The sequence below is a fragment of the Desmodus rotundus genome, chromosome 5 (assembly GCF_022682495.2).
Source record: "Desmodus rotundus isolate HL8 chromosome 5, HLdesRot8A.1, whole genome shotgun sequence".
NCBI lineage: Eukaryota > Metazoa > Chordata > Mammalia > Chiroptera > Phyllostomidae > Desmodus > Desmodus rotundus.
Window position 1 is genome coordinate 159,652,076 of NC_071391.1, and position 144,179 is coordinate 159,796,254.

At 45.7% G+C, this 144,179-nt stretch overlaps 1 protein-coding gene across 1 annotated transcript; it reads left to right on the forward strand.

Annotated features, from left to right (window-relative positions):
• The first annotated feature begins 15,611 nt into the window (after positions 1-15,611).
• CYRIA (CYFIP related Rac1 interactor A) lies at positions 15,612-105,568 on the forward strand. Its single transcript, XM_053925132.1, has 12 exons — positions 15,612-15,719; positions 59,079-59,238; positions 83,692-83,771; positions 93,169-93,290; positions 94,536-94,641; positions 96,207-96,343; positions 96,804-96,881; positions 97,051-97,167; positions 97,258-97,337; positions 98,732-98,858; positions 103,097-103,167; positions 105,202-105,568. The coding sequence occupies exons 3-12, from the start codon at positions 83,702-83,704 to the stop codon at positions 105,263-105,265; spliced, it is 972 nt and encodes a 323-aa protein (XP_053781107.1). The 5' UTR covers positions 15,612-15,719; positions 59,079-59,238; positions 83,692-83,701; the 3' UTR covers positions 105,266-105,568.
• The last annotated feature ends 38,611 nt before the right edge of the window (positions 105,569-144,179 follow it).

Sequence of the window (144,179 nt, forward strand, 5' to 3'; positions counted from 1 at the left end):
TAAACTAGCCAGTTGCTGGACTGGACTAAGCTTTAAGACAAAGCAGAAACTCTGGATGTTGGCGATTGTTTTGGCGTTGCTGAGGACACAGTTGGACTTTCTCCATGGCGGGGCAGACAGGGAGGGGACACTGGAAACCCAGGGGGCAGCTTCTATTTCCACCTGAATAAACCATCTTGCCACACCACCGCCTCCCATGCACGGGTCCTTGGATGCTGTCCTCACGATCCCGTGGAGGAGCCTGATTTCCACCTACAACACTCTGATTTGAATTTCAGTTTGACTCAGTTCTAGGATTCCAGTTTCAAAATAATTTTATCACATAGCTTTGAAAAAAAAAAAAAACATGTTTCATTGTTTTAACAACCAACATTGCCAAAGGGAAGTTAGGTGATATAACTTAATCATCAAGCCTCTGAAGGTGTCCTGATTACTTTTTTCCTACCTCTAAAGTCTTTGAAGAATTTTTATTTATTTTAATTCTGAGCTTTTACCAGCATGGGTCTGGATGTCCATCATTATTCGTTTATTTATGTGTTTTTTGTTTAACTTTATCCCTAGCAACAGTTTTTGACTGTTTAGATTTAAAGATTCTGCCCCTTCCTTAGCAAACATTCTTGTTGTCAATTGCCTGGGGAGGGGCAGTTTCTTGGGGTAGTTTCTTGGGTAGGACCCAAAACATCTCTGAGGACCAGCGTGATGCCTGGGGCCTCTGCTTTCCCAACACTGAGGCCACATCAATGTCCCCTCACTACCCAGGTTCTGTCCTGAACGGAGGAGAATGGAGGCAGTGTCCCCAAATTATAGGGCAGGTTTTATCCAATGAGAGATTGAATAATGCTGCAGAGATCCTTTAAATTTTGAGATCAGACTAAGCTTCATACCAGATTGAAATTTAGGTCTGGATGGTTTTTCTTTTGTCTATAAGGTGTGTGTGTTTGTAGGTGTGTGTTTTGGCATGTGTGTGAGTGTGTTTTGTCTTACTCTGGCTAACCAGCATGCAAAGTTGAGAGCAAGGCCATTCAATCACATGCAAATTTTCTAAAAATTACCATTTTCTCTGCAAATCCAAATCCAAGTTGTTGTGCGAGCTAACCTTGTGACTTCCTCCTACAGTAGCCTTTCAAGATGAGTAGCAAAAAGAGGAAACTGGATAGAATCCCAGGAAATTACTTAACCTGACATTTAACTGACTGCATGATCGGTCCCAACCTCCCTTCAAGTATCATTTCACATTTTTTCCTTTCATCTACCCAATCCCTTTCAAGAATAATTTCTTCCAAAATTAAAGTCTCTCAGAACATGTAGTGCAGCTTCAGAATTAGAAAATGGCTCTTTCATTAGAAGCCAGGATGCCTGCTCCTGCCACCTGTCCTACTGCGCCTCCCAAGCCCATTTTTCCTCCTCTCTTTGTTCTGAGTTCTTAGACTCTGAGTATCAAGGCTGAGCCTCAGTGCGCACAAAGAATGGGGATTGAAAGTGGAGATGAGCAGAAACTGGAGCATCGACCTCTCAGAGACATGGGATCAGATAAGAACCAGGGGCAGAGACAAAAAGAAGGGACTCCATACAAGTGGCACAAAAATGGCCTTTGTGTGGAACTGTCATTGCTGGAGTTGAGGAAGTAGCCCTGGCTAGGCTGCTTTCAGGAATTCCCAAGCGTCTTATCAGTGGCCTCTGGCTTTGTTTGCTTGTCAGCTTTCTCTCCCAGCAGGTGTCCGGCTCGGAGCTAGCATTGCACTGACTGGGGAATTAGCCACAGTGCCCTATGGAAGGGAGAAGTCTGGTTATAAAGCAGATTTTGCTAGAAATATACTTGAGAAACTTCCATCGAGTGTTGGCTGCTGTGTGCCTGGCACTGAGCTAGGACAGTGAGCTGCAAGGGGGTTTCATCGAAAGGTACCCGTGCCAATGAAAGGTACCCGTGCCAATGGGACTGTGTGGGGGTGGGGGGTGGGACAGGGGTGCATGTGTATGTACAGATTGGGATAACCCGGCAATGGAATGAGGGTCACTGTCGGTACAGAAAATTCCTATGCCCTCAATGAGTTTCCATGAACCTTCTGAATGATTATGAAAATAAACCTACCTGTGTTAATGCTCTCTCAGACCACCCTCTCTACACCCAGCCCTGTGTCTTTCCTCTGTTCATTGCTCCACCGGGCCTGTGTGTTTGGTCATGAGGATTAGGAGGCAGTCCTTCAGATTTTTGAGAATGTGAACATGGTTGCTATAACATTTCTTTCTTGAAAACCATCAAAATGTAAGTTGTCTTCCTTAGCAACTAATGGCAGAACATTCTCACATTTCACCTTTTCATTCCACCCTTCAGTTTCATTCCTCCCAGATGACTATTCAGCTCTGAGCCTCCAGGGAAAGCCTGGGGTTGCTATCAGCGTCAAGGTACACATTTTAAGGCCTCTAGGTCGAAGGGGCAAAGCACATCGGCTGCGTCAACTAGCCTGCTTAGTGTTCAGTCTGGGCCTGAGTGACCTGAGTTCTGGCTCTGAGTATATGGGTTGATCCTCCTTGGAGGGCTGAGCTCCATGTGCCAGTCCTGGGTGGGCTGTGCCTGTGCCCTCATAGTGACCCCCTGAACAGCTTTTCCAGCTGCTGCAAAGATGCATGAAATTGAATCATAAAGCAGAGATTCCATCCCACTGCCCAGTAAACTTGGCAGACGTTCGTTTGTCTTCCCCGGTTTGTGATCGCCCACATAGAGTCTCTCCTCCCATTCCCGGAATGGCCCCGTCATCCTCTCCTTTCTCTCTGTGTGTGAGTTCCCAGCCAGTTGGCTGGGCCTTTCCGTCACAGCCTCACCAGAATCCGCCTTCCTCTGCCCCCATCCTGGCTGGGCCACTCCCGCCTTCACCTGAAGACCTTTGGGCCCCTCGGACCCTGCTGCGGCTGCCCGAGGTGTATTTCCAGACCTGCGCTCAACACGACCCAGCCTCTCTCCCTGCTGGCTCTCCTCAGTGTGCCCACTGTCTTGGATGCCCACTGACACCCAGAGAGACTCTGGATAACGAAAGGAGCTGACCCAGCATAGAAATGGACCCGCCAGCACCCTGGCCAAGCAGCTCTGCCTCAATGTGGCCAGTGATGGCGGAACCCCAGCTGCCCCAAGCCTCTCCAACTTGGGCTGCTCTAAAGGGAAACTCTTCTTTAAAATCAAAAAGAAGTAAAGGGGTTGGGTAAAGTTCCTGGAACATACATCAGCTGTGGTCGATGTGTGACCTGGGCCAGATGGTGACAGTGAACCATCCAGTCACTCAGCCACTCAATGCAATTTCAGGGCTCGAACAGCTGCACTGCCTTGCAGTCTCCGAGCATTACGTGCCACCCTGTCTCTCTCAGGTACAGCTCTGCCTCCCTGCAGTGTCACCCCAAGCCATACTACTGTCCTCTGCGGCCACAGGGGAACCAGTTTTCTTCCCTCCCTGGCAGACCCTGCCCGACTGTTTCTTATGTAAATTATTTTCACGGGTTTCTGGAGCCTTCTCATCCTCAGGCTCAGTCTCCTGTGGTGGATCTATAGGTTGACAACAACCCAGCCAGGCTTTTCCTCCTGCCTTCACCCCACCTGGATTCCCTTATGGCTCTGTTTTTCTGAAATACACTGAGCTTCTTGGAGGCAGGAACTCATGTATTATTGCCCACATGTAAAGAAACCATGCGTGACTTTTTCATTAATAACTGTTGCCTGACTTCCTAATTTTGTCCAACTTCACACGGGAAAGTGAAGCCCAGGGAGGCTGGGTGATTTCCAAGTTCTCTTAGCTGAGTGCTAGGAAAGCCAGACTAACGCCCAGGTCTCTTGACTCCCACGCCCGCATTTTTTTGTTGCCAACATATCCCCTTGGCCTGTATAGAATTTCAATAGACCAGTTCACGTGACTGACTTACCTGTTCAGGTGTCTATACGTCCTCTGAGTAACATGCTTATTCTCCTTTAATAACATCAACAAGCTCACACATCATCAGTAATTGAGCCTTTATGTATTTTCAGCCTTTTAAAAGAACTATGCACAGATGGTCACTTAATACGTTTTTTGATGACAATAGTGATTTTTATTGGGATAAGTGTGCAATTCTAGGGACCAAGGCTCCAGTTCTCACTGACATGCCCACACTCACTACCAGCAGCTTCAAAGCAGTTCTGCAGGTGGAAGACGCCTCTACATTTCAGCTGAAGCTTTCTGCAGTTGTTTCTCTGCAACCTCCCTCACATTTTAATTCCCCAAATAGAAAAATGAACTGAATAGACATTAACAAAGTAATCTCTCTGCTTCTTTGAAAAATTGCAAACTAGCTGAATTTTTCTCTTATGGTTGATAACAGCCATGAAGAAACCAATCATAATTCCTTCTCTTCTGACTCTGGAAAACATCACTTGAAAAAGCTTTCCTTATTGGGAAATAAAAGGAGGAGACAATTATATTAGAGATTAATAAACTCATCTAGTGTTATTTTCATTCCTTAGTAACCTCAGGGTATGGACATTTTTTTAAAACAAATGTTTTAAAAATGTGGATGGACTAAGAGATATGTTTCCTTAAAAGCCTAAAGTGATCAAATTATAATGATAACTTATTTTTTTCAAGTTCATAAATTTTGAGACAAAAAAAGTCTTTTATATCTTCGGGTATTTTTAACTGTAATCACATATTCTAGCTAAAGTCTTAAGCCTAGGGACAGACCCACATTGAGAAAGAGGGGATACATGTTCTGAAGGCGCAGACATCAGGAACAGCACCTGTGGCCACAGTTCAACGCGGAGGCAGCAGGTCTTCCTGGAGAGATGGACAGAGGGTTTCACATGGGCGCTAAGCACCCATTACAGGCAGAGGCGCCTCCTGGCAATCACACTGGGCACCATCCAGAACAGGCATTAGCCAAACAGGTCCTGGAGAGTCAGACACAGGCTTCAGTGACCTCAGAAGCCAAAACAAGGGTGTGGTGGACAGGTTAGTTGTGTGACAAGGTGAGGCTGACTCTTGGCTTAATAGGTGGCATGATGTGAGAGTCGAGTACAAGCCCCCTTGAATCCAGGGTTTTTGTGCACTTACCCAGTGTCTGGCTGCCCATGGGAGACAGCCAGCCTTTTGCATGTCCCTTTCAGAGCATATATGTCTCCCAACCACTGAAAAGTAAGGCAAGTTGAGCTGAAGGGAAAGACACTCCCCTTCCTCAAAATAGAAATAGAAATGGACCAAAAAAAAAAGAAAATGCAAATTAGCTAGCAATTGTAAATCCACAGCCTAACTGGAGACCAAGAAAGGAAAATTCCAAAGTGAAAAAAATGAGAGGGCATCTCAGAATTGGTAAGTGAAGCTAAAACTGAAAATTGTTACAGGGGAGTTGGAACCTGTAGTGAGCTCTAACAGCTGGGACTGCGGTGGATGCCCACACAGACAGGGAAACTCAGCCAGCAGCCCCGTGTGGGCGGGCAGCTGGAAACAAGTGGCCTGAAGTGATTCTGCAGCCACTAGCACTGTCATTTGTAAGACAATCATTGCCCACTGAACCCCAAAAGCTGTACTAAAGCTCCCTCCCTACCTAGGCTGGTGGGTGGAAGTGACACACCTGCAAGTAATCAGAACACAAGAAAGGCCACCTCAGTAGTTCAGGACCCCAAGAAATAAATCCACCTAAACATTAGTCCAGTATACTTAAATTCACAAAGTCTCAGCGGATGCAAACAAGAAACTGTCACTCAAAGCCAGTCATGTGGGTTTCCCATTTAAAATATTCTCCCTGATAAGAAGTTCATGGTCAAAATGAGGGGAACCATATGAGAAAACCGAATGAACAGAAGAGGCAAGAGGAATAACAAACAACCCTGGAGACAATAGAATAATTCTTAAAAAATTGTAAAACAATTATTTTTAATTGTTTGCAGAGATAGAGGAATAAATATTAATAGAAATCACAATGTAAGTAAAGGTCGATATGAGAAAAGAAAAATAAATTCTAGAAATGTAAGGCATTAAGTAACTCATGACACCCCCAAGCATAGAGATGATGCATTCTTTTCAAGTACACAAGGAACATTTCTGACAATTAACTATGTATTAAGACACACATGAAAATGTGCTCCTGGACCAAAAAGCAAGTGTAAGTAAAATAAACAAAATAAATATATTTTTTTAAGAAAATCAAGCTGGAGACTTCCACTCTCCAGTTCAATACGTACAGAACTTGGAAGTCTTCACTCCCATCCTTACCATAAGAAAAAAAGCTGAACAAACTACAAAGCAACAACTTTTCAGAGATGCAGCATTGAACCGAGGTCACAGGGCCTAAGAATTGGAGAGACAAGAGGCTGTGGAGAGTCACAGGTTACCAGAAATAGGAGCCACATGTGGAGCCTGGTAGAAACACTTACAGGGTAATTGACTAACTGCTGGAGACTAAATGAGGACAAGCTTGAGAGATAGGAACCTGGGGGGGGGGGGCTGGCCTTAGGCAGCACCCACCCCTTATGGGAGCTTTACCTTTAGGAGCCCCACCAGGTTATCAAGATAAAGATTAAAGAAATAGCCCTACTCAACCTTTAACATTTTCTGCTGAAAGTCCTTCTTGCAGACTAGGTTGCATGCCTGTTGCTGAGTTCTGTAACATGCTTCTGGTACTATCAGGCGATTTCTTACATATTTTATGTCTATCTCCCACCTGCGCAGTAAGTCTACAAGAGCATCCTTCCTGCTATCCCGAGCAACTATCAGAGTGTCTGGCCTATAGTAAGTGCTGAGTAAAGCATCAAATACATAAAAATACAAAATTTGTCCTAACTTCAATGATGTTTGGTAGGAGAAAAATAAGGGCCAAAGAAAACCTGACCACCTGGATGAAATCAGCTTCCAATCGCTGCACATGACACTTTGGCAATAAACAAAAGTGAAATATTCTGCTACGTTTCTGCTGCTGCATGAAGTAACGATTTTTCATTTAGTTCCTCACAGTCTTTCCACATCTGTCATTTCATGTGACTCTCTCAAAATTCCTCTCTGGTGGGTATTTATTACCCAAGGTGAACAAATGAAAACGTTGAAGCAAGAGAAGTTGATGGACCTTCCCCAAATGATACAACAAAGAAAGCAAGCTGTTTCTACCAGCCAGGATTCAGGGCAAGCTCCTCCCCCCAGACCACTCTGCCTGTTTAGAATGACACTTTCTGAGTCTCAAATCCAGACTTGTCCTCATCCGCTACTTACACTCATCCCTCTTGGGGACAAGACCCAGTGTAGGCCAAGTGCACCGTTTCAGGATCTATGAGAAATTGTGGAGGAAACTGGATCGTTATGTTCAGAGGATCAGCATCCTAGATACACAACAGGCTGAAAATGCTCAAATCAGGAGGTGGGTGCAGATTTGCTCAGCGTCAGGAAGAGAAAAGAACATAGCTTGACACCCTGCGTTCAGGTGCTAACCTGCCACATGACCTTGGGAAATCACCCGGCCTCTCTGGGCCTCCGTGTCTCCATCTGTCAAATGAGCACATTGGACTAGATTATCTTTGAGATTTTATTTATTATTTTCTAGGGAGAGGGGAATGTAGGGGGAAAGAGAGGAAGAGAAACGTCAATGTGAGAGAGAAACATCAATCAGTTGCCTCTGGCATGTGTCCCAAATGGGGACCTGGACCACAACCCAGGCACGTGCCCTGACCAGGAATCAAACCAGCAACCTTTTGCTTTGTAGGACAAGGCCCAACCCACTGACCCACACCAGCCAGGGCTGCTCTGAGATTCTTTAAATATCTTGAAATGTCTAAATATGTGTAATAAAAGATAATGTGTCAATTATTTCTTAAAAACCATATTAAGTACATTCACGGAAGCCTGTATACAGATGAAATGTGGAAATCAGAAAATTCGCTGTATTTATGTGTGACAACATAAAAATCATTGTATTTTCTAAAATCTTCCATTTCCTCTGAACAGATGGGAAGCAGTGTGATGGAGTTTATTGGCTGAAGCAGCTGCCATCTGAGCAGTCACGCCATATGAGTGACACTAATGAGACAGGTGAAATATTCAAGAGCCCAAGACTCTCCCCAAGACGTCACTGCAGCTCGAGCAGGGTCGTCTGGGGCATGCCTGAGAGTTAGTCTGCAGCTCTAAAAATAGAGCGTGCGATAATATTTTTATAATGATGGTGACCATTATTTATAGCTTGCCCCACCCTCCCAGGCAAAGGCCCAAGAGGAAGAACAAAAAGATGCTTAGTATAATTAGAACAAAGAAAATGTAGAGGTGTTGGCATATGAGAAAAGGAAGCATTTCGGCAACAGAAGACGAGAACTGTTTGTTGGATTTGATTAATAATCACTAATGTGGATTTTATTTTAAGATCACACAATTAGAAAAGCACATTGTGACAGTTTTGTTTTATTCACCACAAGGGAAAAAAGGACCCTGGAATTGCTCTTCTGTTAAAAAGTTCCTGTGTTCCTCTTCCAGGCTTGATTATTTTTTATTTTTCCAGAAATACCCTGAAAGGGCAGTTTTTCTACTCTCTGGATCTGAGGGGTTCAGTTTAACTCAGATCGACTCAGTGGGTGTTTCCTATGTGGACAGTAGATTGTCAAGCACTGGGAGCACAGGCATCTTAGATATATGTATACACACATATATATATACTTATACATATGTACATATGCATAATTTTACATACATAGTACAAAACCCCCCTAAATTCCAGGAGCTCAGGCAGTGACGGGCAGAATTAAAACACTGTGAGATAAAGTGCTTGAGGTACTGGGCTTGAGAATACTGAGGATCAGAATTCAGAAATGACTTTGCTACAAGGTGGTATTTCTCCAACCTGTGAGGATAAGTTGGAGTTTATCCATTTGATAATGAGTGGGGAGTGGCATTCTGGGAAGAGGAACTAGCAGGTACAAAAGGAGTGATATAATATATATTTTAATTATTTTATTGTTGTTCAATTACAGTTGTCTGCATTTTCAGGAGTGATATAATATTTTGAGTTACAGAATAAAAAGAAGTAAAAGAAAAACAACCAAGGAAATATTACAAATGGCCACGTGAGTTTCACAAAGAAGGTAAGATTTTGTGGTGAGGTGATGGGGAGCCCCTTGAAGGGTTTGGATAAAGGGGCCACCATGATAAGAGATGTCTCTTAAGGACACTGGGGCTCCAGGGTGGATGGTGGATTGGGCGGGCTAAATATGAAAGCAGGGGTTCCAGTCAGAAATAACTCAAAATGACTCAGGTGAGAACTCAAAGGTGTTGCTCTGTCTGCATAGTGGCTCAAGGGAGAACAACAAAAAGAAGATAAATGTGAATTCTAAATATATCAAAGTTACTGCATCACTACTCTTCCTTATTTCTGCAGTGATTAAAGAGTCAACATAATAGGTGCAACACTTAAAAGGGCCATTTATGTGATGGTCACATATAACAGTTTTGTTCATTTAAACATATTCATGTGTTACTAGCAGGACTTGTAAAAAAGCTCTATAGAGTCAACCATTCTGTTTGGTGGGAATTTTAACATTGTCTTAGTACCTAGTTGGGTTTTCAGCTCCCTAAATTGGATAAAATCACTGATAGCAAGAAAGAGAATCCTGGCCTATGCCTAAATCACCCTGCCTGCTTGATCGCTGATGCATTTCCTGAAGAGCAAAGGAAGGATTTGCAAAGAAAAGGAAGAAGATCAGGTGGTCCAAGGAATTCAGTGTTTGGCTCTAAATTCAAGGAGCCAAGGCACCTGTGTTTTATTTCTGTGGTTGTGGCTGAGACTCAGTTGATGACTTGAATAAGTTACATCAAGCCTTCATTTGCTTGGCTATAAAATGGGTATAGTCAGAAGTCACCCCTACTTACCTGTTTGTGATGCTGCCCAGATGACCAGGCTATGCCTATAAAATGCTCTCCGCCTTGACTCAGCCTCGCATGTGTGTCATTACTTTGTTGATCACGATTCTGGAGATGGCATAAGCTTTGTGGGTGGTGAGGCTGAGTCCCCGAGAGGGGCCGACTCATCTTGTCAAGATGCCCAAAAACGGATGCAATCAAAACTTTCTGGATTTACCTGGCCAGACAAAACTGAGGTTAACTAACCAATGAAAAAGTATCAGAGGGTTTGGACTAAGAAGTGCGTAGAAGTCATACAAAGATATCTTGCCAATTAGAGAAGGAAAGAGGAGGGAGAATGAAAGTAGAGATAATTATACATAATTAAAAGCACCTTTTAAATTTGGTAGCTAGTTACATCAGGCACCATGCTCAGTATTTAGTTATTCATATGTGCCCATTCATGACCTCATTCACATTTCTCTCTGGCACACAGTAGGCACTCAGTAAACATCAGTTGCATAAACAGCCTTTATGGGAAGTCCTAGTTTTATATGTATAAAATGAATGAGACAACAAAGTGCAAGGTTGAGAAAGCTGCCTGAAGTCATACTGCTGTCGGTGAGGAACAGGGCTCAGGTTTAAATCTTGACCTCACTGCAAAGCTCCTGCATGGTCCCTGTGACTTCCTTGCCTCCAATTGTCCACTTCCCTTCCCTCTGGCCACTCTGCACTCCATCACCAGTGCCCCCTTTCAGTTCCTGGGCTATGTCATTTTTTCTCATGATTGGCCATTCGACTGTTTTCTTTTAGATCCTTCAAATTTATTGCCCCCTCTTCTCTTTGGGGACAATGGGTGGATGGTGCTGTTCACAACTCTACTCCTCTTGGAAGCCCCCGTCTGCAGTACCCAGATGTGCCACACGTGAGGGATGGACTCCGCCCAGAATGTGTCTTGCATTGAAAGGCAGGGCTGTTCTCAAATAACTGAGAGGAACCAAATCAGGTCCTGACATTGACATGAGAGAAGAACCAGCCACATTTTGGTACTTTATTATTATAAATGTGTAAGTCGTTCGGAAATTCTCTAAAGAAATGCAAGTCTGGATTGCATTGCATGGTGCACTCATTCAATTGGTGTTTATTGAGCATTAGTATTTTTTATGTATCAGGGCTCTTAGAGGTGCTGGGGAGAGGCAAAGGCCAGTAAAGCACAGGTTCTGGCCACAGAGAGTTCATAGCCCAGTCTGGAGGCACATGGAGTCAGCATTTATTATTTGCAGATTCTATATTTGCAAATCCACCTACTCACTAAAATGTATTAGTAACATCAAAGTTAATACCCTGGCAACTCTCTGTGTCACTTGCCAATGTGTACCATACAGCAAAAGACTTGAGTCATCGATATGCATATTCCTAGCTGAGGTTAGTTTAAGGAGAATTCTGCCTTGTTTCAGCTCTCATACTGTGAAGAGTCATGCTTTTTGTTATCTATTTAGTGCTGTGTTTTCCACGTTTGTGGGCTTTATGTTGTTGATTTCATTGTTTAAAGTGGCCCGCAAGCATAATGCTGAACTGCTGTGTGGTGTTTCTAAGTATAAGAAGGCTGTGTGATGTGTCCTGTGGAGAATATGCCTGTGTTAGACAAACTTATACAAGTTCCAAAGTTACATGAGTTAAAGTGCTGCTGGCTGTGAGTTCAATGTTAATGAAGCAACAATGTATATTAAGTAAGGTATGTGTTTTAATTTTTTTAACAGAAACACATAAAACAAGGTTGTGTACTGATCAGTCGATGAAAATGCTGTGAGCAGAGGCTCACAGGAACCTAACCCTTTATTTGCCTTAGGAGCAATGTTTCACTATTTGCTAGCTCAGTGTTCCTGATAACTGCATAAAACACAGCTATTGGGAATAAAAACAATCAACCACGTATAATCTGATGTGATCAGTATGGCCTAGTGAGTGCAACGGCAAAGGTGTGAAGGCAAAGGTGTGGAAGCTTACAGGGAAGAACAGTTGGCACAGCCTTGGAGAGTTGAAGAGGGAATTAAAGAAGGGTTGCTTTTGAGCTGGGAGTTTTAAAAAGGAGTAGCAATTTAATGAATAGGTCGAGGTGAAAGTCCATTTAAGGCCTAGGAGAACCATGCTCCAAGAAAGCACGGTCTGAAAGACCTTGACAATCTCAGTAACTGAAGAAAAGATTGAAGTCAGATCTCGTAAGTCATAGGCTCCAATTCAGCCACAGGCAAGGATTTTCAGCCATTACCAAGTTTCTCTACAGAGTTTGGGCTGTGATTTTTGCAACAAGTGTGCAGCATGTCAGCTGTGAAAATTGGCTCAATATTCATAATCAAATCTATTATGCTCCCTCTGAAGCCTGGCCATGTTTCCTTAGAAACCCCTAGTTACATAAAGGAACTCTGGCCTGTAATTGGCAAGAAAATCCACCACCTTTGGAAGCCATTATAGTAATGCCAGAGGGAAAGCTCTGTAGGGTTCCTGGGGGAACTAGTGAACCAGGAGTTCAAAACAAGAACTCCTTCCTGCAGAGCAGCAAGCAGAGAGCCCTGAAGGGCTTCATGACACAGAATCCTGCAGCTTCCACCTAAGTCCTCATCTATGAAACGACCCAACAGTAGCAAATCTGAAATGAGCACTTTTGCATGCCCAGTATTATTCCAGGCGTGCGTGCGCACACAGGTTCCTTCTTTCACAGCTACAGCACGGTTTACATCAGCCTGCACATCAACCTTCTAAGACAAGTTTTATGACTCCCAGTTTATGGAAGAGAAACCTGAAACTCCAAAGGCTTAAGTCACTTCTCTTACATAGCTAGTGAGTGGCATGCTCAACTTTGATTCCAAATCCAGTCGGGGTTTTCTCTGTGTCTCAGAGAAGGTCCTGGGCCTCAAGCAACCTGCATATACCATGAATAAGTAGCTCATATTGTCAGTCTTACAGGAATTCAGAGGAAAGGAGTGTGAGGCTTCATTAGCAGTGAGATGGGCTGTCTTTAATAGCTGGGGATGGGGAGGAAGCTGTTTGAGGAGCCTATGTAGGAGCAAAGGTACAGAAGCAGAAATGACCTTTTGAAGAACAAGGGGACTTATGCTGAGATAGGGCAAACATCCCACCTGCCCCAGGATGGACCTCTGTGGATGGAGAGGAGCCCTGGAAGGGATCAGCTCTCATTGCTTTGCCTCCAGAGTGGATGCCCATCTTTCATGATCCTATCATTTGAATATTCAAAAATATTATCAGGGACTGATTTGTGCCAAATATTATTCTCAGCGGGGGATGCTTTTCAAACATGAGGGAGCTGAACCTGGCCCATGGAGGGCAGCCCTTGGGCGACAATGGTAGTATTCTTCTGATTATACTCACTGCAGCCTCCTTTCTTCATCTATCTCTGGCCCCCAAGTTCCCTTGGCCTGTCATCATTCTCTTTATTGGAGTCTCCAGTCAAGGCTGCCCAGTCCCTGGAAGCTTCCAGGGTCAAGTACAGCCTTCTCAGGCTGGTGTTTCAGTTCTCCAATCTCAACCTCACTTTGTCCAGTCCATCTGGTACTGCAGCCACACCGGACCCTATGTCCCTCTACCTGGAGTGTCCTTGACCTTGTATCTTACCTATGGAAGTCTAGGTTATCCCTCAGGGTTTCGCCTAGAAGAGTCTGCTCCTGATTTCCCCCCATCACAATGAATTCCCTCTTGTGCTGGGACCACACAGCCAAAATCTCCTTTACTCTGTTTCCTGTTCTGCCTTGTCGTAAACTGGGTTGGCAACCTGTCTGTATACTCCTCAAGGCTGGGGACACATGTCCATCATTTAGTACAGCACCTGGCACTTTGCCAAAGCTCAAGAAATCTCTTTTCAAAAAATCAAAATACATAAATGATGAGGAAGCCCTTGAAATTAGAATAGTTCAGTTTTAATTTAACTAGATATTAAGGTTCATTTTAGCAAATGTACGCTGTGAACAAAAACCATCTGAAATTGTATCCCAACCTACCTGCCCCCTCAATGAGAGTTTAATTTCACTGTAATCTTTATTATACTAACCTCTAACCTTGTTATTAGTATTACTGATGAAGTTGAAAGACTATTTCATCTGATTATTGTGTCTTAGGAAACACTTAATTATTAAATCCCACACCGGTAATTAGAAACCCTATTATTCCACAATGGGCTAGGCAACACCATGCAGGTATCCCTCAATTACTGAAACAGAAGCTGTCTTTACTTGTGTGGAAATGAAATTCTATATATCACATAGTCTCGTCTCACCAACTTAAGTTGTATTATTAGAGACAGGTAGGTGTAAAGTCAGGAGTCCTTTGGTCTGAAATGACAGTGCTTTATGGGGTGAATGGCGTCTGTGGCTGATTTGTTCTTGCTTTTTCTAGAGCCTGACCAGGTTCAACGTGGACGGAACAAGTTAGACATTCTGGTGTGTATGCGTGTGGAGGTGGGACGAGGAGAATTTTCTAATAAAGCCACCCCAGAATAAAGTGGGCCGTCTTTGCAGGAGGTGGCAGCAGTGGCCAGGCCAAGCTTGAGGGGCCTGGGCAGCACAAATGAAGAATGGGGAAGTGTTTATTCTGATTGTGAGAACCCCTACCAGTGGGGAGACTATTTCATTCTAGCTAGACTGTGCCCTCCTGGCTCCTGTCTGAATTCTTGCCAAAACCCTGAGCAGAAGACATGGTAGGCAGCTCATGGAAGCTTTTCAGACCCATGGGTTGCCAGTCTCAAGGAGGCTGGGGTGGCATTAAGTTCTACATGGGGACACTGGAGCTCAGAAAGAAGAGGGACTTGACCAAGGTCTCCTGAAGCTGCCTGCACTCCCAGATCTGCCTGCCTTATGCCACCAAACCCTCACACTGCTGCAATGCCACAGCTCCAGGCACCTGGCTTGGCCCATTGTCTGGGGTCAGTCAGTGTTTCACGATGCTCTAGCTGATGGACTGGAAAAGGAAGCAGGAGAAGCCCAGCCTTCAGGCGCGCCCCCCCCCCCCCCCCCCCCCCCCCCCGCCCCAGGAGCGCTGACTCACAGCCTGTTTGGCACTGTTGCAGCCCTCTCTGGTTTCCTGAATCTCTCTCTTTAATGCAAAAAGCCTCCGTGGCAGATGTTTTAAAACAATGACCGTGACAATGACACTGTAGTCCCCTGCCTTTCCCTTGCATCACAGAATATTTGAAAGTGTTTTTGTAGACTTGAGTCTTCAGGGTGATTATATTCGGCCGAAGCATTTGTGAAGACTTTTCTGGTGGTCTCATCAGACATCAGCGACCTCCCCCCCCCCCCCCCCCCCCCCCCGGCCCCCGCCCAGGGCTGAGAACCTGTTCGGGGTGAGAGCCGAGAGGCTGGGTTCAGAATCCAAAATAATTTGATAATGGGTTGCCAAGGTCTGACTGCGCACATGGGCGCTAATTTGAGGGTGGGTGTGAATCTAGGAATTGATAGCAGGGTCTTTCCTGTGTTTTTCTTTCCTTCTTTCTCTCTTTTTTTTTTTTTTTTTTGGAGGGGAATAATGGGTGTGGGAGAATCTGATGTGTAGAAATAAATAGCTAGAGTAGATCCCGACTTCCTCTGGGAGAGCGAAACCCAGTGGCCAAGGCTGAGAGAAGGGCAGGGGTTACTGCGTGCGGACGTGGTCAGCACTCGCTGCTGGGCACCCAGGAGACCCGGCCGTGTGACCAAGGGGGTGGAGATCCCCAGGGGCCAGGGCGGGGCGGCCGCGGCGGGCTGGGCTGGGGGCGGGCCGGGGCGGGGCGGGGCGGGGCGGGGCTCCAGCACCGTCTCGCAGGCTGCAGCGGCCGGGAGAGGCTTTCACAGCGCGGCGGCTGGGGCAGCGGCGGACTGGCGGCCGAGCAGGGCGGCGGTGGCTCCGGTGAGCGCGGGGCGGGCGCGGCGGGACGCGGCCGGGGTCTCCAGGAAAGTGGGCTCGTGAGGCGCCTGATGAACCCTGCCACCCTTCCCCAGCTCCCGACTCCCCTGCAGCCTTGGGAAAGGGAGGGAGAGAGAGTCCAGCACCCAATCCTTTAGCCCTGCTCCTTCGATCTCCATCCGGACGGCGGTCTCTGTGCCCCAGTGCCCCTTCTCCCCAAGACAGCCTCCTGATTATGCTCCAGATCACTCCCTTCGCCCTCACTCATTCCCCTCCCACTCCTCAACCCCCAGGTATCATCAGCTCCAAGGCCATTCTTTTAGGAGACCCCAGCCCTCTGCTTCCCCTTTCCCATCAGGAGAGACCTGAATTCCCACCAATCCCTACCGCCTCAGAGACAGGGACCAGCCCCCATCAGCGCCTGCACACCTGGGCCCTTCTGCTGCCACCTGCCTGGGAGATTCTTAGCCAGGCAGCAGGCTGCTGTGCCTAGGATCCAGGCCGCCTTGCTGCCTCCTCCCTTCTCCCCTCCCAGTCTGCAGAAAGGGACTGACTTTGTGGATCCTGAGCTCAGAATAATTCTACCCACTTCCCAAAAGGCTGGTCCCAGGCCAGCCATGGTGTTGGTGGAGACACCTGTCTTGCCTGCCAGCCAGCTGAAGGACCTAGAAGCCTCTGTCAAAATGCGCCAACTGGTCCCTGGGTCCTCCTCCAAGCTGCCCTGACTTACTTGCCAGTAGCCCCAGACACCAGGACCAAGAACTTCGGCATTTAAGACCTCCAAAGCTATTTGCCGACCCCACTCCAGACCCCCAGCATTTCCTCAGCCTCTGTGCTGAAAGTACAGGGTTCAGCAGAGATGAGACCACAGTTCTGGGCCTGGTCTCCCCTCCCACAGCCTTGTTTTCCCCACCTGCTCCCTGGGGAACTCAGAGCAGGGTTACAGGGCTGATATTTGGGGCCTGAGTCTCCCCCACAGATCCGGGGCCCTCCTTCCTTTCCCTGTTTGAAACTTCCCCCCTTTCACTGGTCACTGTCACTCTGGTTGGGCCTGGACCGTCTGCACAGCACTGAGTCCCCAGGGCACAGAGAGTGGGGCTGGCACCGTGCTGGGCTGGGACCAGTGCTGGACCGAAATGAGGAGGGTGGCTGCCAGCCAGGTCAGGCTGGGCAACTGGGCTGGGATGGGGTGGGCAGGGCTTCCCCTGAGCTCCTAGTAGGGTCTGGGGGCTTGCTTTGCTGTGGAGAGAGGAGGTAGAGAGCAGGGGCTGTTTTTCCTGCATGCTTCCGACTGTCTTGTGTTGCTATGGTGACAGTTTTGCCTCCCTTCCTCCTTCTGACTCTTCTGGGAGCTGGTTTTTATTGGTCTGTTGTCCTGTCTTTTATGGCTTTAATTTCTCCTTTCTACTTGCTCTGAAATAAACAGTCATAAACATGGGCACTGGGCCCAGGCTGGGGGCTGGCAGAACCTCACCTCACCCTGGCCCTGCGCTCCTGTGAGTGAGGGAAAAATAGGGCAAAGAGGTGGGGACAGAACTGCCCACACTCCCTCCTGCCCCCAGGTCTGCGGAGAGGGCATCAGCATGGCACCACAGTCCCAGGCACACAGTGGGTCGCATCCTGCCTTGGGGCTAATAATAGATTTCAAGTGCGGTAGAGGAGCTCACTGGTGTTATTTCCTTTCATCTTTATGACAGCCTTGTAGGGTAGGGGCTCCCCCCACTTTGCAGAATGAGCTGTTTCCCTAAGGTCACACTGATTTCAGCACACAGTGCTCAGTTTCTGCTAAATGAATGGATCGGTGATGGAGCTGGCATCTCTCTGGCTTTCCACCTTGTGGGCCTGTTTCCTGGTCCTGCTCCCAGAGGGTCAGCAAAGCCCCCGAAAACTGTGGTTGCGGGAGGCTCCTGGAGAAGTGACTCCCAGTTTCTTCGCCCCTCACTGTGCTGTTGGACTCCCACAGAGACCAGCTGCCAGGGAGCTGCCTGTCAGATCCCTTGACCCCAAGTTGGGACCCAAGTTGAGAGGAGAGTGAAGCCACTTGTGACTTCCTGTTTTTCCTCAGCATTGAGAAGCATTCAGTTTGCTTTTACTAGATGCAACCGGATGAGTCAGGGACACTGAGAGCTGATCAGTCCCTCCCAAGCCAGCCCTCCGTTCACAGTGCACCAGGCCACAGGGTCACCCACTGTCCACTGTCAGTGACACTCTCCCAAAAAGCTACCTCTTCTCTTCTCTTCTCTTTTATGTTTCCCTTCATCTCACACTCTGTCCTTTCCCACTCCCCCCTTTTCTCCCTTCACATTGCCTATGCTCCGTCCGGGCTTGTTAATAATAAGCTGAAAAGGCATTAGGGTAACATGGAAAGACCAGAGAAACAGAAGCCTCAAGGTCAAATATCGGCCGTGAGGAAGTTCTTTCACTTGTATGGGCCTCAGTTTCGGCCTTTAAAATGGGGTTGACAGCATCTGTCCTAAAGGCCACATTGGCGTGTTCTTGGAGGACGGAATGGAGCAGCTTAGAGAGAGTGCTTTGAAAGGCTGAATGCCTGAAGAACCCATAATGTTCTCCCTCTGTCGGGAGGCCTCACTGTTACAGGGACCCTGAACCACTGCTGAGAGATTGAGAGCTGATGTAGGAATTATTAGCTGTAAAATCTCCGGCTGGAGGCATCCTTGAGTCATTTTGTCCAGCCTTGATACTGAATTTGTTTCTTTATGCATGTGCCTTAGATTAATTGAGCATCTACTTGGTACCAAATCTAGTTTTGGGAATTGAGGATTAAAGAAATGAATACGGTTCCTGTTCAAAGCATGCAGTCTGGTGGTGAAGATGGACATGGGAAGAGAGCCTTGCAATTGGTCCATTCAGAGAGGTGGCGTGATGAGGGAAGAGGCAGGGTGATGGGGGCCCCAGAGATGGTGACTTGACCAAGTCTCCCTTTAGGTTGAATCAGGCAGCCTGTGCTTTGTGGTGGAAATACAGCAGTCCTGCCCCTGCCCACTTGGCAAGCCCTCCTCTGGCCCTCAAAGCGATGGGCTGATCGCCGCAGAACTCCTCATTCAGCTCTGTGAGCAGGGACAGGAGAGGCAGGCAGGGAGCCAGCCCTGCCTTCCTCACTGAGTTTTGACTCACCCATTCGCAGTAGCCTTTGGTTCCTATTTCATCTCGGTCAAAATCCTTTCTTAGGGGCCACACGGCGACTGGAGAGAGAGTGGATTTGAGTTCAGACTCTCCTACTGTTAGGTCCTAGCTGTGAGACTGAAAGAATAACCTCTCTGAGCCTCAATGCTTGTATCTGTAAAATGGTAATAATAGTCCTCGCTTTCTAAGAAGTAAATGGTCTTATGTATTTATAGGGTCTGGCATGGTGCCCACCTCGTAGTAGATGTGCTGTTATTTAGTTCTATCGATTAGAAAAACTAATTTCAGTTACTGGGCCTCTGGGTCCTCTTAGAAACGTGGCGGGAAGCTCTTTGGACTAGTTCTGGCATTCGGAGATCCATTTATTATCTGGGAAGGTTAAAAATCCCCCATGCTCAGGTTCCGTGCACTGCTGGTTACTCTTTGCATTATTTATCTCTTACCAGATAAGCTGTGTTCTACAACACCAGGACACTGTGCAAATCACCAACGCCTTTGTTTTCTCAGAGAGGAACAAATTGGAAATGGCAACAAATGCCCTGAGTTTCAGAAACATGTTACTCTCTGTGAGAATGAAATAATTCGATGTAATTTCATGTGTTTATTTTTGCTTTTGTTGCCTTTGCTTTGGTGTCAAATCTAAAAACACACCACCAAGATGCATGTCAGAGGGCTTACTGCCTCCTTTGTTCTAGAAATTTTGTGGTTTGGGGTGTTCATGTTCAAGTTGTTAATGCATTTTGAGTTAATTCTTGTGTGTGATGTAAGATTGTGGTCCAGTATCATTCTTTTTGCATGTGTCCAGTTTTCCAACACCATTTATTGAAGAGACTGTCCTTGCCCCTTTGTATATTTGTGGTTCCTCCATCAAAAAAATGCTTTAAAATAAGCTCCATATTTTTTATTCTGGGCATGTTTAGCTTCCTTTTTTTTTTAAGTGACCATATATGTGTATTTACATTTTTTTTCAAATTGTCAGTACCCCTTCTTGGCATGAGTGTCATCACCCCTTAGGAAACCGGGAAAGGTGAGGTCGCTTGCACAGAATCCAGCCGTCAGCAAGTGGCAGGGCCAGAATTTAAACCGGGTCCTGCTCGCTCTTTGTGCCCTTGCCCACAGTCTTGTCATTTCCCTGGCTGGCGTGTCGGTGACCTAAAATAATTGTATTCGAAGAGTGCGAGCTGATTTTAACGGGGCTGGAACTGGTCAGTGTGGTAACTCAGACTCGTAGAGGATATTTAGAGACTTTATTAGGGTTCTGCTCTCAGCCCAGCATTCAGGGGGCTTTCTGCAGTTGGCTGAGGCTTCTTTTCTAGAAGTGATGAGTGGAAGAGGAGGCTGACGTGTCTGAGTGAGGAGGAAGTGTTTGATGATGCTGGAAGTAGCGTTCTCTGCACAAGTGTGGCTTGCTGGCTTGTGGCTGAAATAAAGTGAACTGATTGCATGACGAACGTGTGGAGGGAAGGCACGGCAGGGACGTTCCAGGGACATAGGGAGGGAAGCCTTCAAGAAGGCCAGAAAGTAGGGGTGGTTGGCTCCTCGAGTACAAGGGCGATTTGGACTCAGGCAGTTTAACTCCCGTCTAGGAAAGTGGAGGTACTGAAAAGCAATTACAGAATTGCTTGCTAACCTTTCTCAGGGAACTCGGAAGCCTGACTGGCCTGGTTTAAGCAGCCCATTGCCCCGGCGACTCCAGGTGCTGCGTCTGCCAGCAGTGAGCTTACCAGGTCCACCGTGGCAATGCAGAGAGATGCGTTTCTATTTGCAATTATCTCAGGCCTGCATCTGGTGTCTGCTTATTTAATGACTTCCCTTTATAATAAAAGTCCTATATGGCATGGGTAATTAGATCTTTAAAATGAAACTGGGGAATGCAGTGTCCCCTGAGAGTTGGACTGCAGTTTTATGATGGATCAAGCATAAAAATGAGATCAGTCACTCATTCATTTGACACGTGTGTGTAGGGTGGCTTCTTAACCCTGTGCTGCACGAGATAGGACACCGCAATCAATAAGGTGTTGTCCCTGCCCACAGGTAGCTGCCACTGCACAGGGAGGCAGAGGAGGAAACGGGGATCCAGGTGGAGCTTGGCCGGTGTCACACAGAGTGCAGTGTGCCAGGGGAACAGGGGGAATCCGGAAATGTAATTGTCCCCACTCGGTGCGGCCCAGCCCATCTTCTTCCCCGCGGGTGTTAATCTGTGGAGTGCCTGAATTATACCTGACAAGTTTCGGGGAGGGGTGGCCTGGGACAGGGAAGCATGTGGCCTGAACCATGAATGACTCAGGATGGGCTCTGCTCCTCACCGCTGTGGTGGGAGAGGAGCAGGTCTCTGTGCTTCAGTTTCACTGTTGAAGGTTGGATTTCATAACTTACAAGGGCCCCTCCACATTGGGCCTATGGTTCTAATAAGCCCTTGCACTCCTTTCCCCGAGTGACAGGTGAAGAAGCAGAAGCTGGCAGCCTCTGACTGTCAGCTGGGTTGCCGAGACAGAGGTGGGGATGGGGACAGCCAAGTGTGCTTGCAAAGCCTTCTCTCTAAGTGCGGAGAAGTCTTGCTTTCCCTCCCAGAATGGGAACCGCGCTCTTGTCGCTCTTGTCGAGCATCTAATAAATGACTGGAAGTCAAGCTAATGACAAAGTGGGGGACAAAAGGGATGAAGGAGCTCAGCAGAGGTGGGGGAGTGAGTCACCAGCTTCCTGCCATGGTCCAGGGCCTCCACTGTCACGGTCACTGAGGGCTTGACCTCACGGATGCCTTGGTTACTTCAGTGTGCTCTTGTTGCAAGTTAATGTCCTTGAAAACAATCATCAGGCTTCATGATTTCCAGGTTTTAGAATAAATGAAAATGTAGAATCATTTTAGGATTGTGAGGAAGAATGATAAACACACAACTGTTTCAACACACTGGTCAAGCACTCACTTTCCCACTGGCAACCAAATGCACCTTCTTGCAGCGATGGCATGACATCCCAGGTGCTTGGAGTAAAGAGGTCGAGTGCTGGGTCCCCTAGAGGGGGAGAGCAGACAGAGAGGCGGAGAGGGCCCAGGGTCTTACACCCACACTGCCCCCAGGCAAGCAGCCTGAGCTTTGGCCAGCCATCCTTCTCCGGGTCTTGTGTCCCCTGGGTCTTTGCAGGCAGCACTGTCTCTGAGCCATGTGGGCATGAACAGTGGGAATAAGAGACATTTACTAGCCACTTCTAGCAGTCTTCTGCGGAGCTTTGGAAATAGACATTATCCCCGTTCTGTGGGTGAGGAAACTGAAGTCCAGAGGTGTTAAGGAACTCGCGTAATGTCACCTCATTAGGAAGGGTGCGTGGTGGCCAGTATCTGAAACCACGTCTGGGTAGCCCTCAGCCTGATCGTTCTCTGCCACCCGCACTAGCAATAGAGCTGTGCACGCGTGAGGAACGTGGAATTAGCAAGCATGTATCTTGGGTAAAATTCTTATCTCAAAGAGCTAGATGTGCCTGCACACCTTAAAATTGGAAAGAATAATAATAATAAAATAAAATATAGCTGTGTTTTAAGCTTCCCTGTGGCCGGCTTTGGCCAGATGTGCTTTGAGGGCATCCTCTGCTCAGCTCGCTTCACTGGAGAATGCCATCCGGCAGAATTGAGCGGAGGCTGTGGTGTGCGTGGCATGTGGCCTGGCTGAGCTGAGAAGCCCACTGATCGAGGCAGGTTGTGTAGAACTTATTTTTCATACCCCTCCCTGGGACAGCGGGAGGTCATAGGAACACAGGGACAGCTGGTCTCAGCTTACAGAATGGCAGACTCCTATGTTGTCAAAGCTGGAAGAACAACTTTAGTCTAATTTCTCTATGTTATAGAAACTGAGGTCAAGAAAAAGATAGATAGATAGATAGACAGACAGACAGACAGGCAGGCAGACAGGCCGACAGGCCGACAGGCTGAGAGAAACCAAAATCAAAGGCTTTTTCAAGTCTGGGACAGAACTCAGCCTTATAAAAGCTACAGCTGGACTCTAACTCTTTGAAATCTGGAGAGGTGAACTGTGATAGAACTTCTGTGAAAATACCCCAGGGCTACAGGGTGCTCTGAAAGCAAACAGAAAACAGAGCTGACTTGGAATCCTGCCTCCCCCTGGGGCAAATTCTTCAGGCTTGTGAACCGAAGTTAATAATTGTGGCTCAGGAGGAATATTGCAAAGAATAAGTTAAACGCATCTCAGTCTTTCTTTTTGCCTAATTTTTGAAGAAAACGTGTTTGAGAAGTGGTTGCCGGCTCCTTTAGCCTCCTCCTCATTTGTTGTTCCTGGTAGAAAATGGCAGGGAACCTGTCCTTTCTCTGATAGATACAGGGCTGTGTTGCCCATGGCAAAGGCCGCCATACCCACTGCTCCGCACTTACAGCCTGGGTGTGAGCCTTCATTTCATACTTCGGATGAGCTTGGGTATGATGGTTATTGGAGTGTAGCAAGGATAATGATTCCGGTCAGCGTGCGGCACTGCACTGACTGTATGATCGATCTTTTTCTTACTGTGTAAGTGTGTGTGTGTGTGTGTGTGTGTGTGTTTTCTGGAGTGTTGCGGTTTCAAATCTGGGCCCGTGAGTCCTTCAGAATTAAATGGGATCGTAAACTATTTTCTGACTTTCCCTCTTTAATAAGTCCAAAATCCAAAATGCTCTGAACATTTAAAGTGTTTTTCATAGCTCATTTGGAGGCAGAAGCTGGCCTGATTGTACACAAAACCATTTACAGGCAAACCTTGGAGATATTGTGGGTTCACTTCCAGAGCGTCTGAATAAAACAAGTATCGCAATAAGGGGAGTCACACAAAATTTTCAATTACTGTAGTCTATCAAGTGTGCGATAACCTTATGTCTAAAAGAAGGTGCATATATTTCAAAAAACACTTTATTTCTAAAAAAGAGTAACCATCACCTGGCCTTCAGTGAATTGTAATCTTTTCCCTGGTGGAGGGTCTTGTCTTAGTGTTGATTGCTGCCCACTGATGGGGTGGTGGTTGCCAAAAATTGGGGTGTCTGTGGTGATTTCTTTCCTCTTTTTTATTTTTGGCAATTTTTAAAAATAAGATGATAATGAAATTTGCCTCGTTGATTGACGCTTTCTTTTACAAAAAATTTCTCTGTGGCATGTGATCCTGTTTGATAACATTTTACCTTCAGTAGAACTTCTTGCAAAACTGGAACCAGTCCTTTCAAACCACTGCATTATCAATTACCTTTTTGCAATATTCTAAATTCTTTGTTATCATTTCAGCAATCTTCACAGGATCTTCACCAAGAGTAGATTTCATCGCAAGAAACCACTTTTCTCTGTTCATCCATAAGAAGCAATTGCTTATCCTTTAAAGTTTTATCATGAGATTGTAATTCAGTCACACATCCAGGCTCCACTTCTAATTCTACTTCTCTTGCTATTTCCATCACATCTGCAGTTACTTCCGTCACTAAAAACTGGATTTCTCAAAGTCACCCAGAGGGTTGGAATCCACTTCCAACCCCCTGTGAATGTTGATGTTTTATCTCTTCCCATGAATCACAAGCACTTTTAATGGCAGTAGAATGGTGAATTCTTTCCAGAAGGTTTTCAATTTACTTTGCCCAGATCCATCAGAGGAATGGCAGTCTATGGAAGTGATAGCCTTATGAAACATATGTCTTAAATAACAAGACTTGAAACCAAAATTACTCTTTGATCCATGGGCTGCAGAGTGGATGTTGTGTTAGCAGGCATAGAAACAACATTAATCTCATTGTACACCGCCATCAGAGCTTTTGGGTGACCAGGTACATTGTTAATGAGCAGCAATGTTTTAAAAGGAAACTGTTTTTCTGAGCAGTAGTTCTCAACAGTGGCTTAAAGTATTTAGTAAACCATGTGGTAAATAGATGTCCTGCCCCCTGAGCTTTGTTGTTCCACTTATCGAGCACAAGCAGAATGAGTTTAGTATAATTCTTAAGGGCCCTAACATCTTCAGAATAGTAAATGAGCATTGGCTTCAACATAAAGTCACTAGTTGCACTAGCCTTTAACAAGAGCGTCAGCCTGTTCTTTAAGCTTTGAAGCAGGCATTGATGTTTCCTATCTAGCTATGATAGTCTGAGATGACACCTTCATCCAGTATAAGGCCAATTTTTCATCTATATTGAAAATATATTGTTTTGTGTAGCTACCTTCATTAATTGTCTTAGCTAAATCTTCTGAATAACATGCTGCAGCTTCTACAGCAAGCACTTGCGGCTTCACCTTGCGCTCTTGATGTTATGGAGATAAGTTCTTACCTTAAACCTCATGAACTAACCTCTGCTAGCTTCATTTAAAAAATCGTTTAAATATATTTTATTGATTATTCTATTACAGTTGTCCCAATTTTCCCCCTTTGCCCCCACCTCTGCCCAGTACCCCCCTTCCCTCCAGCAGTCTCCCCTTAGTTCATGTCCATGGGTCATGCATATAAGTTCTTTGGCTTCTCCATGTCTTATACTATTCTTGACATCTCCCTCTCTATTTTGTACCTACCATTTATGCTTCTTAACCCCTGCATCTTTTCCTCCATTCTCCCCATTCCATTTCCCAGCTGATAACCCTCCAAATGATCTCCGTATCTATGATTCTGTTCCTGTTCTGGTTGTTTGCTTAGTTTTTTTTTGTTTTTGTTTTTGTTTTTTTAGATTCAGTTGTTGATAGATGTTCATAGATTTGATCTTCTTCTTTTTCTTAGATAAGTCCTTTAACATTTCATGTAATAATGTCTTGGTGTTAATGAACTACTTTTGCTTTTCTTTGTCTGGGAAGCACTTTATCTGCTCTTCCACTCTAAATGGTAGCTTTGCTGAATAGAGTAATCTAGATTGTAGGTCCTTGCTTTTCATCACTTTGAATACTTCTTGCCAGTCCCTTCTTGCCTGCAAAGTTTCTTTTGAGAAATCAGCTGATAGTTTTATGGGAACTCCTTTGTAGGTAACTCTCTGCTATTCTCTTGCTGCTTTTAAGATTTTCTCTTTATCTTTAACCTTTGGCATTTTAATTATGTTGAGTGTTGGTGTCCAACTTGTTTGGGACTCTTTGTGCTTCCTTGATTTGTTGTCTATTTCCTTCACCAAATGAGGGAAGTCTTCTTTCATTATTTTTTCAAATAAGTTTTCAATTTCTTGCTCTTCCTCTTCTCCTTCTGGCACCCCTATGATTTGGATGTTCATATGTTTAAAGTTGTCCCAGAGGTTCCTAAGCCTATCCTCGTTTTTTAGAATTCGTTTTCTTCCTACTGTTCTGATTGAATGCTTTATTCTTCCTTGTGTTCCAAACCGTTGATTTGATTCTTGGCTTCACCCTCTCCACTGTTGGTTCCCTGTAAATTTTTCTTTATTTCACTTAGTATAACCTTCATTTCTATCTTTCTGTTGTTGTCATACTCGATGAGTTCTTTGAGCATCCTGATCACCAGTGTTTTGAACTCTGCATCTGATAGGTTGGTTATTTCTGTTTTGTTTAGTTCCTTTTCAGGGTTTTTTTTTCTGTTCTTTAATTTGGGCCATATTTCTTTGTCTCCTCAATTCAGCAGCCTCCCTGTGTTTGTTTCTGTGTATTAGGTAGAGCTGCTTTGACTCCCTGTAAAAGTCACCAGTAAATTGTGTGGGGTGTAGCCTTAGGTAATTACCAGGGTAGGGCAGCCTACTTCACCACTTTGTGGCTCTGTGTGGCGAGAGGGCTTGGAGAGGGGACAGTGCTGCTGCAGCTCGTTTTTCTGACAGTTCTGGTTAATATTTGTTTTGAGCAATAGTTGTAATTCTCTCTGTGGTTGTGTGAAGGGGTGAAGTGCTTCTACCTACACCTCCATCTTGACCGGAAATCCTTTTTTTTTTTTTTACCCCGCAGCTTCCTCACCTCTCTCAGCCTTCACAGTATTGAAGAGAGTTAGAGCCTTGCTCTGGATTAAGTTTAGGAGAGTGTTGTGGCTGGTTTGATCTTCTCTCCAGACCACTAAAACTTTTTCCTTATCAGTAACAAGGCTCTTTTGCTTTCTTATCATCCCTGATTCACTGGAGTAGCTTTTAATTTCCTTCAAGAATTTTTCCTTTGCATTGGCAACTTGACTAATTGGTGCAAGAGGCTTACCTCTCATCCTATCTCAGCTTTCAACATGCCTCCCTCACTAAGTTTAATCATTTCTAGCTTTTGATTTACAGTGAGAGATATGCAATTTTTCCTTTTACTTGAATCCTCTGAGGCTATGGTAGGGTTGTTCATTGGCCTACTTTCAAAATTATTGTGTCTCTGGGAATAGGGAGGCCCAAGCAGAGGGAAAGAGACTGGGGAACAGCTGGTTGGTGGAACAGTCAGAACACATACAGCATTTATCGATTAAGTTTGCCATTGTATGTGGGCACAGTTTGTTGCACCCCAAAACAATTACAAAGGTAGCATCAAAGATCATGGGTCACCATAACAAATATAACAATAATGAACAAGTTTAAAATATTGTAAGAATTGCCAAAACATGAAACAGAGCCGTGGGGTTACCACATACCTTCAAATTTGTAAAAAAAACGTAATATCTGAGAAATGCAATAAAGGGCAGTACAATAGAAACGGGTAGGTCTCTATGCTTTTTATTTATCCCTCTTGGGATGAGAAGTGTTCGTGAGATGAGTGCCCCAGACTGCCGGGGGTGTATGTAACATGCTATATTTATTAAATTACCTTTCTAAACTCTGAAAGTTTCTGACATACATCTGAGCAATTCTTACAATATTTTTTAATAATTTAAAATAGAATTATTATTTTAAATAAAAATAATAAGCCCATGGGCATTGGGAAGGCAAGGGTGGGGCCCTTGAGTCTCCTGTCTCTGGATACTCGATGGTATGGTGACCTGCTTTCCCTTAGTGCTCTTCAAAAGCCAGTTGTACATCTCATCAGTTTACATGATAGGAAGTGAATTAAATGACCGTGCTTGGCTGCAAAACAATAGCAACAACAACAACAACAACAAAAGACTTAAAATCCTGGGCTCCAAAATTTCATTGGGACAAAGTATGTGTCCTGAAGGAATTTTTTAAAAATTCCTTAGAACTAAAAATGAGCTGGGAATTTTTGATCTAGTGTGGCTTATGGTCAGGTTACATCAGTGTCCTTTGGGGGGAAGGTATTATAGAAGGGAGTTTTTAAATCTTACTCATCATTTTCGCCCCGTGAGGAGGAACCAGGGCTTGTAGCATGGGCATGGGGAAGTGAAACGCCCTGCAGATCGTGAGAAGGTCTTGGTTCTTATCTTGGGCCTGTTCTTGATTTGTTGAGCGAGCTTGGGCATGTTGTTTCCCTTCTCTGGGCCCCTAGGAACTCTGGGTCTAAGTAAATGAATTCTTTCTTTTTCTCTCTCTCTGAGGGTCTAGGAGCCTGAGGCTGGGGGCCCCACAGGACTGTGAAACGTGCTGAGCAACCTGCCTGCCTGCATTCTTATAGCTTCTGTCCAGCCTCCGGGCAGACTGGAGGGATGTAGAAAGGCTTCCATGTGTTCTGCCTTCTGAACATTCCTTTCCTTCTCACAACACTGATCTTCTGATGCCTTAGGCTGATTTGTGCTGGATTCATTTTGGCCCCAGCACCTCCATGAATGCCCAGCGAGGACTCACTGTGTAACCAAGCTTTTCAGTGTGCCCGGCTGATGATGACCATCGCCAGAGCTATGTATTATCAGGGCTGTATTTAAGGTGTGCCGGCATTGTTGAGGGATGTCAGGATGGACAGTGAACGTTTCCTGGGTAGAGCATAGGACCAAAGCAAGATGTCCCCAAGGAAATGGAACAGACCCTTGTCATTCCCTGTGTCTTTGTGGGTTAGGTATTGAAATGTAGAACAGCCCTTGATGGTGTGGCTCAGTTGGTTGGAGCATGTTGTTGGAGCATCATCCCATACACCAAAAGGCTGGGGGTTCAAATCCTGGTCAGAATGCACACATAGGTTGCGAGTTTGATCCCCAATTGGAGTGCATACAGGAGGCAACCAGTAGGTGTTTCTCTCTCATATCAATGTCTCTCTCTCTCTCTCTCCCTTCCTCTTTCTCTTAAATCAATAAACTTATTTAAAAAAAAAAGAAATGTAGAACATTTAGGTAAAGGGGAGTAGAGACCGACAGCCTTCTCTCTCTATCTCATTCTCTCTTTCATTCTTTTGTCTTTTGACTTTATGCTTAATGCACCATCATCCTGGCTGCCAGCTAGAAAGTGGACCATTTCCTCCAGAATCTCAGGAGGCTTAGAAAGCCAGTGGGCCTGCCTCTCTGAGCACCTGCCCTGCCCCACTAGGAGGTTCTCACTCAGCAGTGCCCATGATGGGAACCAGGGGCCTGACCACAGAGAGGGGGTTTCCACGATGGAGAAGTGACCTTGAATTTCAGGATCCTGAAGGCCTTCAGTTCACACAGACCATTGGAGCCACTCAGGAGTTGTAAATGTGCTTGACACCGGGACACCCTGAGATGAGGACACCTCTGAGGATGGCTGGTCCTTACCAGAGAGAGACCTGGCCCGCTGTGTGTGTGTGAGCCTGTGTGACTACATGTGCATGTGTGTCTTGGGGGTCCTTCAGATCCTGGCAGGTGCTGCCAAGGTCAAGGCCCTGCCAGTTGCCCTCTGAACAAGGCTGTGCCTCAGCCTTGTGTTCAGAAATGGAACTAATCACTGTGCCACAGGGCTGAGGGACCTCTCGGACCACCCGGAAAGACAATTCCCCAGAAAGGCCGTTCTACCCCATGACTCTCCCCTATTTTTTTCCCTCCCACTCAACCACCTGTGTGTCAAAGGCCCTATCCCTCTGTTCCTTCACTGTTTTCATGCGGTGACCTGCTAGTGAGGTTGTGGGTTGTGTAAATTTATCTGCTCAACCTCAAATTCAGGAAATAATTTGAGTAGCTCATATAAACTAAAATAACTACAGTGTGCTTGCTGTTCTGTGGTATATGCACATGAGTTATTTTTTTCGACCTAGTGACTCACAGGTTACCTACTAGAGACATGGCCTCTAATTTTTCAAAGCATGCCCAAATTTTTAATCATCTTAATAATAATGAATTATGCTCATTAGCACTGATTTATTCTATTTTGCTAGTCTGTTTGTACACATTTTTTACCGTACAGATAACCTTGCAAGGTAGATATATTTATTTCTCTTTTGAAGATAAAGACACTGAAGCTAAGTAAGTTTTAAAACTTGCTTTAAGACAGAGGAACATAAATGGCCCAGGATTTTGGTTCAGGTCAGCCTGGCTCACAAAGTCCTGTGCTTCCCCACACACCACACAGTTCACACTGCTTCCAGGCCACAGTGGTTTTCTCTTCTCTTCTTTATTCCTTTTTCGAAAATAAAATATTTTTTCCAGCTATAAGTCTACTTAAGCCTCAGAAAATACAATCATAGCTGGATTTCTCTGCCTTATTCCAGAATGGAGTCCCATGGCTCTTCCTACTTTAAGGTAAACTTCATGCAAATAATAAATTTCCATTTAACCAACTTTTACCACGTACTTCTAAAGTGCCAGACATTGTTTTAGAAACTTTCAATGTGCCATTTAATGGGAGAAGGTGTTATGAACTTCATTGTACAGGGAGCCAAACTAAGACTGAGAGATGCAATTATTTACCCAAAGGTGAATAGCATATGAAAAGTTGTGGCTTGCTTTGGGAATTAACAATTCAGAGTATAGTTCTGTATGTTGCTGGGGCTTTTGCCTTTGGCCTAGGGCCAAAGCACCCCGTTTTGAACTGCAAGGTCAAGTCCTGCTGACACACACAGCTCGCACCCTCATTGTGCCTGGCTTCCTCTGTCTCTGTCTGCTGCAGTAAGAACTCAGTCTGATGGTCATGGAGAAAAGCACAGTTCCTCTTGTCTTTTTCTATCTTGCATCAGCCTATACCATTCTTGGCTCATTTTAGTTGGCCCAAACTCCTATTTTAGTTTTATGGCTCATCAGAGACTTACCAATATTATGCATGAGCTTCATATTACAGAAGAGAAAATAGTCGTGTGATTTACCCAAGATGACACATGAGGTACACATTCTCTTTCCAAAACAGTCTTTTTTTTTTTTTTATCCAAACATATCCTTGAGATTCACTTCTGGTATTACATTCTCTTGGAAACCTCCCCTAACTCCCCACCAAATTTATCCATCCATCATCCATCCATCCATTATTTATCCATCTATCCATTTGTCATCCATCCATCCATTTATCACCCATCCATCCATCCATCCATCTATCCAAACATCCATCCATCCATCTATCCAAACATCCATCCATCCATTATTTATCCATCCATCCATTTGTCATCCACCCACCCATCCATCCATCCATCCATCCACCCACCCACCTATCCATCCATTATCCATTCACCCATTCATCATCTATCCATCCACTTAGTCAACAAATATTTACTGAGCACCCACAGTGAGGCAGGCACTTTGCCTTTGGGTCGCTCACTGGATATTCAACAGTGAACCCAAGAGACCAAACTCCTTGCCCCCATGGGGCTTATTTTCTATTGGGGAAATATGGATCATAAATGTATAAATGTATATTATGTTGATGGTCATATGTTTCATGAAGAAAAATAAAGCAGAGATGAGTCTATAGAAAGAGGGGTGGGAGGGGAGAGTTTGGGAGAAAGTTGGTCAAAGAAGGCGGAACTACAAGGTGACAAGTAGTGAGGATCTACAGGAATTGAGAGAAGGAACCATGTGCTAGCTCCATGTTCCAGGCAGGGAGTCAGCAACCATCAGACCCAGTGTGGGGTGTGCTTGGCTGCTGCAGAGTGGACAGTGGACGGTGGCAGGTGGTGAGGTCAGGGACATAGACACGGGCCAGCCTGTGATTCCAGTGCCTTCTTGCTCCCTCTGACAGAGAACTTTACTGTATTTTCACAGTCTCATTTTTCACTGATATGCCCCCACCCTGGTCTGGGTACCCCAAAGGGAAGGCCGCACTTATCATTAGTTCTCACATCCCTAGCACTGAGCTCCAGGATGGGAGGAGAAGGAGAGTTCAGCTTTTATGATAACTCTGCTCCTTTTTCCTCTTTCTTTTTATGGCCACAGGTTCTAATTAAAGATTATTTGTTATTCTTTTGATAAAAAATGGGAATTTTGAAGGAATATCTCCTCTAAACTCCAATTAGCCAGTTCCTTTCTGGACAGCCATCACAGGAGGGCGATGCTAGGTGCCAGGAAAAAGCTGGAAGTGCAAGTGGTGGGGAGGACAGTGTTAAGTGGAGTCGGGAGGAGGGGCTCCACCGGAAACCCTTGGGATCAGCAGGACTGCGGCGTCCCTGCTGGGGACTGGTGTTGACAAAAATGACCTCAGAGTGGAATCAGGAGGCTCTTGAAAAAACCCTCCAAGGGTGTCAGGACCCTAGCCAGGACTTTCCACACCCCACTTTGCTGACTCAGAGGGCTGCTGGGGGGAGCTGGGGACCTGGAAGGCTGTGCCTTTGGAGACTTTTCTGGGAAAAAGAACAAGCATTCTCCCAGGCAGGAAGTCTCTCCTCACAGAGCAAACGCTAGTCTCTGAGGTGCTTGGGTTTCTTCTGAGGCAAGGGAGGGACATAGAAGGTGCAGGTGGGCTCGAGGGGCAGAGAAGAGATCTGAGTGGAAGCAGTGGGTCACCTGTGACATGCCAGACCAGGTCCAGGGCCTCTCCAGACTCTCAGTGCCCACCTGCATGTTTGTTTCCAATCTGAATCCTGCATATCCAAGACCGAAGGACCCTTAAGCAGCTTGTCCCCACTTGTAGCAGTTGGGCCAAGTATCTCAGTAGGATGGGAGCATGGGGCTGGAGGTAGTAATGAGTGGACGCCAAATGAAGCCAGAGGTCTTTCTGAAGTCTAGGGAAAGCCGTTAGAGAATTTTAACGAGGCCAGGCAGTGGTGGCATGTGATTTTCAATCAGAGGGGTGTGTGTGTCCAGGGTGTATGACATGGTTATAACATTATGGAGTGTTGAGCTGAGGAGGGAAGTAATCAATTTTAGCTGGTACATTGGGTGGTGGGTTTATTTAAAAATAATAAAAAAAGGAGAAAGAAAAGATGCTTTGCAATTACCTAGCGCCTGTTTTCGTGAAACTAACTGCGGGCAAGCACTATGCTAGGTGCTTACGCAGACGTCACAGATGAACCTGGCCCTCACTGAGCCTTGCTAGAAGAACAATAATACTTCAAAGTCCTTTGGGTAAGAACACTTGAATGTCCTGACTTCAAATGAGTGTGGCGGATGTTTCGAGGTGGGCAGATAAAAATCCACAGTCCCTGATAGTAAGAGAATGGAGAGACATTCTGTACCTGCCAGGGCTCTGTGGAAAACAGGTCAGGCAGCCTTCCTGGGTCTTCTCTTCTCACCAACCCCCCTCCCAGGAGAGATGACCTTCTGTCCGCTGCGCTGCCTCTCAGGGAGATTATGCTGATAACAAGCTTTGAAAACAAGTGAGCAACTCTATCCGAACTGCTAGGTGTTACTAGCGTGTCAAGAAGGGACCTCTGTTAGCAAGGTAGTGCCTGGGGAGAGGTTTGGGTGAAGTCTAACACTTGCCCACAGCTCAATTTTTACCAGCCTCCCTTCTCCTGATGTGTCTGGGACTGCCTGCTGGGGCTTTCTTCCAGCTTCCAGAAGTGCTTTTCCTGATGTCATTTTGGTGTCTGGTTTCTGCAGTTCAGAGCAAGGCTTTCCAATCGTATACATGTGTATGTTTACCTAAACATGGTAGGGCCAATTGTTCCTTGTTGATGAAATCATACGAATGGAAGAAAAAGGCCAGAATTGTTGCTCAGGGTGTGATACGAAAAGGGCATCTGTGGGTCGAAGGGGGAGGGAGGTGTCAGAAGTCAGCCAGCTTTGGGCTGGGTAAGACGCCAGCTGTGTGAATGGTCGTGAAAAGCAGCAAGAGAGGTGACAATTCTCTCAGAACCCCCCAAAACCAGTTGTTGAAAATCGAGCTTTCTGGTGAAGAGATCAGAGGCTCTAAATGCCTTTCATACATGTCAGCAACCTGGGACAAAGAGCCTGAAATGTGTCTAAATCAATGATTAGGACGAGTCCTTCACTCCCGGTGAAAGGAGCTTTAAAAAAAAGAAGTGAAAGTAAGAGGGAAAGAAGAGAATAAAGGGGAAAAAAACAGCAATAGAGTTTGCATTTAAAACAATAGGAACAAGACAATTGAATTAGTCACTCATGTCAGATCCTGTCAGCTGCTGTCCTGAATAACTACCTCCCTGACTGGGGTTTAAGGTCAGGGTCGCTTCATGTTTGAATTTCCTGGTGAAATGACACACCATTCCTAGTGCTGGTTCCTGCCATGTGACAGGCATTCCGGGGCAGTGTGTCCTGTAGGTGCTGCAGGGCTCCTCTGCTCAGCTCAGGAAGCCTGGCGATGGCCAGAGAACAGCCAGTGTCCCCGAGAAGTCTCAGTCTGACAGGCGCAGCCTCTCGGCCGAGGGGCGCAGGAGCTGAAGCTCATGGCCCCTTCCGAGCAAGAGCTGCATGCAGGTTCTGTCACTCGGTTCTCTCTTCCGTTTGTTGATCTCTTGTTTTTTTTGCTCCATCATCCCTGATATCAGGAACTGGCCCAGAGACCAATGAAACCTTTATTATTTGCTAGAGTTTTAATCAATCTGCAGTTTGCAAGAGATTTTGACACTGAGGTTGAGGCAGTCTCGTTTTTAATCACACTTGGCTGTGATAAAGTATGAGGTTTTGTACCCATTGCTCTCGTCTCTTTGCTGTTTGATTCTGGGCCATCACTTAACCACTGTTGGGCCTTGGGGACCTCATCATGAAATGGGTATAATTCCTTTGCTGACCTCAACAAAATACTGGTAAATGAAGTAATTTATCTGGGAAAATGTTGTGTATTAGCCAGCTTTGCTGCATAAGAAATAATCTCACCCTGATTGGTGTGGCTCAGTTTTTTGGGCGTCATCCTATAAAGCAAAAGGTTGCTGACTTTATGTCCTGTCAGAGTACATTCCTTGGTTGCAGGTTCTGTCCCTGGTCGGGGCACATACAAGAGGCAACTGATCGATGTTTCTCTTCTTCTATTTCTTCCTTCTTTCCCCTCTGTCTAATATCTTTAATTTAAAAAGAAAGAAAGAAAGAAAGAAAGAAAAAGAAAGAAAGAAAGAAAGAAAGAAAGAAAGAAAGAAAGAAAGAAAGAAAGAAAAAAATCTCCAGATTTCGTGGGTGGTAGCACCAAGCATCTTGCTATTGTCACACATCAGGGGTTACAGGTTGGCTTTTGTGGCACTGCTCCACATTTCTTCCTATTCGGGGACCTGGGCTGAAGGGACAGCTGCCTCTGGGATTGTGTCATGCTCTCGACAGAGGAAAGAAAGCGAGCAAGGTCACAGAAACTTGAGATGCTTCTTGAAGCTTCTGCTTTATTCTCCTCACATTCCACTTAAACAGGGCAAATGGCCAAGTCCTTATCAATTGTGTCCCCTCTTGTGGGAGGGGGTGGTACATACAAGTCCCGTGGCAACCAGAAAAGCTCTATAATCTTTTTACAGTTGAGAAAATTATGCAGCCCAACCCCTGCACTGTAAACCTATTAACCAAAATGTATTATGTTCTTAATAAAATAATATTGAATGGTGTTGTAGGAATTGAGCTTATATGTGATGTTGATGGTTTAGTCAACTAGCCAACATTCAATTATCCTAGAACATAGCTGCTCCACGCTGGAAGAAATCTCGTTTCTGGTGGTGTGGGTTAAAACCAGAGCTGTGACAAATAGTAGGTTTTCGATACCATACTAGTTATTCTAAATAACGGCATGAAGTCACAACTGCTTCAATATCCAAAAGTCAAACATAATGAAAGTTTCTACAGTCTGTTGAAGGTGAAAAAAGAATGGCAAAGCATGTATTTAAACTTTGTGCTAGATAAACAAGTCTATCAATTTATTTCTTAAATTCAAACATAATCACATCCCAGAAGCCATTTCCCCCCCATGTTGGAACCCATGACATCGAAGAACTTTCGAGCAGCCTACGTGACTCAAGGTCTCCAGCATTGCTGGCGGTCAGCATCCTTGCAGGTCCAGTGATAACAGGGCTCTTGGCTATTGTTGCGTCTTTCTTTGGGGCTGTCCAAAACACTTACTCTTCTTCAGATCTTTTGTTCTCATTTCTGTTCCTACCCTGTCTTGCTGGAAGCAGTGTTAGCCCCTTAAATTTAGAGAAATGAAAACCAAGGCATTAAGATGCGAGGGGCCTGGTGGAAGGCTGTGCAGGGGGTGTGGGCTCTGGCTCCACTCACCAGCTGTGTGACCTCAGGTTAATTACCCCACCTCTCTGTGCCTCATTGTTCACTTCTGCAAAATACAGATAATAAGAATTGCATCCTCCCCGTGCGGGTGCTGTGAGGACTCGCTGGGTGATTCACGTGCAGTGTTTGGAGCCATGTTTGATGCATAGTGAGTGCTCAGTGCCTGAGTTCACGATCTGTTTTAGTTATTAGCTCTGACCAGCCTTGGCAGAGAGCAGCCGGCAGAGAGCCGAGCAGCTGGCGGCCCCTCAGGGACCATGCTGCCTGTTGCTGGTCTTTTGAGATGGAGGAGGGGTGGTGAGAGAGGACACGCCCCGCAGTAGAGGTGGCCACACCAGCCTTGAACAGTCTCAGCACTCGGTGCACAGATCCAGAAACTCTTCAGGTTCAGCATCCTGGGCACTGCTGTACCTGAGCCTGGCCAGTCAGGGGACCCAGTGGGCTTTCGTGTTGGGCGTGGCTTCTAGCCAGTTCCAGCCCTGGGCCTCAGACTGCTATGGTGGTGACCTGGACAGGAGCTTCCCAAAGCCATCCTCATTAGAGGCACAAGGGACATTCACAGTGACATTGGGACCTCTGATGATGTCTCATGTGAGAGCCAGGGTCAGGCAGTGCAAGGCCAGTGTGTCAAAGGTGTGGGGCCTCTTTGTGAAGTGCAGTTCAGGAAGCAAGCTCAGAGCCATGGCTCAGGAAGGAGGCCGGGGATTCCAGGAGGGCAGTTACAGTGCAAAGGGCTCCCCTCAGTCGGAGGCTCCTGCCACAGATACAGTCTCCTCGGGGGTCCTGGCTAACTGTGGTCGTCTGTCTCCCCCAGACCCTGAGCACACAACGTTCCACAGGGCTGGTGTGAACTGCAGTATGAACGTGAAAATAGTACAGCATCACTCTGCCTTTTATTCTATAGTTGTGGTTTTCCTTCTTTCTAACAAACTTGAGTAATTCCATCCTGAGCACCCAGACATTTCAAAATCCATCTCAACATCTAAGGCTTTTGTCCCCAGGATTAACAGCTTTCAGCAAGACAAAACAGCTCATCTAAAATGCTGTGTTTTAGTAATAACAAGGACAATATAGGCCTTATTTACATGTTAATCATTTTCCCTTCTGCCAGCTTAGTGGGGTAAAGCGGTCTCTGCACAGCTCCAGAGATGTGTTCAAGGGCCCGAGGCCACTGGTCTTCAGGTGGGTTCCCACCTACCCCGTCTCTCTTACTCTTCCCAGCAGTCCTGGAAATGGCACATCATTAATGCCCGTTTGATGGGAGAGGGAATGAAGAGGCTCAGGGGCACCAGCACTGGGCTGGGGTTACAAGAGCTGGTGAAAGGAGGGGCCAGGGCCTGAACCGCAAGCATGTCTGACCCAGAGCATGTGTCCTTGGCATTGCATAGGATAGTGGTCAGTGGGCTGATGCTCAGATTGAGCTTTCTGAGGACCAGAGGGGGTGATGATTTGTGTTCATGGAAACCTTAACATTGTGGTTCAAAGTGTTTATGGGAGGGGATGCCTAGTGTTCAGGAGAAATGATCCCCTGTAGAGCCCACCTCCCTCCCGACCATGCAGTGGGGTGGAGAGCGGGGAGAGTGTAGGGTAGATCCAACCTGAGGCGCCTGGTAGGTGAACTCTTCTCCTCTATACCCTGTTGTCAGCTTGTCCCCAGGACTGAATGTCTGTGCCTACCCTTTGTACCTCTAAGCATGTACAGTGGCAACGGGGATGTGATGGCTGGACCTGATTCATTCATTCATTCATTCCCTTATTCTGTTACAAATATTTATTGAGCATCTACTATGTTCCTGGTACCGAACAAAACAAAGCCCTAGCTTTTAGTTTTTGCACGTATGCGCACGCACACACACAATGCCAGGCAGGGGTGAGTACTGTGAGGAGGAGTAAAGCTGGGCCACGGGGCAGAGAGTGAAGGAGGTTCGCTTTTGTGTGAGTGGCTCAGACCTGGTGAGCAGACACTCGGAGAAAGAGGGGGTGAGCCCTGCCCATATCTGCAGGAACAGTGTGCACTGCACAGGCAGAAGGAAAAGGAAGTGGGGGGTCTGAGGGGAGAGTGCTGTGCTGACACAAACACAGCTGAAGAGGACCAGCCAGTGGTCTGTCTCAGGAGTAAACAAAGCCAGAGCGGCAAGGGGCCAGGTGGAGGCCAGACAGACCTGCAAGGCCTTGAGGAATGGGTTCCTAATGGTAGGAAGGGAACATTTACAAGCACCTAGTAAACTCCAAGCTCTGGGTGGGCTGTAATCTTTTTAATAACTCTGCAGGAGTAGCTGCTACAGGTGGTACAGGTGGGAAAGCTGAGGTGTGTACCTGCAGTCGGGCAGCTCAGAGATGGCACACCCAGCATTTAGACAAGGTCTTTGGATTTCAGAGCACACCCCAGGCCTGCATCAATTTTATACATTTGTTAATTTTTTAGTATTTGAGTATACTTTTTCTTTCTTTCTTTCTTTCTTTTTTTTTTTGCTTCATATCAACTGTGATGATACAGGAAGGTCAGTTTCCACTCACTGATTGGCATTAATACAGTGATTGGCTATAAAACATCTTTTTGGATGGGAGACTGTACCAGGTGTGGTTTCATTGCTTGAGCAAATTAATACATCCCCTGTTACCTGGTATGTATTCGTATGGGTTTGCTAGAGAAACAGAACCAACAGGAGAGATATGTACATCCAAGAAGTCCAAGATCTGTAGTCTGCGAGCCAGAGACCCAGTATAGCCAATTGTGTAGTTTTAGTCCAAGTTCAAAGTCCTGAAAACCAGGAGAGCCAATGGTTCCAGTTAAAAGACCAATGTAATAGCTCGAAGACTATTGGACAAAGGGGGTGAATTTGTTCTATTCGTGGTTTCAACTGATTGGATGAGGCCCACTCACACTGGTGAGCTTTACTCAAATGTTAAATCTCACCCAGAAACATCCTCAAAGGCACAACCAGCATAATGTTTAACCAAATATTTGGACACCCCATGGCCCGGCACAAGTTGACACATAAGACTTACCATCACAGAGACCAGTTTTATAAATATAAATGTGATTAAAGGAAGCAGAAAGTTAGTGAGGAGGCTCCAACACTAGACGGCATGCCTTCTTTGGTCTTGCAGGGAAACCTGAGCCCACTTGCCAGGACAGTGCCCAGCTCCTTGTCTCCCCTTCCATGGACTGGCTTCTCCAGGTTCCTAGGCTCTGCTGTTTGCCAGTTCAAACCCTCTTCATTTCAGGTCACTCTCCAGCTCTACTTGGTAGGTCCACCCAACAGGCAGATGCTCTAAAGAGATCATTTAGACTAGAGGTTTAAAAAATGTTCTGTGTCATGGCCACATGGAAAACAGTAATTTTGTATAGCACACACATAAGAAAGGGGTGGAGCTGCTTGTGGCCAAGGGGTGTGGCCAGCGGGGCTCTGGCCAAACAGACACCACCAGCTGTCCCCCTTGCCTGAGGCATAAAGTAGCACATCTTTGCCACATGGTTGGAAAAATCTGGTTTAGACCAAGCCATCTATTTTACAGGTGGGAATACTGAGGCTCAGTGAGGGAGAAACTAGAGCTATCTGGTCCCTATTTGAGACCTTCCGCACACTCCTTGTTGAACAGCGTGACCTGCCCTGCCTTGCCATTTTACTCACTCTGATGTTCATCAGGCATTTGTCACACATTGTCAGGGGCAGCCGACTTGTGTGTGTGTGTGTGTGTGTGTGTGTGTGTGTACACATTACTTCTTCCCAACTAGGTTATAAATTATCTACACAGAGTCTTTGCCATGTTCTCTTTCTTTTTCTTAAACCTTTCACATTAGCAAGCACAATGGCTTGGACTTTTCTACAGATACAAATGAATAATCATCCATCCCTATACTTTGAAATAAACTGTGGCATTTTCCTGCAACATGTCCCTTCTTCCAGAAAGCCTTCCCTGATGTCCCCGCCTGTAAATAACCTCTGCTTTGTCTGATCCTCCAGAGCCTTTTCTTTATGATATCTTAGAGCTTTTACTACTTTCTGCCGTATTGTATTAGAGTCGTAGGTGAATGTAGTCCACCTCCCTCCCAGTAATATGAGTGCTTTGAAAGCAGAGCTAGGTGTCGTTCACCTCCCAGAATGGCGTCGACTCAACAGGCGTTCCATTCAGACCAGCATCTTTGAGGACCTGGTGCACATCAGATGCTGCACTAGGCCTGTCATTAAAAAGCTCGTTGCATCTTCAGCAGCCATGGGAGGTGGGCATGGCATACACATAGGAGCTTCATTTGATTCTGTGAGGAGACTGAGGCTCAAAGAGGGGCGGTGCCTATTCAGGACTCTCTTCATTGAAGCCAAGACCTCTGACTGCAAATCCTGGATCCTTTGCACCAGCTCAGGAAACCTCCTTGCTCCCCTTAGCTAATGCTTGTTGAATAAACATGCAAGCCACAAAGAGAGGAGTTAATTAATTTAGAGGCTAATAAATGCTGGACATAACTCATGTGTGATTTTTGTTAGTGGTTGTGAAAGTGCCCTCGTGTTGGAAAAAATGAGAAGAATGTTGGTTCTCATGGATGTGTTCTGTCTTCTGCCAGTTGTCCCCTGGCATGTCTGCAAGTTCATCTGGAATATGACTTGCAGATGAAAGAATGCTTTAACTGTCCGAAGTCTTGCTCTCCTGATTTCTACCACAATAAAAACTGGAATTTATACATTTTCGTATGTAAATTCATCAGTTTCCTTGATGAGTCTTGCATTTATCAGGTAAAGCCAATCAGTGGCTCTCCAATGGGAGGCTTAGTGGTTGTGGCTCTGTGTGTGTGTGTGGCAGTGCTATGAACAGCCTGCTTTCTTTTTCTGCTCTACTTTCTTCTTATTTCCCATAGCAATAATTGACCCTCTTCCATGTAAAAGAGCCCCCAAAGGTAGAAGCAACATGCACAGTGATGCTGAATGCATCTGCTGTGTGATTATCTAAGTGTGGCCTCTGAGGAAGTTAGTTCTGAAGCCCAGTTCACTCCTGACTCTAATCAGAGGTCACAAGCCCCTAATCATGCTTCTGAGTTGGGTAATGGCCAGTCTCTCCACACGTATCTGCCAAGAAAACACGCCTAGAGGAAGCTTGAGATAGACAGCAGTAGTTAAGACGCAGCACCCGCCTGACACATGTCTCCTGAATAGCTTGGCGAGCTCCAGCTCACTGGGGGACATGGCAGAGGAGTGCCTGCAGAGAAAATAGCTATCCGGGGCTAGCCCTCCATGAGGTCAGTCTTCAAAGGGGCCTGCAGATCCCTTTTCATGGATGCAAACACTGAGGCTTTCATGACTCAGTCCACTAATGGGACTGATCTTAGAGGAGAGCCCTAGTGATTCCAGTCATAGCCTCTCTGTGTGCCCAGGTGGACCCCGCAACTAAGTGGGGTGTTCCACTGGGCCCCACACCAGCTTGGTCTCAGTTCGGACCCCAACAACAGAGTAGAGAATGCTGAGACCCTGGCACAGGGAGTCAAGAGGGGGTGCGCCTTAGCATCCTTTATCAACCCCAGGCCTGCAGGGAGGAACTTGTCTTGTAGGCTTTAAAGCCTTATTGAATGTCTGCTGGAAGCCAGGCACTGTGCTAGCTAGACACTGGGGGCGAAGGCAGGGAATGCATTTTCTGCCTCGAAAACAAGTTTAGTGCTGGGTTGTTTCTCAGATTCTTTTCTTACATCCTGGAACTGGTCCTGATAGGAGACAGTCAGAAGGCGTTCACTCACTTCTTCATTCTTTGAACAAATAATTTTAAAACACTCTGTCTGGGCAGGTGCTGAGGGTAGCCAGGGAGCAGGACTGACCTGGTCTGGTCCTGTGGGAGACTATAGACAGAACTAAGGCTATTATCTTTGTCATATTTTAGGGAAAACGTGAAAATGTAAAATGCAAATACCATTGTAGAAGAATGTTTATACACAATTATTTACCAGTTTGGGTGTATTTCATTTCCATGTTGATCGTATGTCCTTCTTACAAAAAGATAGTCCATTGAAATCCCTTGAAACTTTCCTAGGCTGGTCTGGACAAGTTTGAAACTGCTTCGATTCTCCTTCTTTAGTGGTTTGGTAAAACCCAGGTAGACTTTGGGGACACTGCAGCACCTTAAGATGTTGGAGACAGTTGTGTCTCCAGGCCCTCGCTTCTTGCATTTCTCCTGCCTACATATGCCCCTCAGCTGCTTTTCTCTGTGGCTAAACACTGTTTAGTTTTCAAATTACAATTCAGAGATCATCAGATAAAGTCATTTTTCAAGCATTCAACAAATATTTGTTAAATGCCAACTTTGTGCCTTGCATAGTTCTGGGCACAAAGGACATATCAGTGGGAAGAAATTAGATAATGAATAAATTAATAATAATAATAACTGAACATAACTCAGGTAAGTGTAACAAAGTGGTATTTATTGCCTTTTAGTATATTACAAGGTCAAAAGAGAAGTGGGGAAAAAATGAAGCAGAGAAAAGGGGATATCTTTTTATCTGTGCTGGATATATTTTAAAGATAAAGCCAGAAGAATTCCCTGAAGGATTGGATGTGGGACGTAAAATACAGAAGAGGCTAAGATGACTCAGTGTTTTGTCCTAAGAAACTGGAAGGATGGAATTGCCATTAGCTGAGATGAGAAACGCTATGGATGAAGCAGGGTTGGGAGGGGAGATGAGTTCAATCTGAGGCCACATCGAGCTTACGTTAGGCATCCAAGCGTGGATTTCGAGTACGGCTGTTGGCTATTGCAAGCACAGGCGAGGTCAAAGCTGGAAATGTGCATTTGAGATTTATCCAAATGTAGATGGCACTTAAAACCATGAGACTGGGGGAGATCACCCCAGGAACAAGCCCTGACAGAGAGGGGAGAGACCAAAGGCCTGAGTCCTAGGGAAGGCCAATGTTGCGTGTTTTGGGAAAAAGAAGGAACAAATCACGGAGACGAAGCAGGAGTTGACATGAACCAGGGTGAAAAATAGGACACTGCATTTTCCTAGAAGTCAAGTCAGTAAGGTTTTCTAGAAGGGATGATGACTCAATGGTGTCAAAAGTGCTGATGGCCTTGTGAAGATGAAGACTGAGAGCTGACTGTTGGACTTAGCATCCCGTGTGCTCCTTCAGTGGTACTTTCCTACTCGCAGTGATATGATGTGTGTGGGTAGCTCTGCCTCCCGCAAAACAGCTGTATGTCCATGACCTCGGAACCATTCTCGTGAACTTTGAGTAAGAGACCCTATTTGTTTCAGGACCTGTCTCGAATGAATGTGCCAAGGTCAATTAGGAATTCCTCTGCCTTCGGATACCTTGCAGTGGAAGGAGAAAAACAAGGTCAATAGAATCCATTATAACAAAAGAAGTCGATTAAGATATAATAAAATGATGAGAGTGCAAAGGACAGCAACATTTTCCCAGGGGGTCAAGTTTGAGTCCATGGCTGAAGTGGCCTTTGAATTTCATCTTGAAGGATGAAGGGGATTTGGATTTAAGGAGATGGAATGGAGAGAAGACTTTTTTAGATAGAGGGAAATAGAAGAGCAAGGCCATGCAGGTGGGCCAGTGGGAAAGGTGGCCCTGAGCTACAGCTGGGGCTGTGGGAAGGAGCCAGAAGATGAGGCTAGAATTTTGGCCAGGGGCTGATGATGCAGGCCTCTAGGGCTGGGCTTTATTTCTTAGCCAGTGGAAAAATCATGCCTTTTGAGCCATGGAGTGGTACAGTGATAGCTGTGCCCCTTCAGGAAGAGTCGTCTGGCTGTGTGTGCAAAACTGTCCCGGACAGAGATAATAAGGCCTAAGTTAGGCCAGCAGCCGTGGGAGGAAAGAGGAAGGGCCATGAGACACCGCAGAAGCTGAATCCGCAGGACAGAGTGCTCCAGAGTACAGGCTGTGGGGGCTGAAGCTTCGGCTCTAGCTTTGGCTCTGAGCCCTTCCAAAAAACCACGTAAGCCTTTCGAAGTGCAGTGGCTTAGGTGGTCACTGGTCTCCTCCACCCCCATCCTTTCCCAAACTGGGCATGTTTAAGCTTCACCTCAGTAATGAACTTAAGCTGCTTATTTTTAGAACTCTGATTCACATGGCTGCTGCATTTAAGAAACAAAGGAACCCTGAGCATTTCAGGACTATCCACCTGCACTGCGCCCACTTTAAAGAGGTAATGGTGGGGAGGCGAGCGAGGCGAGTGCTGGCCAGGGCCCATCCAAGTCACCTCCAACCTCCAATCCTGAATCATGGGTTGCATTTGAGCCGATCAGTTGGCAACTGAGCCCATCAATCGCATACATGCATTTTCAGGCATTGTTGAGCAAAAGCAGTTCTCAAAACCCAGAGGGACACGTCATGGTGCCACCCCGACCAGCAGTGCCATAGAAAATGCCAAGCAACTCAGATGGTGCCCACGCAGCCTGGCTGCTCATTTGCGCCCCCCTCCCCAGAATTGCACCCCCAGGAGCATGGCCTCCGTACCAGAGGCTGGAAGCCCTCTAGCTGCTCTTGGATTCTCTCAGCATCGGCTCGGGTTAGCTGAGATGTGGCAGATAATGGCACGGAGGGGGATCGTCAATGATTTTGGTGAGATTGGAACCCCCAGGCTGTGGGGGACGGGCCTGGCCTGCAGCCAGTCCCAGCATCCAGATTCATGTGGCCGCGTTGGGGGAACAGCCTTTGTGGCAAGGCTGGCTTCCTCCTGAATTTGCCCATAAAAGGATGAAAGTGCTGCTATCTGGTCGGCATTGGGTGGGGTTGCTGATGACAAATTTTTTAAAAGTGTGGATATTTTTTCCCCCTTTTGCAAGAAGTGTGCGCGCGTGTCCCCGTTTTCACACAGTTTGCAGCCTGTATGTGTGAACAGATGGATTCAACCTCATCTTTTATCTAGTGTTACAGCAGATAAAACTGAAACTGCAGGATATGCTGCCTCTTCAATTTAAGAGAGAAAAAAAAATAAAATAAAAGGCTCTTTAAGGGAAGACCTTATGGTAGAAGAGCATGGTCCAAAATATTATCTGGCTTCACTCAGAAGGCAAATACAGAAGATCCATTTAAAAGTGATTTTCTCCCTCCCCCCTCCTGACGTCTCCAAAAATATATGATCCCTGTGTCAAAGTAGGCCAGGCTTTAAGGCTGTCATGAATTATATATCAAGGGACATCATTACCCAGGAGCCTTGAACAAATGCCCCATGGTTTAAATTTTACAGACGTTTCCGCACCCACCCCCACCCCGGCCCCAGTGGCAGCAACTTCTGTCTTTGCATATTTCCTGAGAGGGAAAAGGAGCATTTTACAAAGAGCAGGAGGAGGCATTATGCTAATAGGCAATTGTGCAATGGTTGGACAAGGTCCCTCCGAAAGGAGCTTTCATCCCCCAAGGCTGGCCTGCACTCCAGGTACTTGGGCAGGCAGACTGCTGGGGGAGCTTGGTCTTGTTCGGCAGGAGCCAGACAGCCACAGAGCCAGGCTGATGGAGGGAGGAATCAGGGCCAACCTGGCATTTCTGTGCTCACCGCCATGGCCAAGATCTCATCATTCCCTCTGTACCAGGTGTGCTTTACCCACCTATGCACTCTCTAGGACTCAAGAAGGGCTTTGTGAAAAGAATTCTTATAACTGAAATTGGAAACACTACCTTGGTAAATCAGAAAGGTGGGTTTTTGGTGTTCGATATTTTGCTGCCTTATAGCTGCTGCATGCGTCAGAAAGTTAGCCCAGAACAGAGGCTCCCAGGACAAGGCAGGCCCAGGCACGGCCCTGGCTGGGACCCTCCTGACAGGACACGTGCAGGGGCAGGAAGTGGTCTGAGCTCTGTGCACCCTCATCTCCCTCCCAGTTTATTCTCCTGGGGTAGCTATTTCTCAGTGTGGACCTCTCCTTCGTGCAGTCTTGAGAAATCAAGAATAATTCATCATATAGTTCTGTCATCTTTAATAACCCTTTTATTCATTATCCCACTTTATTCTTATCATGCTTTTGGGATACAGAGGGAGCATTGTGTTTTTCCTATTTCAGAGATAAAATAATTAAAGCCAGAGTGGAGAAGTAGCTGGACTAAGGTCACTACCACCAGAGTATGTACATGACATAAAAGAGCACTGTTACTGTCAAATAATTAGAGGTACAGCCCTATGAGCCAGCCCCCATTTAGACTGTAGATTCCTCCATGAGGCTCCGCCCTATGTTTCGGCCTCCGGTTTTGGTCCAGGCTTCTCTCCCGCCCCACCCATCATTTTCTCACGCTCCAGCCATGCCCAAGCCCTGGCATGCATACTCTCTTACTTCCGGAGCGTCCTCACTCCTGTCCCTCCCATTGCCCGTGACTGCTGCCGGAGCCCCTCCTTTCCCGTTCTCATTCTCATGACCCCAACCTCTCCAGGAATCCCTCATCAACAGGATTCCCACCGAGTGGGTGAGGTGCCCCTCACTGGGGGTTCCACGGCAGCCCAGGCTTTCCGCTACAGCAGCTGCTGCCCCATACATGTGGTCCCTGACTAGGGATGGCTCCAGTGACCAGAGTTCAACTTTACTGTGGTGCAAAGGCAACACGCTTAATAAAGTCCATGAGAGGTTCAACCCTTGACTATAAAATGAGCTTTGTGTTAGATGGCTTTGCCCAACTGTAGGCTAATGTTAAGTGTCCCGACCACATTTAAAGCAGGCTAGGCTAAGCTATGATACTTGGTAGGTGAGGTATACTAAATGCATTTTTGACTTACTGTATTTTCACGTTACAATGAGTTTATCAGGATATAACCCCATCGTAAGTCACAGAGCGTCTGTATTTTGATTGCTGTTTCACACATGTATTTTTTCTGGTAGCACATGAGCCATTAGCAAACACCAGTGAGGGGTCACTCAGTATCTTCATCTGCAAAATAGAAGAAACACAGGAAGCTAGTGATATGCTGCGGGGTGGGCCTTGGTGGGACTCTTCCTCCTTATTTTTGTCCCTCCGGGTATACCCCAAACACAGACTCAACCCCCCAGGTAGCTTTCCGTGAGAGCCCTGCATGCTGTTCAGGTGTGTGGTGCATTCAGACGCCAAGGTGAAGTCGCAGTCACTGTCCCATTCATCATGTCCACAGACCCAGCCCTGGGCATCGTGCCCAGCGGACACATTTAAGAAGGAGGTTGGTCTCCCAAGTCTGTGGTGTTTGATCTAGCACTGAGTCAACACACTACGAGGGGGCCAAGCAAATCCTTAGGGTTGAAGGAACACAAAATTCAAGAGACTGTGCCATTGGTGGGCTGTGTGATCTCAGGAAATTCACCTAAATACTCTGAGTCTTTGTGTCTGAATCAGTAAAATGAGGGGGGGGATGCAGGTTACGTAAAGCCTTTTTGAATAATGAGAAATTATTTTGTACAACATTTGGCTCACGAAGGATATTCAGAAACATTGGCCATTGTTGACATGAAAAAAGTAAAGCTTGCAATCTAATAAATCAGGAAATTATTAATAAATGACAAAGGTATGTTGCCATGTCTGAAGGTGTTATCATGCTGTTCCTTTGGATTCTGTAACTTTAAAGAAAAGAATGTGTTTCAGGCACAAGCATCAGAAACAAAGACATTCATTAGCTGTTTAGCCTTTGGGGCATTTCTTTATCTTTTCTGAGCACAGGCTCTCCCCTCTGCATTATGGGCACAATTCAGGCCCCTGTTGCAGGGTCGTGGGGGTGGGAGTGCATGAGAGGCCAAGCCCAGCCAAGGATGGAGCTGGTTCTGACACAGTGGTTGTTTTGAAATGTATCTCTCTGAAGGTCTCTTGCTTCCACCCTGTGTCCCAGGACCCTTCCAGGATTGTAACCAGCTTGCTCCTGAGCTCCAACTAAGTCTTGGAGTTGAGCGGTTAGATACCTGAACAAAAACATTCTCTGGGTGCAACATCTGCATTGGACTGGGAGTCTGCGAGGAGCTTAGGGCAGCCCCGGGGCAGCCTTATCCTTCCCTGGGGCACAGCCCCTCCTTCAGAAAGCCAGGGGCGGGCAGGCAGGTGCTCAGGTGGCTTCCAGCTCTGGCATTCTGTGCATCGCATTTATCAGAGCTGAGTGAGCTGTCATTCATAGACCAGAAAGGGCAAATCATCTCATTATTCTGCTCGCAGTTCTGGTGCCTGGGAAGCCACTGGGTCCTGCCACGTCTAGAATTAGCTCTGAACCCTTGGGCTTTTAATTAAAGGGCTTTGTGAGTCAGATGGTTTATGGGGCGATTCAGATCTTCAGGGAGACACCGAGGGAGGTCCTCTGTCCCGTCATCATTGTCTACTCCTTGAGAAATCGGCTGCCACTCTCTGTGGGAGGATGGGGGATGGGGAGCCTTGCAGGAGACTCCTGGGGGAGGCTTGTGGTCAAGCCTCCCTCTCAGTCCCCCGACCCCAACCCCCAGGGCCAGTCAGTGTGTTCCATGTCACCACATGTTTCCTCGTGAGTGCCTGAGCTGTCAGCCCAGTCCGACTGTGATATGGTTCCCCGTGGCTGCCACAGTGCCTGGAGTGTTTCTTACCCAGTGCTGTTTCTGCTTCTGGTGGTTTGTGCTAAATGCATTTTCAGTCCCGAGTGGTACAAGGGATAAAAAGATTGTCTACAAAAAAGTAGGCTGTGTCAGAAGCAGGGCTGCCTGGTGTGTGTTTTTAGCAAATGCCTCCCCAGAGCAGGGTTTGAAACCCTCACCTTTCAAGATGTTTCTACTCATATTAGAAAGTGACTTAAATAAAATCGCTCTCTGACCACTGCCTCTGTGACTGCCAGGCCGGTGATTATTTGTCTAAGTGGAGGACCCATGGCTGGAATGTCACACCATTTTTGTCCCTGTTCCTCACAGAGGAGGTGACATTGCATGTGTCAGTTTCTTCTGCCTGTTGTCATTTGGGGAGTGGGGGCATGTGTACTCCCTGGCGTGTGGGCCTGCTGGACAGAGCACATTATGGTTTCAACCGTACCCATTGGGTTTTCCCACAAACCAGTATTGAGCACCTACTGTGTGCCTGGCACCACATTAGGGAAGAGCTCTGGCTTATTCTTATTCTGTCACCTGTAGCAAACCTCACAGTGTTCTGCCTTTGACCTCCAAGGTTCCTGAGAACTGACCAGGTTCCTTTAGTTTTCTCCTGGATGCTGATGTGTTAGAGGAGCTTGAATCAGCCACTGGGTTTGAATCTCTTTAGGTCAAGTTTTCACAACCTCATCACCAGTAACATCTTGGGCAAAATAAGGCTTTGTTGTGGGGACTGCCGCCCGCATTGTAGGATGGTTGCAGTATCTCTGGGTGCCAACAGCACCACAGTTCAGTTGGGACAACCAAAAATGTCTGCGGACATTGCCAAATATGTCCTCGTGACTTTACATGGACCATGATGTCCTTCTGTCCACTGTCTTAGTGTATAAAAGTATGTGTATGGAAAGCAAGGATTTTTGTCCCCCTTTAATAGAGTAATTGAGGACCAGAAAGTGAAGAAAGTTGCCCATCAAACAGTGAGTTGGAAGCAGAGCTGTAGCTACAATGTCAATGTCCTGTCTCCCCAACCCAGTGTCCTTCTCATGGATCTATTTATGGTGGGCCCTATTTATGGTGGGCCAGTAAACGTCTCGTAACCGATGTCCTGGGGAAAACAAAAACAAGGCACACTCGATTAGAAGTGTTTGCCGACTGTGGTGTAGGTACTCCCGCCGTTGCTGGTGTCTGCTTACCGGACCTCACTGAACGTGAGGTTGGGAGGAGGTGCGTCTAATTGGCTCTGCTAAGCCGGTGTCACCGGGCTGCAGGACACACGGGGTCCATGGGAACTTTGCTCAGATGTTCACCTTGCTTCCTCTGGACCTTGTCCCTCCACCTGTCCCCCTTCTGTCATAATCACACACACACTTATTTCCGTGAGGTGTGATGGGGAAGCATTAGCCCCATAAGGGCTTCTTGATTGTCTGATTGGATAAATATAAAGCTGTTAGAATGGAATATTCTTTCTCCCTTTTCTGTTGAATAAACATTTCTTTTCATAATCTTTCTGTCTAAGGGTCGCAGGAGCAGTAGGACATCTTGGTCTCAGAGCAGACTCCCTAAGGAGCTCATCAGTGGGATCTCCTGGACCGAATGAACTCCTGGGCAGGAGCTGAGGGTGGTTGCTCAGCATCAGATACGTTGAGTGTGCAGCACCTGGAGGTACAAGGTAGTGAGGGCTAGCATGCTGTTGGATGTACTAAGCTAGATGGAGTACAGGAGAAGGGTGTTTGGCTGGAGTTTCAGTCCAGATAGGAGCTGTGAATTCCTTAAGCCTCAGTATCCACACAAGTGAAAACAGAAATGATAACTTTCTCCTCACTGTTGGTGCAAAGAGCAAGTGCACTGTCTTATGTCTGAACTTCAGATGCCTGCTCTTCCAGTTGGCTGTTTGGTGGATTGGCTGGTTGTCATAATACTGAAAACTCATCAAGCCTAAGGACTTAGCTGGTCTTGTGTTTTTGACCTTGGCCATGGTTCTATACCATATCCTCCTAGGCATCTTCTCCATGGTCCAGCATTAGACCTGGGGGAGCCTGGGACTGTGAGAAGAACCTTCCTCTACTTAGCTGAGACCTGGTTTCTCATCCCAGCTTTGGTGCCACCTCATCACATAACCTCAGGGAGCAGTTTGCCGTGTCTGGATGTGGGTAGCCCCAGAGGAGGGGCGGGAACATGCTATGGCATTTGGATGTGATCCTGGAGGTAGCGGAAAGTACTTGAAGGATTTTAAGCAGAGGAGATGCATTATCAGAGGTGCACTTTAGAAATTTCTTTCTGTAGGCCCCTGGGCCAGAGTCCAGGCAAGATGGAAACAATTAGGAGGTTGGTGCAACAGCCCAGTCAAAAAGTGATGAGGCGACCCATGGGCGCTCAAGGCTGAGTGGCGCTGGCGGGAAGTGCTGAGAGTTCAGAGGAGAGGACATGGTGAAGTGGGGGTCAGCAGTATCAGAGGAGACGCTGTGGGGGAGGTGAGGCTGCCTCTGACCGGCCCTGATGGATGACAGGAAGAATGGAGGCATATGGAGGTGTGAGTCCATTTGCACATCAGGGCAAGGAAACAGGAAGGTGCAGTAAATCATGTGGGGGCTTCAGTGAGAGATTATATAAAGGGTGGTCCTCACTTTGTACAGACTTGAACACCAGGCTTAGGAATATGGGCTTTGCTGGACGGTGGGATTCTCATGGGGAAAGGACATTTTTCTGTAGTTGATTTCTGTGGGGAGTTTCAGCATTTTTCTCTCCTCAGCTCCTACCTCTGTTTTTCCAATGGCCAAGTGCAGGGTTCTTGGGACCCTGGTGAGGGGTGTGTGACTCACCTCCCACAACCCTGTGCTGTTGGGGAAGGCAAAATCGCCTGGAGTCTTGAGGATGAATGAGGCCTGAATGCTGATCATATGACTCTTGATTTGCCTCGCAGCTGGGCCCGGGGCCGGGAGCAGCTGTACTATTATCTCAGTCGCCAGTGTTTGCCTCCTAGGCCAGGGTGACCCTCCGTCTGTGGGGCCATGTAGATAAGCCGGCTCCCAGCTGTCGCAGGTACCTTCTCAATCATTCTCCCTCGTGTCAACTCTGACTCTCCCCCCTTACTGAGAATAATGGAAGTTGCCGTTGTCTCCCATGCCTGCTTTGTGAGAGCACATGTGGATCTGTCCCCAGAGGTGAAGGATGGCTAGCCTTGTCGCGTTTGAGGAAAAATAGATTGGCACTTTCTGGGAAGTAAAGCAGAGTTTGCGGGGAAGTGGGACAAGCCAGACATCATTACCTCTGAGTTTCCCCTGAGAAAACTGAGGCTCAGAGGAGTAAAGTGACTCACCCAAGGTTGCACAGCCAAGAACTGGTGGGGTGAAAACTAGAAACCAGCTACCTGTGGACTTCAGCACATTCCTATTGGATCTGCTGGGAGCCCTCTGCAGGACAGGCTCCTTTTCATGGGGTTTTTAGCAGAAGGCTGTCTTGTAGAAAATTACTTTCTAAGAGGGCAGTGAGTACCATCGGTCAAGCCCTTACAGAAACACTTGCTTGCAGGGCTGTTCTAGGCTATGAGGGTCCCAGGTTCCAAAGCCCACTGGATGGCAGGGGGTGGCTTGCCCAGTGTTGTGGAGAGATTTAGGGTCAGAGAAGAAACGGGAGCCCAGATCACCTGCTTCTCAACCCACAGTGTTTTGCCACCTATCAGCATAAGCCACCCAGGAGGTGGCTTTTGTTGGTGGCACTCTAGGCCAGGGGCCCCCGGGGAGCTCACAGGTGGTTTGTGGCACTTGGTGATATTTGCCATGTAGGACCCATACGGTTTTGGGTGCGTGTGTGCTGCTAGTGTGTGCAGATCTCTGCAGCAGCCTAGAGTCGTCAGGAACTTGGGCAACAAATCGCTCCAGCCAGACTGGCTCTCGGGTCGTACTCAGTGCGATATGGCCACGCCACCAGTTCTTAGTTTCTTCCTCTTAGGCAGCCCTGGCCCTGGGCTTCCATACAGTTATTTACTCTGATAGTCTAGGTCAGCTTTGCCCCACTTATTTAGGGGCAGTTTGTGTTTGCTGAAGTTCAAAAAGGTTCCACATACTGCACTGACCACTTTTAACATTGGGTGACCCTAACAGCCCCGAAATGGAGCTATTGTTTTCATCATAGAGACGGGGCAGCCAAGGCTCAGAGAAGTTACAGTTCACCAGTGTTGGGTTCGAGACCCCAGGCTCTTCCCACGGCCCAGTCCTCCCACTGATACTCACGAAAGCATTTCATACACTAGCTCACTGTTGGGTATCACAGGCAGTGTCGGGGCACGTAAAGTCCTGCCCAGCCTGACACCAGCCTCTTTTCTACTGTATCCCTGCCACCTGTCTCCTCCCTCCCCGGCCACACTGAGCTGCTCATTGTCCTCTGGGAAGCCGAAGTCTACAGATTCAATCCTTGATGTTTGTCATTTGTGCAGGGCTCTGGATAAGTAAGACATTCCCCTCCTGTCAAGAAACTTTCCATCCGGTGGCAGAGATAAAACATACACATGAATAGCTATGGTACTTTAGAAGAGAAAGCTCCCTGGAGCCCGGAGAGGCCGGCCAGTGCAGGGCATTCATTGTTAAGATCTGCGTTTGGCAGACTTTGCATCTGAAGATCAGAGAGAAGAAATGAGGGACTAAAGGTCACATGGCTCAGCCAAGGCCAAGTTGGGGGTAGAGCCTGGTCGCCTTGCCTCACCATGAAGCATTCGTGCTACATCAAGACATCATCCTGTCTTGTGGTCAGGCACAGCCTCTGCAGCCTGAGCTGCTTGTTTCTGTCTTTGAAAAAATTTTCAAATTTATTTTTCAATTACAGTTAACATGTATTATTATATTAGTTTCAGGTGCACACCATAGTGATAAGTCATTTATATACATTGCACAGTGATCCCCCAATAAGTCTACTACCCATCTGACACTGCACATAGTTATTACAATGTTATTAATTATTCCCTGTGCTGTCCTTTACATCCCCATGGCTATTATTGTAACTGGCAATTTGTACATCTTCATCTCCGTCTTATTGCTGCCTGCCTGACGGAGATGAGGCAGTGTCAGCTGCACATGCCTCCACCTGTTAAGTCATTAAGGTGACACTCCTTCAATTGCAGCCCTAGGAAGAGAGGAGGGGCTGTGAAGTGCCCCAGGCCATCTGAGATTTGATTGTACTGATGTTTGCGGTTGTCCATTGTCAGGAGAGAGGAGGACCCTGATCTCCTGTGATTTCTAACGAGCCTCCCACTCCCCATCCCAGAGGAGGACCTGATGTGAAATCCTGTCAGAGAGAAGGCCTCGACCTTGGCAGTTTTGTTCAGTTGAAAATCCGGGTGGGGTTTTCTGAGTTCATCAGCCAGTTTGACCAGTGTCCTCCCACCATTCATGTGGGGCACTAACCCTCAAGGCTGTGCCAGTGGGACAAAGATCAGAAGTGATGGTGAACCGCAACCCTGGGAAATGGAGCAAACGGGGCTTCAGAGTAGAGACCTGGGCTCTTGTCCTGGTTCTGCGGCTCTGCTGTGCCTTGCCGTTGGCCACTGCCCTGCCTCCCACCCTGTGCCAGATACCCCATCTGCAGTGATAGACAGGCCCCTCCTTGGCTGTGCAGCACAGTGGTTGGAGTGAAGGCCATGAGATTGGTTCAAATATGCACTTCACCACCAACTCTGTTATGAATGTGTGTGCTGTTAACTGTGGGCTGGTCACTTGGCATCACTGAGTCACTCTCTAGTGCCTTATCTGCAAAGCGTGGCTAATGGGAGTCCACGATGGAAAGGAGGGCCAAGAGAGATAGTCGTGGGCCATGCCTGCAGCACGGGGCCTTGGGGGATAGTCAGTGCACAGTGAGGCAGAGGAACAGTCTTCTGTCCCACCGCCGTCATCTACTCCTTGGCCTCTGACAATCTAGGACTGCCTGACCCCAGGCCACTATGGTCAGTCACCATCAGGTCTCTGGGCTGCTCCCATGACAAGCCCTCCACCATGGGTTCCCAGCAGGCTGATGTGGAGGGAACTGAGTCGGTGGAGAGAACTGGGTTCTAGGCCTGGCTTCTCCACCTGCTCACTGAGTGGCATTAGACAAATTTTTTCCTTCCTCTAGGACAGAGGTATCTCCTGAATAACATTAGTAATAGTCATAGCAATAGAGATAGTAATCATAATTGTAATGAATGGTAATAGTAGCTATGAGTTGAACGGTGTCCCCCTAGTCCCACAAAAGCTGAGCCCATAAAGCCTAAACCACAACCACCTGTGAACGTGGCCCAGTTTGGAAAAAGGGTCTAACCTATTTACCAAATACAATTGCTTGCAGAAGCTCCTACCCAAAACAGATAACAAGCCTGGCTGTTTGTGCTCCTGCAGGAGGAGGGCCCAGACCCCTGCCACCCAGCCCTCCAGGCATCTTGGGTCCCCTCAGTCCTGTGAGCTTCCATGGAGCCATTAGAAAATCTCTGTGCTCATGTCCTGTGATGCTCCTCAACTCAGTGAACCTGGGGGTGCCCTCTTCAGAAAGCTGACGCAGGCTGTTGCTTTCTTATTTGCATTTACTTTGCCTGTATTGCAGGGTGAGTTTGAGTGAAGACTATGTCCTGGTTTCAAAAGAACAGCCGATTTTTTCTCCTCTTGGGCTGAGATTCTTAAGAAGGCAGATTCTTAGGGAAAAGCCAAAGGTGGCTTGAGCTGCTGCCTCCATTCTCCCCAAGCCAGCGGAGTGAAAGGGGAGATCCCCAGCCAACGGGCCCAGCTCCACACCCTCCAGGCAGGCTCAGTACCTGCTGGCAGAGGGAAAAGGCCGGGCCTGCCCTAGCAACACGCTGCCTCTTGAGAAAATGGGGTCCTGTGTCCTGTTGGTGGCCTGCAGAATCTGCTGGGGGTTCGGGCAGCAGCAGCAGCTGCTTCCCACACAGGTTGTCCCTCTAGCTGCCGTAGGTGGCATGAGACCGGAGAGCCACCTAGCCCTCACGCTGGGGGGCCTGGCTGGTTTTTGGAACAGCTGCACATTCAGCTTCTGGGTGTCAGGGCACAGGGACCCCAACAGTCCTTTTAAAATGCAATGCTAAAACAAGTCACCCCTGCTTCTAACATTGTGGCATGACTGCTTTATAACCAAGCTGCATCAGCCCAAAAACCCAGCAGCTTTGGAAGACGTTCTGGTGAGCCAGGTGAGCAAATAGTGAACCTTTGCAAAGGAATATTTGTGTGGATTGGGAAGCAGGGGATTGTCCAGGATGCTCTCTACCAACAAAGAGGCACAAAAATAACTGGCCCATGGGACTGGGGATTATATTAGGGTGACCAAATGTCCTGTGTGTCTGGGACAGTCCCAGTTCATGCCTGTTGTCCCAGTGGCATTAAGAGTTCCCTTTTTGCTCCCGCAAGTATCCAGGTTTAGATGATAAGTTACATGGTTGCCCTGATTGCACATGACCGTGGACACGCACTGAGTGTACATGCAATGTGGATAATACATGTCAGTAAAAGCCCGTACTGTGGGGTTTCTCATTTTATTGAACTTATTGATTAATAAAATTACATTGAGGTGTACACTTCTATAATACCTCATCTGTATGTTGTATTGTGTGTTCACCACCCCAAGTCAAGCCTTCTTCCTTCACCATGTGTTTTGACAGCTCACAAGTTGGCTATGGGTTAGCACCCTTGCAGAGTCCAGGGTAAGGCACGTCACTGTTTCACAGCACATGTGGTTTACAGGTGGTGACATCATGGGACAAAATGTCACAGAGACCATGCTTCAGGTCCTTTCTCCTAGCCGACTAGCTCTCAGACCTTTAGGAAATTGCTTAGTGTAGCTCACCTATAAATTAGGAATAACCACACAGCCCTCACAGAGTTGGTGTAATTACTAAGTAACCTATATAATACATCTAGCTTATTTCCTGACATATAATAGGCTGCCAAAAATGGCATTATTATTATTATTATTATAATTATTCTATGACTATTATACTTCTGGCTTTAATCTCTCCATGTCTGAAGTGGGGAGAGATGACCCCTGTCCTGCCCTGCTCCCCAGGTCTTTATGAGGCTGAAACCACACCCTAGGGTCCCTCTGAGTGTTGTTGCAGTGTTTGAAGTGGGGACTTTTGACAGCATCTTGCTTGTCTGCCAGTGGGTCCTTTCCCTTCTGGATTCCCAAGACATCTTCCCTTACACCCACCCTGAGGACTCTGCCATCTCGGGCCCTCCCTCCATCCCCTCCCCAGCCTAGCCTACTTCCTCCTCCCTCCAACCAAGCCATGCTGTGTAAATGCTAAGGCCAGATGTCATTTACTGCTGCTGGCTGACTTGCGGGGAGGGGAAGGGTGGGCAGGCTGCCTCCAAAGGGAGGCTGGGGACCAAACTCCTGGTGCTGCCTGCTCAGCACCTCTCAATATTCCCACCTGGAGACTCACCACCTTCCTCTGCCTCTTGAATGAAGGTGTCATCTGTGCACAGTGTCGTTACTGTATTCCTTATTTCTTTCCACTAATTTGCCTTTCTATAAGGCCCAACCATTTTTTTATTTTTCTTTTTAATATAACTGCTTGGAGAGGGAGTGTTACATAGTGGCCTCTTGGGCCTGTTCATTCACTGCCCCCTCCTGGTATCCATCAGGAGGCCCTAACTATTATTAGTATTAGTGTTACAGCATGATTAGGTTATTATTATTAGGGGTATCTATTTGTGTGGTTGTTCAACTTGCCAGGTTATTGTCAGCCTTAATGATGCCCATTGGGAGTTGGGAGACTTTTATGAGAGTCCATAAACAAGTAAAATGGACAAAATACTCTGGAAGTACCTTAAAATCGTAGACACAGCTCTACCACAGGATTCTTATTTGGAAATTTGTTCTATTCTTTGCCCACCCCCAAGTGCCTGTGGGAAACAGTCCCTGTGCTGGGTCCCCTTCCTGGAACTGGGCTCTGGGGTGGCCCAGTATGGATGTGCACCCCAAGTCTCTTCCTGCTACCACTGTGACCAGCTTTCCCAAAATGCAGAGCCAGCCCCACAAAGACCAGCTCAGAAATCACTTTCTCATCAGGCCAAGGACTTCTCAGAGTTGCTGTGTTTTCTCTATCATTTCCTTCCCTCCCCCCTTCGCTTCCTGTTTTTTCTTCCTCTTTCTCCACCCCCAGCCCATCTCTCAGTCCTGTCCCTGTTGTCTGAGAACAGGAACAACTGTGGAGCGTTGAACATCACGACTTCCTGACTGACTGGCCCTCTCTGAGCTGCTGTGGGCTACAGCCAGAGCCGTGAGCTTCTCTGGGGCACGTGAGCCCTGGCTGGGAGCAGGGCAGGAAGCCGTGGCCTTTACAGCCCCTGTCAGAAAGAGAATCTCAGAAGAATAACCCTTCATGCCCTTACAACAATTTCTAGCTTCCAAAGAAGGTTCTCTTGCATTTGAACTAAAACACTGCGAAACTCCTAGTGTTTTGGCTGAGTACATATAGTCTGGTTTAGATGGACAAAACCTAGATTTGGCAGTGAGATATGAGTTTATTAATGATTCTGCACCATATTGTCTTTACGACCCTGCAGATCATTCCAGCTCTCTGAAGTCTGGTCCCCTAACCCTTTGGAAAAATGAAGTTAATGGTATTTAGAGAACAAATTAGGGGAATATATCTATGAGAGTCACATGGTGTGCTTGGCAGATATTATTTGCTTAACAAATGCAAGATCCCTCTTTTGGTTTTGGTTTTCTGCACAGAGGAATGGCTCTTCGAATGTACGGTAGCCAGAAAACTCACCTAATTAATGATCCCCATGGGAGGAGAGTCCATGTCTGTTACTGTGTTTTCCTGAAACATGGGGAGAGGCGGAGCCAGGGAGAGGCTGACTAAGTGACCTGCCCGCTGGGCACAAACAGGCCTATCTCTGGAAAGCAAGCCCACCCCCCACCGTGCTCACAGGTCACGTTGTTCCATAACAGTGTTTTTCTGAGGGGAAACAGGGAGAACCGTCCCAACCACATGCCCGAGGCGGGCTGTTTTACTAATTTAGCTCCCAGGGGTAAAACTATAAAAATGACAAAAACAGCAATCTGGAAAAAGTGCCACCTCCCTTTTTAAAAAATCTGGTTTAAAAAAAAAGAAAAGAAAAAGAAAGATTTCCCATTCAGGGTCAGTGACCAGTTGTTTGAGAACTCGGCCAGACCATGTGGCTGCTCTTAAAAAAATTCCAAAGGCCAGAGACACATTCTCATCTGGATTCCTCTTCCAAGCTGCCGGACCTTAGCGGAGGCTGTTTTCTTCTCTGAGCCTCAATTTCCTCTACGGCCAAAGGAAAGCATGAGATAAGGTTATCTCATCAATTTCTTTCAGTCCTGGGAATCTATGATTCTGGGGCTCTCTGGTCTCCTTAAAAAAAAAAAGTATTGTTATTAGAGGAGAACAGGAAATGGCTTCTCACAGTAACATGACTTGAATTCCCTTTTCACAGATTATCACTCCGTTCAGGACCCAGGACCGAGAAACCACAGGACTCAAGGGGGCCACAGCCCGGATTTGGGGAGCCAGGCTTGTCTTGGCCCGAAGGCGGCTCAGCTGGGTCATTCCATCGGCCTGGATTGGTGCATCTGAGTCACAAGAGCTATCTCCAGGTAAGGAACAACGGGCGTAGGGGGTGGCAGACCCCCCAGTCTTCCCCAGCCCCGTCAGGGTGGGGAATGTGTGATAGGCATGCGTAGAGAATACGTGCAAGTGTTGCGGATGGTCATTTACCAGATTTGTCTTCTGACTGGAAGCCATGCCTCCTAACGCCAGAAACATGTAAAAGGGGAAAAAAAGCACCTAATTAATAGCCGATGTGCCTTTCAAGGTAGTTGTCATTTGGAAGTGATTAAAGGTGCCTGGGTTCTATGAGTGCGTTCTGAGTGGGAGCTGTCTTGAGACTGTTGAGTGTTTGGGCGTGAAATAGAGGAGTTTAGAACTACGTGCCGGAGGAGAGCATGTTGGAGCTGCTTTAGGTTGGGCTTTTTGTTGTTGTTGTTTTTGCAGAATCCATTTTGGATGAAACGCTTGGGGTTCTTTCTGCCTGTCCAGATTTAGCCAAGCAGGGGGAGAAGTCTGTCTGGAATCTCTTTCACTGTAACATTTTTAGAGACAAATTGAGTTCATGAACTTGTCATCCAAGAGCGCTTGCGGGGCACAACCTGCCGGTCAGCATTCCCCTTGCCCTCTCCCCTCACCGCCAATGCGCTGGCTCTCTCATGACCTCCCTCCTCGCTCACCAGTCGGTTATGGACACTTTTCTTCTTATCTACAAAGCAAGGGTCACATCTACTTGCACTTCATTGAACTTGGACCTGATGTGAGCTGACATTCCTTCCTGAAGACCAGAGATCTACTGAGAGTTTCACTCCTGGACTGCGTTGTATTAACACAACTCCTCTCAGCTGGCCTGGCATCAGGAGTCAGGAAGGGCATGCCCATACACCGAGCGGGCCACACACCTCTTACCCTTCACTAGTTGCTGGTGTCACCTTCTGCCATTCTCCTCCCAAAACTCCTTCTTTCTCATCCAGAGATCTTGAGTTTCCTTGAAAACTACAACCAGAGCCTTTTATAAAGCTGAGCATAGTATAGAAGGTCAGATCAGGTGGTTTCTAAGGTATTTTCCAGTCCTGTGTTCCAGGATCTTTTTATCCCAGATTTGTTCCTCATACCAGGTCCTCATTCACTGGAGAATGGGGTGTACCTTGGGCTCCCCTTCTTCTTTCTCTTCCTAGTGTGGTTCCCTGAGCCGTCGCCTCATTCAGAAGGAGGAGATGAGTTTCGGAATTAGACACACCTGACTTCAAATCTCAGTTCTGCTATTGATTAGCTGAGTGAGTTTGCCTAGATTATTTCAGATTCCTGATCTTCTATCTTCCCATTTGTAGGATGGGGGCAGGACATTGTAATTTGTAGGCTTGTGGTGAGAATCGAAGGAGATAATGCATTAGCGTAGTTTCTGGCTTATATCAGACTTCAACAAATGTTACCTTTTCTCCCTGTCCAGCCTTATTTAGAGCTATTTAAATAAAGCTTTTATCCTCCACTGGGATCCATTTGAGCCTTGGGCCTAAAATCCAGGGACGGGCCTTGTGTATACGCAATGTAAGTCCCAACCAGTTACAGAAGAGAGGAGCTGTTAACAGGCTCTTGATTTCAGTGCTTGTCTTCAACAGCAGCCTTCCCTCGCCTCTGCAGCCCTGGCCAGGGTCCCCTCTGCAGCCCAGCCCTCTGGACTGCTTGCTCTGTTAGAGCTGACTTCAGGGCCCGCCCTTGACACCATCCTTTGTCACGGGAGGTGCTCGGTGAAAACTAACTCCATCCCGAGAGCTCTGTTTCCTCTAGACGAGCAGAGTCTCAAGACCCAGGGGAATATTCTGACAGCTGGGATCAATTAATCTGGGGCAGGCATCCTGGCCTGGCCCTCAGTAAGAGTTAGCTTCAAGTACATGTTTGTCCAGGCCCATGACATTGGTCTTCTTTCTTCCTTGTCTGTTACTCTGTGGGGCATCCATTCATTCCACAAAGGTTTATGGAGCATGGACCACGTGTCAGGTGTCCCTTTTGGTGTTAGGGGTACAGCACAGAACAACACAGAGTTCCTGTTCTTACAGAGCTTGCATTCTAGTTGGATGGAGGGGTTGTCAACAGGTAAATGGACATACATACATTGTATCAGGCAGCACTAAGTGTTTATTAAGTGTTATGTAAGAAAAATAATATATCTGAGATAGAGAGCTAGGAAGTTGGGAGAACAGACATTACTGTTCTATAGGGTACAAGGGAAGGCCTCCCTGATCTGGCATTATTGGAGCAGGACCTGAACAAAGTGAGGGAGGGAAGCATCTTAAAGGTCTCCTGCATAAAGCATCCTAAGTAGAAATAAGGATGGATGCTTTTGTCTGGGAGAGCATTAGTTATTCACTCAAAGACCCGTCCTGAGCAGTGGGTACTGAGACTGTGGACGTGAATGGCACAGGGGCCCGTGGCATTCATTCAAGGCTGCTGGGGGAAGTTGCATCAATAAATTAGACTGAAGTGAGCAGTTGTCCTAATTTGGTCATTGTGGAACCAATTTGCTAGAGTGGGAATTTTCCACGGGAACCACCCACAGGTCATTTCTACCAATTCTCTTGAAATTCGTTCGCCTAGGCTATTGCCAAGTCTTGGCTTCAGAAGAAAGGAAAGATCCGTTCATTCAGCAAACATTTGAGTGCCTGTCGTGTCAGCGCCAGTGCTCGACACCAGGGGCACGTCGTGATTAGATTCAGCCCGTCCTCGAGTTGTCTGTGGTTTCACTGGCAGACCTCCTCGGAACTAGACAACACACACCTATCAGTGCTGTGTAAGAGTGGGCGTGGGGGAGCCCAGAGCAGGGGCCCTGACCCGCCCTGGGGCAAGCTCCCTGGAGATGTGCTATCTCCACTTGGTCCTAGAGACGAAGGGTCATGAGGCAGGTGAACAGTGCGGAGGGTGGGACACTCCCGGGAGAGGGGGTTATAGAGGTTTCAGGCCGAGAAAAAGCATAAACAAAGGCCTGCCCCTTGGAGGAGTGTGTGTGGTGCCATTCACTGTGGCTGTGGAATGCGACATGAGGCGACTGAGAGACCAAGGGACTCCTTCACAGTGAGAGGCTGGGCCTTGCAGGTCAGCCCAAGGGGGCCGAGTCTGTCCTGAGGACAGCACAGCGCTGGGAACAGTTCTTTACGCAGAGATCGGCGGCCTGATAAGACTGGAGTTTTAGGAAGCAAAGCGTCTAATTTTATTTGCCCCCTGCCCAGTTCTTTAAAACACTTATTTTACCTCCGTTTCTTGTAATGGTCTAAGACCACAGTTTCCTCAGCTGTAAAGGAGGCTACTACACATGGACTGAATGACACATCCATCGGCAGTGGAAAAGCTTGTGGGGGTAGAAAAGGAGCCAACAGTTCCAGGAGCAGACAGTGAGTAAGAGTTTCGGACTGATCAAAGTGGTGTGGATACAGAGAAAGAGCATCTCTCTGCCCAGGGAAGATGGGGAAGGCTTCCAAGAGGGGCCATATGAGCTGGGCATTGAAGGATGAGTACGCGTTGGGATCTGGGAGAGAGACACTCCTGGTACTGAACAGCACTCAGTAAATAAGGGTGAACACTTGATTGATTCTCTGTGATGGTGACGGGGAGGCAATAGCAGAGTGATTGTCGGGCACAGATAAGGCCTCAACTCTGCCTTTTGGAACCCATTAGGAGCCACCTCCTCACCCTCCTACCTTGTTCCCAACAGTGACTGAAAATAATTAAACGGACTAATTTGAGTTGATCTCTTCTCTGACCCTATGGAGGTGTGAATGAGCAGAGTAGGATAAGGGGGAACAAGAAAAGAAGTAGAGAGGAGAGGAGGAGGGATCCATCCCCAGCATCCCCAAACTCTGAGTCAGCGGCATGAATTGCGCCAGAGCTCTCTGGTGGCAAAAGTCAACTTCTCGGAGAACTGGGTCTGCTTCTTCCCAATGGAAACTGACTGAGATTTTTAAAAATTGTGTCTGTCCTCCTACCTTCCTCTTAGAAAAAAATGTATATTTTATGGGCGTGTACATATGTGTGTTACACGTGTGTGTATACGTATGTATATACACATGTGCATGTGTTACACAGAGTTTATTTTAACCCAGAGGAGAACCTGGGGCTGACAACCTCCAGGCATACTTGTTGGCTGGGAGATGAATGGATGGGTTAGAACTGACCTTAACGACCCTCACTTACTCCTAGATGTGCCCAGGTCGATGTACTTCATGGTATTGGTCGTTCATGAGCACACCAGGAGGGAGTTTTGGAGCCCGTTACAGAAGAGATGGAGGAGCTTGTCCAAGGCTTACAGCTACAGGTGTTCAGGAGTCACACCCTCTTCTAATTGTCTCCCCTTCCACAGTGTGTGCCATGTCACCCTCAGAATAACATGTGAAGCTTCTGGTAAACCAATGAGAAGCAATTAAGAGTCTCCCTTGGACATTGTCCTCGCCTAGAGCTCCAAATTCAGACCTGGGTAGAACAGTGACATCCTGTCATGGAGTCAGAGATGCATGTGCCCTAAAGTCCTCTCCAGATTCCTTTGGTGCTGGCAAACTCTCAACGTGCTTCCAGAGATGGGGAGCTCACTACCTAACAGGGAAGTTAGTTCCAATTCCAGGCACTGGTCACCACCCTTCCCTCTCTACAGATCCATCTCCAAACCTAACCATGTCTCATTTCTGCTTGGCTTAAACATCTCAACCTCCATGGCCTTAACAGCAGGTCCTTTGCTTTGATTACAGTCTCTCCATTTCTCCTTTCAGAGACCAGTTGCCCTCACCAGAGCTGGGGCTTTCTGGTTTCTTGTTCTTGGAGGACCTGCTAGCTCTTCCTGATGGGTGTGGCTGATTATAAGACACAGAATCTGATTTCTTCTCTTCTCCCTCTATGGAAAGGCCTCAACATGAACTTCCGTGCACCTCTTTCTGTATGGAACCCTGGCTCTATCCCAGTAAAGCAAGCATTTCTTTTGAATACCTTTAGCAGACATAAGTAAAATTTTTAAAAAAAGAAGAAGAAAAAAAATCAATGAAAAGGAAGAAAAAGAAGAGAAAGGAAGACAAGAAAGTGAATAATGAAAGAAAGAGAAGTACCTGCAGCCTTAGCCTTAGGTTGGCTTCTAGTCCATGCTCGGACACTGGCCCACCATGTGACCTGGGACACCCTCTTCCCTTCTCCATTGTTACTATAAGGCACTGAGACTTGATCATCCAGGTGCTTCCATTTCCAAACTTGTCCCCAAGGACAGTCCTCGAATCCCACTGAATCCCTAGGCAGTCCAGCAGGAGCCTAGTGCGGGACTTGACGTTGCATCACCACTGCAAGGAAGCACCGCTGGGTGGTGAGAAATGAGACCCTTTCCCTTTTCTTGGAAGGGGGGCCTCTATCAGTCCTGGAGCACAGAACAGCTGATCTGGTTCACTGAGTAAAAGGGGGCTCAGCCTACAGCCCACCCTATCCAGCCTGTGCTGTGAGCCCTGGTGTAGCTAATGGCCTTAGTTCGTTCTCTTGTTCCAGTCTCTGGCTTCCTTGCAGCTCTGTCGTTGCCTCTTCTCTGGGTTGGAAAATAGGACAATCAGTGTGGGGTGTTTGGCCCTGCTGTCGAGCCTGCCTTTTTCTGGTTGAGTCTTATAAGTGGCTAGCCCAGAGGTCCCTGGGTGGATAGTTCACATGACCTGGAAAGCAGGAAGAATCCAGGGATCAGGACCAGGCAGCCAACCGGCAGGGGAATTCTGCAGAGTTCTTAATGCTGAGAGCAGACCCAGAAAGTACTTCCTCTGAGGACCTCGGCTTGGCCATCAGTGGTCCCCACAGGACCCCCTTATTTCTCTTCTCCTGACTCTGCTGCTGGTCAAGGAAAGCCGGAAATAGCAATCTTGATCATCTTCAGTGGCCATAGCGTGGGACACATTTCCAGGGAGCCTGGAAATGTGATGACGTTTGCAAAGGCACGTGTCCCCAGTTTGAAGGAATGCCATGTGCCAAATATTGTGGCCTAGAGTGGACCTTAGGTGAGGTTGATTTAATTGTGGTCATCATGACATGCTGTGTTATATAGTTAGGAACACAGTCAAAGCCACACTTCCTGGGTTGAATCCTCTTCTGCCACATACTCTGGTGAGCTCAGTGGTCATCCCACCTCCCGTTCACCAGTTTCCTCGTCTGTAAAATGAGACGGTCATTTGAGCCTGCCACACAAGCTGCTCTGATCACTCAGTGCGTTAATATGTGTGAGCACTCGGAGTGGTGCCTGTCACGTAGAATGGACACAGTAAGTGTTAGCCATTTTTACTTTGCCCTGAAGCCTCAGTTGAATTTTCTATTACAAATAAGTTTCTGGGATGTGGTGTCAGTTCAATCATTTCATGGTTGTTTATTAAGCATCTTCTCTGTTTAGAATTAGTCTTAGATGAAGGTTCAAAGCTGAAGTCAGCAACTCTGATAAATACAGACATCACCCGTGTGCTGCACCACGTGAACAACCGAAGCATTTTAGGAGCCCAGGGACTTCTCAGCAGAGCAGGGGTGGAGTTAGGAGGGGATGGAGGCAGAAGATGGGGTGCATTGAAAGATGATGGTGAAGTTGATTACAAATGATTTAGGGATCGGGGTGCCATTCTGAAAGGGGGAGTGGGAGAATGACACAGAAGAATTGCTTGATAGTGATTTTTTGGTTTGGGTGCAGAGGGTAAGCTCTGCTTTAAGCCTTTTTGATGTCAAATGCCTGAGGGCGCTGAGGGCGCCAGGTGGATATCCTGCCACTTGGCGCAGCTCTAGTGTTGGGAGGAAGAAGGCTCAGGGAGTGGATGTGGGGGCCCCCACCGTCAGACAGAGCTGCGCCCCCTGGAGTGAGCACAAGCCCGTCTGTGTGCTGCTGAGAGCCTGGCCCAGCCTCGGCCCCTTGAAGGCCCCACAAAGGCTTGCTTGTTCTCCTCTGACATCAGACCTCGCCCTCAGGATTTCTCTGTCCTTCTGGGGCAAGATCTCACACAGGGATAATGGAGTGAAAGGGAAGGGAGGCCTGGGTGAAAGCTGGCTCACACGTCACCATGCCAACCAGAGTGCAGGGTAGGAAGATGGCGCCTGCCATGGGCACATGCATACCTGCCAGGCCACACCCAGGATGGTCCTATGCTGCTGAGCTCCTGATGGGAGTGAAACAGAAGCCGTTGGTATCGGTTCGAGGGATGCTAGCTGTCTGGTCAGTAACGAACAATACATTCAAGGGTCGAATTAAGTAGTTGCTGTGTACAATGGGTTGATTGTTTAAGTAAGCAAGTGTTGTATTTAAACACCTGGATTTTCTATTTTAGCAAAGACTTAGAGAGTTTTGCCTTGGAAATTTCATAAAAGCTTACAGTTTAGAGCAATCTGTGAGATCATCTAGTCTAGCTTCTGTCTGATCCTTCCTTCAGCTGAGTACACTGAGGCTAGGAGAGTAGAAGGCAGTGCTGAAAATGGAGAATGAAGAATTCACGGCCATAGAATCTCGAGCCCCAGGACCGGGGCATGTACGTAAAGCACTTAGCACAGACCTGGCCCTCAGTAGGGGCTCAATAAATGCTGTTCCTGGTTCCTTTATGAACTTTCCTTTGCACTAATCGATAAATGAGCTCAGTCATAAAACAAAAATGCACACAAAGCCAGTACAAGGGGGAACTCCTGATCTTCTTCATTTTAAACCAATGAGTTCTCAGTCATCTAGTTATAGATACAGGATGAACAGGGAATTTGACATGGAAAGTTCAAATGCATAGTCTAGTATAGTGGTTCTCAAACTTACGGCCAAGGTCCTAGGCTAGGAATTGAAAGATGAGCTGGCATCTCCACGGTCTCTTCAGTGTTCTTCCCACACTCCAGTGGACACCAAATAAGCTGAGGTCATTTTGTTTAGCTGGGTTCTCAGACGGTATGAACTGAGGAGTGGCCCCAGACCTCAAGTTTGTGTAACAGCTCGCTATCTTGCAGTGGAATTAAGAAGTAGCCTAAACAGGATTTGATCTGCCTGTGGGGCCTGTGGACCCTACAGCGAGCTGAGGGCAAAGCTTTCAAATGTAGTCATTTGTGGCCGCAGACACCAGCCTGGGAACCCGGGCTGCAGGGTCAAGTTGAAATCAGGACAACACATGGTTTAGTCATCAAGAACAGGGCTGGGCTCACACATAAATTTGGAGATAAACTTGGTGAGTTTGTTTGTTTGGTTCCATTGTGGTCTGGGTCGATCAGTCCAAACAGGGAAGTCCCGCGGTGACTTTGCTGCCTGCTCTGTGTATCGAGTTTCCTGCAGGAGTGCCTCCGACAGAAATGTCCCTCTGTCCCCTGCCATCAGCCCCCCGGGAGTGGTGGTACAGATCACTAACAGAGGATCTCCCACCCTCTTAATTTGCATTTCAGATGAGTTTCCAGGTCCACAATGTATTGTAAGTGCACGTTTCTCCAAAGTGAGTGATAGAAACTCATCTTGATAAGGTTGGAGTAGGATTTTAATGTTAAAAAAAAAAATCTTTACTCTTTGCAAGCCGAGTCAAGTAGATTCAGCCGCAAGACAGATGTTTCCCTCAGTAGAAAGCGTGACTTAAGACACTAGCGGAAGGGGCCGGGGAGGACGTTTACTAAGCCAAATGACTGGGTCTATTAGCTTTTCATTCCCGCAGGTCATGGCTCCTTTTCTGGCCAACTGGTGAGGAGCAATCCATTTGACATGACCTGAACAGGAGTTGAGTTACTGCATTGGGTGCTGCAGCTGGGGGATTTTTACAAATTTTACAAGTAAGAGGAATAACATTTCGAAAATATTGAAATTGATCCCTCTGCTTTGTCTTTTTTTTTTTTTTTTTAGTACAAACTTGTGTTTTTGTTGTAAGTGCCTACCCAGACTGGGCCTTGAGTTTTTTAATATGAGATGATATCGCCTCTTAGTGGAGAAAGTACTTAACTGCAAGCTCCTGAATTTGCACAAAGAAAAGCTGTTTTAACAGAGTATATTGCTTTAGTAACTCTCAAAACTAAACTACTTATCTACTTTTGAGTTATTGTGAGAATTAATTGAGATAATTTGTGGGAAGCACTTAAAAATTACAGGGTTATCTGGTAATGAGGATTTTTTGGAAGCAGGGCACTGAGTGAGGAAATCTGTCTTTTTTAAAGATTTTGTTATTTTTAAGAGAGAGGGGAAGGGAGGGAGAAAGAGAGGGACAAAAAAGTCGATGTGCAAGAGAAACGTGGATCAGTTGCCTTTCGCGTACCCCCGACTGGAGGTCTGGCCCACAACCCAGGCGTGACCGGGAATCAAACCGGCGACCGTTTGTTTTACACACTGACTCTTAACCCACTGAGCCACACAAGCCAGAGCATGAAGTAATCTTTTGAGTTTTCAGGATTTCAGGTTCAGGGCCCTCCATGCCAGCTCTGAAAGGTATTAGGAGAGGTGGCTGAAGATTACCAACAGTATATTCAGGAATGAGCAAAAGTAGGTTTACAGTTGTACTTGTGGAAAAAGACATGCAGGTTATGAGGATTACAATAGCTTTATTAGCTCAAAGGACTGTCCCTCACAACTGTGAACCTACCTTTGCCCACTCGTCTCACTCCTGTATATCAGAGCCACAGGAAGGCCGAGGTCAGCTCTAACTCAAGAGCAAACGCAAGGGGGAGGAGGGGCGGATAGATGGATAACCTCACAGAGCAGATAGAAGTTCTCCAATTAAACAGAATTTTTGTTAGACTGGTAATTTCTGGAAATTTTGAAAAAGCTTATTACTTATTCCATCTAAATGCAGCCGTTTCCTGGGCCATGTAAACAGACGTCCAAATCCTTGGGGTCTGTGTTAACAGCACTGTTCCATCATCCCATGGAATTTTGTACAAGCCAATGGGCATCCCCAACCTGGCGCCTTAATGTTACAATTTTACTATTATTATAATTGCAATGAGACCTCATTTGGGCTTCCAGGGCTGGGACTGTGGCGGGGTCCTCTATCGCTTCTCAAATTCCATAGGAAAAGAGTCTGAATTGGAGACATCAAATTAGACCTTTGAATACACACAATAGATTAAACCAAGCTGTCCAAATATTGCTTCACATGGGGCCCCCTTTATTAAATATGTGAAAATTATTTGTAGTTAGCACATTTGTGCATTTCATGGCGTTTGATGCTTCTAGTAACAGAGGCTTGAGAACCATTTCTGTGTAGTAGTTTAAACATTCTACCTGACAGCTGATTCACAGCGATAAACTCCATGGCACTCCCTGACCATAGCCGTGGTCAGCTGTTTCAGAGCATGGCGCATTCGAAAGTGCTGGGACCCTGTCATCACCATCCTTCCCAGAGACCCTGAAATCCAAGGGCTTCAAGGAGCAATACCAGAGATGCTCTGCGAGCATGCTGTTCACAGGCAGTTCTGTCTCTTAAGTGGAAGTTGCAGCCCATTTCTGTTCACTTAGCTCATGGTGTGGCATCAGGTCACCTGAATATATATTTGGTCATGTTGATCTCATTGCATAAAACTCAAGTCTTTCAGAACAGAGAGGCATTTTCCAGATTATTGAACCAGGAGGTTAGAGGTGACAAGGATGAGACTCAGAGAAGGAGAATGACCTTCCCCAAGGTTCTGTAGCAAATAAGCGACTGAAATGACATCAGGACACAGAGCCCGTGACTCCCTATGCAGTCGGTGGCATCACAGACTCTCCAGGCATTGGTATCTCCCTTGTTCTTCAGGCCCAGGGTCACACATGAACTGTCTGGCCCTCCTCAGGGGCCAAGCTGCAGCCTTCCCAGGAAGGCACTGCTTCTGCTTTCTAGTTTCTGAGTTCCTATCTAATTAGTCCTCAGCTGATTCTCCTGGCCGTCCCCTCCCTCTACTATCCCGCAAAATGCACTTTGTCTTGTATAGTCCCGTGATGCCCCTCATGAAGACCATGCTCACCAACTGTGCCTTTCCCCATCCCCTGGAAGGATGGCTTCTCCCCCATTCTTATCCAGGTGAGAGTGTGTGACCAAAATACCAGGTGTCCTGAGAGCCTCTCCTCCCAGGGGATAAGGAGGAAGAAGCATCCACTTGTTGAAAGAGGAACTCCAAGGGATCATGGGAGTTGTGTTTATGAATGAATAACTTCATTTATTCCACATACAGGTGTGGAGTTCCTGCTACGTGCCAGGCCCTGGTCTAAGAGTCAGGAGTGCATAAGTTGATAGAAATAGAGGTTTGCAAAAATAAAGACAGTGACTGGGGCGCGGGGTGACATACTGTTTTGGGCAGAGAGGTTAAGTTGGGCTCCAGTGAAAAATAAACCCTGAACAGAGGTCTAAAGAAAAACTATGCAGCTATATGGGGGAGATGTTTCAGGCAGAAGGACTAGCAAGGGCAGAGGTCCTGTGGCAGAAACTTGTGGTAAGTTCAAGAAAGAAGAAGTGAGGAGACCAGAAGCAGTGACTAGCACCGTGAAGGAAGGCCAGATGTCAGGGATGGGCTACCCTGGGATAGCATCACTGTGGGCCTTGTTGGCTATGAGAAGGATCGTAAGTGAAACAGGAAGTGAAACAGGAAGTCCTTGAAGGGCGTTAAGCAGAGGAGTGACACAGTGCAGTTTTTAAAGCATCGTTGTAGCTGCCACATCACAATTGACCAAGTGTTGGGAGTGGTTATGAGCTAGGAGATCTGTCTAGGAGGCAACTATGATATTCTAGTCAAAAGATGGTGACGGCTTATTGCTTGATCTAGGGCACCGATGAGGGAGGGTATGAAAACGATTGAATGTAAGATACATCCTAAAAGTAGAGCTGATGGAATTTGTTACCTGGGTATGGTGTTTGAAAGGAAGAACGGAGGCAAGGGTATCACCAATGCTTTTGGACTGAGCATCTGAAAACATTGAATGGTCGTAATTGCTGTTGACTCAGACAGGAAAGACCTGGGAAGGGGAAGATTTTGAGGGGAGAAACCAAAATTTGAATTTTGAATGTGTTATGGTTGAAGTGTCTATTAGAAGTCAAGTAGTCAATTGGTTATATGAGTCAGTGACAGTTACAAATCTGGAAGTCATCAGCATTCGTCCTCTTGGAGGGTATTTAAAGCCCTCACAGGTATTAATATTACGTAGAAAGAGGGATTCTTCTTCCTGGCCAGGGGAACAGAACTAAGACCAGTAGGTAGAATAATCAAAATTACAATAGCAATTGTGACTATAGCAACTACCACTTATGTGTCTGGCTGTTTACATATGTTGTCTCATTATTCCTAAGAACCACTGTTGAAGAGGCTGAATTAATCCCTGTGTTACTCATATTGAAGCTCAGACTCCAGGAGGTGAGGTAAATATTGCTAAAAACATTAATTAAGACTATCCAGCTAATAAATGGCTGAGCTGGGATTCAAACCCAAGTTCATGTTCTTGGTGCTACGCTGACCATCAGGAACCAGATCACAGCTCAGTTTAGGAAGTTCAGTGGGTGCCTTTTCTGTCATCTTTGAGAGAGACAACTTAGCTGAGACTTTCTGCCTGCTCACGCCCCACCTTCCCACTGAGCCTGCCCTGGAGGTGGGGCATTTCAAACGCCAGGTGACACTGTACCTGTAGGTGCTGCCCCGGCCAACACGAACACACGGTGTAAAGCAAGGGAGGACAATTTGAAAAAAGGTTAGAGAGATGAGACCTTAGGAAGATAAAGTCATATTTCTGCTTTACACACTGGCTGCAGTTTCAGCAAAGATATTACCATGAGGTGCTTATTGATTTCCTTGGCCAATTTCACAGGTCAGATGACAGTGCCTGCCCTGTGGAGGCAGGTGAAGAAGGGGGAGTGCAGGTGTTCATTCAACTCTGGCCACGTGGCAGGCCTTGGGCCGGGGGCCTGTCATTTCCATAACTCCCGCCTCAGCCAAATGAGTGCAGTGAACTCCATCTAGAACAATAAGAGCTGAGGCATGGAACGACAAGTCCAAGGTCCCATAGCTAACCCATGTAACAGTTCCGATTTGAGCTAGGTTTTCCAGACCCTGAAGCTCATGTCTGTTGCACTATACTCCTTAAAAAGAGAAAGAAGAGGCTGGGATCCTGAGAGCACCTCGTCTGCTAAGTATCCCAGCATGCAGTTCTGTGGATAGCCAGCAGAGGGCATCGCGCACCCGGGTTTCTCCAGCCCGCGGCGTGAAGCCATATTGAATGAGCAAATGTCTGCAGCAGACTCCGTGAGATCTAAATGTCTCCTTGGCAGGAAATCCGCGAGGAGCACTGCGGGGTTGTGCAAACAGCCTTACAATGTCCGCTTGTGTGTATGCACTCGGCTTCGCCCGCGTCGCCCACAATGCTCTGTTTTCTTGGATAATGGGGCTCTGTGGACCCATATGCCTTGTCATGCAAAGGGAGTGACCTGCGTTTGTCATAAATGGGCTCTTGTATGATTAATAACCATGCAAACGAGCCTGCGGCAGCCATTCAGCCCTCAGCTTCACTGAGGCGGTGGTCTGAGCAAGACCTTTCTTCCCCCGCTGCAAAGTAGCAGTGCAGAATTTATTGGAAAAAGGAAACGACTTGTTTGCATTGTGGTTGCAATTTTTTATATGCAAGACAGGAGGTGCAATAAATTAGCTGAATGGATGCCAGGTAGGACACTAGGTGCTTTGCCTGAATTACCTTCTTTACTCAATAAAAATACTGCGAAGGAAGTATTATGATTTACATTTTGTGGATGAGGAGAACTCACAAGAGTGGAACGACTTGTCCAAGGTCTCTGCAGCTCCTGCTATTTCTAATAAGTGGCTCTTTGACTCTCTCACTGTGGTCCGCACACTTGGAAACACCTTTCTCATCCTGCCCAGTGTTGGTGATTTGAAAACTGATGAGGGATTTTCATTCCAGGGCTTCTGTGTGCTTGTTGTACCTCCTGGAATTAGATGCAAAAATACGCGAGTCTGTGCGGGTGTACATTTTGCTAAGAAGGCTGATTTTCATCAGGTTCTCGAAGTCATCCATGATTATAAAACAACAGAATCATGTGCCCCCAAATATCTCTATTTGGGGAAATACTGATTTTCCCTGACCCATTCCTCTTACCAATGACGGCTTTCTCTGCTCCGTTTCATTGCAGTTGACATCTTGTCATAGTCGCTCTACAGTGACTACTGATCTAACACTTCCAAGCCCTTTCAGGGGACATAAACGATGAGGGTTGCATGCTGAACCTGTGCTTGGTGTTTGGGGTCAGGGGAGTTTGGTGGAAATGGGTGACATTCTGAAAATGAGGAAGACATAGCCCTTGAAAGAATTCACAGCAAGAAAGGTTGTTAATTCAAGCTGGGGAGCGGGTAGGAAGTTTCTGGAAGGAAATGCTATTTGATATGGACCTTGAAAGATAGGCAGGACACCCAAACGCAGAGGAGAAGGGAAGGGCATTCCTTCCAAAGGGAAAAGCATGAGCAAAAAAACAGAAGCAGAGCGAAGGAGGCTAGAGCCCTTGGCACCTTGGCACTGTCTCTGGTATGACCAAAGTACAGAACGTTCAGAGGAGCTGAAGCTCAGGTGAGAGAGCAGGGCAGGTTTTATGGCCCTGAATGCCTTGTAAAAAAGTGTACCTTCTTCATCTGATAGCCAGCTTGGAATGTGTTTGCCCTGAAACACGGTTCCTTCCATCCAGCTAACTCCACATCCTGCTCGGCCACGGAGTCTGTCTGGGAAGCAGCTCTCTCAGTCCTGAGCACACTCACCTCCCCCACCATTCCTGACCCGACTTCTGTTTTTATGGTCTTCATAACTTGCTTGGAGGTCAAGCCAGGGGTTTTATTTTAAACATTAAGTTTGGTTTGCAGTGAAGAGTGCTTTGAAATCAAGCCAATTGCTCCTTTCAGAAACTGGAAACAAACCCAGAAGCACTCCTGCTTCTGGGGGGATTTCAGGGGTGGTTTTGGCGCTCTGGACACTCGATGCTGAGGATGTAATGGAGCTGCCAGTGTGCTTTGAACTCAAAGTCTTCAGCATCTGCATGTGCAAAATGGTATCTGTTGGTGTTTCTGTACTTACATAGTTTTCGACAAGCCTCAACTCCCAAAATAAGTTTGACCTGGGAAGTAGTACCCCTGTGCTATGACCCATCAATTCCCAAGCCTCCTTTGTGCAGGGTGGGCAGGGGGGAGCCTTATAAATCAAGTCAATCCACAGCGCTGGGGCAGGTGGGGTTCCTCAGGGGGCTTTCCCTCCCTAGAAGGACTCCCTCCAATAGTATATGCCTCCCTGAGCCTTGATCTGAGGGGTCTTATTTCGCCACCTGACGGTGAACTATGGACACAGAGGCACTTCAAGCACAAATGTGTGATACCTCTGCCCAGGGCATGGAGGGCGAGCAGAGACAAGGGGAGAGCCTTTCATTCTTTTTTAAGGTTATATTGTAAGATGACAATAGTGCAAAAGATGGCTTTCACCAGCATTCATCTCACCTGTGACATGACACGATCTGAGGCCCTTAGTTATCTGGTGTCGGGTTGGTGGCAGCCGAGAGAGAGGTGAGGACAGTGGCCAGAGACTCTGAGGACAGACTGCAGCAGGGGGAGGGCCTAGAGAAGAGCCGTGTCAAGGGCAACGTGGAAAGTTAAATGGGTAGAGTTTGGTGAGAGAGTGCATCTGAGGGCTGCGGGAGGTGCAGGAATCTCAGATGACACTCAGGTTTCCGGCTCATATACTTCGGTAGGTGAGGATGCTTTGCACTGAAGGAGTGGGGAGGAGGACCATGGGGGCAGAACTGGAGGGCATTAACCCTCCCTCCCTGCTCCCCCAAGATTGCTAAGCTTGCAGGAAATTCACTTAATGTATGGGCCTGGAGTTAGGAGGGAGGGAGCGTTCTGATTTGAGGCTAGAGGTTGACAAGTCCTTAGCATATGGACGAAAATTGGAGTCCAGAGTGCCTTACCTGGGGAGAACGACCATTGGAGACCGACATTTAAAGGTCAGATGAGGGAAGTGGGGACTTAAGAAGGAACCAGTCAGAGAGACTTAAGAGCCAGTCAGAGAGATAAGAGAGGGCCGAGAAGACTGAGGCCATTCAGCGTCTCGGGGAGGAGGGTTTGGCCAACAGTGCTCACCGCAGCCTCCCCTGCACCTCCACGCTCTGAGGAGAGGGGCCTGGCTCTTGTTCATTTAAACACCTCAGCAGGAGTTCTGGAAAAAGGAGGTTTGTAATCCAGGAGACCTGGCGGTCTGGTTAATCTAAACCATTGATGGACAGAACAGCCCAAACTAGATAACTTTTCAGTGTTTCCTTCCATTTTCTTGACTGACGTGAGGCCACGCAAGAGAGGTGAGATAAATAACTTGCCCACCAGCACTCAGTAAGCATATGGCATTTCCAAGACCAGCACTTGGGTGCCTGGGGCTGCTGGCTCTGCAAAGGGTCTCCTTCCCTTTGAAATTAGGCGGAACTGGCCTGGGTGGGCCGACACTGTCAGTCCTCCTCCGTAAGGGACAGACTTATCAAGCAGTTTCCTCCCAATTCTGTTCTTGATTTCACAAGGGAAAGGGAGCAAATTCACTAATGACTCCCCAGCGGTGGGCTGGTCCAGGACTCAGCCCTCGGTTGGCTGTTTCCATGTTCACCAGCGTTTGAAATTGGGGGCTATGGACTTGCATTCCCTAAAAAAGAATCTAATATTGCCCTCACTTCTCAGAGACTTTTTGCTGCTATAATATTAACATTTATGGGGAAATTAGCAATGAGGAGGTAACAGTCTATTTTAGAAACTGAACTCAGATATCCATAGGGCTATTTTCAACCTGCACTTACTTGTTCAGCTCCATAATGGTCTCTCAGTGATACTGTTGTCTTTTTTGAGAATTCCCATGGACCGCCTTCCCACTGGACTCTGACTACGTGCATTCCATGGGGAACACCAAGCCCTTTTGAGGGACACCGTGGTATTAATGATCGATGAGAATATTCAAAGCATTTTCCCATTTGAGTGCCATTACTTGTAGTGTTAAAACGTTTTGAAAACACATTTTAGCCATTAACTCATTTTTATTGTCAGATGAAAGTGCTTAATAGACTCACTCTACTTCAGTTTTCCTCCTTCATCTTGGAATGAAATCATCTGTTGGATTCTTGGCAACCCATTCGGCAACAGAACAGAAAACCTTATGACTTCATTGCAGAAGTGGCAGATGGGAAGAGGCTCCTGGCCTGGCCCAGCCCTAACCTGGTTTGCCAAATTCAGGCTCCCAGAATTTATAAGCTGAGCTACTTCATTACAGGGGTGCATTCCCCCCCCCCCCCGAAAAGCAGGTGCTTAGTGTCTTGTAAAAAATATGCCTTTAAAAAGTGACATGTTTTGTATCTGACATACTATCAGCTTGTGGCTAACTGGTTATGCTTATAATTCAAAACAAGTAAGTAGTGTAAATGCCGTATAAGGGGGCTCATCGGTTATCGGGAGAGAGTCTCTGAGCCGGATGAATACCGGCATATTAGGGCTGTTCTGTGGATGCTGCCGATGGTCAAGAGAGGCAAGCTAGAGGCGTTACTTGCTTTGCAGGGCAGTGTGGGGACCCTGCAAGCCTTGGGGTCATTGGCACGATTTCTCCCACTCTGAATCTTGTTGATTGTGTTGAAAGGTAGATTGTCCTAATAGCCCTCCAAAAATCACAGCCAGTCCCCAGAAACATTCCTACACCAGAACAGGACTGCTTTCCCCCACTGTGCTGGGCACCGTTGCAGTGAGCAGGGCAGACTTACGATAAGACTAAGAACGGCAGGTAGCAGGACACAGCTGGAGGCACTGGCCTGAGACAGGGACCAGGTCCCTCTTTAGCTCTGCTCCCAGGCCCAGGCAAGTCACTGACTGTGTTAGCAGCTCTGGAAGTTTTGAATTTCATAAAGCAGTAAAATTTCAAAGTGAACTTTAAGCATTCAGGATGTAACTATCACCATCATTTTGTGAAATAAAATCACTGCACCATAAAACCATTGGAATAGCTTTCTGCAGGGCGTGTTGTGGCCTGGCCCCTATTTTTCTCGTGTTGCCATGGAACCACTGGACAGAGACATCTTGAGGATGCTTCTCCAGCGCTGTGTGCTGGCCCTGTGCTAAGTGCTGGGGATACAACGAGGTGTGGAAGCAGCCCTGCCAAAGAAGACCTCCCATTCACAGAGATATGAAAGCATGTAATTATGGTCCACACTGATGGGCCCTGTACCATGGCAAAATGGCATGTTAGGTGGCAGAGAGAAGCAGAGCTCACTCCAGGGACTGGGTGTTGTTCTATCTGAGGTGGAGTCAAAGACTAGGGAGGACTCAGGGGGTTCCGTCCAGAGGGCCTGATTTTCACTCACACTTGGAGGGCAATTCCGGGGAGGCTGTTGCCAAGCGCCCAGGCTTAGAGGTCAGGTGCAACTGGATTCCAGACCTGCTCAGCCACTCGGGAGCTTGAGTAAGTTTCTCTAAGATTATGTCTTTTTCTCCCAAATTGGGATATTAAGAATTCCTAGTTCACATGGTCATTGAGAAAATTAAAATAATATATACATGAAAAGCTCTCATTGTTAGGTCCTGAGGACCATTAAAAAGAAGTTAGCTGTCAATAAATTGTGAAGAAAAGGAGCAACACGTGCAAAGGCCCCGAGTCAGCAGAGAGCAGGGCTCCTTTGGACAGTGCAGGGCGAGGCTCGGGTATAGGGCACAGGGGAATGGTGGAAGAGAGGGCACAGAGGAGACACGCAGAGGCCAGAGGCCAGGTGCCCTGTGCCCAATACATGCACTTGGATCCATTATATCCTGCAGGCACCTGGGAGCCACAGAAGCATGTTAAGCAAGGGAGTAACATCATCAGGCTTATGTTTCAAGTATGGAAACGAGTGGGAGGGAGACAAGACTGGAGTCAGGAAGATTGGTGTGAAGGCTGTTTCCAGGACACAAGCGAAGTCTCCTGAGGGTCTGAATGGGGATAGTCCAGGTAGGGATGGAGAGAGTGTACGTGATTTTGTGAATGACCAGCGGGCTGTCCTTGTTAGGCAGCCATTTATCCTGCCCTGGTGAGACCCTACTAGCATGAAGCAGAAGCTCTAATGGCAGCAACGCATGGTGTGTGATGCTTTTATGTCTTAACAAATGAAGTCGATGTTATATTTACTTTCTGTGTTAGCGGACAGACCATGAGCCTGACATCCCCATTCTGGTCCTTTCCTTTGGCCTTAATGTACTGTGGGTCCTTGGGCAAGCGCTTTTTTGTAAAATAAGAATTTTAAAAAGTTAATCCCAGTTCTATGTAGCATGAGATCTGATGACATGTGGCAATACAGTGGGACCACAAACCAGGACGTTCAGAATCCATCCTAAGACTCTGGGAAGGATCCTTGCAATACCCAACCCACCAGTTCTGATCTGTAAAATGGGCTCAGGAATACCTTCCCCACCTTTGACACTTACTCAGGTTGAGGACGAATGTGGCCAGACCGATCTTTGTCAAAAATGAGATGATCTATAAACATATGTCACTGTAGTCGTAACTGGTCTGTGGTTTATATGGTGACTCAGTTGACAAAAAAACATTTGGACCAACCAGGATTTCTCAGTCCCCCAAACACTGAGTTATGGGTGGAGAATCTAAGTCTTTGATTTGTTGAAGTCTTTCACCAGGGATGCTGAATAGCATGGATTCTGGGAGGCGTGGCTCACTCAAAGTGCTAACAAATGCCGTGCCTTCTGATAGAGGCACTGCCTACTTATCATCGTAGACCTTCAGAAAAATATCAGAGAATTAAACCCTGTAGGGCTGCTGTTTTATTTATTGACTGACTTACTTTCTCATCTTCTGTTTTCTATTGACAGAAGTAGTACTGGCTTAGGGATTCTTTGTTCGAATAGTCGTAGCTACAGAAAAGGTCTCTTTACAGCACTTTTACAGAAAAGCGCTTGGTCTCTCTTCATAAAGATCAGGCATTGAGGTTCCGGTGTCTGCAGGCAAAGGCCAGCACTCACAGGGCCCACACTCTGGGCCCAAGTCCTTTGTTACATCATGTTTATACAAAACAAACAAATTCCCTGGTGAACTGTGGCCACCTCTTTTTAACACAAGCCTTGGTTGATTTTATTTGGTTTTACACTCTGGGAATACAACTAATGCTATTATTTAATGTCTTTCTCCCAAATGAAAACAGAGTTTGGAATGGGAAGGGGGGGAAGTGTGTGTGTGTGTGTGTGTGTGTGTTGTACACACATGCTTTAATTCTCTCCTCTTTTTTTTTTGGAACTAGAAATATTCGCAGCAAACTATTTCTTTAAGAGAGTAGCTGTTTTCCACCAAGGAGCCTTGGAGGAAAACAGCTACATGGAAGTGGTTTTGGAGTCAGAGCCAAGAAAGTTGTCATAGAAAACACCATGTGTACGTCCCAAATTGTCACCCTTGGGGGACGAGTGCCTCCCTCGGTGGGGACAGGCGGGCTGTCCTTACCAGCTCTGTTAGCCCTCCTGCGGGGAGTAGAGAAACACCCTCTTTCTAGACTACTTGGAAAATAACAGGAAAGGCCCCATTTCAAAATTATCTTGCAGTAAATGAACCTCGAGGAGTATATCTTCTGTGTTTGGAAGACTTGTCAAGTCACCCAAGTTGTGTCTTCTGTTCTCTTCTCCGCCCCCTGCCCCAACCCCAGCTGGAGGGCTTCTCTGGGCCAATCTAGATTCCCAGTGCCCTTCCCTGGTGGCACCCCACTTCTCCTATAAGCCAAATTTTCTGAAAGACCCCACTCCACACAATTTCTTCTCTTCTCTGAATTCCTAAAGTGTGTCCCTCCCTGTATAAGCCACGAGGAATACTAGTGTGGAGCCGGCCACTGGGATTCTAACAGAAACTGCAGACTTTCTCCCCGGAAAGATGAGCATCAGCATATGGTATCCTGGGTGCACTTCTCACAGACCACGGACTCTCCAAGCCCCCAACAGGCACCTTCTAGGGGTCCAGACCCCCCAGATTTCTGTATGGAAAAGAATGTAGACCTTGGGTTCCCAGACTCAGCGTCAAATGTGACTCTGTCTTTTGTTCTCTTGTAGTCTTCAGAACTAGGCTTAACCATCCGAACCTCTTTTTCTTCCAATAAACGTGAAGATAATTGTAGCTACCTGAAGGGTAGTGTTTGCCTTCCCGAGTATGTATCCAACCATTAAATTCTCTCCATCTCTTCATCTGGTAGCCACGACCTTGGACTCTCCCTTGCTGTGTCCGGACCAGACCCTCCTCACAGGAATGGACTCAGATGTCACAACACTCAGTTGCAGGACAGTTACTAGATCCCGGCCAAGGGAGACGTCACTTGACAGTGACTTCCAGAGATGCCAAGGGATGCGTGCGTGTGTCTGTGTGTTTAAAGTAAATGCAAACTTCGCCATATCTACAGCACACTAGATAATAAACATGCTCTACATCTTACTGACCGACCTCTTCTGTGTATAGCTGCTCTCACCTAGAGATTTCTCCTTTCCCCAACTAGCTCTCAGCCATATCGTATTTTTCCTTTTCTCTGTAATCATAGAAAAACTGTGCTTCTGTAGTGTAATCCATTCGTTTTATTTTCTGAGCACCAAATGTTGAAAGAGGCCGTTTTTTCTCCTTTTCTTTGACTGTCAGGAGCTCAGGGCCGAATTGAAACCGTTGCCAGCAAACGTGAGAACCTTACTGCTTGCCTCTCTACCTTTCTCTCCCTATCCTACTTTTTCTGTTCTCTTCCCCCCATTTTGCTTACCTAGGTATGTTCACTCTCTATGGTGTAAAACTTCTCTTAGATCCTTTTCTTGAACAAGATAAAATATTTAAAAATAATCTTCATATGAATTAACGAAGCTATCTCACCAGGAATGTGATGCATGGTGATGTATTTTGCCTGCACTGAGGGGCTGTTTGAAAGGACTGGAGAGTCCCCATCATGAGGAATGTGTCTGGGGCTGTAGTGGACGTCCCACGGATGAGCGGTCTTTCCAAGTGGAGCCCTGGGTACAATTTAAAAAAAAAAAAACAAGTGTTCTACTCAGGTGACCGTTTGTATGATATTAACTCATTTTGTCCACCTGAAACCAAAATATACTTGCATGAATTCTTGTCAACTTCGGAGGGAAGCAGGAGGCATCAGACCTTTGCCATGAAGGAGATGAAATGTTTCTGTACTGATACAAAGAGCTTGTGTTGCATAAAACTGGACTTGACCCTGATACTACGTAATGTCCCACAACCACGGATATCAAACGTCTAGAATGGTGAGAGGTCCTTAATTGACCTGGGTTGATACAAGGTACACATTCCCAAATATTTGACCCTACCAGCCAACCAGATTAAATAACCTTTGAATAGATAGAATTCTACAGCCAGCCAGTATTTGGGAGCATATCCATGTGTGTTCCTTTCAGTCTGTTACTAATTTTAAAGCCTTGACATGTTTCCCACCTAGGCCCTCTGACAGTAAAATCGTGCATAGGACAGAATCATAGGAGAAAGCGAAATCCACTCAGGTCTCCTGTGACACGGTAATAGCACAAAACAAGGGAAATTAAGAACATTTAACTTCCATTAAGGCATTTTGTCTGAATGCCGGCTGCTACTAACCAGTAGAATCATCTTCCTACAAGAAGTGCCTCCAGGTCTGGATTGGAATCGTTCGTTAAGTGGGAAAAGGATTCCTTCCTCAAGACCCCAAGGGTTTGTGAAAGCTGCCCAGTGGCAGGGATGGACTGGAACGGCCCAGAATTTTATTTTGGTGGAACCTGCCCCACACAGGGCTCCTCTCAAAAGTATCTTCGAAGAAGATGTGCATAAAGGCAAGGGAGGCAAAGAAGAATGATAGCGAGACTAGGGAAGATTGTTTTGGAAATAGAAGCATGGTGATTGCCTGCCATTGTGTGTGCCCCCTTGCTTACACGCCCAGACATTTATGTACTTCAACAGGAGAGAGTTCCAAGAAGTATCCAGTCCAGCCTGCTGCCCAACACATAACTCATTTTTACAATATTTTAAAGGGTTGATATAGTATATTTCTACTTAAACACCACCAGGGACACGAAGCTCACTGTTTCACAAGGCAAATGATGTAAAATTCAGACAACTCTACTAGTTAGAAATTTTTATGACCTTTATGACATTAAATAAGGTCTTCCTCATTATTTCCTCTTCCCTAAAGCCACGTACAACCTGTCTAACTTACCTTTCCTGGGATCATCCAAAATAATTATTTGAAGGCGGTTGTGATAGTGAGGATGATGATGATGGTGGTATTTATCATCATCATTATCAGTAGTAATAACACATTACATTTCTTGACACTTCCTATAAGTGCTGTGCTAAGCATTTTATATTTTGTCTCATTAATCCTCATGATTGGATAAAATAGCTACATTTAACAATGCATTTTACAGATGAGAAAACTAAGGCTTAGAGTGATGTAGTTTGCCCCAGATAACAGGACTAGCAGGAAACAGCTAGGATTGAAAGCAGGCCTCCCTAAATGGTCTCCTTTCTGGCTTCACGCTAGTGACTTACTCCACAGATGGCGGCTGCAGGTACAGGGGTGTTTTCTCAGGGGGAGGATTGTGGACACCAGATCACACCACCTCTCGCAACCATGGGAACTCTTGTTTAAAGTCCAGTGAGTTTCCAAGTTGATCCTTCCCAAGCTGAGGTGTGTGAGTCATGACTCAGAGAAATGCCTTGCAAAGAGCACAGCACCCAGCACCAAATTGCAACTCCATCAATATGTGCTGAATGAAGGAATGGCTGGCCTCCCAAAAAAACACGGTTTAATGTCTAGAGCCGAGAGCTGCAGAAATTTTGCTGTTTTCTTAAACAATAACTACATTTGGCCTATTTTCTTTTAGGTTGAGATTGCTGATAGGCAACAAATTTGTATTTCTCTATAGATTTGAATTATTTTTGCAAATGCCTTAGGCTGCAATTTCATTGAGAATATATTTTGGATATTATACCTTTTCATTTTTTACATCTCACGAATACCTCATCTTGTTAACGCTGAAATGTCAAATGATGACAGCCTCTGAGTTGCCTGGGAGCTGTACCTCCGGGAAAATGGCCTCCTGTAGAGGCTAGAAAGGGTCCTTGGGGTGGCACATCTGTAGTTTCTAAACTCTTCCTCAGGAGCTTTAAGAAACGTCCCCTTCTGGACAGATATTTTAATGAAGCCCTCTCTGTTGTGCTTGCCCATCGCCAGGGTAGGTCTTCACGTGAATGGAACAGAGAAACCGAGCAGAATTGAAATATTAACCTTGAGGATTCAGGGAGTTAGTGGAAGGGGAAAAGGAAACTTTGTAGAATATACCTAAACTCTGCCTCCTGTAACTAAAATACCTGATTCTTTTCATGGGAACAGTGGCTAAGTTATTACTCATCTCCCAGTAGGAAGATGTTTTTTATAGAGTGTGAAGGTATAGTTATGGGGTCCAGTGGTATTTGCGCAAGTTAGTCAAATATGGTTGACCCCTTGGAAGTTTATTTTTACATGGCTAATGGTACTTGCTTTTGCTGCCTTCCCTAGGTTTGCTGGCATGGGAAACCTGCTCAAAGTCCTCACCAGAGAAATTGAAAACTATCCACATTTTTTCCTGGATTTTGAAAGTAAGTTTTAAAAATCAAAAGATAATGATGAAAACTTTTCCCTTTGCAGCTTGCTGATACGGAAGTTATAACATTAAAATATTACATGATACTTAAGCATTCAAATGTCACCATGAATTTCTCTGTCTTCAAACATCATTTTCATTCCTTCTTTTCCTATTAAAAAAATAAACTACAAGAAACATCTTTCTGTGGCCTGGGTCCCCAGTCAGGTGAGAGGCACCTGATAGATGTTTCTCTCCTTCTCTTCCTTCCTTCCCCTCTCTCTAAAGATACATGAATAAAATATTTTTAAAAAATTAAATGAAACATCTTTTTAAAACATGTCCATTGTTTTCTTTGATTTTAGAAGTGATCAACTTTTGTAGGCTTTGCATAAATCATCATCATGTATTTTTCCTAATAATATTCATGAATTTCTATGTTTTATACCAAAGAAAAATAGTATGCACAGTAATTTGCATAGATTAATGTACAGCAAATTGTCACCGGACATGAAAGAAAAAGTGACCAAACCAGGAATAAGGCTTACAGATGATGTATTTTTCAACCATCTGTCTCTTCTTTATATATTATTTTATAATACACCACTATTTCAGGATTTTGAGATACACTCCTTTTATCTGAAAGGTTATGATCCTTTTATCAAAAACTTTAAATATTTTTCTAAGATAAAGTGGCTTGTGAATTGTGACTAAATAAACACAGAGATTCTTTCTTCATCTTGTTTATTTTCTCGCTTGAATATATTTACAAGTGAGTGATACATTCATGTTTAATTAACTAAGCTTATGTTTCTACCTTTCCTCCTGTGCTCCCCATTTTTTGAATTACAGTTCTATAATATCAGGTGTTTTTATCAGTATTCACCATCTGTTGCAGAATTTAATCTGTTTTAAACTTCAATTGTTCAAGAATTTTACCTACATTAAAAATAAGTTGAAACTTCCTTACCTACAGATTAAACTTCCTAACAGACATTTTGTAGGTAAATGCTAGAAGACTCCGTCAGGATGCAATAAACCAAAAGGGAGAAGCTCTCTGGATGCATCCTTTCAGAATCTCTGCTGGGTCTAAAACAACTACTTGAAAATCAGGAAAAGTTATCCCAAAACTCATGTGTTCTGAAAAGAAAAAATATTTCATCTAGATTATATTCAGTGAAAGACACCTCGCTTCTAATTTAACTCATTTTGCTGCTGTTGTTGTTTTTGTCCTTGTTTGGTTGCATATCCTTCTTCCTCTACAGTGGAGCCTCCCTCCTGGATCCACTAACTAATCAACTCTTGTTTAAGCATAAACACACCTTAAGTTCCCTTCTGCTCAGATCTTGTCTGTTCTTTGGTTTCCCCCTAGTGATACCAGCTGTTTCCTTTGGAGAGGAACTGCAGTTATGGACCTCCAGCCCTCGGCTGCTGGATTTTTCACGGTCTAACCCAAGCCAGCCTTCCATTCACTGCCCATTTCCTTTCAACAAGCATCTGATGCTCTAAACTAGGCCTCTTGCTATTCTTCAAACATATCTGTCCTATTTCTATCCTCACTTCCATTTGTTGGAAATCTCTCCTGGTCTATGAGAAAAAAACGGGGCTCATTCTTAAGCCCATTCTAAATACCACCTCTTACTAGAACACTGCTCCAATTCCTTCTGTGGTCTTCAATTTCCTGAAGCTGGAGGTATGCTTTCTCCTTCCTATTCTCAGGCCACAATGTGCTTCTCTTAAGTCCTTTATTTTATCTTGTGTGTTGATCTGCCTGCACATATTGTCTTCCACATTAGCCTAAGATTTCATTAGGCAATGACCATTCTTGGTTACCCCTGTCTCCCTAATGTTGTCTGGCTTACCTGGATGCTCAACATACTCAACATACTGTTACTATTGAGCTGAAATCTATAGATTCAAGAAGAATCATCACTACAACCTTCCTTCCCTGCCCTTCTAGTCCATCATGGTTCTTTCTTGAAAACCAACTTTAAGAAAGAGGATTTGCAGAATCAAAAAACCAAAATTACTATCTTTTTCACAAAACATGTTACTTTGTGGGATGACTAAGACGTCCCACTGTGGTCAGGAATGGCATGATGGCTGTAGACATAACTTCGGAACTCTGGTGCTCCAGAGAACACGAGTTGGAAACCACCGCCCCTTTAAATCCCCGAAGATTTTATTTTTATCACTGTAAAGGCTTTTAAAATTAGACTTAAAAATGGCTAACCAGTCAAACCAGGTCAAACCCAACTAAATCCAGCCAAACTCAGCCAAATCCAGCCAAACCCAACCAAACCCCACCAGATCCAACTCAACTCAGCTGAACCCAACCAAGCATAACCAAATCCAATGAAACCCAGCCAAACCCAGTCAACTCCAGCCTGCCTAAAGAGGTGTTGATTAGTTAGAAGATCCAGGAAAGAGGCTACATAGTAGAGGAAGAAAGATATGTTACTGAATTGAAACTCTCAGTGGCCGAATCTGGGCCCTACTCATTTTTGTGACCAGAACTTAGCTCATGAGCATGGAGCATTGATCACCGAGTGCAACTTAGTAGCAGATGCTGGCCCCATGAAGGAATGGAACAGAACAGGCTAGTCCCAAGAGAGCACAGACATTCAAGAGCAAGGACGTATAAATGGATTTAAATGCAGCATGGTCAAGAAGGACAGACTTGAAAAGGGGATGATGAGTTGGGAAGTGAGCTGTCGCACTTCTGGTAGCCACTGGGAGAACGGATTTAAGACTGATTGCTTTGAGTACAGAGGCTGGGTTGCAAAGAGTTAAGGAGTAAGCAGCAGAGGGAGGAGGCAAGGCTGAACAGCATGTAGCAATAGCTTAAATGAATTTGGCACCTCTGCTTTGAGTGCTGAGTGTTCTTTTTGAAGTCTGTGATGGAATATAATTGAACCAGGTCAAATAGATATAATTAAGCTGGGTCAAAATGTAATACAAAATTAGACACATCTGTCCCTAGGTTTCCCGTTGTGTAGATCTGATTTAAATTCTTGTTTGACCTTTGCAGCGAGGTCTATACTTTATGCTCACATTTCTGTACAACCACTTAACGTCTTTTCCATTGTTGTTTTTTCATCTCACTACTTTTTTTTCTTTTTCTCTACTTGTCATGTCTGCATTTCCTCTTTGAAGGCTGAGAGACAGAGGGGGAGAAAAATGCAACCTAATTTTTTATGAGTGATGGTTTTGGGGGACAGTGTATGGAATGATGTGAACCAGCAGATCTGCTGGTGTCGTCCCGTTGAATGCAACCGTTACGGTACGCCAAGTGGGCAGCAGCCGTTAGCCTTCCGGTGAAATCTTGCCAGTGATTCCCAGACTGAAATGATCATTAGAAACACGTGGCAAAACATTTTCATATAGTTGTCTGAGCCTGGCCTCCAGGTTCTGATTCAGTGGTCTAGTCCTAAGAAGCTGCTTTTGCAGGTTCCTTACATTTCTAGTACTTCTCACTTTTTAAGTGCTTTTCACTTACGTCCACATCTTCATTACCACCCTACAGGACCATACAGGGAGGAGACAGGGCCTTTACTAGGGAGCTCTTGTTAGCTTCTCTCTACACCAAGGATTAATCTGAGGCCCAGAGAGATTAAGTGGTTTGCCCTGGGGTCTAAGAGTGAATGGCAAAACTGGCAATAGGATCTGAGCCTCAAAAAACTCTGTTCTTGGAGTTCCCCCTCCCCCCCCATAACATCACAGGGATCCCATGGCATGTGAGCGAAGCAGACAAGCCTTCAGGCACCTCTCATGTCACTGGTCTTTGCAGTGCCTCGTGGGTTGTTCCATGGGAAAGGGCTCTGGGCTCTGGTGTGGGATGACGGATGTTCCTGTACAAATCAATGTGCCGCTCCAGTCCCAGTTACATTTTCCAATGGACCTGTGTGACTTTATGTTGTTTCTGTAGCACTCCTAGTATTGTGCTGTAAATCATTGCCATTTTAACATCCCCAAACGTTAACGATAGATAGTTATTTATGTTTCTTCATTTCCCCTGAAAGAGAGAGGGGTGGAGGAGTGAGGAAGTGGGTTGGGAAGAAGTGCTATAGGTTTAATTTATGGCCCTGGCAAATCCTTTTTGTGATACCTTTCCTGGTGTTTATGCAACAGCTGGTGGCGCAAAGAGATAGTGATGTATCCTGTTGATGAAATGCCAGGGATTCCTTCAAAGCCAAAGACATCCCCAAATAAATTGTGTTGTCCCCCCGTGTTATCTGTGGTGAATTTGTTTGATTCCCTGTCAGATCTTCTATACAGTCCCACGTAGGTTGTTAGGCGAAGGTATGTGAGTTCCTGCTGCTTGTGAAGACAGATGGCATCCTTGGCTGATTCACAAAGATAAGAACCTTTTGATGTGACAGGCCTGCTCTGGGTTGAGCCCTGCTGTCCCGCCCTGGGGTATGTTCACCTAAGATGTTCATTCCTGACAAACAAAACACATAGCCACCTTCCTCTCCCTCCCCGCAGTGGAATGCCAAGCATTCTGCTTCTAGTAAATATCCCAGTCTTCCACCTGACCCCGGTGACACCAAAATGCTGACAGTTACTATCCACCATCACTGGCAAATTGAACCAAAGAGGGATAAACAGCTCCCCTGCAAACCAAATGAACACCGGTTTCACTCTCTCAATTGATGAGGGAATTCTTTTCCGTTAAAAATTCTAGGTGGTTGGCATCCAGTGAGTTCTTGAGAACGAATGCATGTATTCAAGGTCGCAGAGCACATGATACATTTTCACACTTTCCACAATAGCAAGTACAGGACGGGGGTTTAAATCATTGCTTGGGGAATGGCCTGGATGGGCTGGTTCCAAGGCTCTTGGACGTATTGGTTTCTGAAATTGCCCGTGTAAATCACGGCGATTTGTAACAGCTTCATTGTCAGACAGCAGCAGCAGCCCAGCTTTATGTAACCGTTCTCCTCAATTTCAATGAAATCGTGGGGGATGATTACAAGTTTAGAATGTGATTCTTAGATGAAACATCACAAAAGAGTTCACTGGCTGCAACGGGAAATAAAGACCTATTTCCATCAGTAGTATTATTGGTGGACATTGTGTGTGTGTGTGAGTGAGCACTTTTGACTAAATGTCAGTCTTTGTGTTAAAATAAAAAAAACAATACCTGTAATTCAGAGTTCGTGTTCACTCAGCAAACGCTTTGTGAGGTTGCTGATAGGTAAAATATAATAACCTTTTTAATCACTAATTCATAAAGGTCGTTTTCAAGATGTCTCTCCTTGACAACTGCAGACACAATACATTTTTAAAATATGGTTACCAATATGGAGAATTCAAAAAGTATAAATCCCAAAGTCTCTCAAAGGAATATTCCAGAAAGCTAAAGGATAAGAGCTTTAAGATTGGGAAAGTAAACATAATTGCAGTTTTTCACCCAACAAATACCCTGTTAGTGTGTTAACTAAACCAAGGAGACATTGAGGCCATAGATAAATGGTGGATGATTTAAAAACGCACATCATAAGGAAAATGTGAGCAGCTGATTTGATTGTCAGCAAATACATATATCTTAATGGTAACAGTGAGCAGTATGACAGCCTTTTGAGCAGAAGAGACAGAGGGCAGCACCTGGAAGTAATAGGATTTTTTTTTCACTGCTTCCCAACACCCACACTCTCTGCCACCTGGCCAGTTGCCTCATTGTTCATTGATTCATAACATGTTTATTGAGAGTCTCAGATCGGCAGCACGTATAGGGGCTCTGACGACAAGAATACCAACTTCATCTCCAAAGACCGCAGAATTCAAAGACAAGCAGGAAAACCGTCACGAAAACATAATGTGAGAAATATATTTAAATCACTCATTCAACTACTCATTCAGCAAATCTTCCTTGAGCACCTACTATGTGCCAGGCACTTGCTAGACCCGGGAGACGCAATGTGAAATGAAACAAGGCCAGCGTCCTGCGCTGTAACGGGCCACATTCTCATTCATTAGTCCCCACTGGTCATTTCGCTGGAGGGTAAAAGTAGGATGAATCATGGACTTCCACAGGGACATGGGCCAACGTCAAATGTCACTTAAGGTTAACCAGTCCTTTTCCCATTTGGAAGAAGAAACAGAGAAACAGATTAGAGCTTCTCCCAGTCAGCATTTTTTTTACCTTGAAAACTGATGCTGCTTGGGATATGGGTCCCCTGAGACTCACAAACCCTGACCCTGGCCCAGAAGACAGGGACCGTGTTTCTTACATCTAGGGCCTAATTATTAACTGGAAGAAGAGGGGACTTCAGGCCCATAACAGGGGGAAGGAGGTAAAACAGGGTGTGCAATGACCCCCACAAAGTACGGAAGAAAATGAGCCAGCTCATCTCTAAGTCAGGAAGAAAGAAAGAAAGGTGGATGGATTTCTCCCGCTCCATCCCTTCGAAATGGGCTGTATGAGAAACGTGTCAAACAGGACACGAGGACGTCTGCCAAGAGAAGCGTTTTCCCGGAGACGTTGGCTGGGGACGCAGGGCCCTGTTTCTCAGATCATTCCCGTTGCCAGGAGAGAGGTGCTGTGTGGTGGGAAGTACCCCACTGCCCTCAGCTCTGCCCACTCTGGGAGAGAAGGGCACCACCCCCACCACTCCTTGTCCAACTCCTTGTGGTCGCGTAAACACCGGTATCGGAAAGTGTCACTTCACCTGTGGTGGAGAGAAAAGCCTGCTTATCCACAGCCGGTGCTACTTTTAGGCTGCTCTATCAGAAGCTGTCTTATTTGGGAAGTACTTAAGAACTCTATTTTTAAAAACTAACTTTGAAATCTTTCTCTTTTTGTGTTGCAGTAATCATCAAAAGGATGGGTTTGGGGGCTCTGTCTTCCAGCACCCTTCTTCCGATCCACTCAGCTTTAATTCTGTTTTGTTTAAAACTTACCAAGTGGTGGCTTGCTAAGCTAAAGCCATGTGATAGCCAAGATTAGAAGGCTCTGTCTTCTGGTTTCCCAGAGTTGTCTCCTTTTACACCTACTTTATAATTATAGTCAAATAGGTTTACTACCCCTCAGAATCTTGGTCACAGACCCGATTTTTTTTTTCACTTCTTCAAAGATGTATCTCTTTAAGAAAGTTGTCTCTGTTTAGCTTATGATTTTTTTCAATACATTCATCAAAGAGGGAAAGGATTTGCACATTTGATTTTTATTTGTTTCCTAGGATCTTTGCTTTGCATTTTTGTCTGTGTTCTTTTCCCTGACTTTCTTCTTACTTGAAAATTGCCAGCATTGCCCTGGAATTCTGTTCCACAGAAATGCTTTCTTCAGTTTGGGGGCTTTCTAGTTTGTGGGTTTTAGATTTCTGTTTTAAGACACCCCAAGCATGTAGAGAAAAGTTTGGAAAAACAGGGAAAGCTCAGATAAAGTGGTTAATATTGTAGATAACATTGTACCCAAAAAATTTAGCAAGTGCTTGTGGGAAAGAGTGGACGGTCACAAAAGATAAAGGGGCAACGCGTCCCTTTTCCTGCCTGTTTCTGGGCTGCAGCCTGGGCTCTAGTCTGGCAGGTGTCTTCCCTGCTCTAGGCCCAGCCTTGCTCTCCCAGCAGCCAGCCTGCCCATGCTGTCCATGAACACACTCCCCTCGCCTTCCTTCTGCCCCACTCAGGTCCTGTCCCCTACCCAAGTGGATTCCCCTCCTCCCAGCCCACACTTGCTTTTTAATTCTCTGAACCCTGGTGTGCAGGTTCTTTAATTCTTCCTCATTCCCTGGTTGGAATCCATCTCATTCCCAGAAGGTATAGTTGACAAAGTTTCTGGAGAATCCATAGGGTCTTGTTTTTGTTGTTGTTTTTCTAAAAGAATTACACCCTTCATTTCCTGGGTGACCCTACCAATCTCTTGGGTCCTTAGCAGGACCTGGTCAGTAAATGGTCTAAAGTTCCCCATGGACACTGCTGCTCAGGGGTCTGGCCTTGGGTGAGTGCAGGACCGGCAGATGGTCACTGAGCCGGAGCAGCCACGGCTGGCCTAAACCCTACTCCACTGCTCAGCCTTTCCAAAGTCCCCGTCAGCCTGGTAAGCACCTGGCTTAGAAATCACCTGTCTTGTGAGTTCTGTTTTATAGACCCGGAGTAACACCATGAATTATTACATCTCGCAGGATCAACCCTTTGTGCTTCCAGCAAGATTCGTCAGAACTGGGATTTGATCCGGGGAGTGCTAGACCAGGCATGACCCTGTCTAGCGCTTTTGTCGATGAGGGCTTCTGAAAGAATTTAGTGCCTTGGGACTTAGCTTCTTGGAAACAGAGTTTTGGGGAAATTACATCTTTGTTCTTATTCGCAGTGCCTTTGTTTTAGATGGAGATTAATGTTCTTACTAGCTTAGACAAGTAACCATTTCACAGGTATTGTGAGGTAAGAAAAGCCCCGTCTTGAACTCCACTCAGCTTTCAGCCACCAGCCTGCATGAACCATTCCTGGGACGAGAGCGTATATGGGCTGCAGGGGTGTAATCGAGTGAAAACTCACTGAGGAGCTAAGGGGAAGCTTCCATGTCTGTTACAGTATGTTCTTCATTTAGGTAAACTTGTGTGTGCCTCCTGTTTTTGTGGGTAATATTCACGGTCGAAACGGTACAAGTAGGTGTCTCTAAAGTGAACTCCTGTACTTCTTGAGTTTGTGTTCAATGAGAAATCTCAGTGCTTTCTACATTGTACTGTGCTCTGCAAAGATACAGCTCCGTCCTGGTTGTGAAGGGTAATTATCTAATCTTTTAAGCTGATTTTTATATGGAAATATGAGGGGGATGGTTTTTCTCACCTATATTCAGATTCACAGATTTTTAATCATAATGGAAAACATTCAATAGCTTCTCCTATTAAAAGTGGACTCAGCCCTGGCCAGGTGGCTCAGTCGGTGGAGCGCTATCCCATACACCACAATGTTGTGGGTTCAACTCCCATCAAGGCACATACCTAGGTTGTGCATTCCATCCCTAGTTGGGAAACATATGGGAGGCAACCGATTGATGTTTCTCTCTCATATCAATGTCTCTCTCTCTTCAAAACCAAAATCAATAAACACATCCTTGGATTCTTTTTTTAAAAAGTGGACTCAAAAATACAATGTTTATACCTTCTAACACCCAGTGCACCACTCGACACATTGTAGGTGTGTAAAAGGTGTGTTTGATGAGTAAAGGAGTACCCACACCGATTCCAACATGCTTGGGTTCATGCATGCAGGAAGACTGATGACCGTTTTGCACCGAGTAATGGGCAGAATTGGGTTCATTTTCCCTTCCCAGTACTTGTTATACTGGAGTGAATACCAACCCTGCAGGAATAAAATAAGATTGTCTAACAGGTGGAACTGCATGCCGATCCTCTTCCCCAGATGTTTGTAAACACAAGCGCTCTGTGTCTTTTGGTTTCCCTTCTGCTTAGATGCCCAGCCCACAGAAGGAGAGAGGGAAGTGTGGAACCAGATCAGCGCCGTCCTCCAGGACTCGGAGAGCATCCTCGCAGACCTGCAGGCTTACAAGGGCGCCGGGCCGGAGATCCGAGACGTACGCCCGTGATACCACTGAACTGACAGCACCCCTGGAGGAGAAGGGACGCCCACATACACACACACACACACGGCAACATTAAGTAATAGACCTAGTGTTTCCTAGTGTGGTAGGAAGAACAAGGATGGTAATGTGTCCTTAAAAAAACGTATGAATGGCCCCCTTTAGTCCAGCACATTAATCCGAGCACACACCACTGGGGACCACGTCAAACATTAGCCATTCTCTTCCCAGACATACATGTGACATTGCAGGACTCCCATTTACGCAGTGATTTGCCAGCGCATTACTTCGTTCGAGGGAAACACACATATGAAGTCTATGGGCAGCAGTCGAAATACGAGTCACGAGGTCTGGGTTGACGCGCGTTCCAACATTCTGTAATAACTTGGGCAGCTTCCACCGGCGCCGCAAACAACAGCCATAAACGATCTCAGTTTTAGTAGCCGGCAAGTCTGTCATTTTGAACTGACTTATGTGATTAAAAATAAATACATGAAAAACAAAACAACAACCAAAACAGAAAAGGAAATCGTCACTGTGGCTTTTGAAACTTCAAAATACTGTAAAGGCAAGAAACTTCTCACTCTTCTGGTTTGAAATAATTCATTTTGTGGAAGTATCAACACATACATACATGCATACGTGTGCACACACACTCACACACACCTTTGGCCCCTGCCAAAGTCATTCTGGAAAAAAAAACACGGCTAAGGTCACAATTCTCCAGCTGCCGGAACCCAGACAAAACAGCATTTCTAAGAAATGAACAGCCTGTTAAAAGGTCGTTTTTCTGCTGAGGGGTCACCGTTAACCTTGGGAATTTAGGGAACATCACAGACTTGCAGAAATGTGAGACGTATTCCAGGGAAAGGAAAGATGTACAGAATTTTCAATTCATAACGAGCGCCAGCTCTCCTTTAAAAGAAGAAATGGTGATAGAGGAGCGTTGCATTGCTTCCGATTAGATGTGCATTCTTTACATTTCAGATAAGACAAACACGTAGGTGGACGCGGGATCTAACTGAGAGTCATTTGCACTGTACTCAAGGTCTAAAATCCCCGTGCTAACTGACATCTTGGAGGACAGCCCGAGGACCTGATGCCATTTGAAGAAGTACACAGTTGCAGATTACATCAGAAGTTGTGCTTTTTAAAATTTGAATCCTCTCTCAGTCTTAAGTCATTTTGGTGTGGAGCTTATTGCTTCTTTCTAAATAGTTCTGTGATTTCTCTTCATAGGCGATTCAAAATCCCAATGATATCCAGCTTCAAGAAAAAGCTTGGAATGCAGTGTGTCCTCTGGTCGTGAGGCTAAAGAGATTTTACGAATTTTCCATAAGGCTAGGTGAGTTTGTGTTTGTAGTTTTCGTGTCCCACATGTGAAGTTCTACTGGGTGTTTGTGAAAATCGTGGGAAGCGCTGTGGTCTGATCCTGTTTTTGGATGATAGAGACGTTGGGAGATGCAGGTTACTGATAACCCAGGAAGAACTTGGTTGTCTGGAGTCATGTGGCAAATTTAGTACAAACACGATGTTCAGCCCTTAAACTTCAGACCAAACCAAACAAAGCAGAACAGTGAAACAACCCTGTACAGGTAAGAGTAAAGTCAAGTCTGCTTGATAATAGGCTCAGCTTGACCACCAATGTGAAGTAACCGCTCCCTCACCAGTAAAGCTATCTGAGGTTCCATTAGCTGATATATCCAGAGGAAGGGGGTAGTCTTATTCTTCTCTACTTTTGCCATGAATGAATGGAAGATTTTAGGAGGAAAATAGAGAAATTGAGAATACCAGCCATGATATGGAGGGAACTGGAAGCTAAGACCCAGAGAGAGTGGTTGAAGGAACTGAACCAGTTTTGAAGACTCTCAGGTTGATGGAGGATCAGTTTCTCTGTTTCCTCAAAGTCTGTGTCGAGACCCAGTGAACTGAAACCCCAAGGAGCCACGTTTCTGCTCAACTGCAGGAAACAAGGTAGAAGTAGCTGCCTCAGAAGACAGGGCATTCCCAGGGATGGAAAAGGCTGGAAGTGCCCTTGGACAGATGCTGTGAGGGACATTTAAGGACTATAGGGCAGGTGCTGGCAAACATTTCTGTAAAGAGCAAGATAATATATATTTGAGGCCTGTGGGGCATTTTGTCTTTGTTGCAACTAGCCACCTCTGCCATTGCCACACAAAACTAACCATAGCCGATGCATATAGGAAGGAGTGTGGCTACTTTTAAGTAAAACTTTATTTATTTTATTTAAAACTTCTAAATAAAAGTGGGCCAGATTTGGCCTGGGGGCCATAGTTTACCAACCCCTCATGTAGAGGGTTGATGAAATGACTCAGTGTTGTTAGAAATATATCTAAGTGAAAACTGGAAGGAATGTTCAGGACAGACAGGTGGGAGTAATGAGACTGTTTCAGGGGCAATAATGGAGGTAGATACAGCAATGGGTTTGTAGAAAAAAATATTGCGGGGATTAGGTGAGACTAGATGCAGAGAAGAGCTGGAAGGGGGCCTGGGGTCTCTCCCTGCAGAGCAGGTCACCTAACCCATGTGTTCAGGTCACCTCATCTCATCCTGTATCATGAGTGGCTGTCTCATGCCCTTGATCCAAAACCTGCATTCATGGTTTTCTAACATTGTTACACTTCAACAGGTGAAGGTGCAGCTGAGTTTTGAGAAGCATTTGCGTAACTGTGTGGTTGGGGTGGTCTGCAGTGGACGACGCCTACTCAGCACAAGCTCCTCCACTTCCTCATCTACACACCTCACATTGCACACAGTTACAGGGAGGGACAGGGAAAGGAAGGACCCCAGCAGGTTCTCTCTGCGAATGTCCATTGGGGCTGCAAAGGGTGCTTTTGGAAGGATCTCTGTAGGCCACCTCAAATATGTGTTTACCCCTCTTACTTCCAGAAAAAGCTCTCCAGAGTTTACTAGAATCTCTGACCTGTCCACCCTACACGCCAACCCAACACCTGGAGCGGGAGCAGGCCCTGGCGAAGGAGTTTGCGGAAATTCTGCATTTTACCCTGCGATTCGATGAGCTCAAGGTTAGGCCACGTATCTCTGACAACTGGACAAACGGGCACTGAGGACCTGCTGTGTACAGGTCCTCTGCAGAGCTGCGGGGTGGGCGGATAGAGAGATATGAGGGAGGTGTAGCTCCTTCCTTCGAGAGACGTAGCATGTGGTGAGAATTTGTGCTCATTGTCATAAAAGTGACTTAAGATGGTGGTTTTTACGTGAAAATTCAGTATCTGCCTAATGCAATAAGGGAAAACCTTTTCGAGTGTCTGCTCCTCATTGAGAACAAATATCCTGAAGTCTAGTCTGCAGGGAAAACAGGGCACATTTTTAAATCATGAAGCTCTGAGCGCCTCTTTTTAACCACAAGTTGCTTTGCCTCTTGTGTAACAAAGACACGTCCTGGCATATTTCCCAAGCTAGTGTTGGGCTCCCTGTGCATATTCCCCATCTGATGCTGAGAGATGACCTTCTTCCCTCTCTTAGATGAGGAACCCGGCCATTCAGAATGACTTCAGCTACTACAGAAGGACAATAAGTCGCAATCGCATTAACAACATGCACGTGAGTCCCCGGGTCCTCTGAACACCTGATCTCCACCCCTCATTGTCTGTATCAGGCAGGGCACAGGGAGAAGACAGAGTCTTGTCTGTAATTCAATTTCCGGAGGGCATCATTGGGGAATTTTGACCATCTCTTTATCAATTGCATCTTCTCTTCTTATTTTCATCAGCTAGACATTGAGAATGAAGTCAATAATGAGATGGCCAATCGAATGTCCCTATTCTACGCAGAAGCCACGCCCATGCTGAAAACCCTTAGCAATGCCACAATGCACTTTGTCTCCGAAGTAAGTGGAGTTGAGCAACGAGGTGCTTTTCTCTTAGTTGCGCGTGAAAGCTGCTAGCAGGGCTCACACCCATTTGTGTCCCCCATTTAGAACAAAACCCTGCCGATAGAGAACACCACAGACTGCCTCAGCACGATGACGAGCGTCTGTAAGGTCATGCTGGAGACACCGTAAGTTACCCCGGAGGTGTGGTGTGGTGGGACTCACCCAGGCAGAGCCTGTTGGTACAGTGACAATGGCACCTAGCCCCCCGGGTCAGCACATTACCGTGTACACATCTGTTATCTGTATTAATTGATTTCATAAAGAACTCAGGGCGATAGAGATTGTTATCCCATTTTAGAGCTGAAGAAGCCAAGGCTGGCTTTCCAAAGATTGTATAGCTTGTTAGATGGCAGAACCAAGACGCACGTCAAAGATGCTATAGAGGTTGTGTAAGAATCAGGTGGAAGATTGAGTGAAATAACTGGGTATTATTATAAATATATTGGAGAAAAGATTTGAGAGAAGATTTAGAACTAAGAGAAAAAGTTACAAGGGTGATAGTGAAGATCTTTCTCTCTCTCAGCAGTTTTTTTTTTTTTATTTAAACTGGTTACTAGATTTAAAAAGAGGTTGAGGGTGTTGAGGATGAGGCCGCGTGGTAACGAGGAAATCCACACCCAAACGTCAGGATTCCCCTGACATGCGTAGCCCCTTCTGGGCTGGTAGACAAGTGGTCTGATCTGCGTGGGCCCTGCCTTCCTCACATGAGGACATTCCCATACAGCCATCCAAGCCGCAGAGTGTTGGGGAGGCCCAAAGGCCTCAAGAACGCCTTACAAAATTTGATGTTCTGTTCAAGTGTGAGACGGCATTCAGTTCAAATATTTTGCTTATATCAAAGGTAAGCTTTATTCCAGGACAAAAACAGTAATCATCTTCATGATTCATAATATCATGAAATTATTATGGGGAAAATTCATAATAAAATAGATATTAAGAAAGCCTCTAGTATTGGCCTGCATTATCTGAATCATCAGAGGCCCTGACGGGGGAGGCGAACAAAATTCAAACTGCACAAGTGCTCTCAGCCCAGTGAACGGTCCATCGTTTCTTTCAGGTATCTTCCTCAGTTTAATTCAATCTGCAGCCCGTACCTTAACAAAGGAAGTTACCCTGACTGGAGACACAAAAGCTGCCCTGTGGAAATGAGCTTGATTCTTTCTCTCTATAATGAAGCCATTATTCTCTATAATCTTGGACAGCCAGAGGGAACTGCTATAAAATATTCGAGATTGATGGGTGGGGAGTGATGTACATGATGAGCTGGCTCGCTGAAGGGCAGAAGAGAGAGAATTGACTGCCCTCTAATTTACCTTATTTTCGCACTGAATTGCTGGTTGGCTACATTCAAGGAGAATTATCATCATGGGTTTCTAGAAGAGCACGTTAACCTGGTGGGTGCAGGTCTGGGATGGTTCTCAGGAGAGGACTGGAGGAGTCTAAAGGAGCCAGTGTGGAGCTGGAAGTGAGCATGCTCGGGCCCAGAAGTAACCCCGCTGCTGTGTCTTCTCTCTCCCAGGGAGTACAGGAGCAGGTTTACAAGCGAGGAAACGCTGATGTTCTGCATGAGGGTGATGGTGGGGGTCATCATCCTCTACGACCACGTCCACCCTGTGGGTGCTTTCTGCAAGACATCCAAGATCGATGTAAGACTAGTTATAAAATGTGCTTTCCAATGAGAGAGCGTGAATGATGCCAAAGAGACCTTGCTTCTCTTCCCCCCTTTCTCCCCCACTGAGAATGGTCTTTCCAAGATATGAGTCCCATTCCGGCAGCTCTCTTCACCTTTTTTATGTACACACAACAGAACATCCAACCTCACAGGTGTAGCAGGAACATTCAGTGCTGATCCCCTCAGCCTGTAGGGGGGCTGAGCAGACAAACGGTCACTCAGCTGCAAGCCTCCCCTTCAGGTTACCTGCAGTGCTATATAAATGCAGGGTCCGGCAGAAGGAATGCCTACTTTGGTGTGGTCAACAGAGTAATAACATGGGTGCAATTATTTATAGTTTTAATTTGAACATTTCACCTAAGATGTTGTCATATGGTGTGCTTGAGTGTTATATTGAGATGTTACAGAATTAGATGCTTTATGATTTTGTAATAAAAATGGGGCATTATTTGTGCCAGACCCTCTATATTTTTAATACGTTTTATGAGTCTCTATGGGAGATACAGGATTATAAGACACCATGCTCAGATGCCAAACAACATTCCAACTTCCTCTCCTACCATGCTTTCCAGTGACTCCGCCAGGTTCCCATGCCTGAGCCCTTTTCCCTGCCCAGAGTGCCCTTACTCTTCTCTGATGGGCAGGTTTCTGTCAGACCTGTCTCAAACGTGTCCTCATCCTGTCCCTGCATGGCTCAGGGCCTGCCTTCTCCGCTGACTCCCAGAGCACTTACCATTTCGGACTCTCTGACTCCCTTGCAGATGCAATCCATCGACAAGAGCAGGGACTTCTAGCCATCTGTACACCTAATGTCTCCTTTACTGCCTGGCAGCATCCTTGGCACATAGAGCAGGGGACTCAGTAGATCCTCCATAGGGTTTTTGCTCGATGTATGACTATAATTGGAAAACAAATGATTTGGGTGTGCAGGGGATTTCCAACTGATAGTGGGATAAAGCCCAACACTTGCTTCAAGCATCACCCGGTAGCATATCCCATGCATTGAATAGCACCTCTTGGTGCTAACATTCTGACGTGCTGAGTTTGGGCAGCACCTTCTACACTTCTTCCTTTCCCAGAGCAGAATCTTTGATGCTTTAGTCCTGGACACACAGGAAGTCTATAGGCCCAGAGGGTCCATGAGTCTGTAAGAAAGTTGATCAATTAAAAATGAGACCTGGATTACTCCTTTTGAGGTTCCAGCTTCCTAGCACAGCTGAACATGGCTCTTCACGGAGTCTTCACTATTTTCAATGTAATTATTTTTGTCTACCCCCAAATTAATATTTAGTATGAAGACTTTTGGAAAATAGAGGAAACAAAATACAGAAAATTCAGTTTATCTGTGGTAACCTCCTGATAGAGAGACGGCCACTGTCAGCATATGAGTGTGCTTTCCACGTATGTAGACGTGTGTGTGCACATATTTCACAAACTGACACCCTGGGATGTTTGCTGTTTTTAAAACATTTAACGTGTATGACAGTATATTATTGAAATTTTCATAATAATAAATATTTTGCTGTGTTCTTTGTGAGCTTAACATTTTTATACTATGGACGGAGTATAAATAACTCTATTAACAACCCCATGAATAGCATTTGAATATGGGTTGAGTTTATTTCCTGGCACTCACAGGACATTCTCATTTGCTACAGCCATTTGCTAACTTGTCACAGAGTCAATAATTAAAAATACACAAGGTACAATTATGTCTTGTATCCCTAACCTTTAAAAAAGTCTTGTCCTTGCTTGTCATTTACTGAGTCTTTCTGTTGAGGTTGAAAGCATTATATAATTTTACCTCTAACACATCATCTTGATGAAGTCAATTTGTTCATGCAGGTCTCACTAACAAATGTTTTCATATTGGAGTTTTCATGTATCTTTTAAGAAAGTTTTGGCCTGTCCAAATACTACATGGATTTGGTGGGCCATTTTGTTTGATGACATAGAAAATCTCTCCCCGTCTACTTCTAAGCCATCAGTTATATGCCCTGGGGTTATAAATCCTTCAGAGTCAGCATCAGCTGCAAAAGAACAAATATTTACCTGTGGGGCCATGATATAGGAACTCTTACCTGCACTTCCAAAAAGCATGCCCTGGAGTGCAAAAGAAATGTTCAGTGAGCTCTAGAAACCCAGGTGAGGGAGATACTCATTCTGCTTAAAGGCAGAGACAGAGGGGCATGGTGGACCATCAGCTTTTGAGGTAGAGCTTGAAGAAGGGGTAGGATTTTATCAGATGGACACAGAAAAGGAAAATTCCCAGGCAAAAGAAATCATCAGAGCAAAGTCACCGAGATCCATGGTGGGGTGGGGGGTGTGCGTCATTTAGAGAATAGATGCTACTCTTGGCTGCGAGGAAAGCCAGGCTAAATGAGTTGGCATTTTCAACTGATTGCCCTAGAATTGTATGGAACGATCCATAACCACATCCCTAGCTCAAATTACACCCAGAATTCCAGACTTTACCTCCTCTGGATACCCGAAATATAGCCATCCTCGAATCAAAGATAATCCTTTACCCACAGTGCTGTTCCTCCTCCCGGGTTATTGTCTCAGATATTTCACCTTCCAACCCAGTCTCTACACCAGAAGCTATAATTGTCTCTCAGAACCCAGGAACTGTGTTCTTCCCTTGTTTTCACCCCATGTCATAGCCAGTCACCAAGTCCTGTGGACTGGACCTCAGATTAATCCTCCACTCTGTCCCTGATTCTCCATGCCCACAGCTACTCTCACACTCCCCTCCCTTGGGAGTTTTCACAGGTCCTCCTGTCTCCAGTCTTGCTTCTTCTGATCCATTTCCATATGAGCCACAGTGCTAGATTGTTTAATACTTATCAAGGGTGTTTTCTACAGGTAAACGCCCCTAACTTCCTAACATGCTGTGAAACCCACTCTGAATCTGGCCCGGACTACATCCTGACTGCATCTTGTTATTCACGCCCACAACTTCGATCAGCCTGAAATAGAACCAGAAATTCCCAGAGGGTACCCGCTGCTCTTACAGGCCTGTCCCAATCTATGTTCCCAATGCTCCTTTGGCATTTTTTGCAACAACACATATCTCACTAGGATAATGAGCTGTTTGTCGCTTTCCTCCCACTAGACTATGAGCTCTGCTGAGAGAGGGACTAAATCTCTGCATCCCTCAGCTTGATCCCATCCTGTACTCATGACTGACATCTCTGATTGACCATGACATTCTTTCTCGATGAGCCTCTACATGGCCCCCAAAGGATTCTCAACTCTGTGCTTTGGCTGCCTCCATCAATCTATCAGGGTTTATCAGGCTTTTAAGAAAAACTTTCAGCATACTAGAGGTAACCCACACGAAGTGTTTATAAGTGACCATTATACAAGAGGCCCTTGGTGGACTGAAATGTAATATAGTGCATGAACATTCAAGTTTAAAGTGAGTGATTTTATTCTTTGCAGAAAGATTTTTCCTTTGTCAAAAAAAATCCAGGGTGTGCATAATAGGTGTAAGCACGCACCAGTTAAACCCAGTTGCTCTGTCTCCATGAGGTTCACATTCCCAAACACTGTTCTTCCCCAGTCCTGTCCTGGTCTAGTGAGGGGGATGCATTAATCTGGGCACTAGAATCTCCAGGGTTCTCTCAATACCAGCATCCGATTGTGAATGCAGAAAGGTGTTGGTGATTTCTGCCTGGTGAGCATAATGCCATCAGAAGAGGCTTCCTGGTGTGAGCGATCTTCAGCTGTTTGAAAGTTCAGCTATTTGAAAGTTCAGCTGTTTAGAAGAAAAGTTGTTTGGAGTTTGCCAAACAGCTGAAGAAGGAAAAGCATTCTGGGCAGAGGGATGGAATGGAGTGATTGGGTTTGTAATCCATTCAGTCTCCACTGAGCTCCGACTGGAGGAAAAACCTTGCACTTGGCTTTGGAGTGTAAGACAAGAAGGTCAAAAGTTCAAGTCTTTGCCCCCCCAAATGCCAGATATGTGAAATGTTCAGTTACAGTAGAGTATACAACTGATGTAGAACCTTCTAGAACCTCAGAGGAGCAACTCACTGGCCCTGGGGGTAGGGGTGTAGAGGAGGAGGAAAAAGGTCTTGCCTATTACTGTGTTATATTTCTGTGAGCAGGAATAATGTGATGTTATTGTGGACAAATATTACAATGGCAGATCTTATCATGGACAGAATTAGTAGGGTATTAACAAAATGCTGTGCTTTCTCCTTCCAGATGAAAGGCTGCATAAAGGTTTTGAAGGAACAGGCCCCGGACAGTGTGGAGGGGCTGCTGAATGCCCTCAGGTGAGCCTCCGCCCTGGGGTAGACTTGCCAGGGGCAGCCAACCCTTCAGGCCCGTGGACAATTTAGATGCTGTTAGGGACTGAGGGCTGGGGTACCAGGCTTAACCCCTTGTTCTTCCCAACAACCTGTTAAGGTCAGTACCATTTTATCATCTCCTTTTAACAGATGGGAAAAATGAGATTTAGAGAAGTCAAATAACTTGTCAAAAGCCACACAGCAGATGGCCAAGCTAGGACCTAAACCTTGGTCTGGGTGACCCCACGGGCCACGGGCCTAACTCCTGGCCACACTGCTTTGTGGTTGTGGTTAGCAGGGACTCATCAGATGGAGCAGCTTCCCCGGTCTCACTTCCGCCTTCACCAGTGGCTCCCCAAACTGGCTGCATGTAAGATGAATGTGGGTAGCTTTAGATGTATGTGGGCTCAGCGTCCAGCCCAGACCAAATGAATGAGGATCTTGGCGGGGGGGGGGGGGGGGGGGGGGCTCAGGCATCCATCTGTGTTTGTGTGTTTATTCTGAGGCTCCCCGAGTGTCCCCTTTGCAGCTGCCATAATTGGGGGCCCCATTCCAGTCTCTGTGTGCTCAAGTATCCTGGCAGCTGTGGCTCATGACGCCCCCTCACTGCTAATGAGGAGCGCCCAAGCACCTTCAGGAAACGGATTCCTACTCTTTCGTTTCAGCTGTGACACAGCTGTAGGAATGTGTCAAATCGTGCATTGTGGAAGCCATTCCAATACTGGATCGCAGTCTGGGAGGGTTACAGTCTCTGCTGTCTTTTCCATCTTTGGTTTCCCTCAGTTCCACCCAGCGCTGTGTATGCAGTAAGCGTTCAATGGGTATAAGTGGGATGGATCAGTATTCCACCCACGCAGAACACTGAAGCTTTATGCTCCGCTCCCAGTCACATTGTCTCATTGGCTCATCTACTGTCCTCAGTCAGTAAATGAAGAAACTGAGACGCACGGAAACATGAGTAAGCGAGACACTGAGATTGATCCTGTTTTGTGGTGCTCCTAAGTCGTCCTTGTTCAAGCAGTTGTAGAATGAATACAAGAGCCTTCCAGATTCTGTGGGCCAACCAAGGTTTTCGCCAAAGGTGCCCATTTCACAGAAGGCTTTCTGTCTCAGAAAGGAGACTTCAGCTACTAAAGTTTTTGAACTCTTCATCTTCATTCAGTCAAGCAAGACTTCCAGACAGGGCGCGGTGGTGGGCTGTGGCCCCCTCTGAGGGCTGGCGTGTGTGTGTCCTGTAGACACTGCGATAAAGTGACACAGCACAGGCTTCTGAGGCAGCCAGACCTGGATCCCAATCATTCACAAGTCCTTCATCGCCACCTTTGAGATCTGAACGGGTCACTTAACCTCTCTAAGCCTCTGTTTTGGCATCTGTGAAATGGAGGCAAATAACCCCTACTGCAAAGAGTGTGAGTGAAATGGAAACTTGTGTGGGGAGCCTAGCACGTGGTCAAGATTTTATCACACATTCCTTCTCCTTTCCTTCCTCTTCCTAAACTGTTCCTACACCAGAGTAATGTGAGGTTGCATCACTTTTTTTAAAATTTGTTCTCCCACATGTGTGCCCCCTGGTGGTGACAATGAGAATGGGTGTTGCCTGGAAGGAAAAAACTATACATGTAGTCAATGTGTCTGTGTCTCTACGCAAATCCATATTTTGAAATTCATGACTGAGCAGGGCTAGCCTAAATGGCCAGGGTTCTGCACTCAGGCGTGTGAAGTCTAGCTCCCTGGAAAAATGAGATTGCTTAATATCTCCTCTGTAATTATTTGATTATTTGATCTATTTGTTTAATAACCATAATACAACATTCCTTGGGAAGGAAGAATCAAATACTCAATCCATATGAGACTACTCTGAGCATTGGAATGTGGCTCTCTGTCAAAAGAACCAAGCCTAAGTTTGATTTATCAGTATTATCTGTGTCTCCCAAGGTAAAGATGGGCTGGTGAGTCATTACTGAAGCTTTCCCAGAGCACTATTTGCACACTGAACGCCATCATTTTCTCTCCGTCCAGGTTCACTACAAAGCACTTGAATGATGAATCGACTTCCAAACAGATTCGAGCAATGCTTCAGTAAAGCTCTGCTCCAAGAAGAGGATCTATGTACTGACCTCAGAAGATGTATATGTTTACATAATTTAATACAGATTGATGTTAATACTTGTGTATTTACATAACCGTTTCCTTCTTGTCACTGAAATATATGGACCTTAATTTGTATCCTGACTGACTCAACCCAGCAGAGCATAAATTGACTTGAGAGCCTTACCTTTGATGTCTAAAACAAAGCCCCTCCTGCAAAGGCAAAATGTGGAGACTTTGAACTTTGCCCCTAGAGTCCTGTAACTAGACCTGTAACAATCAGAAATTGCTAATAGTTTGTGGTAGTGTTTGAATTCTAAATGTGTAAGCTCTCTGGGAAGCATAGTTGTAGAAACACAAAGTATTTGATTTCCTGTGTCGGCTCAGCTGCAAGAAACTCGACCGATGTCCTGACAGAGGGAGAGAGGAATTCAGCAAAGGAAAAATGTGTGCGGTGATTCCAGCCCAAGTGTGTGGACCTGGGCACGCCCCCTCTCTTTCCCGGGACTGCACAGCACACGTGCAGCCTTTCTGCTTGCAGGTGTTTTGTCCATCAGCATATTCCCTTTCCATCTGGGTGTAGATCCCTCTGAACTTCCCTTTCAGTATCGCGAGAGGAACGTCACCTCTATTTAAATCAGCGGGACAGAAGCGAGGATAGGCGTGCTGCGGTAGGTGGGCTGAGGAAGGTGGTCGTCTTGGAAGTGGTAGACAAGTTGGGAGGAAGGGTACCCAAGCAAAGGACAGTCATCTCTCTGCTTCAACCCTCCGTCCACAGGGACAGGAAGATGGAGCTCTGGTTTTGAAACTGTGGGTAAGTTTGTGGACATCCCAGCTGTTTGCGTATTATAGGTCACCCAGCCCCTCCTAATAGGAGCTTTGTTCTCTGTGGACCATTCATGTGACCACAGAGGTCTGGGGTGCTTCACTAGTCACCAGAAAACCAGGGAAATTTGGAGGGGAAAATATTGTTTTCTGGTTACCTGGTCTTTAAAACACAGCTCCTCCCTGAGCCCACTGCTAGCTTGTTGCAATGCGTAAAGCCTGGTTGGAGATTCTGGGTTTCATTCTAGCCCTATTGATGCCCAGCATGATCTTGGGAAATTCACTGGAGTTCTGTGTCTCACCTTTCTCTTCTATAAAATGGACATGGGAAACAGACAATTTCCAAGAGCCCTGTAAGGCCATGAGTCATTAAAATGACTGGCTCCTACATCCTTCCTTAGCAAGTAGAAACCCACCTTATCCTGATGATTTACAATATGAACAGGCCTAGAGTCACTCTGTCTGAAGCTCAGAGCTTAGAATGAAATCATGGAAATTGAATCTCCAGGGGAAAAATGAAATGGTGGGCGAAGTCAATCAGAGACCCCCTGCCCCAGTATAGGACCAGAACCCGGGACGCCTCACCCCTGACTCCATGCTTTCTGTTTTACAATGTGGCCTATGCTTACCTGTGATGGGAAGAGACTGGATGCTTTAAAATAAGTCCTCCGTCTGGCTGGTATGATTACTTACCTATTTCTGATAGACGGGAAGGCTCACCCAGTGAATGATCATTCCAGAAGTTGGGTTCGGGTACATTAGAGCTCGGCGTCATTCACAAATGTCCCAAGAAATGAGTGAGCTGTCACACCATTGCTTTCTAAATTTAGTGGCCAGCTGGCATTCCCTTGAGTCCTCCAAGAAAAGGGGAGACGTGCATTTGTTTTGTTTTATTTACGACAAAGAAATCCAGCCAAGTGGAAGAACAGATTCTGTGCTCTATGTCTAAATGTCAGTCAACCGAGGAAGGGAAGACCCTGGTCCCTAAAACTTTTCAAACTGAACCAGAGCAGCTGCGTGGATGCGATGTTCTCCAGAACAGAAATGCGCTGGGTGACCTTCAGGACCTTTTCAAGCCTAGGGACTCTAAAATCCCTAGGCACCAGTGGGGGAACAAACTTATGTTGAAATAAACATTCGGCTTACGAAAAGTTCTCGTTTCTGGCAGCCACATGTTATCCTTGGGCGACAACTGTCCAGACTAGAAATGCAGAGGCCCTGCATGTTTGTTCTCAGCGGGTCCGTTTTCCTCCTTCATCAGGAAACGAGATTAAGTCTTGGAACGAAGAATGGACTTGCAGAGTAAGTCATTGAGCACATTTATAATTTTTAATTAGACTTTCTATTCAATGGGACCAAATATATGGGAGGGGCTGCTGACCTGCCCCAACTGAGCCAGGTCATCTTATCTCAAAGCCAAGACACACTCACCAGTGTATGGATTCTCAAAAGCCCAGGGTCTGAACTGTTGCCTCTGAATATCAGGACAGGTTAACAGAATGTCTGTGATCACTAACAGGCGGTGGGCCTTGGGTCCGCTCCAGGCTATTGTGGGAGACAAATTCTTTTAACAGACTGTCCTGCAGGCGTCAGGGGTCCTTGATCAATCATGTTTCTGCGCTGCATGCACATGTGTCCAAGACCCATGGGTGGTTTAGGGGAAAAGTGCTAGCAACAGTATCCATGTCGATGTCAATGATATTTCACATGTGATGTCTCGCCATTTTCAAATAAGCAGCGTTTTCCATTACTCAGCTATTTTTGGGGGGGGGCGGGAAGCAACAAAATGAAAATTACATCTCTTAGAACCACTGCTGTTTTCGCATTATAACTTTGTTCTCAGAAACCTTTCATGTGCCACAAGGAATGGGCAGCAAAAGAGAAAAAAAAAGTGGCAATAAATGTTTGAATTGTGACAACCCATTCAGACTGACAGATTCATTATCGACCAGAGAGAAAGTGTTGGATACTATCTTTTAACTATTAGTTGATATCATGCTTAGACAAGGTTTGCTCCTAAACATCACCATTATATCGAGATATTAATGGTAAACTGAAGTTTTTGATACATCATCACATTTAAGTCAAAAAATAATTCCGTGCTTCCTCAAAAGGAAAATAAAACCTACTCAATTTTAGAATCCAATTGTCTAGTAGAGTTTAGAGACTTCTCATTCAATCCTGTATTCTAGAAAGCTGTGAGTTTTTCTAGATGTTAATAATAATTATTGGAACTTCACAAAACTAACACTTGGAAGCTCAGTTTCCCCATTACATCTATAAAGGCTGTTACATACACAAAGCTCTTTTAAAGTTGTCATGTATTGTTTCTAAAGTCACTGTAATTTTTTTTCTGGCCTGCTTTGCCTCTTTTTGTACAGAAGTTTGGGTGTGAAATGAAAATTAAAGTTTGGTACATATATTTAAAAACATACCTTTATTTTACATGATGTTCAAGGTTGAGTGGGGGGAGGCACATGATCAGAGGCACATGCCAAACAGATAGTTGCTAAATGTCTGTTCTGGGCACCAGGAAACCATGCCATCTTCCCTTGACTTCTCTATGCCTCAGTTTCTTCATATACAGCATGAAACACCCAAAATGTTACTGCTCTTGGTATCAGCTATATCTTATTTCAGCAAAGACTCCTCATTAGGAACAAAACATAAAATAGAGAGTTGATTGATGTCTATAAATGCATGAGACATACTTGTCCAAGGAGGCAAAAAAAAAACTAATAAATGCTCTTTCAGTCATTCTTTGAAGTACTGTAGCGCTTGATGAATTTGGCAAAGTTAGCAAGTAACCTATTGCTTGTAAATACAGTTTTTTCAGGCAACTTTAGCTCTAAAGTGATCTTCTTGAATATTGAACATGGACACTGACCTGCAGCATTACTTTTAATGCCTGTACCTTTTAAGCTGATCACCTGAGACCTAATTATGTATCATCATCATAGGTCAGAGTCTCCAAGAGAAGACTGTGATGTCCTGTACAAAAGACAAAGAGAAATGAGTAGAAATGGGACATTTTCTATAAACTGACATATGGACAAATTAGAAGTGGACAAAAGCTGGGGGAGAGAGAGAGAGAGATCCTAATTAAATGAGTGTTAAGAAAAAAATTACTGTAGGAAAAAATGAATAGAGTATATGTGTGATTGTCAAGAAGAATACCGGTAGTGAGAAATTGAACACCCTTCATAGCAATCAGAAAATTGATTGTTAACCAGGGTTCTCTTGGAAGGACGGGATGATAAGTTCAGCTGGTGAATATTTCCATTTGTATTTACACATGATTTTGTGCTTTAGGTTATCAACAAGCAGGTAGAATTTCTAAATGTTTGCTGTTTGCGAGGTCTGTACTATAGTTACTCATCACAAACTAAGTGACTGATTAAATAATACTAAATAATTGATTAATTTATTTAAACTATTTATATTCATTAAGTACATTAATCTACCCAATGCCAAAGTCCTGATGTCTCTTTGTCCTCACCCCAATCACATCTACATGGTATCTAAATAATGAGAGGTCTTGGCTGTTCTGTCTGTTTCAGCTCGCAAGTCAGACTCCAAAGAAGGGAGGTTTTCAGCCCTGGTCCAATCAAGTTTCTGGGACTATATTTTTACTTCTGTAGCTCTTCTCTTGCCTATGTTCTCTTATACAAAGTGCAGATATCCAGGGAGTGTTGGAGGTGGATGTCCTGAAACTATGTGCCTTCTGCAAACTGCCTCCATCAAAATACCCTTTGAAATTGTGGTAAGATTTTAGATGTCCTAGAATTTAGTTTAGGAACAGTCTTTTAGACTGAAAGTTCTTGTAAACTGACTTAAGAAAGTCATTTCTCAATGAAATCTTCCAGTTTTCCCCATTAAATAGCACATTCCCAGGTCCCTCCTCTTTTCCTGTGCTTCCTGTTCACTTTAAAATTGTCCTTTTTGCACCATGACAGATTTTGTTTCAAGCCAGGACCTATATTTTATTAACCATTCCTAAGCCACCCAAGAGCTAAAGTCTTCAATGTTGGGGCTTGAGGACCAGTAGTCTTAAAAGACCCCTTTTAAAGAAGCATGTCTCTAGAACATATCAAAAGTACTTGGGGGCAGCTATGAAAGTTTTTCATTCCAAATGTCAATATATTTGAAAGAATTTTCTTCCTTTTGTATAAAAATACAATGCAATCACGGTGGGGAGGGGTGGACAGGTGATGGTGTTATATGTGAATACAGGTGGGGAGGATGAAAGGATAGGGAGCTCTAGGTTGAATCAGGCAATATTTACTGTCTCCAAAGAGCACCCTGGGGATTTCCGCTGGATCGTGCTGTCATTCATGCACACCCTCTTCCTTGCTGTCTACCTGAGGTCTGCCATTACCTCAAGGCTCAGGTCAGACTCCACCTCCTCCAAGAAGCTTTCCCCAAGTAGCCCAATCCATGCTAATCCTCTCTCCTCTTGGGCCCTAATGCATTTAATGTATTTGATGCCAAAGATAGGTCACTGCACAGTACTTTAAATTCATATGTTTGCTTTTTCCACTGGATTTTAAGTTCCTGAGGACAGAAAAATGTCCACTAGAGGGTCAAGTTCAACATATGCTAGTGAGTAGAAACCGCCTGCAAACTGGAAACGTCAGGGTCCTGAAACCTGAGTGTGCTGAAGTGAATCCTTGAGAATTAATTGTTACAGCTCAAAACCATCCACAGTAACAAATCATCTGCTCTGTTGGCTGACCGATTTTGTTCATAAGGAAATGTTTACCTACCTGTCAGGATAGTTTTAACTTCCATGGACATAGAGAGCTTGCAGCTAGCCATTGATCTGCTAGGAGTCCAGCTGAGAAATCAGGCTGACATCTTGATCAGAAAATCCAAATCAGCTAGTTCTAGCAAGGGCAGGCCTGTTAGTCAGATAAAGTCTTGCTCAGTCTGGGACAAGGCAGCTATTCCATCAGAGGTAGAGGCAGAAAGGCAACAGAAGCAGTTTCCAAAAACCAGACACATTGATTCAGCACCTTGGATAGCAATCTAGAAGTGTCTTAATGGTCCACAGCCGTTAATCCTAGAATCTCTAAGCACTATTAGTTGGTTCAACTGTGTCTCTAGAGCTCTGGATAGCAAAGGTAATACGTTCATTCTAAAAATGAAGTTGCTAGGTAGTTGTAAAAAGCATTTTTCATTTTCCTGGAGCTTCTGAATATCACATAAGATGAACAGAAAGTAGTTTGGAAAGGCCCCTCAGGTATCATCTTGAGTTTTCATGTTCACAGTGTCTTCAGATTCAAGTTAAATTCATAGGTATGACTCTTTTTTTCTCTTTACCCCCTACTCTTCCAGCTGATTATTGAGACTTAACAGATATCCTTTCTAAAGAGTTCTCAAAAACTATCAAATTCTCCCTGATCCGTTTTGCTTTCTATACTCCAAGCCTCATCGTCTGTCCTTTAGGTCTCTCAGACTTTACTCTCTCCCCCTTCTAATGCATCCTGTATGCAGCCAACAGCATCTTTTGTTTTGTATATCGACACTGGCTGTGCCAAACGATGGCTCTTAGAGAGTTTCCTGAAATACGTGCTCAGAGATTTTAACTGCTGTTCCATTAAATTCTTTTTTGTTCTTTATCAAATTAGTCTGGGCTATTTTGGTCTTTTCATTTCCATTGGGATATTATAATCAACTTGTTGATTTCTAACCCCCAAAATATCATACTGGGATTTCATTGGGATTTCTTTGAATCTGCTCATTAATTTGGGAGAGTAAGCATATTAACAATGTTAAGTCTTATGACCCATGAATATTGTATATCATTTAGTTAGGTTGCCTTTGATTTCATTAGGTGTTTGGCATAGATTATTGTGAATAAGGACTAAAAGTTTTACTTTATCAATCGGAATCCCTTTTATTTATTTTTTTGTTGCCTTATAATGCTAACTAAACCCTCTAGGACAATGTTAAATAGGAGTGGTGATAGTGGATTTAAATTTTTGAAAAACTGATGAATTATATGTTGTTTAAAGATCTAAAACAATTGTTTAAGAAACCATTTCAATCCACATTTTTTGAAAGCCATTCTTCAGTCAATATGCTCAATTTCTTCGATATTTGTGAGCCTTCGTCATGTACTCTATACACTTTTTTGATTTTTAGTAGTTTGCATTTTCGTAGATAATAATACATGTTATCCAAACTTAAAATTTTTCAGCAAAAACTTTTATATATTATTGTATTTTAATTCTCAATATTTTTAAATGTGTGGATGTATCTATTTCTTTGAAGGAATTCTTTTTGAACATATGTTTTTTTTCTTTTCATACTTTGATTAGACAAATACATGATCTGTGTGTGTGTGTGTGTGTGCAAACATGCATGCCAGGGACAGAAAAGTGGACAGAGCTGGCCCCTGCATAGACCACGGCCACTGCCATGGAAACTGCCCATCCTGGCTAGCTGCTGCCAGTGACATCCTGGGTAGGTCGAGGGGGTCAAGGGGCCCACACTGTGTGTTACACATAAAACTGTCTCCATTTGTAAAGTGTGCCAGCAATAAGATTTTATTTTTTAAGGCTCTTTGGTATATGATAGCTAGTCTTTCCTTCTAAATTGGTATCAAGGAGAGCTCAATACCTCACAGGGCACACAGTTCTGTATAGAGATAAATGATAGTATTACCATTTGCAAAGAAACAGAGATGTAGTTCTGTTATTTAACAAAGGGCAAGTAATTGCTCATATTTATTTGGCTCACAGTTTCTGTATTCCAACTGGAACTTAAAGAGTAAACAAGTCTTTGAGTAAATCAGTACCATAGTACTGATTAAGAATTGATAGAATAGATGCATTCTGAAATAATTAGCATTAGTAATTTCCTGAACATATATTGTTTTCTTTTCTATTATTACAAATAATACCACACCTTATAGAGTTACTTCTTACATAGGTAGAAATAATAATTCTGTAAGAAAGTATGTAATATTATATGATGGGAGATGAAAACTTGATTGCCTCTCCTTAATTAAGAGACTTGTAATTTTTTCTTTGGTTTCACTATACCTTGTTATTGTACCCTATACTACTTCTGAAAAATTATTCCCAAAGGATTTTGGATAGTTCCCTGATATGATAAAGTCAACATAAAATTAATTGCGGCAAGTAAAGAACATACACTCACAGAAACAGAAAGGGGAGCTAAAGAAAGTATATAGAGAACATCTAAAAATATTTAGGACAGATGATGGATTAACACCGCTACTGGTAATTGGGGATCTTATGTAACATAAGATGTTACAGATGGTAGGAATTATGGATATGAAAGGTCTCGCTTTGACAGTCTTCGCCAGTGTTTTTAATAAATGTCCCATTCTAGCCTTAGAGTTGGGTTGTTTGAGAAGCAGAAATACTTGGCATGTTGACTTAAACTACTTATTATTAACTCATTTTGTCACCTCAAGATAATGAGATTTTACCTGTGGCATTATAGCTTCTCTTGCACAATTTTTCAAAGGATTGTCAAATTAACATCTCTGCCCTCCTGTGGCAATAAATGAGGATCATTGACTCAGGGATAAAAGAAGGAAGTTCTCAATGAAAACATCCTGCATTTCTTCTCTGAAACTCAGTTACTGCTTTTTTTTTTTTTTTATTTCTCAGTTACTGAGTCATTTATATTGAGTATAAATAAGGCCATGTTCTAATGATCAAGAATGTAGCTATGAAAGAGAATTCACATTCTAGTGGGGGGGGTGCATGAAATATGATTCAACTTGACAATTTTTATGATGGAGATAAACACAATGTTTTGTGATAAAGAACACGGGAAACCTAACCTAGCCTGATCGGGTTGAGGATATAGCAAGGAGGTCATCCAGATGAGAGCAGCTGAGCTTTAAGGACTGGAGGGACACATCCGGAGAAGCAAGGTCGAAAAGGTGACTCTTTCAGTTAGAAGCAGCAGCACGCACAAAGGCAAGGAGGCATGACACAATCTGGGAGTTAGATGGCTGGAACACAGGGGGACTTAGGGGGAGTGGGGAGGGAGAAAATAGCAGATGGGACTGCAATGAAAGAAGGTGAAAAGATATGATGGTGATAGCAAGTTATGGAAACATCTTAAACTAAGAAAGGACATGGCCACATATACGTGAAGGGGCCTCAGAAAACTGGAGTTATCTTCTGGAGGGCAGACTCCTTTCTAGCACAGGCTTCCCTACAAGGTGAGTGTTCTAGGAACCCATCTGCATCGGTGTACCAACTGGCGTTGTGTGAGAGGCTACATTTGGCTTCAGTGAATTTTTTTGAAGGCTCAGTGCATTTGTCCATTTCATGATGAGTGATTTACAAGCACACCTGCCCACACTGTGCTGATTGTTCATCAGTTTTTGAGCAAAAATGGCCTGAGCCCTGTGCCCCACCTTCCTTATTCACCTAAGTTTGCCCTGAGCAACTTTTTTTTGTTTCCCAGGATGAATAAAGTTCTCAAAGAGAAACGTTTTGCTGATATGGAAGAGGTGAAACAAAAACAGCAGGGGCACTAAAAGGCATCAAAATCGATGAACTCAAAATTGTTGAGCAGTGGGAAAAAAGTCTCAATAGGTGTATTGCATCAAATAGAGAGTGCTTTGAAGGTGATTGAAGTTTAACTGTGTAAGAATAAATACACAGTTTTTTATAAATAAATTCCAGATTTTTTGGTTGCCTTTGTATGCCTGCCAGAGATTATTCTGACCACTGGGAGAGAGGATGACTTAAAAAAATAGACTTAAGAGAGGAAACCAGAAATTAAGTAGTAAGGGTACCAATAAGTATAAATGCTTATATAGATAGCACTTACCAAGAGCTAGACTAAGTGAGTTATACATATTAACTTTTCTATGTGATACCCACTATTTAAAAGAACCCCATTTTTGCAGAGGGGAAAACTGAGGCACAAAGATGTTAAGTAAATGCTCTAAGTTTTCAGAGCTGTGAGTGACAGGTCTAGGATTCTAAGGCAGTCCATTGAACCTCAGCTCATTTTCAATCACTGTTCTCTAGAAACTTGAAAACCTTGAAAACCTTGAATATGGGCACTCACTTCATTTAGGCATGGTGTTAGGCACTTAGCTGACATTATCCCAATTTCTCTGCACACCAATGGCTGTAGGTAAGTAAAAGTATTATCCCCACTTTATGGATGAGGAAACTGAGGTTGGATAAGCTCCCCAAGGGCACAGAGCTAATAAAGGCCAGACCAAGGATTAGGAGCCAGGCTATCTCATTCCAGAGCTTATGCTTCAATCACTGTGGTTTTCCCCATCAGGAAGAGATTGCTTTAATTCCACAGTGGCTCTAACTATTACCAAAGCAGACTTACCTAACGGAAAGGCATCATGGGGTTAGGAACTGAAGGATGCAGAATGAATTAAAATAAGTCTGCCAAGATCAGAATCGCTTTACATCCTTTGATATGACCGGGCTTGCCCATTTTTGAAATATCTCTTACTCGTTTCTGACCTTTTTGAAGAAAGGCACCCTAATTTGTATATTCCCAAATAGACAAATTAGTTAATGCTACTCAACCTGGGACTATTCCAGCACAGGCAAACAAGTCTTTGAACAAAGGGCATGTGTTTGCCTGTTAAGGATGCTACGGGGCAGACTGTCACAGGAGACCATGGCTATTGCACCCCCCGGATAGCAGCCACTAACCAGATGTGGCTACTGAAATTGAAATTTGGTGAAAACAAGTAAAATCTGGAATGCAGTTTCTAAGTCTTACCAGTCACATTTCAAATCCTCAGTAGCCTCATGTAGTGGCCGCTGAAGTGGACGACGCAGATGGGGAGCACTCTTGCCGTGGCAAGAAGCTCTATTGAAGGAGCTGCAAGTTCCCCAGGCTCTGAGATGTCTGTGCCAACACCCCCTGCACAGGTTTTTACAAAGCAGTTTTCTGGACCCTACTCAAGACCTACTGAATCAGAATTTCTTTTCAGGGAGCCAGGGAATCTTCATTTTTTATATGCACCTACATGATTTCTTTTAATAAACGCTGGTTTGGACCTTCAGTTTTCAACACGTTAACCTAAAAATCCCTTTGGTCAAACCAAAGCTTACCTGGAATCCCAGCAGACAAAACACAGACAAGCAGGGCTGGTGGAGGCATGGAGATGTTGGGTCTGGATATCTAGCTGTCCACCGCCTGATCTCCATGCAACACTAAAAAACAAAATTATTGAACTTCACCTGTTAGAAACTACTGGTCCAGAGCTTATGGGAGCTTCCCAGCAGCTCTGAGGTCCCACTGCTTAAAGAATGGGAAGGTAGATGATGTGAAGATTCAGTTCCTAGTGCCATCATTCACAAACTGGGCCTGGAAACATGGGTAATATTTTGAACATAGGTATCTGCACAACTCATACGTATGAAGGTTTAAAGACTGAAGTGCCCATCAGTCAGCCAGATCACTGTGGTGCCACTGGGAAGTGAGGGATTGCTTCTCTATTCACCTGCATGCTTCCCATCACACATCTCTTGGGATTCTTCTCCACATGACAGTTGGGGGCAGCTGTGACAGCCCTAAGAAACCTCAGAGTTGGATCTTGGGGCTTGGGGATTCCACAACCTACAGATTTTTCTGACGCAGCTCCATGAGGTAGTGAGGAGATACCAAGGGAGGACTGAGAATTTGTGACTTCAGTCTCTAATCATTGGATGATGAGATCCAGGATAGATTTCAGCTCAAGTGGTGTGTACGTACAACTATCACTCAAAGCACAGGTATGTGTGGGAGGGGGAAGGGAACCCTTTGCCAAGTGAATCTGGACACCTTAGCTAGTTAACGCAACATACCTCCCAAGGTCAGAATAATGCCCCCTGCTGGGTTCCTAGGGTTGGCCCACTTTCTACAAGAGCCAGTGTTACTGCATTCACTTGCAGTGAGCCCTGTTCTGGGACTTTTATCGGTTGATGAAGCTTCTAAACTCACTTTGCCATCTGTGAAGGACGGCTGCCATGTGGTAGTGGGAGGGATGGGCATCCCATCAGCCTCATTCTTTCATCCCAGCCTCAACCTAGCACAGTCACTGGCACCTCCACTGAGCAGTTCACCCACAGACGTCAGATAACGTCTACAATGTCCCCATTACAGCAATCACCTTTGAGATGACGCCTTTTGTCCTCAGTAAAATGCAAGTGCTTTTGGCACCAAGTGCTTCTTCCTGTGGGTGCGTGATGGTTGGGCACCAAGGTAGAGGATCGCGTGTGCATGTAGAAATGGTCACTGTGTTCCATCCATTGCCCTGGGCCCTGCCAGCTCCGACATTCGATAGCATGCGTGTTGGAGTAAACTATACTGAGGGCACCAAATGAATGAACAAAACAAAGACACAGTGTTATTCTTTTGAACCATGTTTATTTTCAGGGTTTCATTTGTAAACTATGGCACATGTCATTTATTTCACTTAATTTATCAGAATGACCATTAAATTAAGAAATTTTAATTAACTAATGAAGATTTAATCGTCTACTCTTTCAATGTTCACATTAAGCCAGGCCATTTTGATGCCAACTTTTGTAGCTATAATTAAATGTTTCTCATAGATTTAGTTAAAATTTGCAAACAATAAGGCATATTTTATCTTTCTTTTATTATTCACGACATATCCAATTTAGCCTAGTGGCAGTCACTGAGATTTCTGTGTCTTCTCTTATTTCTTCTTACAAGACTGTGCTTTACTTAAGAAAAAGGCTTGAAGTGCTGATATATCAGAGTCATAATATCCATGAAATTCACAGATAGGCCCATGAACAAAGGGAGTCCTTCTTTCCCTGCTGTGATAGGTGGAGAAAGGCAACCCCTAGTGACCAGCACACACACATATCTCACAGCTTGATCAGCATAAATCCAGATGGTGACAGTCTGGCTGTGTTCGCTGGGTTCTGTGCCACTTAGAAATGCCCCTCTATGACACGCCTAGGAGAGGGTCATTCTGCTGATGTCTGCACACTCCAGTAGCAGGCAGGCTCTGGAAAAGAGATGCTGTAGCCCTGGGCACAGGCTGAAGATGCTGAGGTCACAGGTTGTACTCTACACATTCGCTCTATGTGCCCTGTTGGGACCTTGACTTATCCAGAGCATCTGTGGGACGTTTGTCAAGCTCCATTGACCTCAGGACCCCTGATCTGTGGCTACGTTTTCACTCTTGTTCTAAAGCCTGCCTTGCCTTTTCAGCTCCCCCCACTCCAGTGTCTTGGCCTCCTAAGCCCAGGTATCCCCCCAGCTCTAATGAAAGCCTTTCCCTTCCCTTCCAAGGAGCAGTTTCCAGTTCCCCCAGCCCATCAGAGTTGCTCTCACCCGAGCACCACAGCTCTGGTTGCTCACTTTTCTGCTGTTCCACGGGGGCTGCCTTCCTGACTCACTTTTCACGTGGATCTCTATGTTTCTCTCCAGCACAGCTATGGTCTTTAGGAGGGTGGAAATGAGGCCTGAAATTCTATGTATGTCTTCACTGTACAACCCATCCCCCTTCCTGCAGGCTTATACTTCCAGCGTAAGCTATCGGAGCACCTCTAGATGCGTGAGCTAGCACATTACCTGGGATATCCAGCAATATGAATGGGTTTGGCCCAGTCTATTGCTATATTCTTACCTACTCTGTCTAACACCCATAAATTCCACTCCCACTCATGTTCCCCAAGTTTCTGCCAATGTACTCATATATTGGCACAATTTCCCTCCTTCCTGTTGTAATTTCTACCTGGCCTTAGTGTGTGCCTGTATTTCTAGAGCATGAAGCGATGTAATTCTAGCTCTGGGTTTACTGGCAACAGTGTGGTAGATTTTGAGGAGTTTGTTCATCTACTACAGTGATTTTCAGCCAGTGTGCCAGAAGAATTTTTAAAACATGCAATCCCTGACTATTTAGTCAGGGGTACTGATCTCTTTTTCCTTAGAATGTCAAATAAAAAATAACAATAGCCAACACAATAGCTGTCCAGTGTGAATGAATCAAAATTATGCCTATTTCTGTCAGATCAGCAAAAAAGTATATTTTTGGTGTGTCTCAGAACTTTAGTAGTTTGTTTATGTGTGCCATGAGATGAAAAAGGTTGAAAATTACTGATCTAGTAAGGCATCTACCACCCCAAATAAAGTTATAATAAGGTTTTCAGGTATAAGAAGGCGAGTTAACTTCAGCACAGAGGAGGAACAAGATCAGCTCAGTGGCAAGGGGATGGCAGGGAGACTTGGAGGCTCACGGTGGTCCATTTCATCTGGGTCCAACAAGATGTTCTCATTCTAAGTTTTAGTCCCCTAATCTTTCCCAGCAAGTGTCCTAACTTTTAAAGGAGAAACTCGGGAAGACTCTAAATTCAATTGTTACTGTAATTCAGCTACTTGCACAATGAATTGTTTTGTTGATTTTTGCAACATTAGCCCTGTGCTTATAGGAAATAAGAGCATATTTTAGAGCCATCTTGGGAGCTCTCTGTGCCTCTCTGCCTGTGTCTTGAGCTGATGAAGGACTAGAGTTTGTCATTTTCTTTCTATAATTTCTCAGATACCCTTAGAAGAATCTTCCCAGGCCACAGTCCCTAAAGTCATCGTTACCTCCATAACGGTCATGTGCAGTAGCCACTTGGGCTTCTGAGGCATGTCTTCAGTTGGCCCCTCATCACATTTAGTCCCAGGTGGCATAGTCCCAGCTTGGCCAGCCATAATCCCATTGCATGCTGTGGGTTACCTGGACCTTATGTCTTATTGGCAAAAAAACCAAAAACAAAACCAAAAAAACCCCCTAAAACTCTACATTCAAGTTCAAAGACACAACCATACTAATTCCTAAATTCCGTCTTTGCATGTCTATCAGCTGAAGCAACTTTCAGTAACAATTCTGTATCAGTCAGGGTCAAATCAGGAGATAGCCAAATACAGTTATTTGAACAGAGAAGATTTAATGTAAGGTATTATTAACTCTAACAGTCATAGTTAATCTATGAAGAGTAAAGAGTACTCTAAAGAAATCTCTAAGGTTAATGGAGAGCAACTGAGGAAAAAGTAAATGGGGAAAGCAGAGGGCCCTCTCCAAGGGTGGAATTCACCTCATTGAGAAGGTGTGATCTGTACTCTGTTGAATGGCAGAAAAACTCCCTTGCCCCAGGTCAGAGCTGGTCCACAGACACTGGGCTGAGGTTGGTGCACAGGGAACTGCAGCTAAAAACAGCAAACAGGAAATGCTCTTCTGGGTACAGGGAGACTGTGACAGCTGTACAGGGACCTGCAGCCATGACTGACAAGCTGGAAACCTACCATGGAGCAGGTAAGGCTGGGAAGCTGGCCACTGGAATGCTTGTGAGACTCACTGGGAATTTGCCCACAGAAGTACCACTGAAAATCAAAGGAACATTGTCCACAGGGGTGCCATCAAAACTTGATGGGGATGGACACCAGTGGATATCCCTAAATGTGCCATCGGTAGCAGAATGATAAGAGCACAAAACAGCACAACAGAATCAAGAAGAGCAGCCCTTTCCTCCTGAACTGTCCCCTCCAGAGCCCTCTGTGGAGAGAACTAAACATTGCATGAGCTGACAAAATTATTTGCAGGGTCCTAAATGACCACAAAGCAAGCAATGGAAGGTGGATTGGGAGCTGAGAGACAGTAAACTGATATTTGACACAATACCATCAATTTCTTTTGGTAACAGTATTTTACATAACCTTTACATGTTGTCAAGTCACCTTATTTCATCCTTTCAATTATTCACTTAAAGGATAAGGAATTTGAGGTTCAGAGATGTTGACTTTAGTCTAGAGTCTCCCAGCTAGTAAAGAGCAGAGCTGGAGTTCAAACGAGATTTCTGGAGGCAACCTGGATTCTTCCTACTGAACTTGCCGCCTTCCGCTGCGGAACTAGAAGAAAGGGAGACTCCACTGGCACTGGCAGCAGACCGACATTTGTTGAAGGCACGCATGTGCCAGGCACTGAGTCGGGCCCCGGGTTTACAGAGCAGGGAAAGAAACATGCTCTCTGCTCCCATGGAGCTTACAATCTAGAACAGGGTTGGCAAACTTTATCTTAAAAGAGAAATATAAAAATAATACTTTAGATTTTGCAGGATGAAGAAACAAAATCAAGGACATAACAAAGATGCTCATAGAGCCATTTACAATGTAAAAATCATTTAAACTCAGGCTGTGTAGGTTGTAGTAAACAGTTTATAACATTAAGAGGAAGTTAGGTGATCTCTGGTCTAGATAAAGAGAGATGAAGAATGAATACACACGTGAGTACAAAGTGTAAGAAGGGCCAAAGGAAAAGAAATGGTTCCTGGGGAGAAGTAAGGAGATGTCTGCTGGAGAGATTAATGAGGACTGAGGGAGGTTGTGTCTGAGGAAGGGCATTTGGACCAGGACCTGAAGGATGTTCTGTTAGTTGGGCAAAGAGTGGAGGAAAGAGCATTCTGAGCTGAGGCCACACTCACACACACATTCACATTCACAGATACACACCCACACATACACAATATACAGTCATACACATAACACACAATCACACAATCACATACATGCATGCACACACAAGGTACTCTCACACGCTCACACATACACAGTCACACTCACACATACACACTCACACACACACCCGTGGAGCTGGAGCATGGACACAAGCAGGAGGAAAACATGGAGATTAAAGAGGAAGCTGGAACCAGCTCATCAAATCCCCCAGGGGGGCTTGTGAAGGGGCTCTAGAGGGATCCCTGTCTGTGACCCATCACAGTGGAAGGGAAGGAGGTGGCAGAGGGGAGCAAATTCAGGGACAGAGCTCAGAGACTACAGGGACCTCACAAACTCCCAGCCCTGCCCTTGAAACGCTGCCTTGTGTGCCAACCCTCAGGGAAGGCCCGCCTCGCAAATCCCCAGCCCTCGACTGTGTGCATTCCTTTCAGGTTCTCACTTTGATGCATCTAAAGAGAATTCAAACCATCTTTCCATTTCATAATTCAGCCTGTTGCTCCAGGCTGTACAGAAAGAGCAGGAAGGCAGCCTGACCGCCTCCCCCATCCAGGAGTTGGGGCAGGCCGGGGTCCTGGAAAAGGACAGGAGAGCAGAAGCAGGAGACCTGGGTCTCTCTTCTGGCTCAGCACAGATTTCACCTTTTCCCTTATCACCTGATTTAATTGGTCACAGAGACCCAATCATGTCATAGTTGGGAGCACAGACCCTGGCCTCAGACAGAGGCCTCTACCCTCCTCCATCTATGTAACTTTGGTCATGTTACAGAGGTCCCTGTGCCTCACTCAGCTTCCCCATCTTCAGGGTGGGATCATTTTGGTATCTAACTGGTGGGGCTGCTGTGAGCAGCAGATGGGTTGTGTGAAGGCTTAGAACAGTGCATAGCACACAGAGAGCACTAAGTAAACATCTGCTCTTCACTAGGCCCTTTCGTCACTGTGTGATGTAGAAAAGACACAGATGATTATCCCATTGTGTAGATGATGGACACAAGATACAACCAAGTCAAGTGTCTTGCCTAAGATCACGTGGCAGAGCTGTTCTCATACTCATGCCTTCTGAGCTCCAGTCCAAGGCCCACTCCCTCTGGCACCATATTTCAGTGTAGTTACCTTGGGCAAGTCACTGCATCCTTATAGGCCTCAGTGAATAGTGAAATAATGGGAATGGAAGGGAATGTATGCTCTCTAAGTTCCTTTCCTGATTCAACCATCCACATGCTTACAATCTAATCTGCACACTTGATCATTTTGGAACTGACTCTGGTTCTGTTGATTCAGGGTTTATCTGGCAGGGGGCGGGGATCTAGGCGTGTGGTGCTGGGCACGGTTGTGCCCAGCCTTCAAGGTACCACTCTTTCCCACGCAGGTCTGGAGAAACTGCCAGCACCTGCTCTGTGCTCTCAAAGGGCACTTCTCACATAAAATTCTCCTTCTGACACCGTTTCCCTTTAGAAAGAAAGTAAATCATAACTTCTCACTTAAGCATTTCTGCTTCTAGTCAGACCTGCTTTAGCCTGAAGTTGAAAAAGAGTATATTTGGTTGGATCACATTTCAACTCAGTCTAATAGATATTTGCTTAAGGGGGAAAAAAGGTTGAAGAAAAAAGGGAAATGTCAAAACAGAATAATAAAACGGTCTATAAACAGAAGCAGGTTTTCTGCGATACGTTACCCCGATAAACCCGATAATGGTTCCCAAATGCACTGTCCTGGGTGGATGCCAGGCTGGGCGGCAGGGGGTTCTGGGTTATTTTTAATTTTACTGTAGCCAAACTATGACCTCATCCTGAAGGAATTCTCTCCCACCAAAGAGCTGTATCGAGTTATTTGTCAGCCGAAATTCATTTGAATGTGGATTCATCGGAAACATGTGTGGCCACAGAAGCAGCCAAGAGGGAAATCTGGGGAGAAGTGGGCTTTTCAAGGGAACCCTTGCCTTTGTTGTGATGCAACAAGTTAGTTGTTATGGGGCTTCAGGCCTTTGATAGTGTGGGCCCTTGGCCTGCTGCTCTCTGTGGCCACTCTGTGCCCACAGCCGCCCCAGAGCAGGGCCCCACCTCCGGCCCTGTATTAAATTCGGTCATTCCTCATCACCCTCCAGGGCCAGGCCCTGGGACAGCCACCCTGTGAAATGGACTTTGGTCTCTGGGGCAGGCCTTGGACAACATCCACATATTTATAGCGACTGCAGAATAATGGCCATCAATAATAACAATGACTCCCCCTTAGCGATCACCTACCATTGGCATCACACTAAGGGCTTGGGGTATATTCTCTCTCACCCTCACAACAGATTCATGAGGTCTGATAATGTCCCATTTCATGGATGCAAAAACTGAGGCTTACAGAGGCCTACTCCCTAAGAGCACCCTGGCTATTCAGTGGCTTCATCAGATTTCAAGCCCAAGCCCATTTTACCTCAAATTTCCACTCTAGCCACAATGTTCCTACAAATGGAAAACTTCAAGGGATTTGGAGAAAAGAAAGATGCCTTTTTACTGGAAAATCAGAGAAGGCTTTACGTAGGAGTTGGCCCTTGAGCTAAGTATGAAGGACAGGCAGCATGTGGGCAAAGGGAGAAACATTCCAGACAGAACAAAAGTCAGGAGGAAAGGGGACATATCAGGGCAATGTGGACTGCACCCTGGAAGGAGTAAAGAGCCCGGTTTGACTCCCAAAGGAGAAGAGTAGGAAATAAGACGGGAAGTGTTCCCTGAGCCTGTAATATTGACAGCATCTGATTTTCAGATGAGTGGGCGAGCTTGAATCGGAAGGACATAGAGAGTCACTGTCAAGTTTTAAAAAGTAAAGCATCGTGAGTTTTCATCTGAGAAAGGGTAGCATCGGAAACTCAGGGAAGGAGAGCAGGAGAGGTGGCCAGATGGGGGTAGAGCTCAGGAGATGGGAAAGCGGGAGCAGAAGAATAATCCAGAGAACTTGGTGATTGGTTGTGATGTGGGCTTAGGGGGTTGGAGGTTGGCTATAGGGGACAACAATCCATGATGAATCCCATGTCTCTGTGCAAGTGACTAGTGAGACAGGGCAGTTAACGGGGTGGGGGGCGGTGGATCATTCACAGAAATAAGAGTTTGTGAGCAATATGAGTGAGTGCAGTTTTTTAACATGTTCAGCTTGAGTTAAGTACTTCTGTCTCCTGGCTCCCATGTGGATGGACACCATCATGGTTCTGTTTCCCTAGGCTTCTGGCACAAGCCTCAGCATGTAGAATGTGCTCAGGGAAAAACACTAGAATGACAGGTTAGTATAATCACACCACTCCCTGTGGCCTAACAGACCTGACCCACTGACAGAGCTGGGCTTGACCACACTCAGCAACCAGATTCTGCAGGCAGGAGAAGCACCATCTCAGCAGCTGAAACCAGTTTCCAAATCCAGACAGAACCAGAGAGGCAGCTTTCTGAGACAGTTACATGGCAGCTTTCTGGGTGGGAAGAGACATGGAATTGGCCAAGGACCCTGCCTCTTGTTCTACCCAGTGTAGAGATGGACCCACACTACATCATGGCCAAAGGGTTCACAGGACCAGGGAAAAAAGCTTGCTCAGAGCAGCTAGGAGGTAGAATTAGTGTTTTGGTTTTTAATAAAACTCTTTGCTGTGCAAAACAACCTTGTAGGAAATCGACAATGCTATTGCCTTCTCAGAAATAGGCACTCTGATATTGGGGAGAATGACTTCCTGCAAGACCAAAGAACAATGGTCTGTGTGTCTGGGACTGTCATAATTTTTTCCAGTGTCTTATAAAACAATCATCGTAGATAATGCATATATCATGAAGACTTGGAAACTGAGGATAGAGTGCCCCCAATGTCCTGGTTGGACAAGAGCCTTCTCAGTCCACGTGGCTCTCCTGTCTTTGACCACAGGGGTAGGTTGCTCGTGACATTTGGTCTCCTCCTTTCCCAGGGCCACATTTACCTGTAGGACCCTATATAAATCACAGTGACAGAGCATGGCTTACGAAATCAAATCTGTCATGGAGGTTCAATTTCTAGAAGTATTAATTTCTGAGAAGGGACATTCCATTTTGAACCTGGGAGTTTCTGATACTGAGAGCACACAAGTACAAGCCACTGACATAGGGTTTTTCAAACATTAACTAGGTGTAGGAAGTAGTATAATGAGCATCCAGGCACCTATCACTCACCTTCAACAATGACTAATGTTTTCCCATTCTTGCTTCACCTGTAACTCCCATACGCTTTTACTTGCAATATCCCTCCCCAGATTGTGAGTCACAGGGCTCTGCTGCTGCTGGTCTGTAGACCTTCACAGCAGGTGTCTTATTTAGTTTTGTACTCCAGAGCTGGCACAGGACCAAGGATGCAACTGGCACTCAAAGAATGGCCCAATGATCTCTCACTGGGCATGTGATTTTGCAAACAGCCTCTGATCTCTCCAGCCTTAAGTTTCTCATCTGCAAAGTGGGGACAAGAAAATCTGCCCAAGGGAGTAATATTTAGGATTGTCAGGCAGTTTATGTTGAGCCCACAGGAAGCTCAGCTGGGTTGCCCCCTCTTCCTCCTTGGCCTCCTCAGCTATAGTAACTGAGGCCTTCCTAAGACATAGGAATAAAATGGGTAGGTAGAAAGGAAAATAAAAAGAAAGGCAGGGTGAAGGTAAATGAGGAATAAGGAAAAAGGAGTCAGGGGAAAGGAAAAAGAAAGCCAAAGGGCTTGGCACTATTTGCCCTCAGGCAATACCACTTTTGTCCCCCACCCCCAGCCATGCCCTATCCTAGTTATTCTGGGTCCTTATGTCCCTTCCCCATGGTCCATTCAGGGCTCACTCCCTAGAGTGTCTGCAGAAGGCAGTATGCTGGAGAATGAAGGATGCTGAGCTCTGAGTCTGGGAGGAGGATGTACATTCAATCTTGTGCATGTCAGGTCCTGGACACAGACCATGAGAACACGGTGGGATGGAAACCATGGCAGAGCTGAGCCTGGTGAGAGGCAGCCGCAGCCACACGGAAGTGGCTAATAAACTCACAGTCAGAGAAGGCTTGCCAGGAGGGCGAGGGCAATCATGCTGTGTCTTAAGTGGTGAGCAAGCATCTGCCCAGTAAATAGAGCAGTAGAAGGACTTGCTATCAAAAGAGGCCAAATTCCTGTATTTGACTGGTGCACGCATTAGACCATATTTTCAAACACAAAGAGGATTTTTTTAAGTTACATGCACCCACCCCCTTTTGCTGAAAAGAACAGCAGTGCCCCTGCACCATGGACTTGAAATTATTTCCCTCACCATCCGCCCTGACCTTGGACAACCCCAGAACATTCTTCCCATTCTGCAGGTGAAACAACTGAGCTCTAGGCTCCATCTCATTGCCTTGACTGACGAAGACTTCCAAAGCCCCAGTTCACTGATTGCCTGTGATTGGCTGTCAGGCACGCCTCCCTGAAGCAGATGTGAATTCGCATCTGGATCCTTCACGTGGCTCTTTTGCCTTGGGTCGAATTAACTGTGACCCTGTCACCCATTCCTCCAGACTGTCAGTTCCTCCATGGTGAGGATCATTCACCTCTGTATCCCGCGCCACCAGGGGGGTCTAGACGAAAGTTGGTGTAAACAAATGTTTGTTGAATTTAAAGTAACTGAACCTTAACCCAAGGATAAAGAGTGAAGCGGCAAGTCACCAGATGGTCTGCATTGTGCTAGCAAACACTCACATGTGAAGAACACCCAAATATGTGGTCTGGCTTTTGCATATTCCATCCAGATGTTTGGCTTCAGGTAGAAGCAGACTAGGAAATCCTTAATGAACAGACTGGTGTTTCTTAACATGTCCAACCTCCAGACCGCCCGGGTGTCTCCTGTGGGAGGCTGCAGGGAATTCAACATTCTTAAACGGGCTGCACAAATGAGAGCCCTGGATGGCATTGTGAGAAATGAGTGAGAGGGAGGGCAGGCAGAGTCCCCACCCCTCGCAGGAGGGTGCTATCCTTGTGTTGGAGGGTGAGAGGAGACAGGTGGCTGCAATGTGACATGAGGACAAATGATCAGAGAGCTAAGAGCCATATCCTGGGCAGGGGACAACCCAGTGGCCTTATTTGACATACTAAGGATGTGGACTTCCACCATGAGTCACTGTAGACTTTTCAGCAAAAGAGCAACATAGTATGCATCGCATTTTTAAAAGAACACTGACTTCTCCACTGAGACCTGCCTGTGGGCAGGAGAGAAGAAGGGATGTGAAGAGAGGGGTTAGGAGACTACCCTGGTCATGCAGGGAAAGGGTTGGGGGCTTGGACCCAAGTGGGCATGATGAGAGTGCTAAGAAATGGTGGGATCCTGGATGCACTTTGCCTTTGTCCCGCTTGTCTGTCCTCTGACTCCAGGCAAGCGCATTCAAGATGCTGCTATTCACCTGAAACTGCAGGGTAGGGAGATAACATTTTCTATGACAAATGGAAGAATGAATGAATGAATGAACGAATGAACAGATGCACCAGATCTGAAGGATCTAGGTGCTGGTCCTTAGAAATCTGATCTCAAATATCCCACTTTGGCTTTAACCTGCCACTTTGAGGGACATACAGACCAAAAGAAACTGAATTATGTCCCTAGTTGTGGTGTAAGACAAGCAGGGCTGTGTTTGAAGAAAAAAAAAAAAAGCTGGGTGATTTTCATTTTTTGATGCTTTTTCCAAGTTGTGCATGAGAACTCACCAGAAAAAATAAAGGTGGGAACTTTGATCCCCCTGAATGGAATTTAAGAGAGAGGCCAGTACCTGAAAAGGATATGGATGGCAGTGAGGGCCCAGGAATCTGGCCGGTTGGCACAGGAACCACGGGAGGGAGGCTGCAGTGCAGCCAGGCTCCGACTGGAGGAAATGGGCAGGCTCTGGTGGAGGGGATTAGGGGCTGATGTCAGTAAAGCCCACCCAGGCTAGTTGGACATACCCTGGGCTCCTCATTCTGTCCTCTCTGCTTCCCACCCTCTCTCCTGCCCCACAGAGCTGACTGGCAGTGGATGTGGGCACTTCATTCAGCACGGAACGCAGATGGCTCCATCCATACCGTCTGCTTCTAATGTTGCAGCACCTGGTGAGGCAGGACTTATTAATTATTCTTCATTACAAAAGAAATGAAGGCCCAGGGTTTGGAAGTGACATTTACAGGATTGTATTGCAAGATAAAGAGACTCAGCCTGCTTGTGCCACCAAGCTGCCTCTCTTCAAAACAACTTGGACCTCCCAGCAGAGCCAGCAGACCCATCTCTGTATGGCCTAATGAGGGGACTTGGGTGGGAATACGATGTAATGTGAAGATCCTACAGCTGAAACCCTCAGCCACTGGGGTACCTGCGTCAAACTATGATTCCCTGCCACACAGCTCTGTAGAAAGCAGGTGACATGCATTTTTGCCTGCTTCCTTTTCTGAAAAACAGGTGTTAGATCCATTTGGGGGGAATCTAAAAATAGGAGTTAGATGCAAGCTGTTTTGATGACTACGAACTTCTAGAAAAATGGCTCTTAACCTTGGCTACCCAAAGAGAATCACCTGGGCAACTTGGAAAATATACCGATTCTTGGGCTTATCCCTAGTTTTTGGTTTAATTGGTCTCGGACATGCTAGTGAGGAGTTCCAGTGAGAAAACACTAGGAAGGTTCCTCTCAGGAACTACGCACCATGTAGTCTGAGCAAGAGTTAAGATAACTAAAATCCTTAATTATGCTGACGTTCATTAATATGTAAGCTATTAGAAAAAATGTAGTTTTAACATCTACAACTATAACAGTTTTTTTTACTAGGTTGGATTCTTTTGGTAGCATGAATTTCCTGGGATAGAATTACCTGAATTAATTAGATTCAGCTGATTGAGAAGAAAGAATAATTTTAAAGCTCTTGATATATATTAATAGATTGCCTTCCAGAAAATGTGTACCAATTTGTGTTCCCTTAATTTTTGAAAGAAATGCCTATGTCTAACTTCCAAATCACCAGAACTTTAAATTCACCAAATAGGCTACCTTGGGAGGCAGGGAACCTCTCTTTAGTAGAGGAATTCGAGTATACCTAAAGAGCAGTTTCCTGAGTGGGAACTGACATGCAGCCATTCCCTGAATTTGGGGAGGAAGTGCGGACCAGAGCGTCTCTGCTATTCCCCTCCCAGGGCCCTGGCTATTTAGGATTGCAGGGGAGCCTGGAGCCCCTGGACCCCTTCAGGCAGTTGGTGGACAGGTCTAGGTAGGAAGGCAGGTTTGTCATGTAAATGCTCACAAACGGCTGACACAGGGACCATGCCCAGGACACAAAGATGGAGTCAACGCTTACAAGAACGGCAACAGTCTGAACAACAATGAGGGTAATGAAAAGGGAAGAAAGATCTGTAACTTTCTAAGGGACTTTTCTAGGCTCACTGCCTCTGAGACAGGAGGCTCATCCCGTATTTCAGATGGTTTGAAAGTTGGGTGTGAAGGACATACATTTAGAGGGAGTGGAACAAACAACCTCAAATAATTCTAAAATACACGGTCCGTCTCTCCAAAGCAGCAATGAAGGATGGCGGAAAGAGAAAGGTGTGTGGAGTCTGACAGACCTGGCTTTGAACCAAGGACCTCCCAAACAGATCCTGTGGGCTGCCTGCCTCTCTGAGCATCCATGGCATACTGACTGCAAGGCTGTGCTCCTGCAGTTGTCGAGGTAACTCGGATGTTAGTCTGTGTGTGAAGCACCAAGTATGGCTTGATTTGTAGTTCATAATCAATAAGAGGCACCCACTGTTACCTTATTAGTTAGAACATGCTTATGTCCTTCACTTTACACAGAGGTAATTACACAGTGAGAGTGATGGTGATTGTGATAATTAAAATAATATTATAAGAGCAACCACCTGTTAAGAGCTGATGTGCTAGACAATATAGATAGCTCCTTATATTTACCTGGCACTTTATAATAGTCTAAGCAGCCTTATCTTCATAAAAAAGAGAGCAAATAGAGTTTATATGGTAATTAGAAATATAAACTATGTATTATAAATGAAGAATCAAAAGGTTCTAATGATTTGTCTAAGGCCATAGAGACAGTAAAATGTTGACTTAAGTAAGATTAAGTGAATTGAATCCCACTCTAGGTCCTGTAATTCAAAACTATTCTTGTAGCAAATGCTTCTGTGATATATTTTCATCCCTTCCTATATCAGCATTTTAATTTAAGAGCGTTTAAGTTATTTTTAGTAAGACTCACCTATTCCTGCTTAAATTCAATCTTTCCAATAAGACCTGATGTGGAAGACACTCTGGGAGACCTCGGTGCGTCTGGCTTTGGGTCTTCCCCCTAAGATCAGGAAGTTTCATTATTGACTCCAGACTCCGGCAAATCCCCAGAGCCAGGCGTTTTACACGTGTGTGGTAGGGAGAGACAAAGAACCTGCTTCCCAGGCCAGGTTCTGTTTACACTTCCTTGATCAGGGATAATGATTTGTTTACAGGAGACATTCTGTCTTCATTAAACTCACTTCTGGACAGTCAATAGAGGGACTAAGATGACAAGGCACATGTATATTTGAAGTTCACACATCCTGCCTTGCTCAAGCGGGAGCAAGGCTTGGCCAAGACTTGCTGGTAGTGCCATCTAAGATCAAGACATCAGCTCTCCTACTTGAATGAGGAAAGGATGACCCTTCCCCAAAGGAACATGAATACAGTCTCAATAAATGAGTTCACAAATTATTCTTCTCTGATTCCTGATACCCCAGCATGGAATACGCCCTGCCTGTGTATTTCATATACAATGCAGTCTGCTTTCTAGCCCCATTAAAAACTATATTTGAAGATGTTTAATAAACAAGCTAGTGACATTTCTGTAATTAACTTTAGTGCTTACCTTGTCTGTCTTCTTTTAAAAAGTAGAATTTTTAAATCTGCTAAATATAACATTTAAAGCCTCTTATTTATGGAGATTCTTTACGTGCAAGGTCAAGAATAAATAACTATCGTGCACTTCATCTGCCACTCACTAGTAGTTCTTATTTACTTCTTTGCTTTTCTTTGTCAAGCTAAGTATAGGTCTTCTTTCCCATCTGCCTTAGATCTCTTTATTGTCAGTCTGCACAGCCTCGACTCTTGTACTGATGCACGTCTGGAAAATAATGTTAAAATAAAAGGAAGTCTGTGAGTGACAGGTGACCTCTCAATGAGTGAGCATCCTGCGGCTGTTTCAAGCCTACCTGGGTATGGTCTCCAGGTAGATCGCAGTCTAGAAGGCCCTTAGGACCAATGGCAGCAACTGCAGCCATAGGAAAATGCTGGCCCTTATTGCTGAGCAATCAGCTTAAGTTTGGACCAATGGGGTTGCCCTATGGTAAAGACTAGTGTGCTTTTTAGATCTGCTAAATTAACAAAGGCCCAGTCCATTGCTTGGCAGCCAGAATGAAGAGACTCCTGTGCCCAGTGAAAAATCACACGAGAGCGATGCCAACCTGTGCCCTGTGTCTGCTGGGCCTGAAGCTTCAGACCCAGAGGAAGCTTCACACCTTGGGGCTCATATCAAACTGCTGGCCTAGAGGCAGAGACTAGCCGTCATGGCATGGACACGGGCAGTGCATCTGGCATCAAGCAGCAAAGGCCAAGAAGCAAAGACATTTATTAGCTTCTGGGAACTGATAGGACATTTTGGTTTGAAGAATCATGAGTGGTGAGAAACAGAGTCAGGATTTTAATTTAAGTCTGTATGCCATCAAACCTGAGTCATTTTCCCCTTGCCACCATCTACAGTCAAAAGGCAAGTGGGTCTAGGTGTGGAGCAAGGGGGGTTCTTGCTGAGCCAATGCCTGGAAGCCTCACCTCCTTTGAAGAAGTACCAAAATGTCACTCTTTTATCTCCAGAAATAAAGACTCATAAGGCAGCCTCACCTGCAAGGTTGACAACCTATTTAGCACTCTACTCCTGGCCAGGAGAAGCAACAGGAATAAATATCTCCCTGTTACAAAATGCGGATCATAGTTTTGGACCCACTACCAACCAAGTGACCCTGAGCAACACCTTCCAACTACCTGAACCCCAGGACCTTATTTACAAAGGACTGGTATTAATTTGCATCCTTTTTGGTGATACTGGATTTACAAGATAGTATCTGGAGAAAGCAATGCTTGATGGACAAAGCTTTATGATACAAGTAGGCTCTCTGTTCTAATCCGAGCTCCATCATGGCTGGATGGCCACAGGAAACCATCTCTCCTCCCCGAACCCCAGACTTTTCAGCCAGGTAATGGAAGGGCTGATCCAAATGCCTTTTTGCTACTCAATAAGCTCTGATCACTTCTGACCCTCAGCCTCTGCTAGGTCTTTGTTGGCAAGCCCTAGCATATTTTGCCCATTTACCCCAGAGATGTGGACGCTGCAGAGAAGAGAATGGACACATTTCCCCACTGGACTTGTCAGTGCCCAGAGAAGGAAGGCCCAGGGTTACATTGAGTTCACTGGCATACCCTACTGTGCCAACTCAGGTCTCACTGGGTGCATAATTTTGTGTACCTGATTGGAGAGCAAAAACAGACCCATTGACTTGGGAGGGGTGGGGTGGGATAGAAATCTGCCTTTTAAACAGTATTGGCAGTAAAAATACCAGATATCCAATTGGCTACAAGTGTGGCTTTTGAGACAGCTAAATATCCCCCACCAGAAAGAAAAATGGAAAAAACACAGGTTTGGGGGATAGGCAGCCCTGAATCCGAATGCCTGCTCTCCCACACTCTAGCTGTGTGACCTTGTGCAGAACTCTCAGCTGGGCTGCAGCAGCTTCCCTATCTGCTGTAACAGGTGTCTAGGGAAGCAGGGCTCATTATGTGTCGGTTTGTGTTTGTGAGAAGAACGGCAGGCCATTCTGTTTAGAGGGCTCAGCAAATCTCTGCTCCGTCAGCCAAGTAGCTGTCTTTTGTTAGGTAAAAAATTAGGTAAGTTGCCATCCTGTGCTCTGGGACGAGAAGGGCATTACAGGACTTTTTCTGCCTTGTTTAACAAAGCCAATGCCTCCTCACACCCTTGGTTAGTGAGTTGATTGGTGAGCTCTGGGGCCGGGTCAGGATGCAGGGCAAGTAAGGGCACCATAGAAGCGGCAGACAGGGACTCACTCCGTCAGTGGGTCCACTGCAGTCCGCTGTTGGCCACACTCCAGCTCTCTCCATCTGGAATTGGGAAGCAGGACCCACCCCTTGTGCCTGACTAAGACCTGGAGGAGGGTGGGGGGTGTCTTGAGAGGGAGAGATGAAGAACTCCCTGCTAAACTGAGCAAATGGGGCTTGGAAGATTAACTGGCAAAATTAGAGATATTTGACTGTATCCATTCCCATGCTGGTGACATAGTTCCTACAGTCACATGTGCAGTGGGGTTAACACAATCTGCCTGTATGGGCGTGTGGGGAGAATCTGCCTGTGTGTCACCTGGGCCTGGCGTGGTGCCTAGCCTGTAGCCAATCCTCAGCCAATGTCGGTGGCAGAAATCCCCTGGAGTGACGACAGATGGCATAAAGGGGTTAGAGCCCAATATGAATGATGCTATCACTTCAAGAGTGTTTGTAGAAAACTCTCTTGTTGCCAGCATTGTGTTGGGGTAGGAGAGGGGTATGCAGGGCCAAGAATGAAAGAACCAGTCGGGGATCTCAGAGGTCCCAGCACCTGGGAAACGAGACTCACACCCAGGCCATGGCTCTAAGAAAGGACAAAGGACTATGGGAGCATCAGTTAGGCTCTCAGGCTGTGAGAAACGAATGTTTGGGGAATAATCAGGACACCAGTAGAGACAACTGGCCCAGCAGTTCTCAGGAGGGCCTAGGCTACCCCAGACATCAAAACAAACCTGCCTTCTCAGGGGGTGGGGCCAAACATGGTTTCCCAAGTCGTGCCTCTCTCCTGGCAGCCACAGGTCTATTGTCAGGACACCTCTGTGAACAAGGTCACCAGGGATGCCAGAGGAGCCCGGAGCAGCCGGGCCGTGGCCCCAGGCAGATGGGATGGGCTCAGGCAGCTCAGGGAGAAGACTACCACACCTGCGCTGGATTGCGGGGCTCCGTCTGTCTCAGGTCTGTTCCTCCTTTTACTGAGAGCCAATCACTCCACCCCCTCCCCATAGCTCTCCTCTGCCTCATTCTTCTGCTTACTCATCCATGTGTCAGCCCTTCTGCTATTTAGAGACAGTCTTCGTGTTTCTCTGATCTCCTCTTTTCCAGACCAAACCCTCCCACTGGCATCCTTCTTCCGGATGCTGCGCTCCAGTGGGGGCTGAGAGGACCTGGTGCTTTTAGACCATCCGGGAGTCCTTGGAGGGATGCTGCCTGCCTGGGGGAGGCGCCCTGAGCAGCAACCCCAGATAGTGGCCTCAGCCTTGGCTCAGGGATGGCACTCTGAGAACATGTCTATGGCTCTTTGTGACTCAATTTTCTCAGCTGTAAAATGGAGATAATCACACAGGCTACAGGCCTCAAAGTCCGGGTCTGAAGGAGGCTGGCCTCTGGCAGGAGGCTTTGCAGCTCTGTGTTTGTGGAAATGGTAATTTGACATGTTTATGGAGTTAGCTTTTTTATTTTTTCTTTCCTCTCCATTCGCACTGTGACTCATAACCTGTGATTTACCTGCTCATGGTGAATTTTGACTTAGAAACTTTCCCAGGGTTGACAGACACATCCCTGTGTGTAGGAACAAAGGAGGGTCTTGGGGTGATCTCTAAGGTTGAGGGACATAGTGGAGTTTCAGAGAGGTCACACGGCTTAGCCAAAATCACACAGGAAGTAGATAACATGAGACAAGGGACTAGCAAGATAAGTCTTCCCACAGCCACATATATATGTCAGGGGAAACTGCCCTCACCCCGCAGTGCAGTTCGGCAAAGGTGCTCAGTGCACAGATTTGCGGTCAAATGCACCTGCTCTTGATTCTCTGTTCTGCCCTCAGTTTCCCTCCTTTCCTGACAGTCTCTATTGGAATGATCAAACTTGGTTGGGGGAGTAAAATATCCCCAGACGTTAGGAGAGCCCATAGAGGTGGGCATCATGATGCCTCTATGCTAATTTAAGAAACCCAGGCCAGCGCTGGAGCAGTGACTTGCACAAGGCCACGAGGTGACCCACAGACGCCTGTGGAGCCGTGTTGCCGGTTTCCCCAGCCACCCCAGAGACGCGAACCGCCCCTAGATGGTGCTGGTGCACCGGGCAGCGTGGCGGCGCTCTGCCTGCAGTCTGCTAGGTGGCTGCCGCAGATGGTGGACCACTGGGACAAAGGAAGGACCGACGGGCGCGGCGACAGGGCGGCCCTCAGGGACCGCTGAATTGCGAAGCTGAGAGAGCCCCTGCCTGCGCACACCCAGGCCGATTGGGAGTGGGTGCGCCCGGGAGCTGGGGAGTCGGGTCCGCACTTGCCTTACCTCCCACCCCGGCAAGCAGGTGAGCTGAGCTCCCCAGGGCTTCTCTGAGGAGCTGGGGCGTGAGTCCCTCCTTCTGGCAAAGCTCTGGTGGTGGTGGTATTTTAGAAAGCCCCTTTGTGCCACTAGCCCACCCAGGTTGGCACTCCTTCACTGATTATTAGTCCACAATAATCCTGGGCTGCGAGGGACTTGACCAAGGGGTTCCCCGGAAAGCCCCTGGCCTGGGCAGTCCCCTTACTGCTGTGGGTTCACTCTGCCCACCGGTGCAATGGGTGTGCCCGTGCCTGCCTGCCCTGTTCCTTCCACACTCAGACAACCCTCTGCATCCCCCTGGGCTGGGGACCTCCCTGGCAAATGAGACACAGCCCTACCCCAGGAGGCATGGTGGATGGGCCAAACAGGGACAGGGCTTCAAAGGCCGTACAGAGAGAGGGGATGGTGACAGGAAGAATTCCAGGGAGGACCAAGCTCTTGGAAGTGCCTGAAAACCACTTGGCAGCTGTGAACACTGATAATACTCTATATGAGGGCCAGCGAGCTGGGTTTTGAAGGCCCCTCTCCCAGCGCGTTACTCTACTGGAGTTTCTGGGGTCGCCGTTCCCAGCTCTTCATAGCACTTCTCTCAGGAAAAGCAGGGTTGGGAGCTGGTTGAAAGAGCAGCCTGGACTGAGGCTGGATTCGAACCCCATCTCCTGCCCCACTTTCTCCCTGGTTAATTCATCTCCCCAAGACACCACCCTCCCATTTGTAAAAGTGGAGGTTGGACAAACCCTGTGCTGCTGGAGCGTGAGCAGCTTGGCAGTAGCTCATATTTCATACCACGTTTACAGGCCGGGCCACATGAGGCACCAGAGAGACCTGAGAATCAGGAAGCATGGATCTCAGTACTGCTGGGGGTCTTGGGGATGGAAGACTCGTCTAACAATTCAATTTGCCCATCCATACAAGCTCTGGGGAGGGGCACGAGACCACCTGCCAGTCCCCTCTGCTCTGCCCCATCTCTGTTTCTCACAGGTCACTTTCTTCCAGTCTGTCACCTGGCTTTGCAATCTGGTGATCAAGGGCTGAACTCTGGAGCCAGACTGCCTGAGTTTACATTCCGATGTACCAAGGTCTAGGTATGTGACCTGGGCTGTGACCTTGGTCAAGTTACCTGTGCCTTGGTGTCCCCACCTATAAAATGGAGCTGATGATAGTAATAATAATATAAAACTTGGTTAGAGTAGACTACATGGTGGTAACAAACTCAGCAATGCATGAACTTGACATAAAAGATGCCTATTTCTCATTCACACGGTGGTCAGGGGTAGTTTGAGACGAGCTGGGAATTCACAGGCAGTCAGTCATTCAGAGGACTTAGGCTGATGGTCATTGCACTAACTGTAACTTTGATTTTCAAAGACCCCATGGTGGAGAGGAACGTGGGACGGGGGCACCATGGGAGTTTCATGGTCTGGCCAGGAAGAGACACACATCCCTTCTGCTCACATCCCATTGGCCAGTACTGAGTGGCAGGGCATACCAGACCCGGGGGACATGGGAAGACGTGGAGAATAGATCAGAGAAACCAGCCAGCAGTCTCTGCAGCAATGGCCCGTGTCGGAGGGTGTCTTCACGATAAAATTAACTTAATATCCGTGAAGTACTTAGAACAGTGCCTGGCACCTGGCACTAGCAAATAGCTGCTGTCATAATTTTATTTTCATTCTTGTCCTTCAAAGAGTTCCTTAAAGATACAAACTGAGGATTGCAATGGGTTGCTCAGGAAGCCTCTGGTCACCCGCCCAGTAAAGTCCGGCACGTCACAGCCAGTGTGCTGCTCTAACACTTTCGTTTCTGTGCGGACAAGGAAGCTTCCTGGAGAGCAGTTCCTTCCAGGGGCTCTTTACGTTGATGTGAAGCTTTGAGAAGAGTCTGCAGCAGTGCAGTCTGTCCTTCACCTTCGTGTGCACGACAGACCACAGAGTGTGGACACGCACAATCCCCCTCCCCCCCCCATGCACCAGCTCTTCCCTTCTACCTTCCTGTATCTCTCACGATGGTGGGGCCCGAGTCCATACCATGAGAACACCAGCATTAGAATCCGAGAGGCTCGTATACAAAGGCCAGCTAACCATAGGACCCGCCAAATGTTAGTTGTTAAAAGTTATTTAACATCTTTACTCCTTGGTTCACTTACCTGTAAAAGGGAGTCAGATAATACTAATGGCTGCAGAGAGCTAGTTAAGGATGGAAGTTAATGGATATGAGGCACCAAGCACTGAGTAAGATGTAGAGCAGGCTCTTAATAAACAGCAGCTACTGTTGATTGATAAGTCTTGAGTTAACTACTTGTGGACTCTGCATTTATAGAGTGCTCGGTGTGTCCCCAGATAGAGGCAAAATAGGTTGATACAAGTAGGCTGCCAGGAGTCTAGCCTTTAAAAATGTCCACTGGTCATTCTGGCAAGGAATCTCACTCCCAGGACGCCCAGGCTTTCAAAGGAGAAAGATATCTCCCAGCTTGCTCCTTCCTCTCTGAGCTCCAACTGCTAGCTCCACGGCATGCCAAGTTTCTACCCTGCTGGGAGTCCTCCGTGTCAAAGAATATGGTCAGAAATTTTTATTTGGAAATAAGGAATGAATAAGTATGTTAGCAAGTTAATACAAAGCACTGGAGATAAAAATGATAGAGTGCTTTAATATAACCTAATAACATCACGGAATCTTGTTATAGACTCCAAATCACTTAACCAGCATTTTTACTCTGGGCCCAATGCCGTTCTGGTCCAAAGTCACAAATAGTGACATTATGTATAAAAACGTCCATTATCTTATCAGTAAAATGATGACCTCAAGAGGTAGTTGTAGCCTGGTAAATATTTAGCAATTCAGGGAGAAAATATATATACAGGGTTCAGCAAAAATATATATACGAACGCCTGTTTGAGTGTGGTTGGTAGGATAATAATATGGATGTAATAATTTATAGTTTTAATTTGAACATTTCACCTAACATGACATATGGTGTGCTTGAATGTGATAGTGTTATGTTACAGAATTGCATGCTTATGACTTTGTACTAAAAGCTTTTGTAATAAAAAAGGGGCATTACTTGTGCTGGACCCTATATAAACATATATTTGTGTATATATTTATAGATAGTTGATTATAAAATTTACTAATATAAATTGTGTGTAGTACACAATTTGTAATAATAATAAATGAAATACAAGCATTCTTTATTGTAAATTCCATATAGCCAAATGAATTTCACAGAATGTTTTCATTGATTTTTGACAAACTCTTACATCTGTTGCCAACCTAGGATAGCTATTGATGAACAATGCCTGTAGGTTAGAGATGCGTGTTAGTTGATATTTTCATTTTAGTTAACGAGTAAGATAAATGTGAAATAATGAAAGCATGTGTTAAAATTTCATTTGTTTGTCAACTACATGAGCAACTTTTTGCTGACTCAGGTGACTACTTTTTAAATTATATTTATTGTTTATGCTATTACAGTTGTTCCAAGTATCCCCCCTTTGGCCCCCTCCACCCAGCCCTCCCAATCCCTCAGGCAATCCCACACCATTGTCCATGTCCATGGGTCACGCATATATGTTCTTTGGCTACTCTATTCCCTGTGCCATACTTTACATCCCCATGACTATTCTGTAACTACCAATTTGTACTTCCTAATCCCTTCACCTTTTTTGCTCATCAAAATGTTCTCTGTCTCAATTATTCCATTTCTGTACTGCTTGTTTATTTTGTTTTTTAGATTCAATTGTTGATAGATGTGCATTTATTGCTACTTTATTGTTTATATTTTTGGCATTCTTCTTTTTCTCAGAGAAGACCCTTTAACATGTCATGTACTACTACTTTGGTGATGATGAACTCCTTTAGCTTTTCCTTGTCTGGGAAGCACATTATCTGTCTTTCAATTCTAAATGATAGCTTTGCTGGATAGAGTAATTTGGCTTGTAGGTCCTTGCTTTTCATTACTTAGAATGTTTGTTGTCAATCCTTTCTAGCCTGTAAAGTTTCTTTTGAGAAATCAGCTGACAGTCTCATGAGACCTCCTTTGTGGGTAACTAACTGCTCTTCTCTTGCTGTTTTTAAGATTCTCACCTTGAATTCAACCTTTGGCATTTTAATTCTGATGTGCTTTGGTGTGGGCCTCTTTGGGTTCAATTTTTGTTGTTGTTGTTATTTACAACATAATGATTATAGATGTGGCATACTTTTAAGTTTAATTTACATTGTTAACATTTTATTCATCACTCTCTTATGTCTAGACAATCAGCAAATCAGTAAATCAAGCCTTGATTTGTGATATTTGCAGATTTCTATGGCACAAACATTTCCAACTATGATCAACTTAGAGCTACCAAGAAAACTCCACTAAACATGGAATTGGAAAATACGTGCACACCATTATATAGTATTTTCACCAATTAGATATGATGGATACATGTAACCTCAAGAGCATAGACAATGGTAAAATGTAGTAAAACAATTAAGAAGTAATAATTTTGAGTATTTATTACCATTGTTTACCATAATCCATTTAATTAAGTTATATAATTTAATTTTTAGTAATGGCTGAGTTTAACAACCAGCTCACAAAATTTCTAAAACTTTCACAGTCAGTTTATAAGCTGTCTTGAGCACACACTGTTGGGGTCTAATGAATTGTCACTGGAACTTGAGTTTAAAAATGTACTAATTCTTGGTGTTGTTCAGTAAAGGATAAGGAAAGAGAGAGATGGGAAAAGTGGGTAGGAGGAAGCAGAGTTTATGGAGAGGTTCAGTTTCAACTGAACAGGCATCATTTGTGCCAACAGAAACTATCAGTGTGGGCACCAAACCCTTTGAAAGTCCTGCCTGAACAGAAGTCCGTTCTCTGCCCTGATTTTACTTTTGCCCAGACGTGTATAATAGCTCAGCCTCTGGGTATGTCTGAGTATTCAACTTTCTTGTTCACCCACATGGAGTGCTGGCTGAAAGGCACAGAGTGTCACCTGGGAGAAGTGTGTGCTCCCTCCCCATCCATTTCTACCCCATCCTCAGCTTCAGGCTCATCCATTCACCCTTCTCAGTGCTGAGAGCAGGGTTCCAGGCTGTGTCCTGTATTAATGAGCATCCTGTCATCTACAGCTGTGCCTCTCTCTATTCAGATGAAGTGAAGGGGCATTTGGTACCCCAAACTCCAGGGAAATGTGAATGATGTCTACAGAGAAGAAAGACTGGGGGAAAGAGATCAAAAAAGTCCAACCAAGTCTCCCCCTATTTGCTTGTCATTGTTAATTCACCCTGTGGGAGGCAATTTCCCCATATGCTCCCACCAGTATAGAGATGGAAAGGACTTTGGGGAATACTGAGTCCAATACTCCTAGCAGGTGAGAAAACCCAGACACACTGAGGGGAAGTCAATTGCCCCAGGTCATGGTGGGGCCAGGATTCAACCCACAACATTTAGAGGCCCAGCCCAGAGCACTTCCCCCCACCATGTTTAGCATTACAAGTTTATACTAACAAAACTCTACTGGTCTTAGTTCCTTTTGCTAGTCCCAGCCAAGGGCTTTTGCCTGAGTGGTCTCTGTCAGCTGAAGAACTTTCTCTTTCTCTTTACTAATCTCGATCCTCCCCAAGGGTTGGTCCAAGTCCCATCTCTTGCAGGAATCCTCCCTTTTCCACCTCTAGCAGCTTAGCCAAACTCCTGACCTCTGCTCCCTCTGCTAAGGGCCTATAACCCTCATGATGTGGGCCAATCAGTTGGGTGCCAACTTGCATACTGACCATTTTAGCTGTGCCAATTTTGTCTCTTTGTTTCTATGAGTCCATTCTTTGGTTCTTCATTGTCCCAGTGTACAATGCTGGGCACATGATGGCATTTCTTCAGTCTTATCAGAGCACAGTTTGAGGAAATGTCTCATTCCTCTGCATCTTGGCCTTTTCCAGATAACTGAAGTTGCAACTGTCGAACACCAAACAGGAATAGTAAGCTCTTTTTAATAGACATCTTTCTGAAATATATTTGACATTTCCAGAAATTCTGAATTCCCATCTGCCATACAGAACTGTGCAATTTCAAAATCACTCAGAGATGTCATTCTAAAAATCCATTAGCATCCTGAGCAGTATTATAGTTCTATATCTGGTTTTAGGTCTCTGACTCCTCCCTCAGTGTCATGCAGTGTCACCTATGATTTTGCTTAGGGCTGTGGCATCTGCCTCTCCTAAATGCCTTCTCCATCCATTCCCTTCCTGAATGTTGTTTCTTTTGCTAACATTCTGGAAACCAGATTATTAGAGGTCTCCAAAAAACATTCCCTGCATACCTACTCAATGCCAGGTTCCCTCCTAGGTAGGAATGGGGTAAATAAGGCAAAACACTGATCTTGACAAGACTGAACTCTCAGTGAGCATCACCATATAAAGAATGGCAAAGGCCACAATGAAGACATGCATGATGGAGGGTGAGGGCACAGAAGGTAGAACAACAAACTCTTCAGGCAGCTGGAGGCTGAAGTGGCTGCTCAGGGCAGTGAAAATCTGGGATAAGTTTGAAAGACACAGAGGGGTTCACCAGCAAGAATAGACAGGAAAGACAATTTCCAGCAGAGGGAACAGCACACTTGAGTAATTGGTGGAAAACAAGAATCTGGGCTCTGCAAGATTTTGAGAGAGGGTAGAAGGAGCAGTGCATGTAACCTTTAATGCTGGGGCTTTCTGAGAGCTCCTGTGGGAACGGTCAGAAAGCCACAGCATTCTGATAAGTTCAGGACTGAAAGGTCCTGAATGAGTCAGAGTGCTGGGAAATAGACCTGTGGATAAATGGAGTCTAATTGTGGGTTCGCATGTAGGCTACTTGAAAGGACCTTGGCCATGGCTGTGGTAAAGAACACATTTTCTAGAGGCCTGCAAATGCAATGGTACTTCTAAAATCAATTAATACTAACCAGTTACAAGAAGAAAATAACTCTAGAGAATAGTTGATGATATTCTAGGATGTCAGAGTTGGAATGTCTCTTAGAACTGATCTGTTTTGCCTTCATTATTGATTATTTGGTGATTAATTGAAGATAGAGATCATGTAAGAGACTTGCCAAATCTGATTCAATGGGTGGTAGAGCAGGGATTACCATTCCGGGTCTCCTGATGTCCAGTCCTCTGTGCTTATTCTACTACGAAAATGTGCCTTTTAAATATGTATCTCTTAGCTAATTAAATGAATATTTGTTGAGTACATTGTACTCAGTGACCGGGTTGAACTAGGAAGTGGAAACAGACCAGAGACGAGGAAACCATATGGCCTTCGGTAGGATGAGATGCTGAGTTAAGCTCTCAGCAGTATAGGGGTGTGTTGTGCCCTCTGAACTATCAATTGACTCCTTGCAAACAGCATCAAACACTTTCACAGGTGTTATTTAATAAGGCCTTCAGAAATATTTACTTGTACCCACTAGATTCTAGGGACATAGTCATGTATAAACTCACAAAGTCCCCATCTTCTTAGAACTTACATTTATTGGAAGAAGACATATCTACATACATGGTAAACATATTTTGATATCTAATATTTCAGGATAGTAGTAAGTGCTGTGAAGAAAAATAAATCAGGAAAAGAAGGCAGAGAATGACACAGAGTCCTATTTTAGATAAAACAATCAGGGAAGGCCTCCCTGAGGAGGTGATGTACAGACTGAGACCTACATGAAGGGAGAGGTCCACAAAACTATGAGAGAAAAGAGCATTCCTGGTAGACTGATGGAAAGTGCCAAGGCCCTGAGAAAGGAGTCTGTGGAGTGCACATCAAGAATAACAAGATGTCATGTGGCCTGAGCAGAAAGAGCAAGGGGAAGAGCTCCAGAAAAGGGGCTTAGATGGGGGTTGGGGCCAGGCCACAAAGAACCACAAGTCGTAACAGAAGAGTAAAGGATGACAAAAAAAGTTTGGACCAGGGAAACAAAGTCTCAGATTCTAGTACTTTCTTTTCTGGCTATTTCCCTGAAAAACTGGACTTCTAATTTCCCCTTTGGGGCCTGTCTTCTTGTCTACTGGATGAGGGAATTGGAGGTGATGACTAAGGGCCTCCCCGCTCCGTGGTCTGTGGACCATGGTTATTCATTTCAGATGTACCCCTGGGGAGTGGAGCGCTCAGATGGACACATAGCTTTTCTGGTGCATTTGTGCAGGCTGTCCATGCTCCTGAACTTTCTCCTCAT

Coding starts and splice junctions, on each gene's coding strand:
- CYRIA (XM_053925132.1), top strand. CDS start 83,702: ATGGGAAACCTGCTCAAAGTCCTCACCAGAGAAATTGAAAACTATCCA. Junction 93,291..94,535: donor CCGGGCCGGAGATCCGAGAC/GTACGCCCGTGA, acceptor TTCTCTTCATAG/GCGATTCAAAATCCCAATGA. Junction 97,338..98,731: donor AAGGTCATGCTGGAGACACC/GTAAGTTACCCC, acceptor TCTCTCTCCCAG/GGAGTACAGGAGCAGGTTTA.